This window comes from Peromyscus maniculatus, chromosome 10, assembly GCF_049852395.1.
Source record: "Peromyscus maniculatus bairdii isolate BWxNUB_F1_BW_parent chromosome 10, HU_Pman_BW_mat_3.1, whole genome shotgun sequence".
NCBI classification, from domain to species: domain Eukaryota; kingdom Metazoa; phylum Chordata; class Mammalia; order Rodentia; family Cricetidae; genus Peromyscus; species Peromyscus maniculatus.
Window position 1 is genome coordinate 87,845,025 of NC_134861.1, and position 142,831 is coordinate 87,987,855.

Genomic DNA, 142,831 nt, shown 5'->3' on the forward strand with positions numbered 1-142,831 from the left:
GAGTAGCAAGTTATATTTCCTCCAGGAGAAATTTTGTTTACATTGGTTCTTTTAGATGAATTGATTGTTTCCACCCTTGCCCCATCCTCCTCTCCTACATGCTTGCCTGTTATTCAACTTACTGAATTTTGTTTCAGGCCAGGCTCGGGACCGCACCCAGTTGAACTAAAAATCCAAGTGGAGGCATTCTTATTTAAAGAATGTGCCACCACACTGAAACTAGATTGTTCTCAGACCTTTTGAGATTCCAGGAGAGACATAACAAATAGCCGTTTCTCCAAAAAAGACCAATTCCAGTTGACACATTTCCCCTGCTCCAATCCTCACCCCTCCCCTTGATAAGGAGGGAAAGTAAGCTGATAGGAAGCAATCCCTTGGCGGTGGTGGTTTTTCTAGTACTTTGTTTCCCTGTTCCTGGTTAAAAGGGAAGTAACTTTAAAATAACCCACCCCGAGCTGGGGCTGGAGCTGGTTGGTAGAGTGCTTTGAGTGGCACTCCTCAAGCCCTGGTTCCATCGCCAGCACCACATAAAGCCATGCCTCTTGGCAAATGCCTGTAAGCCCAACATTCAAAGAGTGGAGGCAGGGGGATCAGAAACTAACCTCCGGTCTCAGCTGGAGCCTCCCACACTGGGAGATGCAGGCCAGCCAGCTATGAGACCCTGTGTAGAGGCTTTTTCTTTTAGGCCACCAACCAGCTCCCAAATCACGACACAGAGACTTTTATTATTAGTTTTTAGTGCTCAGCCTCGCTTAGGCTCATTTCTGGCTAGCTCTTTTAACCGGTTTCTCTCTACCTACTTTTTGCCTCAGAGCTTTTCCCCTTTTCCTTCTGTATACCTTACTTCCACTACTCCTTGGGTCTGACTGGCTGGCTGCTGCCTGACTTCGGGTCCTCAGTGAGTCCCTCTGTCCTCCTTCCTTTCTCATTCCTTCCTGAGCCTAGATGTCTCCTATTTATTCTCTCTGCCTGCCGGCCCTGCCTATCCTTCTCCTGCCTAGCAATTGACTGGTCAGTTTTTTTTAGACCAATCAGGTGCCTTAGGCAGACAAAGTGACACAAAAGTAACACATCTTTACATAATTAAACAGATGCAGCATAAACAAAAGTAACACACCTCTACACTGTTAGAGGAATATTCTGCAGCATAAACAAATGTAGCACATCTTTGCCTAGTTAAAATAATATTCCACAACTGCTGTGTGATGGTCTGTATGTCAAATCTGTTGCTCTGATTGGTCAATAAATAAAACACTGATTGGCCAGTGGCTAGGCAGGAAGTATAGGCGGGACTAACAGAGAGGAGAAAAGAAAGAACAGGAAGGCGGAAGGAGTCACTGCCAGCCTCCACCATGACAAGCAGCATGTGAAGACACTGGTAAGCCACGAGCCATGTGGCAAGGTATAGATTTAAGGAAATGGTTTAATTTAAGCTGTAAGAACAGTTAGCAAGAAGCCTGCCATTGCTATACCCTTTGTAAGCAATATAAGTCTCTGTGTTTACTTGGTTGAGTCTGAGCAGCTGTGGGACTGGCGGGCGACAAAGATTTGTCCTGACCGTGGGCAAGGTAGGAAAACTCTAGCTATACACAACAACCCTGTCTTTAAAAAATGAACTAATCTTCTCTACTCTGCCCATCATATTGAACCATGTGGTCTACTTTAAGGAATGAAAGAATTACTGGCTGGGCGGTGGTGGCGCATGCCTTTAATCCCAGCACTCGGGAGGCAGAGGCAGGCAAATCTTTGTGAGTTCGAGGCCAGCCTGGTCTACAGAGCGAGATCCAGGAAAGGTACAAAGCTACACAAAGAAACTCTGTCACGAAAAACAAAAACAAAAACAAACAAACAAACAAACAAAAATTACCAGATTCTAGAATCATAAGTCAAGCCATTTAAGATATGCAAGCCAAACTGTTTAATTTTGTCCTTTAAGACATCCTTCACTCCCACAAAGGAAGGACATTAGAAAGTCATACCATGAATAACACAGTGGCAGAAATACTTTGAAGTCTTTAAAAAGACTTTAAGGGCCCAATAAATAGCTAATTATAAGGAAATTACATCTCTCTGGGAACACGGGGAAAGGACTATTCTGCATCTTTAGGGCATGAACAGTCAAATGAAGGACAACACTTAGATTTGGACAAAAAGTCAAACCAACTCATGAGGCACAACATAGACTAAATATTTGCAAAGTGACCACTTTTTTTTTTTTTTTTTTTTTTTTTTTTTTTTTTTTTTTTTTTTTTTTTGGTTTTTCCGAGACAGGGTTTCTCTGTGTAGCTTTGCGCCTTTCCTGGAACTCACTTGGTAGCCCAGGCTGGCCTCGAACTCACAAAGATCCGCCTGCCTCTGCCTCCCGAGTGCTGGGATTAAAGGCGTGCGCCACCACCGCCCGGCAAGTGACCACTTTTAAATAGATTTTTTTTTGTTTTTTGTTTTGATTTGTTTTGTTTTTTGGTTTTTCGAGACAGGGTTTCTCTGTGTTGTTTTGGTGCCTGTCTTGGATCTTGCTCTGTAGACCAGGCTGGCCTCAAACTCACAGAGATCCGCCTGGCTCTGCCTCCCAAGTGCTGGGATTAAAGGCGTGCGCCACCACCATCTGGCCTTTAAATAGGTTTTTCTTTTGTTTTGTTTTGTTTTAAGATTTATTTATTTATCACGTATACATTGTTCTGTCTGCATGTATACCTGCAGGCCAGAAGAGGGCACCCGATCTCATTACAGATGGTTGTGAGCCACCATGTGGTTGCTGGGAATTGAATTCAGGACCTCTGGAAGAGCAGCCAGTGCTCTTAGCCACTGAGCCATCTCTCCAGCCCTAAATGGGTTTTTAAAACTACTTATTTTTTATTTTCTGTGTATGGGTGTTTTGTGTACACGTTTGTGTACATATGCATGCCTGGTACCTGTGGAAGCCAGAAGAGGGTGTTAGAACCCCTGGAACTGGGCCTACAGATGACTGACAGTTGTAAGCCACCATGTAGGTGCTGGGATTGGGACCCAGGTCTTCTGGATGAGCAGCCATTGCTCTTAATAAATGCTCCATCCCCAAGATAGGTTTTAAGAAGCTGAACCAGGTGTGGTGGCACACAACTTTAATCCCAGCACTCGGGAAGCAGAGGCAGGCAGAGGTCTGTGAGTTTGAGGCCAGCCTGGTATATACTGAGTTCCAGGTCAGCCAGGGTTAATAGTGAGAAACTGTCTTAAAAAAACAAAAAGCAAAGAAGTAGCTAAGGTGTAAGATACAGTGAAGGTGTGAGAGGATGGAGTCTACCTTCTGAGGTCTGACATATTTATTAAAGTGGAAGTGGAGTTAAAAATACCCCACTATTTAAGGTATTTTGTTTATCGTTTGCTTGTTTGGGTCATGCTCTGCCCATTGCATTGGGAATTGAACGCAGGGGCTTGTACAGATAAGAAAGTTCCTACCTCTGAGCCACATTTCCAACCCTAAACTTTTAATAGAAAACTTGTTTTATCACCTGATTCAAGCAATAGTTTGTTTTATGGTTATTTCACATGGGAATATTAATGACTTCACTGATTTATTTCATCAAATCATAATGGAAAGGGCATAATGACTTTTTTTTCTCATCTTAAAAGATTGTAGCCGGGTGATGGTGGTGCACGCCTTTAATCCCAGCACTCGGGAGGCAGAGACAGGCGGATCTCTGTGAGTTTGAGGTCAGCCTGGACTACAGAGCGAGATCCAGGAAAGGTGCAAAGCTACACAGAGAAACCCTGTCTCAGAAAAACAAACAAACAAACAAACAAAAGATTGTAATCAGTCTTATCATGATGGGTCTTCGTTATAGACTTCCTTTTTTGCAAAAGATGGTATGCATTACCTTCCTAATATTTTAAAACTACACGAAACTGTTGATAACACCTCCAGAAAATTGTGAACATGAATAAAATTATGCAATTTTTAGCTTGCTAACTGAATAACACTTTAGTTCTCTAAAACGTTCCTAGAGACTATAAGTAGTTCATTTATTTTTAATTGCTAATTTAATTTCTGCAGTAACAATTTTATTTAGGAAATGATTTCATAGGAGAAAGTAATAGGCAGCAAGAAGGAAAAAAATCAACTATATAGTAATCTTTAAGATTCCATTAGATTCAGAGAGGGCCTGGAGTTAGGAGTACTGGCTGCTCTTCCAGAGGACCTGAGTTCAAATTCCAGGACTCAAAGCTTACAACTGTCTGTAACTCCAGTCCCCAAGGATTCATCCCTGTCTGGATTCCTTGGGCATCAGGTACACACTTGGTACACAGACATTCATGTAAGTAAAATGCCCATACACACAAAAAACAAAAAGATTTCATTAGTTACCGGGTTTATAATACTACTTAGTATTTTTTGTCCCAGGGAATAAACTCAGCAGTGTTTAGTGTAGACCTCAAATTTCCATGATGAATTCCATATTCTCCAGAGTATCTAGGACAATGACTCCCAACATGTGGGGCATGACCTTTTTGGGGTCACATATTAGATAGCCTGCATACCAGATATTTATATAACAATTCATAACAGTAGCAAAATTACAGACATGAAGTAGCAACAAACTAATTTTACGGCTGGGGGTCACCACAACATGAGGAACTGTATTGAAGGGTCACCGCATTCGGAAGGTTGAGATCCACTGCCCTAGGCCATTTGAGTGTTCTGACAGTGATGATGACCGTGGGGTGGGATCGTGGACAGTGATGCCCAGTTCCACTGCTTACCAGCCAGGCAGCCTTTCTGAGTTCCAGTTCCTTTAACTAATTAAGGGTTAATAATGTGATAGCAGCTGACACCTGCTCCACAGGCCCTTAGCCTACTGCAGCTGTAGGAGACAGCTCCTGGATGTAGATATTTACCGGGTTGTAATAAGGGCAGGAGGGGTGGAAGGAAGAAGAAAGAAGGAACTGGGACCCGCCTCATATTGACCATGGAACAATGAGATACATTTTAGTGTCCTCACGCCATGGACCGCTTGCCTCCACAAATACACTCTGTGCAGAGCAATGGTTGATACCCTGCACGCACAAAAATTTCTGTTGCTCAAGAAAGAAGTAAAACGGTTTTGAAAAACAAAACAAAATGCTGAAAATAGATTTTAGCAGGGTGGTGGTGGTAGTGGGCACGCCTTTAATCCCAGCACTTGGGAGGCAGAGGCAGGAGGATCTCTGTGAGTTTGAGGCCAGCTTCGTCTACAGAGGGAGTTCCAGGGCAGGCTCCAAAGCTACACAGAGAAACCCTGTCTTGAAAAACAGAAACGAAAAGAAAAGAAAACAAAAGAAAAGAAAAGAAAAGAAAGAGGTAAAATACTCCCTCAGAGATAGGTAAATGATATAAACATGAAATTTACAAAGAAAATATGGGGCTGGGGAGATGGCTCAGTAGAAAATGCATTTGCTATACAAGTGTGAGGACCAGTGTTTGAATCCCCAGAATCCACTTAAAAGTAGACACGTATAGAGGCCATTGTAATCCCAGTACTTGAGAGTCAGAGACACCAAATGTCAAAAGCAAGCCGGCCATTAGACTAGCTGGAACTGGCGAGCTCTGGATTCAGCGAGAGACCCTCTTCAACATCACAGTGGAGAGCAATCAAGGAAACCAACCAACCAACCACCTTAAACCTTGTCTGTTTGTCTGTGAGCCTAGCCTGTAATGGCCGAGCCATCTCTCCAGCCCAATCTCAAACCTTCAAAATGGAAATCTTTTTTTTGTCTGTAAAATGACAATGATTAAAAATAAATAAATAAAGCCGGGCGGTGGTGGTGCACGCCTTTAATCCCAGCACTCGGGAGGCAGAGGCAGGCGGATCTTTGTGAGTTCGAGGCCAGCCTGGGCTACCAAGTGAGTTCCAGGAAAGGCGCAAAGCTACACAGAGAAACCCTGTCTCGAAAAACCAAAAAAAAAAAAAAAAAAAAAAAAATAAATAAATAAATAAATAAATAAATAAATAAATAAACTCAGAGCTGCCAAGCACAAAGCCTGAGCTACCTGGTCGGCTGGTAATAAAGGATTCTTAAGTTGTTCTTTTAAAAATATTTTTTATTATATGTGTAGAAGTGTTTTACCTGTATGTATGTATGTGTACCGTGAGTGTGCACCACCCTAATAAGGCAGGAGGGGACACTGGATCCCCTGGAACTGGAGTTACAGGTGGTCGTGAGCCATCATGTGGATGTCAGGAAGGGAACCCAGGTCCCCTGCAAGAGTAATTCAGAACTCTTAACTGCTGAGCAATCTCCCCAGTGACTTCTTTTTCCTCTTACACAATGTATGAATGTATTTATTTACATCCACGTGTGAGTGTGTGTGCCATGGCATGCATGTGGAGGTCAGAAGACAACTGAGATGAATCTGTTCTCTCCATCCTCTCTGTGGGTCCTAGGGATTAAACTCAGATCACCGGGTTTAGCTCCAAAAGTGTCTTTACCCTCTGAGCCATCTTTCTGATCATCTTTCTATCTCAAGTGAGTCAGCTATTGAAAGATTTAAAAGGAAGTGCCACATATACCCTTAGTCAGGTTTTTATTGCTGTGAAGAGGCACCATGACCACAGCAACGCTTATAAAGAAAACATTTAACTGGGGTGGCTTGCTGATAGTATCAGAGGTTTAGTCCATTATCATCATGGTGGGGAGCGTGGCGGTGTGCAGGCAGACATGGTGCTGGAGCTGAGAGTGCTACATCTTGCAGGCAACAGGAAGTCGACTGACTGCCACACTGAGTGAAGCTTGAGAAAAAGACCTCAAAGCCCGCCCCCATAGTGACACACTTCCTTCAACAAGACCACACCTACTCCACCAAGGCCACACCTCCTAATAGTGCCACTCCCTCTGGAGGCCTTTTTCTTTCAAACCACCAGTCTGAAAGGCTGCATAAAGAATGACCATTTCCACGACATCCTGGAGAAGGCACAGCTGCAGGGTTTGTAAGGAGGTTGTAGCTGTTTAGTACTTATGGAAGACTGGTGAGTGTAATAGAAGGGAGCCTGTTTTAGTATTGTGAGACTTCCACTGTAATCTATAATCAGAGAATCAATTAACTATTAAAAAGCAGCGTTCCTCTGCAACCAGTTAAACTCATCAGGTTCCTTTTCTCGGGGGACCTGGTGTGCAGTGGCTGCCGGCAGCAGTCCCCTTGGGAATGCACGCAGCCTGTTGCTTGTATGGATTCCCTAAGGAACCCTGAAGACCATTTCTGGTGGATACTCCTGTCTCTGTTCTCATACTTTCTCTGGTTTAGGCTCCAGACAGGTAAGTGGGATGCCTTTGGAAGCCCAAGGCACAGTGGCCGAGTTTAGGTTCCCTGGCCAACTGACCGAAGAGTCCCATTTCAAAGGAGTGGGCTTCACCTAGTGTGATGCTCAGTACACTAGTTTAGTGTGGTGGTTTGAATAAGAATGGCCCCCATAGGCTCGTATATTTGAATGTTTAGTCACTGGGGAATAGAACTTTTTGATAGCATTAAAAGAATTAGGAGGTGTGGCCTTTTGGAGGAAGTGTGTCCCTGGGGGTGGGCTTTGAGGTTTTCAAAAGCTCACAGCCAGCCCAGTGTTTTTCTTTTTCTTTCTCTTAGCCTGTGGACCAAATGTAGCTTCCTACTGCTTCTCCAGCACCTGCCTGCCATGCCCGCCATGCTCCCCGACCTGATGATAATGAACTGAGCCTCTGAAGCTGTAAGCCAGCCCCAATTAAATATGCTGGCTTCTGTAAGAGTCGCCTTGGTCATGGTGTCTCTTCACAGCAGCAGAACAGTGACTAAAACACCAAGAAATTGCTCATCCTGAATGGAACTGGATCAAATATATCCCTAAACATGGTCCCCTCTAGTGGTGGGCCCTACACTTCTAAAGGCTTCCACTGTACCTAATCCTGCCTGTAACACAAATCTGTAATGGGCTTTTTAATTAAAAACCCAGAGCCAGATATTGGGGTAAAAACTGAAAGATCAGAGAGACAGTAGCAAGCCACTAGTTCTTACTCCTACGGAAATCCTCCGCCAAAAGAGAGCGAGCACCTCTCTCCAACCCATCTTATCACTTCCTCTCTGCGCCCAGCTCTATCACTTCCTGTCTGTCTGTACAGACCTACAGACCTCTATGGTTAACCAGAGGCTAGCTCCTCCTTCTGATTTTCAGGCAAGCTTTATTTGTTAGAGCACAAATAAAATATCACCATACCTGCCTCTCCCCGATTATATTTATGAGTCACTCTTCCATTCAGACTAAAGATTTAAAAAGTTAAAAGCAGTGTTCTTTAAAGATTTTCAACAATATAAAAGTAATATAGGAAAGTGCACCAGGCGGTGGTGGTACATGCCTTTAATGCCTGCACTCAGGAGGCAGAGGCAGGAGGATCTCTGTTCCAGGACAGCCAAGGCTACACAGAGAAACCCTGTCTTGAAAAAAATTTTTTTAAAGTGCTATTTTTAGTATCACTATAATACTATAAAAATATTCACTGTCTTGGAAGAAAATAGACCCTTATTTACATGTGCTTTTCTGTTAGTTTAGAATAAAGATTCTCAGATACTTATAAATAAATAAGTGTGCATGTTTTTTTAACATTGCATACGTATGCAATTTATTTAAACAAAACCAAATTTAAACTCAGGAGCAATATACACCCTGCTGTTGTAAGCAAAGACAGAGTTCACTACACACTTAAATTCAGGTCCTTTCTGGTTGGGGTACTTGACCTGATTGGGAAGAATGATGAAAGAAAAACCAGAGGGAGGAGGGAGGAGAGAGGGAGGGGGAAGGGGAGCGGTATGAGCGGATCAGATTTGGGAATCTACTGTGGATTAAGTCTAAAAATGATTGGTGAGTTAAACCTCAGTTCACTTCCCCAACCCTGTCTTTGAGGGCCTGTTTGATTCAGTCAGTCATTTGTCTGGTACTTTTAATTATTCCTTTTTTGTACAGGTGTCTTTTGCTGAAACTATAATATTGAATGTGCATAATATAATTGATCATAGAAGTGCATGCCATGTTAGCCCCCCAGCAACCACGCCTCCCACTAATGGAGACAGCCACACCTTCCCACTGTGAGTGCCTTTTGCCAATTGGTGCTTCCTGTGGCCTTCAGGATCACTATTTCATAGATGTCTAACATACGCACAGTGTTTGTGCTAGGCACTTCGCACCACTGTAACCAAAACCCGACGTAATCAACTTATAAGGAATTCCTAGACAGTTTTGGAGATTTTAGGCCGGGGTTGGCTGGCTCCATTGCTTTTAGGCCTTCGGTGAGCAGCTTATTGTGACTGGGACATGTGGTGGATAAAGAGGTGTCGAAAAGCAAAAGAAAGATCAGAAGGAAGAGACCAGGGTCCCACAACCTCCTAATCCCAGACGACGTCCACTGGGCTTCTAAAGCCTCCACTGACTGCAAGTGCGGTGAGTGAGGACCAACCTTGGTGGTCTAGTTCCGTTCCTGCTGCTGTGACAAAAACAATCTGGGGAGACAGGGTTTACTTTAGCTCACAGTTTTCAGGTTACAGCCCATCACTGCAGTGGCGTCAAGGCATCAAGCACTAAAAACAGCTGGTTACGTCACTATGGTTACGTCCGTAGTGAAGCAGAAAGAGAAATACCTGCATGCTGGCTTGCTGCGTCTTGCTTGAGGCTTGTGCTTAGCTCCACTTTATGCAGCCCAGGACCCCCAGCCTAGGGAATGCTGCCACTCATAGTGGGATTTGTCTTCCCGCTTTGGTTAACGTAATTAAGACAATCCCCCAGAGACATGCCCATAGACCAACTCAGTGTAGATGAGTTCTCATTGAGACTCTCTCTTCCCAGGTGGTCTCTAAGTTGTGTCAGGGTGACAAGTGAAAATGACTACCACACATGGATAGTCAAAAATTCAAATATTCATTTAACAGTAACATAACAATTCAAAGCCACGATCTATAGTATGCCACGACACCAGAGGAGGAGACACAGTATTAGGGCCGGACTTAATAGTCAAAGTGCATCATTTCCTGTCACTCTGTCCCACCTTCTTATGGATGCCATGATGTTTCCCATCTGTGAAATGGAGACCATAATGGCTCTCTGTGCTGGTCGAGATGGTGCCAAGTGAGTCGTTCCTTGTGGCACCCACACCTTTTTCTAATCACCTCCTATACAGATTAGAGTTGATGCAATAAGCATCAGGACACTGTAGAAAGGCAGGAGGTGGTTTCCAAGGCTAGCCCATAACATACCTCAGGGTTCTCACCTTGCTTTTGCTTCATCTTCAAGCATTTGTCTTAAGAAAGTCAACTGCCAGCCGGGCGGTGGTGGCGCACGCCTTTAATCCCAGCACTCGGGAGGCAGAGCCAGGTGGATCTCTGTGAGTTCGAGGCCAGCCTGGGCTACCAAGTGAGTTCCAGGAAAGGCGCAAAGCTAAAAAGAAAAAAGAAAGAAAGAAAGAAAGAAAGAAAGAAAGAAAGAAAGAAAGAAAGAAAGAAAGAAAGTCAACTGCCAGATCATGAGGACAGTAGCCTCGAGGTGAAAACTAGACAACAACAACAACAACAACAACAACAAAATGAACAAAAAAAACCTGGCTCCTCAGCACAGCAGCAGCCAGTTCCACCTTCCTAGATACGTGCTGCCAAGCCTTCAGGTGACTGCTGTCCCAGACAACATAACAGTTACCTCCAAGACATCCTGAGCCAAGCCCCCTGGGTCAGCTGCTTCTAACCCACCCATAATGTTTGTTTTAAGCCGCTACATTTTGGGGGAAATTTGTTACGCAGCTGTAGCTACCTGGTGCTCTATAATACATGCGATCTTCTTGCTTTCTTTAGCTGCTGATCCAACATATGATGATGGAGAAGGCGGGGTCTTGGGGCCACATTTTTGGGAAAGAGGAGGAATGCTGAAGGCTATAAACAAAAGTATCATTTTGTACATGTAGGGACGTAAGGATGCTCAAGGTGGGAAGATACAGGTTTTGTGTCTGTCGTCAGAAGGAAGCATAGAATGGCTGCTAGAGGGACTGACAGAACACACAGCACTACAAATACACAGTGGGGTATAAGGATCTACACATCTGGCTCTTGTGTTTGTGGATTCCCTGTGATCCAGGGCAGAAGTGATGAAACAGTGTATGGAGAAAGCCCCAGGAAAAAGTTCCGCAGTGGCCTGGCTATCCCAAGACCCTGGCAGGGAAGACATAGTTATGTTGACTACTGAGTCTTTGTGTGACTCCAGGGACTTGGCCTGACTCAGAGCAATGAGGGAGTGAAGAAAAGACAGAAATATGCCATGCGGATGCAGTGGGTTCAGGTGCCCTGGGCTGTCTGATGGAGAAACCACAGCACCTCGTCTCTACAGAGTGTTTATCATCCAGAGTTGAAGAGAGGAGAAGTTATTGCATGCTGCTGAAGGAGGAAGTGGGGTTATTACACAGAGATAAACAAGGAGGCAGAGTTATTATATACAGCTGAATAAGAAGGCAGGGTTATTGCGTATGCATAAATGAGGAGGCAGAGTTACTGTATACAGCTGGATCATGACATTAGCTAATCTCAGAAGGAGCAGTCTCTGTAGGGGAATGGTCTTCAGGCTGTAAAGATCTGAGGGAAGAAAGCTAAAGTGGACATTTTCTGCACACACTATCTATCAGTACCCACATTTGGACCCGGAGGAAGGATTTTCTGTCTTCTCTGAAGCTCACCCCAGGAGGAAGGCTTTGCTGTTTCTCTGGACTCATGTCAACCACACACATTCGTTCATGACCTCACGCACTCAGGGCTTCCTCCACTCCCACAGTGGCCCCTGCTTAGTTCTTTGTATTGTGAATTGGCTGATATTTCATCTCTTTGACCTACATAAAAGCCAGCTTCGCATAGGTCAATCTATGTTAACTCTGTAAGGGTAAATCCAATAGCAGTGGAGTCCCTCTTTTTAGAAACCACATCTTTTGGGCTTTTTTTTTTTTAATTAAAGGCATTTCCCCCCTGAATAGTTTGTGTTTTCCAGTACCTAAAACACAGTACACACTTCTAATTATCTATCTATCTATCTATCTATCTATCTATCTATCTATCTATCTATCTATCATCTATCTATCTATCTATCTATCTATCTATCTATCTATCTATCTATCTATCTATCTATCATCTATCTCTAGCCACCCAGCCACCCAGCCACCCGCATACATTCACAGGATTGTAAAAGAAAAGCAGGGCTGGGGAGATGGTTCATTAGATAAAAGCATTTGCAGTGCAACCCTGATAACCTGAGCGTAATCCCCAGAACTCACGGAAAAAGCTGGTTGCAGTAAGCACATCTATAATCCCAGAACTCCTGAAGAGATGAGATGTGGAAACAAGAGAATCACCCTGAAGCTCATGGGCCAGCTAAACTGGAATATGCTGCCAAATGCAGAGAGACCCTGCCTCAACAAGATGACAGGAGAAAACTCACTCCTGGACCTTGTCCTCTGACTGCCACACATGGGCTGTGGCAAACACACACACACACACACACACACACACACACGCGCACACGCACACGCGCACACACACACACACACACACACACACGTGTGTGTGTGTGTGTGTGTGTGTGCGCGCTACAGAGGGTACATAAAAACTTCTGCTTCAGTGGTTTTAGCTGCAAATAGTAGAAACTTGAAGCCTAGCCATGGCTTAAGTGGCAGGAGAGTGTATTCACTCAGTTATGAAAGGTAGGGACGATAGTTTTGATATGGAGGCTGACAGCATCGTGAAGAGGCCGATTCTCTTTTCTCCTCTGCTCTCTTTAGTCTTTTTGTTGTTGTTGTTGTTGTTTTTATTTTTGTTTTGAGTCAGGGTTTCTCTGTGTAGCTTTGCGCCTGTCCTGGAACTCACTCTGTAGCCCAGGCTGGCCTTGAACTCACAGAGATCTGCCTGGCTCTGCCTCCCGAGTGCTGGGATTAAAGGAGTGTGCCACCACCGCCCGGCTTCTCCTCTGCTCTCTAATGTATGGTATGGCTCCAGTCAAAGGCTGGTTCCTTTTTGTAAAATGGAAACAAACTGGGCTTCATGCACCCTTGGTTGGACTCCATAGAAGACAGGAGAACATGATTTCCCTGGAATCTGTCAAGTGGTGAAAGCATATCCCAGGGGCATACAGCAAGCCCTCTCTTCTTGTTTCACTGACCTAGGTCACGTAGACATCCCTAAACAAGCCACTATCAAAAGAACAGAACCATGCTTAGCCCACCAGGGCCACCCCTGGAGAAAATGGTCAGTTTTCCAAGTGCCTCCGGGTGAAATGGAGACGGCGGAGGCACCTGAAGTGTCTTCGTCTTGCCTCAGACTTGCCTGCGCACCCTTCACTGAGGCAAAGGCTATTCCAAGCTTCCTGTGTACCTGAAAGACAGTATCCCATAGAAGATTCCTTGTGTCCCTTTTGTACAGGAAGGATGGCACAGGGTACACAGTGTCTTACATGGGTTCTAAGAGGCCGTTGTTGTTAAGTGCTTATTATGACATGACTAGAACATGTATTTTGAGTCTCAGTAGGTTTATGTTCTAACTGTGCATCTTGTCTACTTGTCTTATATGCCCCACTGGTGGTAGTCTTACTACTACTATTATTATTTTTTAGCTCCAGCAATTTTTGTTGGGCTAAGGGGAAGTAGGGAGGCTTTGGTTTGGAATGGGACTAGGGCTTCAAAGTGGAGCATCCCTGGCTGGCCATTGGCAGTGGCATCAGAAAGAAAGAGAAAGAATGCTGCCGGGTGGTGGTGGCACACGCTTTTAATCCCAGCACTCGGGAGGCAGAGGCAGGCGGATCTCTGTGAGTTCAAGGCCAGCCTGGTCTACAGAGCGAGATTCAGGAAAGGCTCAACGCTACACAGAGAAACCCTGTCTCAAAAAAAAAAAAAAGAAAGAAAGAAAGAAAGAAAAAGAATGCCAAGACCAAAGCCACATAAACAGCAGCAATAATAACATAATAACACTATGTACATCTTATACACATGCTCATTCATAATATATATTTTATACAGATACACACATATACACAACATTACTGGATGTATGTTCAGCAAGAACAAAGGTAGGCCAGGCGTGGAGACACATCTGTAATTCAGCACTCAGGAGGCTGAGGCAGGAGTTTTGAGGTTGAGTGCAACTTAGGTTACATCATGAGATGCTCCCCTCCACCCCCAAAAAATTAGTTGGGTTTGCTTGCCCAGCTGTTTACATAGCTAAAGATTCTCCCTGACATACTCCCAATGTTTACTGGTGTTTTAGTCACACACGTGATTCTCTTAGACTTGCTGAGTGAAACTCCTAAAAACTTCATGAATATGTGAGTGACACAGAACAGTGATAGGAACTGGGTGATGGCTCTAATGCACTTGCCCTTGAGTCCTAGATTTTTTGGTAGTATTGCTCCTCTCTTCCCTGCACTCTTCTTGTCTCTTCTTTCAAGAAATATAAACAAAATTTGATGGTCTGTGATTTCTAAAGAAAGATAATGCCTCTCAGAGGTTTTGCTATAACAGAACAACACTAGAGCTGGTGCTGGGGATAATCCTTCTGTACACTGTGAGGATGTGTTACTCATATTGGGTTAATAAAGAGCTAACTGGCTAATGGTTAGGCAGGGGAGCCAGACTGAGAACGTTGGAATGAGGAGGGGGCATTCATGAGGAGATGCAGGGAGAAGCAAGATGCATATCCCATATTGAAAAAAGGCACCAAGCTATATGGTAGAGCATAGATAAGAAATATGGGTTAATGTAAGCTGTAAGAACCAGTTAGCAACAAGCCTGAGCTATCCGCCGATCAGTTATAATTAATAACAAGTCTCTGTGTGGTTATTTGGGAGCTGGCAGGCAGGACAGAAAAGTCCACCTACAGGGTGAGGATTCAGCTTAGTTGGTAGAGTGCTTGCCTGGTACACACAGGGGCTGGGCATCTGGGTGTGATGGCACACACTTGTGATCTCAGCACTTGGGAGATAGAACAGGAGGCTCAGGTCATCCCTAGTTAGAGAGGAAATCTTAGGCCAGCCTGGTGTACATAAAACCTCCCTCATCCCAAGAAAACAAGCAAACAAACCAAACACCAGTAGAGCAATTAAAAAAAAAAACACAAATTGTACCTACAATTTTTTATTTTATATAACTTGTATACAATATTCCATACCCATTTTTAAGATAAATGTGTTTGTGGGATTCACTCATCACATATTCACTACCATGCTGACTCAGTACATTCTCAAGGACCTAGTTGGGGGCTCTTTGCAAGTCAGTCCCCTACCCAAGACCACTGTTTGCTTTCTGCTTCTATAGATTAGTTTTCTGTTTCTTAAAATTTCCTATGAGCAGGAACATACTCTATATTTTGAGATTTATCCACATTTTACAGAAATCCATAGATGAGTTTCATTGCTGAGTTCGGCTGGGAATAGCTACACAACTTGTTTATCCACCACCTCCCGAGGAACTCCAGCTGTTCCATTGTTTGGCTGTTATGAATACTATTATGAATAATGCTATCATTTTGATGTGTTTTTTTTTTGTAGAAACAAGCTTTTCTTTCTCTTATATAATTACCTTTGAGTACAATTGTTGAGTCATATGGAAGTATATTTTTAATTTTATAAGAAGTTGCCAAGCTGTGTTCCAAGGCGTGATACACTTTATATTCTCACCAATAACACACCAGGGCCACATTGCATTCTCAGGAACAGCGGACATGGCCAGTCTTTCTAATTTTCCATTTCCACCAAGACTACTGATACTGACCTTCATTTCATGTGCTTTTGGCCAAGCATGTATCATTTTTATGATGTGTGTGTTCACATATTTTGCCCATTGATTTTGTCTTTACAGGTGGTTCAGGTATTTCTTATTCCTAGTCTGTGGTTCGCATCTTTAGTTTTCTTCCCATGGTCCTACGTGAACTTTTGTTGCTATGGCAAACACTCTGTCCAAAATCATCTTAGGGGAGAAAGGATTTATTTGGCTTATCATTCCAGGTGACCGTCCTTTATTGAGGGAAGTCACAGGCAGGGACTCAAGTCACTGTCATATCACACCCACAGCCAAGAGCACAGAGAAATGTGTGATGCTTCCTGCTTCTTGCATCTAATTTTCCCTTGTTTTCATTGTTCAGGAGCCCCTGCCTAGGGAATGGTGCTGCCCACAATGGGCTAGGTCTTCCTACATCAATAATCCAAACAAATCCCTCCAGACATACCCATAAGTCTACCTGATCTAGACAGTCCTCCCTCATTTAGGTTTCCAGTGAATCCAGCAAGTAGAAATTCCAAGCAAACCATTACTATTGTTGCTATGGTTTTGTTGACAGGATTTCACTACATAGGCTGATTTTGAATTCACAATACAACCTCCCCACTCAACCTCCTAAGTACTGGGACTATGTCTGTCTATCTATCTATCTATCTATCTATCTATCTATCTATCTATCTATCTATCTATCTATCTATCTATCTCTATAGCTATCTATCTCTATCTCTATCTATCTATCTATCTATCTATCTATCTATCTATCTATCTATCTATCTATCTATCTATACATACACACATCAGGTCCCATTTTAATCCTCTTCTCTCTCTCATGTAGCATATGCTGGTCTTGAACTCCTGATGATTTGGTCTCTATACCCCAAGTGCTGAGATTACAGGGTATGGTAATAATATATGAGGCACAATCTGTCAAAATTCCTCATCCCAACCAGCCAATGTCTGCTTCTGGTGGTCCAGGAAAGGCTAATAGGATGGAAAAAGGAGACTTGAAATGTTGATAATAACAGGAATCTAAGATTGGGGGGGGGTAGAATTAATGCAAAAGACAATGAATTTGGAGAAATAAACAAAGTACAAACATAATCCACAGGTATTGGTAGATTAAGGAGCCAGAGTCATGAGTGAACTAACTAGAGGACATTTTCTACTACTCAACCAGAGGAACAGGCCATCGATAGCAGAGACGAGATTACAGAGTGGCCCCATGCCTCAGAGCTCATCGTCTGGTGACATTGATGAGGCCAGAACCATGGATTATTGTAATGAATAAGAGACAAAGTGAGACTGAAGTGATTTCTGTCCAAATGTACAGCTATGTATGGTTACCTTAATTTAGAAGCAATATTTAGTATTCACGGAGATTAATGATGTAAAGTTTCTAGGCCCACAATAAATAATCCTGTGACTACCGGTCCCAGCAAGAGAGGAATTCTCAAGGAATGAGAGATGACAGAGCTAAGGGGTCACTGATCCAGCTCAAGGGCTGGCTGCCAGGGACAGTGGCCAGCAGACTGTGTCATCAGACCCCAGGGACAGTGGTCAGCAGGCTGTCATCAGACCCCAGGGAGTGTGCTGCTGCGTCACAGTGCAATTCTTTATGAGAACAGATTTTAAAGCACATGCACTAAAGAGCAGCACAAACCCACAGAATGCCAGAAACTTCCTTATAGGGTTAGATCATTTTTACCTTTAAAAAGAATGCAAAGAAGCTTTGCAGTTTTGCCTTTTCTTTTTCAAGTCATACTTGCCTTGAGAGGGTGACCGAGGGTGAAAGTCAAGTTAGATGCTAATGATGGAATGCCAATGGGGTCGAGTGAAGAGGCAAACCTCTGAGGATGTCATGACAAATGTCATGATAAACCTGGCTAACAGGCCACTGAAGTCCAATACTGTAAGCAAGCAACCAATTGCTTTAAATGAGGTAAAATGTCCGGGCCTAAGTGAATTATCCAAAAAAGATTCCACCTAAGGGATTAGGGGATCAGTATTAGTCAGCTTTGGGAAAACTAAGACATGAGAAGATTGAGAAGAGCGATCCAGTCCTGATTTTCATAGAGAATAAAAGCCATAGAAGCAGTCTGAGAATTAATCTAACATAGCCAAGCACACCTCGACAGTGAGTTTTAAATAATTTTTACTTGTGTTTATCTATTTGTTTTATTTTTGCAGTGCTGTGGATTGAACCCTGGGACTCACGTATGCTAGGAAATTGTTCTACTAATGAGCTAAATCCCCAGCTAAACAATTTTGCGTGTCTGTACATGGTGTATGGTGTGCGCATGGGTACTGTGACTGTGTGCACCTGTGGAGGCCAGAGGTTGATATCGACTTCTCTCAGGCAGGGTCTCTCACTGAGCCTCAAGCACACTGACTGTCGTGACTGGCTAGCCAGACAGCCCTCAAAAAAGAGACTTACATTTTACATTTATCTGTTGATTTTGTGTGTGTGCACTACAGCCCTCATGAGGAAATCAGAAGTCAACCTGCAGGAGCTGGTTCTCCCCCCTACATGAGTGCTGAGGGACAAACTTCAGCTGGGCAGGCTTGGCGGCAGGTGTTTTTATCTGCTGAGCCACCCCTCAACCCTAGACATAAAACTTAACAGGAAATACGGCGGGCGTGGTGGAACACACCTGTAATCACAGCAGACAGGAGGTGGAGGCAGGAGGTTTTCGAGTTCCAGGCTAGTCTCAACAAATAAACAACAATAACCAAACCGACATAAAAATCCTGAAGACTAGGAAAGTTCTAGAAAATAGCAATAAATGTGGCAAAGACTCTTTAAGGACAGAACCAAAACCAAAGCATAATCCATAAACCAAAAAAGTCACATTAAAAAAAAAATCTGGGCTTTTGACTATTAAGAAAAGCCTTGGCCAGAGTAAGTACTTGTAAAGGACACACCTGTAGAGGGCCTGTATCCAGCACCGATGATGATTCTCAAAGCTTACAGGAAACTGTTGTGGACTGTAGAAAGGTGTGTTACATTTGTTTCTGCTGCCTTTGTTAACCATGCAAAGATGTGATACATTTGTTTGATTAAATAAAACTAACCTGGGGTCAGGAGGCTGAGTTAGCAACTAGCTGAGAGAAGTGGTGAGGAGGAGCTAAGCGTGGTGAGAATTCTTTAGTCAGGCTGAGCAGAAGGACGGCCCTTTTTTCGGGAGATGCAAGCAAAGAGAGATGGTCAGCTACTTACTGTCCAGCCTCTGTGAGCTAGCAGAACTTCACCGCAACCTTAGAATCCTGAGTTCTACAGAGAGAGAGAGGTTTAGATAGCTTCCTTTAGCGGCCACAATAGAGCCAGGGCCTGAGGGAACAGAATTCCCACCTGGCCGTGGCCCTTCCAGTCAAGCCTCGGCTGGTAGCTGCTGGGTTGTAGTTGTGGGTCTGGACAGCAGCTGCCTAAGGTGCAGCCAACTGGATTGAATGCAAAACAACGGGAAACTCAATTAAAAACCCCCAGGAGAGCCAATCATGGCAGCACATGATTACAATCTCAGCATTTGAGTCAGAGGGAGGAAGATTTTTCACAAGTTCAAGGCCAGTCTGGCCTGATTAGTGAGTTGTAGATCTGTCAAGGTGAAACATTGTCTCCAACAACCAAACAAAACCCAACCAACCAACCAACCAACCAAACAAACAACCCAATGAGATGCAAGGGATACATCATCCAAGAAAGTGTATGGTTGGCAAACAGATGCTGAACATCCTCAGGGATGAAGGAAATGTAAATTAAAGCCATCCAAGGGAACAGCGCACACCTCCAGGGATGGCTAAAACTTAAAAGACCAAGTATCCTGATGGTGGCCGCAGAGCTGGGTAGTGGTTAACTTTATGCATCCGAATGAGTTCCAGAGTATCATCACCTCAGAAACAAATCCCATGCCTCTTAGTGGTCTCCCCTGCCTCCTCCTCCCTAACAATGAGCTGTCTGTCTCTAGATCCAGACATATAAGTGGAGTCATACCATGAGTGCTCTTTTGAGACTTTCCCCTTTCACATAGCATAATGTCTGAATGATCCATTCATGTACCATGTATCAGTACTTACCCCTTTCATGGAAAAATAAATACTCCACTGTATGGATATAACGTATATTATGTGTTCATCAGTTGACGGGGTTATTTCCACTGTTTGGCTATAGTGTTGAACCCTATGAATGTCATTGTACCCACTGCTGGGTGGATGCGTTTTCATTTCTCTTGGGTATCTAGACATTTCTAGGTCATAGCATAACTGTGCTTAACTATCTGTCAAACTGCCCATCACCATGGCTGCAACATCATCCCTAGGAACAGTATATGAGGTTTCTAGGTTTTCTCAATCTTCGCCAACACACTATTATCAGAGCCTGAGGGTGTTTTGTTTGTTTTGTATTTTTGAGGCAGGGTCTCTCTACACAGCCCTGGCTGTCCTGGAACTCACTGCTTCTGCAGTGCTGGGATTAAAGGCATTCACCACCATGCCTTTGAGTTGTTATAGCTGTCCCAGTGGATGTGAACTGTTACTGAGTTACTGTTTCTCTTGCATGTCCATTTGCTTAGGTGTTTACACTTTCCCCATTGAATGGTCATACCACCCTTGTTGAAAATCAGTTGATAGCTGGCAGAGATCTGTTTTTTGGATCTTAACTCTATCCCATTATTAATGGGTCTATCTTGTGTCTGTGCTACTCTGGCTCCCGTTTTGTGGTCAAGTTTGAAATCCGGAGTGTGAGTCTTGGAACTTGTGGCTGTTTTGGGTCTCAGTACTTCCATAGTCATGGTGGAATGGAACCATCGGTTTTTACCAACAGGTTAGTTGAGTTGCTGAAAAGGACTGTGCTGAATCCATAGATCAGTGGGGAGTCTGTCACCTCATGTGTTTCCGTTGTTTTCTATTTATTTGGATTCAAAAATTGGGGTGAGGATGGGATTTATCTTATTATGAAGTGCTTGCCTGGCAAACCCTCTGCAAGATCCAGGGTTCAATTCCCAGTATCTCATTAAAATTTGTTTCCAGAAATATTTTTGCATGTCTTTAAAACCATTCTCCTAAGTTCTTTATTCATTTTGTTGTGAATATAAATGAAAGTGTTTTCTAAATTCTATTTTTGTATTGTCCATTGCAAACATGTACAAATACAATTGCTTTTTGAGTATTGATCTTGTATCCTATACATTCTTAATATCCTTAAGATTTCCTCTATATAAGTTCATGTCATCTTTGAATAAAGTTTTAAGTTTTCCTCTCTAATTTGCATGCATTTAAATGTTTTATTGAACATCTTAACATAATATTGCAGGAGTCCAGATCTATTACTTTATTCTCTAAATGGAAGTAGTGATGATTTCTAACGCTTTTTTTTTTTTTTTTTTTTTTTTTGGACAGGGTCTCACTATGTAGCCCTGTGTATCTTGGAACTGTTACATAGACTAGGTTGTTTCACAGTCCATCTTGGTGTATTTGTTTTGTGTCTTTCTCATTGTATCTGATTTGTTTCTTATTATGCTTGGTGTTTTCTGAATGTATCTCTTTCTTGTACTGTGGTCAAAGTGCTCTTACATTAGATTTTTAAAAAAGAAAATGGAAAGCTACAGAAACAATCTAGATAACTTACTTAAAAAATAAGAATAAACTATAGAATGCATAAGTTGTCTTATGTCACTTAACTCCAGATTCAAATTTAACAGTGTGTACTCACCACACTTAGATCAGGTGATCACTTACGGGCTCTAAGGGGGATGAAATGAAGGGTCTGATGGGTGCTTTATCTTCAGGAATGTTTTATAAGAGACTTTGACTTCCTATCAAGGTGTAACATTCACTTGAAAATCTCTCCAAATAATCAGGGGTCCCACTAAAAAGGAGAATCGATCCTACACCAGTCACAATGTCAAACATTCATTACATATCTTTTCTAAAATGAAAATTGGAAGTCACTTCTATGATTACTAACCCCTTGGGCTCTTCACTGCCCTCAGAATCAAGTACTGAATTCTGCCCATGCAATAATGATTGTTCATAGCCTTAGCCCTGGTTCCATCTCCATCCAAATGTGACTCAACATTTATAGACTAGGTACATATTTATTGATCATTCAGCTTTATTGCAATGTTAAGTTCCTTCCCAGGGGGAGACACTAGCAACATCTCCCCTTCCTCCTAAGGTCCAGAGGCAAAGTGAGACACCCTTCTACCAAAGTTCACTCTGGGAACCAATGAATTTATTGGGCTTCCCTAGATCACAGGTAACGGTTTACTTACTGGAGGGTAGGTGCTCCCTTCCTAGAGGCCACATCGAAAACGGACATCACCCAGCAGGGATGAGGGCTTTCCAATCGATAGATCCCCTCTCTCCTAATCTGTCCAGCCTATACACGCTAGCCCTTCCTGAAGGCCAAGTGCAGTTGAGGCAGAGGTACACAGAAAACGTGGCAGTGACTGGCTGGATACTCAGTGAGGTTCCTGAGCCTCACTGCCCCTCTGTGAGGGGGTGTAAACAGTCAACAAGCACAGCTGGGACCATCTTCTGCAAACAGGTACAGCTGAAGGCCCCAAGATGGCAGTTGTTTGGCTCAGAGGATGGTTCTGTAGAACATGCACGTTGTGGGCTAGAAGCCGGAAGACAAAGGTGCACTCTTACCTTGAGTTCATGTGTACTATGACAACCTCCCAACTGCCTAGTTCATCTGCAACAATGGCTGGGGTGCCCAGGAAGTCATAGTTCCTGCCTCTTGTCATCTGAAGGTATAGACAGCACTAGCCTCCCTTTTTAATCTAAAAAGTTTTCAGTTTGGACAAGAAATTATACATCAGCCTTTCATTCACCTGCCCTGCTACCCTCTCTCAACCAAAGAGCAAGAAAGCACTGGATTAGGGTCACAGGGGAGAGGAATTCTTGTTTTTGAGTGCTCTTGCACAGCACCCGCCCACGTGACATCTTACGACCCTGACAGGGTGTGTGTGTTTGGCATAAATGAGGTCCCCATTCTCAAAAGATTTGCTGTCTATAGAACAGCAAATGATCAAAGCCAAAGTTAGTGCAGGCCTTATGTCCGAGCCCCTCAGTCTTCCTCCGCCACAATCCGTCAAGGGTGGGATTCGCCTGGGAGGCTTCGTGCTCCTCACTCACCTACCAGAGCAGCCCAGCATCCGATCAGCGATGCAGGGCCATTCATCCTCAGCCAAAGGCTGGGCAGGGCGCGTCTGAAGCCTGCGGCCCACCGTGGGTGGGACAGGAGAAGTACACTTAAGGATCCCAGAAACTTGGATGTTTGAAGTCTCAGTTCAGACTCTGAGGTGCCCCAGTTCAAACCGGCAGTTTGTTAATAGACCTAGCTCCCTTGAGGGCGCGTTCGCGTGGGCTGAACACAGCCCTTCAGTGCCTCTTTTCCCCGTGCTTCAACCCATCTGGTGTCCTCAACTCACTCAGGTAGCTATCCTCTTGTGGTCCTAGGTCCCGTGGGAATCTACAGCGCGTAACACCCATCAGTGAGACAGCCTAGGTCAGATGCATGCACAAGGACCCCACCATTTCGCCTGCCACCCAGACACCAATGCTCCAACATCTGTTGGAAGAATCCTTCCCGATGATGGAGGAGCTACCCAGTCCCACACGCTGTTCAGTCGCACCCACTTGTCGCCCGCTTCGCGCCTTCGCCTTCGCCCCACACCCCGCAGCCAGGGTTGAGCATGCACGCCTCCTCCGGTCCCTGGGTCATCTGGTCTGTCTCCGGGGATCTAATGACGTCGGCTGACCTCTGCGCACCAGTGACCTCTCCAGTGATACCGTGGAAAACGCTCTGGAGCAAGCCCACAACGACCTAAATTCTCCAGCGGGCACCGGAGTTTTTCTCCTGTGTCCAGCAGCCGGGGGTTGGCTCGTCCACGGCACCAACTACTACAGCCTCTTCCTCTCCAAAAGCGGTCCCCAGCCCGGCGACACGCCACAGCGACGGCTTCCAGCAGCTAGCTTAGTCTCCTTTCCGATGGGAAGCCCAGCAGACCAGCAATTCTTTGCTTGTGGGGCACGCTCGGCCCTAGTGGGTTGCCCACCACACCTTCTAAGCGGGTTCCTTCGGGTAGGGCGTGCCACCAGGGCAACTTTCCTCGAGATGCAGCCCCTGCGCCCAGTAGTGCCCTAGCCTGCCCGCCCCACCCCATAGCAGCTCCAGGTGCCGGCTCCGCGCAGCGCGTGGCAGCCCGGGGTTGGGACCTCCGCGCCTAGGCTTTTACGCGGACTCCAGCATGTGTTGCAGCGGGTGGGGAGGCAGGCAGCGCCCAGGCTCGGGACGCCTTAGTGGCACGGAAGAAAGTCACAGGAGGGACGGTGGCTGATTCTAGAGAGCCTCATCCTACCAGCTGACCTGGCTGATGGTCTGCCCACTGCGTTCGATCGCTTGGCCGGGGCCGGGGCGCTCCTTGCACCCCCGTCCCGGGGCAGCCAATGGTCGCGTCCAGGCGGGAGGCCATGTTGCTGGAATAAAGCGGGCGGGGCGGCGCGGGCGAGCAGATGCGGCTGGAGGCGCGCGGGAGCCGGGCGCGAGCAGGGCGCAGCCGCGAGGGAGGCGCGGGGGAGGCCAGCGGGAACCGGGGCGCCAGCAGCAGCAGCAGCAGCAGCCTGTGTCGGCGGAGAGCAGTCGGGCGCAACCCGAGCCGCAGTCGCGATGGCCGTGGCTGTGGGGAGACCGAGTGTGAGTGCCGGGGCCTCGCTTCCCCAGCGCGCTGATCCCGGGGCGCCGGGTGGGCTCCGCTTCGGGGCGCGTGCGGGTGGAGACTTGCGGGGACCATGAAGGGGCTCTGGGTGGTGGCTGCCGGGGCTGTGGGTGTGTGCATGCATTTGGGCGCGCGTTTGGGGCGGAGGGGAGCTTGGGGAGCCGGCAGGCTCAGAGCCTACCTGATGCAACAGTGGATCTCCTTGGCGCGCCCCTATTTCGGGGATGTGGGAGGAAAAAAGGGACCCCTCTGCGAGGCGCCCTTTAAAGGGGTAGCTTGAGCCGCTGCTTTCCCCAGCTACCTTCCTCTCCCCGCGCACACCGCTCGGCTGGTGATCGTGGAGGAAGGCGCCGGCTGCGGAGGGTTTCCTCGCGGTTCTCCCGCGCCCCGGGGGCGATCGGGGCATGGGAATTGGGAGCCGAAGCGCTGTGTCACACGGCTGTAGAAGCGGGTCCAAGGGGTGGGATTTCCGTGGTGGCTTACCCCCGGTGTATTGTGAAATTCCGGACACCCTCAGGCGCCCACCCGGGTGACCCGGCCCTGCCCAGGATGTGGACAAAGCCCTAGACACACACACAAAGTTTTCAAAGGGCTCTCTTTCGGGGTGGGTGGAAGTACTGAAATACTCGGCGGCTGGCAGGCCGGGGGCGGCGGTACTGAATGCGGGGCTCGAGGAAGAGGAAGGGAGGGTGGGTGCCTGGAGGAGGAGTGCCCCAGCTCCCGAAGGCGGAGGGGATGCTCCTATCCCGACTCTGGGTCGGGGTACACGCCACGGGCCGCGCCTCTTGGAGTATCCGGCTCTGGGTTTGCGACTCCGGAGCCATCCAGAGCGAGTGGGACTTTGAGGATGTAGTTCAGGGTCTGCTCACTAGCCTAGGGTGAAAAGGAGGGAAGAGGCGGTGGTGGCGGCCTTTCCTTTTTATTGAAAGGAGCCAAGCCCAGTGGGAAAGGCGGAGTCCTCTTGTCTCTTTTTCATTTTCTTTGTCGACGATCAAAGCCCCCACTTATGCCTGTTCTGCCTTTGGGGCGCCTCCGGTGGAGTCCATCCCTGGCTAGTCCCCCCATCTTCTTTTTCATCCCTTTCGAACTTTGCAGCTGGCTGCAGGTGGTGGCCTGACATTTTGCAGAGATAGAGAAAAGTCTTAGGTAGATGCTGAAAGCTAGGAAAGTCCGGATACTCAGACTCTTGGCTCTTCCCCTACTAGCCCCTCCAGACACCTTCTGCACCCCTGAGGAGTCTCAGCCCCCCCCCCCCCGGAAGTCATGGGGTTACCCTTTGCAACAAAACCAAACCACTCGGTTTGGTTTTTTCTGCTGTTTTGAGGTGCTTTGAAAGACTTTTTCCATGGTGAGATAATGTGCACTGGTCATCGCTCAGTCTTCTTGTGAGTTTGTTAGGCCTTCTGAACTCTATTATATGACATAGCCTTAAGAATTTTGTCTGAATTGTGCTCTTGTTAATTGGTCCTAGGCTGTCATTACTGAGGGAATTTGCATAGTCTCCGTGCTGATCTCTTTAGAAACCAAGGTTAAATCTTGCCCTCCCCACACTTATTTTCAGGGCACGGATTCAAAGAACTAAAATAACAATATGTGTTTTAGCTGCATTGGCAAGCGTCTGGGAATGCAAGTATCCTGTGTAGGGGTGTCTTTTTCAGCAACACTTATTGTGGGTGCATTCTTGAGGGTTGGGGGAGGTGGAAGAAATAATTTGCTGCACATTTCCAATAAATTAGTAGGTTCATATATGTCAGTTAAATAGGAACAATATGTGGGTTTAAGATTTAGTTGTGTGGCTGTAATCATATCCAACATAGGGTCTGCTGGCCATATGTGAGCTTAATCCTACAGAGTTCTTGTGTAAGACCCCTCATTCAGATAATAGAGGAGATTTTTAAAGTTATGTGTATACAGAAAAGAGTGCTTCTTTCTGCATATTCTCTGTTGTCATTGGAACTAAGATCAAATTACTTGAAACTTAAAGATAAGACACCCCAGCCCAGTCCCAGTTGTAAGCATGATCAGGAGTGAACTAGGAAGCTGAGTAAGGCTTTTAGGAGGCAACTGAGAATGTGTGATCATATTTGCATAGGATGGTTGGGGTGTTTACTCTCTGGGATCCTGGATCTTTTAAGCGGGTGGTCTCTGAAACTTCGGGCCTTCAGAACAGCTCCAGTGAGTGCAGAAGATTCCCCAAGCCCCGCTCCTGAGAATTCTGTGCCGCATCTATAACGCTGAAATTTTTTACCTCTCCAGTCCCTTTATCTGTCCTGGTGTTTGGACAAAAGAAAGGAAAGGGATGGGAAGGGAAGGGAGAGAGCCACTCCGAAGTGGACTTACTCATGAATGGAGTTGCTTTAGTTCTTTAGAATTCATTAAAAAAAAAATTAAAAAGAGTTGTTGAGGAAAACATAAATCTTTCTCCTGTCTGTACAAACCACCGTTCCTGTCCAGAGAGAAGAAGAATGACTTTTAGTAAGTTGCTCTCAGTTTTAGACATCCGAGTGTGATATTTGCCGTGGATAACAAATGAGTTTTAATGAACAGAAATGCTTGGATGATGAATGCCTGGTTTTTTTGTGATGGTTTTACATTCTGAGTTTTAAATACAGGTCCGTGTGCTTACAGTCTACTACTGAGCTACCTACCCCGTCCATCAAAATGCTGTGTTTTCTCTATTATGAGATGTATATATTCAGTTACAACTACTTAAATTTCAAGGCGAAATGCGCACATTTCTTAGGTAGAGAGATGTGTTGTCGGTGACCAAGCAGAAGCTGAAGTTTAATGTGATGCTGTTTATTCCATTTTTAATCTGTGTTCATAGCCTGACCGTTTCCACACTGGCCACAGGCCGTGGCCCCGAGAAGACCCGAAGCACATGGGGTGTTTTCAGAGTGCACCTAGTCTAGCAAGAGTGCTTCTCTCCTGTGGATGTGTCTCCGTTTTGGATGGATTAGTATTTTTGCATTCACATCTCAAAGCAGCTGTTTATTCTGAACAATGTACGGTAATTACGCTGCCTGGGAATCTGGCCTTAAGTAGATGGCGTGTGCTCTCTCTTGGGGCATGATGTCTATGTTATAGTATCTAGGAACTAGAAAGACCTTTAGGAGTGAAATGATTTAGTTACTTCCCCAGTGCAGAAGTATTTCTTCCTTTTTCTCCTAACTGAAAGTCTTTTCAACTTTTCCGGCGGAAATGGCATATGATATCCTTCAAGAGATCTAATTACCCTTTCGTCCACTCCACTGAACGAAATGGAGAACCTTGCTTGCCGATTAAATATCGCTCTTGAGTACCTGCTTCATGCCAGTCTCTGTCCCTGGAGTTAGGGCTGCAGCTGTGGACAGTAATCTCCCTTCTGCCCCGAAGCAGTTAGTCATTTATGTATTCCTTTTTAAAAGGTTCAAAATCCCCGTGTATTAAAGTGACACACTTCCGTGGAATTGTAAGCCGGGGAGAAAGGAAGTATGTGCCTGTTGCTGAGGACAGGAATCAGATAGCAGTTTTTCTGAATCACTTCAGTTTTAAAGATACGATATCTCTTCAAGAGGCGGGGGTCGAGTGTGAGGAAGTCGTGACAACCAAGTGCTGTTGTTTTCTTTTGCTCTAAGCTGCCATTTCTGTGATTTGAAGACGTGACAGCGGATGGAGGAATCTAGGTTGATGTGTGGGGTGAGAGATTAACGGAGCTGAAAAAAGTTCAGGGAAGAGCCATCTATACAATGTATGGATTCTGTGGCTGGAGTGTTTTCTAAAAAAATCATAACTCTTTAGCCAGTGATGTAAATTATATACATTGAGGATCAAAAAGTCACGATTAAGAATCACATGGACAATTTATGTGCAGTGATGCTTCTTTTAAAATTGTTTGAAAACCAATTAATTTCTTTAAAAGAATCTTTTTTTAAAAAAATAATGTATTTAACTTCTATGTGCATTGGTATGAAGGTGTCAGGTCCCCTGGAAGTAGAGTTACAGACAGTTGTGAGCGGCCACGTGGGTGCTGGGAATTGAACCCGGGTCCATCTGGAAGAACAGTCGGTGCTCTTAACCACTGAGCCATCTCTCCAGCCCCTAAAGGGACCTTTTACATGACCTTTAGCAGTGTGTCCACACGACAGTGGACGTCAGACGGGAACACGCCCACCATTGTCGGGGGACAGCTTTCCATCAGCTTCTGGAGGTTTGCTTCCCCAAGCACAGGCAGACCATCTTGCTTAAACGGCTAATTAGAAACCAAACTGTGTGCCCAGCTGGCCCCGCCTGACCATCTCAACGCTTTTATACTGGATGCTTAGTGTTGGGCATGGGCCGCCGTGTGTCTCTGTCGGGACAAAAGGGATGAATGATAGGGGGACTCCACGTTGTCACGATTTGGAGTGCCGGCTTTGATGGATGGGCAGAGCCCCGAGCATTTCCCCCCATTGACGACGCCACTTTGGAGCGGGCTTCAGTTTTTTCTTTTTTTCTTTATGGGATCTTAATTTGTTTGGGGGAGAGGAGAGGCTGCATTTGCATGTGGGTTTTTTTTTTCCCCGGTTGGGATTTGTCTTTTGTGGACTTGGCTACACCTGTCGCAGTCGGGGTCAGCAAAGTGGAGCCATTATTTAAGACTCAGGCAATCTAAAGCTTTTATCCTTTCCCCCAAGGGGACCTACTTTATAATATAACCAATACCCTCCTCCCTGCCTCTTTTAAATCTAGATAGGCAGAAAACTTTCTTCCAACCAAACAATACCTCCCCAGACCCGCTCAGCGCTGCTGGCAGGCCATCAATGCCGCTTCTGTCAAACGTAAAAACAATACACGGACTAAGGTGACAAGAGGCAGGACTCTGAAAAGGATTTGCTGGGTGACCAGAAGTACAGTTTGCATTGTTTCAGTCCTGGCCGGAGTTAGAAGCCCGGGTGTGTTCCCTGGTGTGACCGAAATCAAATGCGAACTTGTTTCTGGTGGGAGTGCCAGTGAATGAGAGCATGGGGATACAGGAAGTCGTCAGTGCAGACGATGTCTGTCCACCTGTGGAACTGGACCCCGTGTGATGGGCGGGGGGAGCAGGCTCAAAAAGCAGGAAGGCGCCATCCTCCAAGAAGGTAACTTTGGACCCTACGAGTAGGACTTCTGTTCAAAACAAACAGAACTCTGTTGTTTTTCTGTTGTGCAAAAGGAAATTCAGATGAAACTTATTTCTCTTGATAAGTAGTATCACTTGGGGAGGAATTTATAATTTTCTTAGAAATTGAAAACAGTCATTCTTCTCCGTAATACACTTATTTTATCAGGGGTCGCTCCCTCACTTTTTGTGCGCAAGCGCCGAGATGGTTGAGGTGAATCGTCACAGGTAGTCCCCGCGTCTCACTGTGATTTCTGCCTTTAATTGAGGTATTGGCCCATGGGGCTGAGCCTGGCCTCTTAGGGCTGCTGGAGCCTGCAGGGCCCCTGTCCTGGAACTCCAGTGGCGTGGCTTTTCCGACAGCAGCGCCGAGTGAGGAAATGAAGTCCGAGGTGGCCATGGACAGGTGTTGGTAAACTTGTGATAAGTTATAATAACAAGCGTGGGTAAGCTGAGAGAGAAAGCTCTGGAAGTGAGAGAGAGCCTTTGGGAGGAATGCAGTGTGGCTCAGCTGTGAGCATTCAGGGCTGAGGTCAGAGGTGTGGGTGGCGCAGACGTTTTTATGTAGACATGGCTTTGCTGTTGTTACCTCTGAATACTTTATATCCTTTCATGCCTTGCTCCCGACCTAAACTGTTTCTGAGTTGGGATTGGTGGAGGGAAGACACTGGAAATCCGCAGACTCCTAATTCTTCAGAGTGGATTTCTGTAGAGGAGGAGTGAGAGGACCAGGGGAGGACACAGCTTTCACACTGAGCCCTCGGAGGAGAAACCTGAGGACTGGGGATCTCTAGCGGCAACTAAGATTATCAGGAAGAGGAATTCCCAGCCCACTGAATCCTAGGAGAATGGGAATATGTATTAAAAACCAGAGACGCCTTAAGTTTTGAGACCGGTTTCATTCTTCTCGTTTGTGTGTGTATTTTTATGCCATATTCATTGGTGAATCTCATTAAGAGTGTCCACTAAATTCATTCTGACCTGATTCGGAAACTTAGAAAAAAGTAGCCATAAAAAATCTTTGTGCATGAGGAACCTGTTCAGAATCTTGACTTGGTTTTTGGAGACAGGGTCTTTCTGTGTGTGTCACACTAGCCCTGAACCTGCTAAGTAGCACAGTGTGGTCTCAAAATGCATGACCCCCTGCCTCTGCCTCCACGTCCTGGCATATTACAGTATGTGTCTCCATGTCCGATAGCATCTTGATTTTTAAGTTTATTCCATTTAAATTTCTGTTGAAACAGTTATGCCACTGTCCTCAAAATATACAATATAGGGCCGGGGTGGGGGGTGGCGCACGCCTTTAATCCCAGCACTTGGGAGGTAGAGGCAGGTGGATCTCTGTGAGTTTGAGGCCAGCCTGGTCTAGAGAGTGAGTTCCAGGACAGGCACCAAAACTACACAGAGAAACCCTGTCTCGAAAAACCAAATATATATATATGTAATATAATATATATATAGTGTGTATGATATACAAGTGAGAAGTAATGTACACAGGAAAGTGAGGCGTGAGCCATCACACACCTAGTTTGAGGCAGCCCATTGGTGGGTAAAGCTTTGGGACAATGACGGTTATTTTTTCTATTGCTGTGGATAAGAAGTGACTGAAGGGAGAAGGGATTTCTTTATTGCTCAAGGTTTGAGGGCATATAGACCATCCTGTTGCAGGAGTGGCGGCGGCCAGCTCCATTGCTTCTCCTTCACATCATGGGGGATCAGGAACCAGAGAGCCTGAGCAGGGAAGTGGAGCTAGGCTGTAACCCTCAAGGCCACTCCCTCCAGCTAGGCCCCACCTCCCAAAGCTTATGCAACCTCCCAAAACAGTGCTTTTTAGACCAGTATGCACGCAGGCCTACCATCTGTCTCCGTCAGGTTAAAGCTTTGTGTTGAGATAATAAATTGACTAAGTTTTGGTGGCTTACATAGCAAGGAGTTATTTCTTTTCTTTCTTTCTTTCTTTTTTTTGGGGGGGGGGTTTGAGACAGGGTTTCTTTGTGTAGCTTTGTGCCTTTCCTGGAACTCACTTGGTAGACCAGGCTGGCCTCGAACTCACAGAGATCTGCCTGCCTCTGCCTCCCGAGTGCTGGGATTAAAGGCGTGTGCCACCACCACCCGGTGCAAAGAGTTATTTCTTACTGAAGGTTTTTTACCAGTTCCATCTTTGAGGGCTGGTCTGTTTTGACTCCAGCACCCAACCCAGGCTTGCATTTCTGGTGGCCGAGGAGAAAGACATGCTGGATCCTGAGCTGACTTTGATGGGTCACTTTCCCTTGAATTTCATTGGCTGTAGTGAATGATCATCCCAAACTCATCAGGATGAGGATGGATAATAGTCTGGTAAAGAGTAGCCCTGTAAGTTACTTGGCCAAGCTTGCGAGCCACAGATGGGAGGTTGATCCTCCAGGGAGAAGCAGCTAGTATTTTGAATGACAAATTGACCATACTGCCCTATACACTGAATCTTCAGTGGAGCCAGTATTAGGTAGGTAGGTAGGTGTGTGTGTGTGTGTGTGTGTGTGTGTGTGTGTGAGAGAGAGAGAGAGAGAGAGAGACAGAGAGACAGAGAGACAGAGAGAGAGAGACAGAGAGAGAGAGAGAGAGAGAGAGAGAGAGATTGATTGATTTACTCAGCGAAGTTTCATTTCTCCTTTAAGAGTCTTGAATTGAAATCCAGGGCCTTAAAAAAAAAAAGGTTGTTAGTGATCTTCCTCTCACTCTCTCAGGCCTCTTCTGATCACAGCTGGTCGTGGGGGGCTGATGGCAGAGCAGTAAGGAACGCTAAAGAAAGAGGAACAGCCCAGTGTGAGTTGAGGGCACAGAGTGATCGTGCCTACTGTTCACCCATGCTGAGCGTCCAGTGGCATCATCGCCAAGCGATGTGGTGACCTTCCCAAAGACCTTCTGTCCTGCTCGCTGGCGGCCCCAGCTTGGGGCTTCACTCTATGGGAAATGGCTGCGAGGCCATTAGGGTTTCCAGCTGCTCCACAGACTCATTTCCCTTGGGAGGCTTCCCGAGCAGACCTTTCCCAGCCAGCCTGCCCTAAATGCAGATGTCTCACTTCCCTTCCTTGTTCTCCTTCTGCTGAGAGACTGCAGCCTCTGAAACCAGGATGCTCCAGCAGGGTTTGCCAAGCTCTGTGACCTTAGGCAGGTTCTTATCTCCTTTGTGGAAGAGTAACAGTCCTTTCCTTGAAGAGTTACAGATTAGATGATTTAGTTCACTCAGCCATGCTTACTGCAATGCCCTGGTGGTCCACAGTGAAACCAGTGGGGGGTGGGGTGGGGAGGTAGGCAGGAGGAAGTGAATGATGAAGTAGTAACAGCTTTGTGTGAGGGCCTGCTACCCCCTCACATTCCCGCTTCCTCGGAAACCCCCATCGTGTATGGGCTTTGGCCACTTTCTGTCTTTGAATTCCCACACGTCGGCATCCCACTTAGAGTTCTCTGGAGTCTGTCATGGTGTCTGTGTGCCTGCTCCTAGATTTCTTTAACTTTTTTTTTTTTTTTTTTTAAAGATACTTACGAATAGTTGGGCACAGTAGTATACCTATAATCCTAGCTCTCTGGAAAATGAGGCAGGGGAATTATTGTGAGTTAGAGACTAGCCTGAGCTACAGAATGAGACCATTCCCCCCCCAAAAAAAAATCTCATAAATAAATAAATCTGTAAATAAATAACAAGGGATTATCAAATATTGATCTGAATGGTAAGAAGCAAACAGACCCTCATCACGTTGGCAGTGTGTTTGACCAGCTCTTGGGCGTGGTCATGTCGTCTTAGTCTGGTTGTCAGACTTGAGGGAAGGGTCTCTGTTGTGTACCTGCCTTCCCTAGAATAAACACTGGCTGAAGAAGTGAAAACTCATTCTCCAAGTGTGTGGTCTAAGACTGGCATTGAACCCGTCCGTATGTGGAGCCTGCCTCCACACGGCTTGCCTCTGTCTGTCGCTGTGTGAACCTCGGGTAGGTGTAGACTCTAGCTGTGTGGATGACCCAGGCTTAGCTTTTCTGACCTCTGCATATCTGGATGTGCGAAGAACTACCATCCCAAAGGGAATCATCACGGAAGGTGGTGGTTTGAGACTTTCTCTTGGGTCAGTAAATGGGGCAGTTCTGAGGTACAGGATACCTACCTTCTGAGGTTTCCATAATGAGCCTCAGGCTGCAGGGGTAATTGGCTTCCCAGTCACTGTCCACCAGCTTCTCCTCCTCCTCTCTGTCACTTTCCAGTCTGTACTCTGGTTCCACCTCATGACAGCCAACAGCTGCATCATGTAAGACTTTGTCTCACGTCCTTGCATTTAAGGAAACCCGGGTGATATCACGTTGTTTCCTGTTTGGGGGCTCTTTGACCTCATGCAGAAAGGAATCTGAGTGTTTTATAGCAGCAGCAGGCTACCGGGCTTGTTCCAACAATGCTCAAGTGCTGTGTGGCGCACACCTTTGATCCCAGCACTTGGGAGGCAGAGGCAGGCAGGGCTCTGTGAGTTTGAGCCCAGCCTGGTCTACAGAGCAAGTTCCAGGACAGCCAGGACTGTTACATGGAGAAACCCTGTCTTGAAAACAAAGAAAATGCTCAAGCAAATTGACCATTGTCTAGGTTTTTACCACCATTTCGTGGAGGGCCGGACATCAAACTTTGTAAAAACCAGCCTTTGGAAAGACGTGAGTGTGTACCAAGAGTTCTCTGTAATTTCCATGTGTAGATCTTTGGGATGGATCTCTCATGTTCTCAGCTTACATGCGCTTGCTTTAGAGTGGATAACATTCGTTTAAAACTGGATTTACCTATGGAAATTACATTTCTTATTAGTCCAATGTGGAATGATCGAGCACCTTTGTTTTCCCCTCTCTGTAATTTGCTGAGTAAGGATGAGATGGAAAACAGACAGATCTTTAGGATTCTAATCCAGTCCACTCTGATCGCCAGCTCGCTGAATAAGGCACAACTTGAAAGATCCGACTTGTGGGTTTTATCTTTGTGAGGTGTAGCAGGATGGCTTGTGAGCTCATGTACAACAGCCATGTCATGTTAAGAAGACAGAATCTCTTTTCATCTTCCAGCTCTTACCCCCTTTCTCTCCTGTCTTCTGCAGTCTTTCCCAGGATTTGGAGTGAGTGATAGAGATGTCTCCTTTCAGGGCTGAGCTCGCTCTCCACAGTTACTCATTCTAGCACATTGAAGAGTTCTGAGCCTCTGTATTAACCATTGCTCACTGCACACCAAAGCTTCTCTGACTAATGTTGAGAGCAGCACTAATCTCTGGGTATAAACAAACATTTGGAAGGCAGTATGACACTGTCCATTGAGCAAAACAACAGTAGCAGTCCCTGTCCCTGTCCCCGTCCCCCCTGCCCCAGTCCTTTTGGGCCTATGACTGCCCTCCCTGGTCATGAGCTTTTAACCAGGTGTACAGTACCAGGCATGGATTCCTTGCTGTGGGGCAGGTCTCAAGATTGAGCAATATTAAGGCTCTGGATTAGTTTGTTTGCCCAAGACTTTTTAGGATAATTGCTCAAATGATCTCTTGACTGGGCCAGAGGCTGTGTCTGAAATCCTGGAGAGATTCTTAGAAAGGTCGTCAGCAGGCCGATTCATCTGCGCATCACGGTCTCCCCAGCGTTAATTAACAGCTCTCCTCCAGCCCCATCTTTGTTCGCTCCGACGTGACGTGCGTGTGCCCCAGCAGCCCCTTGTCTATCTGTTAGTCCCACACCGTCCCAAGTCAGCCTCTTAGTCACCTCTCCCCCAGGGAATGTGGCTTGCGGAGTTGAAGCGCATATTCATCTTGGAACCCTCTAAGGAAGTTTGGTAATTGTTGGTAGTCAGATTTGCCTCGTTGTGAAACTAAAATTCCTGGGTAGCTTATGGTTTTAAGGCAGTTCAGGTTTCCGCCATTGAAATGACTAATTACTTTGCTGTCTGCAGCTGCAGCTTGAAACTGGCTTTTGAGCTGCGCGCTTGAGGATCCGCAGCTGAACCGGGTTTTAAAGGAGGTGTGTGTTCTTTAGCATATGTTAACTGTGCATAGTAATGTGCTGAATTGTGACATTTCCATGGTGTATGTAATGTACTTTGATCATATTCACCCCCGTGACCCTTCTTGCCCTCCTCCAGCGCCCACCGACCCCGATTCTCTTTCCACCTCCTCTCTTCTGCCTTCACGTCTCTTTCTACTCTTTCAAAAGTTCTTTTTCAGTCTTAAGTTTTTATATCATTGTTAATTAAAATAGGATTGCATCCCTCTCCCTTTCCTTCCTCCATCTCCTTCCAAATGCCTCCCCACAAATTGATAGCCTCCTCTTCCCTGATTATTATTGTAGCATATATGTGTTTATGTATGCACACATATATAAATACGACCTGCTGGGTGTGTTTTTGTTGGTGGTATGTTGGTATGGTTTTAGGACTGGCCGCTTTGTATTGGCCGACCAGTTCTTTTTTGATGACCCAGTGGGTTTTATTAAGAGTTACTTACAGCAGCCTATGCACCTTACCTGTGGCTACATTATTGAAGACCCCCACCCCCACCACTACCACCAACTAGCTGACTAGAAATCCTCAGAGGTGACGCCTTCTGAGCCCCTCCTCCCTACAGGGCAGGGTGCTGAGGGTCCCCGTTGTCTGCAGGTCTGTGACAGTAATCACAGCTGCTGTGGATGTTTGTAGTGGCCAAGCGTGGCAGACAGCAGTCCGCACGCTCCTGCCCTCCTTCCGGCTTATATCTCCTTTCCAGCCCCCTTTCCACCATGTGCCCTGAGCCTTGCAGTGAGTAATACAGATGACTCACTCACAGCCGAACAGGGAACAGTAAGCTGGGTTCTCTATCCCAATCAAAGAAGTGGATGGTGACGACCTTTTGACATTATATAGTGGGGTTCAGGTAGGCATTTGGATGAGTTGGCAACGTCGCTAAATACTGTCAGATCTCTCTCTTTAAAAAAAATAAAGTGTACTGTTTGATAATGTCATAAATCCATATAATATGTTCATCATGTTTATTCACCCCCTCTCATTACTCTCTCTCACCCCCTCCTACTCCCTGTGGACCCCCCTAATTCTTTTCATCAATTCCCCTTATTGCTTTCAAGCCTTAAAAAAACAAACCCTACTGAGTTTAATTAAGGTTGCTTGCATGAGCATGGGTGTGAGACTATTTGCTGAAGCATGCCCAGCTCTCCATCAGCTCCACTCCTGAAGACAAATGACTGGCCGTCAGCAGCCAGTAACAGCCTGCGGCTCCTCAGGCAGCGGTGGGGGAGGAGGGCATTTGCTCATGAGTCCCTTCCTCACATGCCGGAAATCCTTCTCCTTGAAGAGCTGTTCTTCTTCACTGGCTTTTCCTGTTTCCTGTTCTTTAAGTCAACAGACACTGTGCCCCGGCTGACTCCAGGCCAGAAGAAAGAAGCCCAAACCCTATTTCTTCCCACTCTCCTACTACGACCATACCAGATCCAAGGGCCGTCTTTGGCTTCAGGTCTGACTGAGTTCTACAGACCTGTCATTCCTACCTCATGTCTTAACCATCCTGACAGGCTTTCTCAGCCGTTGTGGTAGCTGAGACCCTTCTGTGATGCTAGCTAGCCCTGTGTTCTGAACTGTTATGGCAAGCTTACATCTGACAAGAAAGGCTGAGACTCAAAAGGATGCCCAGCTTCCACGACCAGAGGGTCTTGTGTTGTAGTAACTCGTGTTCAGCTCTTACTCTTCTCTTGGATAAATGTGGGAATTTGGCTCCCGTAATCAGAAAGAAAAAATGGGGCTTATTTTATTTCCTTCCTTTTATTATGGAATTTGAACAGTGCTTGAAAGCTAGCCAGCGGCTTCTTTCTCTTAGGCTGTCCTTTTGAGTATTCTTGGGGTTTAAGGCAGTGATAGCCGTGGCACATATAGGGACCAGGAGTGTAGCAGAATCCGAAGGGAATGTGTTCAGACCCTGCTGGCTGTCCTCTCCACAGAGCGCTCTGGCAGCCCAGCATGTGCCAACTGGTTTTGACCAGCACACCAGCAGCAGTTTTTAGCTGAGGGCAACAGGTGCGGCTCTGTACTTACAGTTGTGTGCCGGGTGGACCAGTTGTCTGTTCTTAAACCTGCTCATTCCGATTGTAGAAGTCATCCCGTGTGCGCGGCTTAATTTCATGTGCAGTAAGTCAATGAAACATGAGTGTCAAAATCGACTTGCTTCTAAATTAGATGTGTTAGAAAGATTCAGTAAGGGTAAGAATTTTGCTAAAATAAAACTCGTGAGTTTAATATAGGTAGGATACTTGCAAAAAGATGGAGGAAAAAGATTGGGTTTCATAGAACCATAGAGGCTATATATATAGCATGGAGATCCCTAGGACGACTGTGGCTTATAATAAATTTCAGTTTTACTCAATTATTGAAAAAAAATAGCCAAATGAATGGAAACACATGAACTAGGAACCAAAGGTTGAGGGGCCCCCAGCTGGATCAGGCCCTCTGAATAGGTGAGACAGTTGATTGGCTTGATCAGTTTGGGAGGCATCTAGGCAGTGGGACCAAGTCCTGTGCTCATTGCATGAGTTAGCTGTTTGAAACCTGGGACTTATGCAGGGACACTTGGCTCAATCTGGGAGGGGACTGGACCTGCCTGGACTGAGTCTATCAGGTCGATCCCAGTCCTCGGGGGAGGACTTGTCCTGGAGGAGGTGGGAATGGGGGGTGGGCTGGGGGTAAGGGGAGGGGGTGGGAGGGGGGAGAATAGGGGAACCCATGGCTGATGTGTAGAACTGAATGGTATTGTAAAATAAAATATATATATATATATATATATATATATATATATATAAAAGAAAAAGAAAAAAAACGATTGGGTTTATGCAGAGTCTGGAAGCTAGGGAGATGGCTTAGTGGTTACGAGCACTGGCTGCTCTTCTGGAGGTTCAGTTCCCAGCACCACACTGGGCACATACCCGCCCACAGACGCACATACATAACTTATATCTATGTATCTATGTAGTGTGTGTGTGTGTGTGTGTGTGTGTGTGTGTGTGTGTGTGTGTGTGTTGTGTGTATGAGAGAGAGAGAGAGAGAGAGAGAGAGAGACTGGATCTCTCTACATAGTCCTGGCTGTTCAGGAACTCACTATGTAAACCAGGTTGGCTTTGAACATGCAGAGATTCAGCTGCGTCTGCCCCTCTAGTGCTGGGATTAAAGAAAGGCGTGCACCACTATGCTCAACAAAATACATTTTTTTTAAAAAGCAAAATAAACAAAATCACAAACAATGTCTGTGTGTCTGTACTGGAAGTGCAGCCTGGGCAGACTTGTTCAAATTCCTCTGATGAGAAAGCCTTGGCTTTTGTCAAAAACACCAAAAAAAACCAAACCAAAACCACCACCACAACAAAATACCTAACAAATGAATGTATGTTTGGATGTTTTGAGGTGAAATCAAATATTTAGGCTATGACTATTTTTATAATGTCTTGATCTTTAAAAACCTTTTAAGGTAAATTGCCCAAATCCCATTCCTTGGGATAAAGGAACTTGTATTTGAGAGAACTATCCCTTTCAACTTCTTCTGTTCCCATATACTAGCCTGCATTGTGTGTGTGTGTGTGTGTGTGTGTGTGTGTGTGTGTGTGTGTGTGCGCGCGCGCAGCTTCTCACGTGACTAAATGGGGGAAAACATTTGCTTTTCAAATGAATGGCTTTGGGGTCTGAAGAGATGGCTCAGCAGTTAAGAACACTGACTGCTCTTCCAGAGGACCTGGGTTCAATTCCCAGCACCCACCCACATGGCAGTTCACAAACTGTCTGTAACTCTAGTTCCAGGGGATCTAGCACCCTACAACTGTTTGTAACTCCAGGATCCAACACCCTCACACAGACATACATGCAGGCAAAACACCAATGTGCATAAAATAAAAATAAATAAATGACTAAAAAAGGATAAATGAACTGTTTGTCCTGGGCTCAGATGCACTTAGGTTATTATGTCCTGATGCAAATAGTTACTAGGTTCCTTTTGTTGTGTTGTTGTAGTTTTTGATACAAGATTTAGAGCTGAAAGGATCCTGTTTGATTGACTTCTCTTAGATTAGCCTAGAAGAGAGGGAGCTAGGAGTCTAGATGGAAAAATCTAACCTCATCCTGTAAAGGCAGCATAAGTGCTTTTTATTTTATTTCTGTGTTTTTGTTTTGTCTCTGAGATAGAACATCATGTAGCCCAGGCTAGTCTTAACCTCTGCTCCTGTCTTCATGTGTTCCACTGCCTCCAAGTGCTGGAGCTGCAGGCTTCCAGTACCATGCCTGGCTAGATCTCTTCAGTATAGTCTGCTCTGTCTGGGAAGGGGAAGCTGTTTCATTGTGTCTAGATGAAAGCTAGGGCCACAGTCTGAACTATTAGCCTTCTTGGGTTTTGCATTCATTCATTTAAATACTTGGATTTCCCCAAGTGGTACACACCAGCTGTTAGCCTGGCCAGCCTCCCATTATTTAATTCTTCATCCCTTTAGAGTATTTTTAAAAATTACTAATTGTGTGTGTGTGTGTGTGTGTGTGTGTGTGTGTGTGTGTGTGTGTGTAGATTTGTGCAGTTGAGTGCAGGTTCTGTAAGAGGCCAGAAGACCTCAGATCCCCTGGAGCTGGAGTTAGGGGCTGTTGTGAGCCATCCCATGTAGGTGCTGGGAACTGAACTCTGGTCTTCTGTACAAGTAGTACATGATATTAACTGCTGAGCCATCTCTCCAACCCCTAATTATTACTAAGATTATCTTAATCTTAACCATAGGGAAATTAGGGGTTAAAAAGGCAAGTAGCTCAGGGTTGGAGAAATGGCAGTGGTTAAGAGCACTGACTGCTCTTCCAAAGGACCTGGCTTCAATTTCCAGCACCCACACGGCAGCTCACAACTGTCTGTAACTTCCGAAGGATCTGACACCCTCATGCAGACGTACATGCAGGCAAAACACCAATGCACATATAAATAAATACATAATTTTTAAAAAGCAGGTAGCTCAATGTACAGTATATACTTGTATGGAAATGTCCTCATGTAACACAGTTCCATGCACAATGTGCATACAACACAAAATGAAATCAAACACACACCAGTGCAAGTAGGAGCCTGATGTAGTGACAGGCTCCAGGCACGTGGGGCATGGAGGGCAGGAGCATGAGGAGTTCAAGGTTATCCTCAGCTACGTAGTAACTTTGAGGCCTGCCTGAACTACAACCTTAAAAACCTTAAGAAAAGCAAGTAGGAAGTTACTGTCATCTTCTAAAGTAAAGAAGATAGATGAAGTTGTGATGTGTGATGCCTTCATTTCTCAAACTTGAACTGGATCCATTTCCAGATCTCCTTTTGTCTTTGCATGCACTCTGAGAATGTTTCTGTTACCTTGCATGTGGGCCTTGCCGCTAGACTCATTGTACACATCACAGTGATTTCCTAATTGAAGTTGTGTAATCCCACATCTTTTTCCGGTGGTTAGAGCTCGGTAGGTAAATGTTTACCTTCACAACAGCTTTGTGAGTGGGTTTATCAGGTGTTATTCTCAACCCAGTGCCGACAGCTGCTCTGTGATGGATCAGGATGGAGATGTGCTCAGCATAACCAGCTGTGTTCTCAAGGACAAGTCCTGAGTGTTGGTTAAACCCTCTTACCATAGTGGGGATACCAGCCTCAACTACAGAAAAGCCCTGGCAGATAGGATTTTTAGTGACGGTGGAAGTATTCTTCTACTGCATTTGTCAAAGATGGTAGTCATCAGCCTTGTATGGATGGCGATTGTTCCCTTAAACAGGTCTAGAATAGCTGCAGAACTAAAGCTTTAATTTAGATTAATATTAAAATTGTTTTTTATTAGATTTATCCATTTTTATTCTATGTGTGAGTGTTTTGCCCGCATGTATGTACGTGCACCATGTGCTTACTTGGCACCAGTGGAGGTTAGACGAGGCCTTGGACCCCTGAAGCTGGAGTTACGGACGATTGTGAGCTACCATGGGGGTGCTGGGAATGGAATCCATGTCCTCTGCGAGAGCAACACAGGCTCTTAACTGTGAGCCATCTCTCCACCCACAATTCAGCTTCATGTTCATTAACTCACATGGAAACAGCCACCTGGGGCTAGTGGCTCCCAGAATGATAATACAACTTTAGGAATATAGTCTGAAGATGGTTATAATCTCATCTATCTCTCTGGGTTTTTTTTTTTTTTTTTAATAGAAAGTGTGAGGATTATAAGCTTCAGCTACCATGACAGCCCGAACTTTTTTGTTAAGTGAAAATTTCAAACGTCTACAAGAGTTGAGAATGGTGTGGCAAACCCCTCCCTCCTGTTACCTAGGGCAGTCACTAGTGCATGACCAGTCTCCCGCCATCTGTTCACCCCCCTCCCTCCTCAAAGGGCTTGAGGAAGTTGGAGATACCGACCAATCTCTTTAAAGAGCCAAGCTAGTGATCTGGAAGAGAGAGAGAGGGCAGTGAGTGGCATCAGAGAGAAGTACACAGTTATCTTCAGAGGATTTTGTGATTTAACAAGACAAAGTATATAGGTAGTGGGGGTTATAATGTGACAGTGATAAGTAGTGAGTGCAAAGATGTGTGACCATCTTTGAATTTCACTATTTCACCCCCACCACTGTGATCATCATCATCACCATCATCACCATCATCATCACCATCATCACCCCCGTCCCCATCACCACCACACTACCTTCATCGTCTATCAAAAGCAAATTCATCTACAGATTCAACCCCAGTGGGACAGTCCCGTGCGCCAGCCTCTCTTACCTGGGCTTATATTGGATATTGGGCTTATGCATAATTCAAGGCACCCAAAGGCTATTCCTGTGCGGTATTTATCGAACGGCAGCAGTGCTGAAGCATGGGAACTTTAAAAAGAGCAGAAAGGCCGAGGGTCATTTTTAGACAAGACTCCTCAGCACACTTAGCTCCACAGAGAAATGGCTTGTTGACCTGGGGTTGACCCAGTGGACGCCCCGCTTCCCTGGGCTAACCCTCACAGTGCTCAGTCCCTCACCTAGGCTTTTAGAAACGTGTGACCTCTGGAGGGCAGAGACATCAGGCCCAGCTCTACTTGGAGGATTGCAGACACTTTTGGGGAGGAAATGTTTCTACCATTGACAAACTGTAACAGAGTCATTTGTGAAATTGCATCTGGGAGGTGGAGAATTTATGCCTCTTGTGGGAAATGCTGTTTATAAAAGAAACCCTGGTAGCAAGGACGTTGGCATCTTGTGGATACAGTGAGGGAAATAGTGCCTGCTTTGAGATATTGGAGTGATTTCTCTCCGGCGTAAAGCAAGGTATGAAGCTGAGCTGTTGTTGTTGAGTTTAAGAGTTGATAATCATTTTCTTTTTTTTGCGATAGAATGCAGATATGGATATTCTAAATTTGGAAACCAGTACCTGGATCTTCTCAGGAGTTACAGGGATGGATTTGTGATGGCTGGGGACCGGGAATCTTGTATCATCAGAACCACTCCCGGGTCTCGGCTAAGTGGTTCTATTGATAGAAGAAGACACTATGTTGCAGAGGAAGGGCCTTGTGGAAGCTGTCAGCTCTTTCTGGAGCATGGCATGCCTTCAGCTGCCTCAGGATGCGGTTTCTTTGTCATGTCCTTGTGTCCTGTAGAGCCCGCCCTTCGGGTTCTCTTGCCTCCATAAAGTGTTTCTGGGAGATAGGGAAACTCATCGTTTTTTGTTCCATGGGCATAGTGGGCACTCGGATAGCACCCTGAGGTAGTCACTCTCCACTGCCGTAGCAGACACCTGAGACAATCCACCTACAAGAAGAAGCAGCTGTAGTTGTCAGTTCTGGGGGTCTCTGTCCATGATGGATTGACGGGGTCTGCGGTGAGGCAAGGCATGATGGGGATCACACAGTGGTACGAGTTGTGATCTGTCCAGGATGCAGGAGGAGAGATGGAGCTTGGATCCCACTGTCCCCTTCAAGGGCGAGTCCCCAGCTCCCCAGTGACATAAGACCTCCCTGTAGGTCCCATCTCAGAGTTTCTGCCATGTCACAGTAGCACCAAGATGTCAACAGCCTTTAGCACTGATGGTTGGGGAGACATTCAAGGCTCAAAGGCTAGCATGTTCAATATTTCAATGCTGCCTCCTGAATCGAGATCTCTGTCCTTTTATATATAATACTCCCATGAAGCAAATACCGTCTTTACGTGATGGGAGGCCTTCAAGTCCATGGTAGAGCTAAGCCCTGGGACTTAGGATGATGCTTCCTCAACTCAGCTATGCTGTCCTTTCCAGGAAGGAAGCCATTAAGGCTTTTTAAATGACTGATCTGATGAGGTAGATGAATGTCAGCAAAGAGGGCACAAGATTAGTATGAGTAGACTTTTTAATGTTATTTTTCTAGATTTCCAAACGCTTTTGTATAGTCTGGATTTAAACTAGCAGTAACACCTCTTGAAGAAGAAAATACAGGGCTGGGGATTTAGCTCAGTGGTAGAGTACTTGCCCAGCAAGCACAAGGCCCTGGGTTCAGTCCTCAGCTCTGAAAAAAAAAAAAAAAAAGAAAATACATTTGCATAATCCAAATCTAGTGTTTATACATTATTACAGTTGTAAAATGCTCAACTTGATATTGCCATAACATTAATAAGAAATAATTAAAGCTGGGCTGTGGTGGCGCATGCTTTTAATCCCAGCACTCGGGAGGCAGAGCCAGGCGGATCTTTGTGAGTTTGAGGCTAGCCTGGTCTATAGAGCAAGATCCAGGACAGGTACCAAAACTACACAGAGAAACCCTGTCTTGAAAAACCAAAAGAGAAAAAAAAAAGAAAGAAAAAAATAAAAAATTTACTTTTTTGTTTGTTTTGCTTTTTGAGACAGGGTTTCTCTGTAGCCCTGGCTGTCCGGGAACTAGCTCTGTAGACCAGGCTGGCCTTAAAATCAGAGATCCGCCTGCTTCTGATTCCCTGAGTGCTGGGATTAAAGGCATGCACCACCATGCCCAGTTACTTATTTTTTTTAAGTAGTTCATCTCAATGATTTATCATGTGTGTGATTTTTGAATTGCAGCATTGATAGCATACATGCTAAGGTTGTAAAGGAGGGGCTAAGTCATGGCTTAGTGGTTAAGGGTACTGGTTGCTCTTGCAGAGGACCCAGGTTCGATCCCCAGCACCACCTACACGGTGGCTCACAGCCATCTGTAACTCCCTGGCTGACACCCTCTTCTGGCCTCTGAGGGCCCTGCACACACATGGTGCACAGACATACATTCAGGCCTCCACCCACCACACACACAGATAGTAGAAGGGTCAGTGTGGGGTCTGGCTCGGCACCCATAGTTGACTAAGGCGAGTGCCATTATTGGAGGCAGAGAAAGTACCAGGAAGGACGAGACTCGGCTTCTTCTACTGCTGTGACCACACCAGCACACACCACACCAGCCAGGAGGAGAGAAGTGGAGGCGGCCGGAGCCCAGTGTTGGAAAAGAAGATGGACATTTAGATTGGAAGTGAAATTTTCCCTTCTGAAAATGTTGGCAATGTTAAACTTACATATTTGGAAATATTGTGTGGGACACATAAACACATTAGTAATCTGACTCTGGTAATTCAAAATCTGATTTCCACTGGAGGAAATTCATTTGTTTTTCTTGTATTTTAATAAAGAAACCCTTCAAAATAAATGCAATAATAAATAAAATAAAAAATAATAAATGCAACGGCATTTATTTATGCCGACAGGTCTCGTGTAGCCCAGGCTCACCTTGAACTCACTATGTCATTATGCAAGAGGAGTTGCTGGCTGCCATCTCTCCTCACCAAGTGCTAGGATGTCAGGGATGTGTTACCACCCCTGGCTTCATGCTGGAGATGGAGCCCAGGGCTCCCTCCATGCTAGGCAGGCATTTGACCAACTGAGTTACATCCCCAGCCCTGTGAAATGCCTTTTAGAATAGAATAAAATTTGAAGAACGAAAGCATTCTGTGTGTGTGTATGTGTTTTAAATAGAAGTGAACAAATGCTTGAACTGTAGTCTGACATCCAATTGGAGAAGAGGAACAGAGTTCAGATATAGTTGAATAGTGTGGTAATCAAGAGAGAGCCAGAGAGCAATTCTAGGCTATGTGGGAGGCGAGCAAATGCACATTCTGTAAAGTATGTGCTATATATAGTGAAGGGTTGGACCTTTTCTTTTCCAGCTAGGTCCAATGACAGTTAATGGCTGTTCCTACAGTCTATAAATTACTTATGAATCTGGCAAGATGATGATATAAAATGCAAGTGGATATAGGTACAAGAAAGTCTATTGCCAAATCCCAATAAATTGTTAGTGCTAGAACCCAAAGAGAGGTGAAAACCCACCTCACTCAGGGCTGTCCCTTTGGTGAGGATGCTGAAGGCTGGGAGTTGAGCGGAGTTGTAAATTGCTCTCCTCCCTTCCCAGGCACTAGGAGGCCAGCATTTTGTTTTTCTTGCTGCTTCCTGCCTATAGAAAAATGTATTATCCATGTACTATTGGTGACAGCAGAGTCTGGGATGAACCAGAAAGGGAGTTGCTTAGTAAGTTACTAGGAATGTCTTCTAGAAGGTTGACTTTGCTTACCACATTTCTCTTGTTTTTATATGTATTTTGATATTCTTTTCCCCAAAGCCTGCTTTCTTACATTTCTATGATGCAAAGAAAAAAAAGTTAGATCATCAATAGTAAAAATATGGGCAATAACTATTCATGGGGCTGCATTCCTGTAATTGTGTTATTCAGGAAACTGAAGCAGGAGGATCACAAGTTTGAGCACAGCCTGGGCTTTGCATAATAAGGACTTTAAAAAGAAGTGGCAAAATATCCTGCTAGAAGATTAAGTTTCATGAAATAGTTGATATTCAGCCATTCTACAACCGCAAAAATGGTAATTTTATGAGACGCCAGATGTCAGCTCGAGTGAAAGGCATAAGCAGTGTCAGGGCATTTTCCTGCTTGAAAAGACATTCGGGGCGTTCCGTGTGGCCTTGCCTCTACCCTCGATGCCTCCTCTAAAACATTTCCATGGAACATCTGTACCCCAAAACATCGCTCTGTGTTAAAGGCTCTCTATGTATGTGGCGCTGTCTGCTGTTCATGTTATGTTTGGCTTCAAGCAGCTCCCTTGCCTTGAGGAAAGACTCCAGTCAGGTGCTGGATTTCTGTCTCATTTTTCAGGCCAACAGAAGCGAGTTGGAAATGGCAGTGCTCAGCGTTGGTGCATGCGCAGTTACCAACGCTGCACCTCACACCGAGGTCTGGTACTCCTGGAAGTGTCCCTTGTTACTGTAATTGCCCTTTTAATTTGTTTGGATTTGGAGATGAATCAGCCTAGAGAAAGCAGCTCCGAAGACTTCAGACCTCTTTATCTGCTGTTTTTTCTAAATGGAGTCTGTTGAATGTTTGCTTTTTATCTGAACAACTTTTGTGAAAGAAGTGGCATTTTAGCATTTTGGAAATTAAAAAAAAAAGCTTAGGAGGCATCTTGAGTGCTTAACATTCATTGGAAGTTATGGAAAAAATGAGATGTTGTGACCTCCGAATCATATTTCAGGCCCCTGACCAAACAAAACAAATCTCTGACTTTGGGTGTCAAGGGAATTAATAAATGCATGCATGTTCATTTTTCTCAAGAAATTAGAGCAGAGAAACCCACCACGCTTAGGTGATAGATGCGAGCCAAGTTCTGTCCAGTCCCTGGCTCCTAAGACCTGAATGCACCGTAGCTGAGTAAACGCAGTAGGGTCTTCATGGTCAGCAACTTGGAAGTAGGGTTGCGTGTTATTCAGTCAGCCAAGGGGTTGTTTAGGAAGGCACTCCTAGCATTTCCAGGCCCTCTGACCAGTAAGATTTCAAACCCTAGGAATTTTTAAAACAGGGTCTCACACTGTAGCCCATGTTGTCCTTACGTCCTCTGAGCTCTTGCCTCAGCCTCATAAGTGTTGGGATTATAGGTGTGAGCCACCATGCCTGGCTAGGGTGTTGGTTAGGGTGTTGGTGTGTTTTCTCTCTCTCTCTCTCTCTCTCTCTCTCTCTCTCTCTCTCTCTCTCTCTCTCTCTCTCTCTCTCTGTGTGTGTGTGTGTGTGTGTGTGTGTGTGTGTGTGTGTGTGTGTGTGTTCATGGTGGTAGTGGTTTGAGACTGGCCAGGAACTTATTCTATAACTGTAGCCCAGACTTGCCTTGAACTTGGAACCCTCCTACTTCAGTTTCCTGAGTGCTTGGATTCCAGGCAGAGCCCACCTTACCCAGCTTTCCCTCTAGTTCTTAAAAAAAAAAAAAAATCATCCTATAATGCTTTTACATAAACTGTTGAACTATACGGTCTTTCTGTTAGGATAAAAAGCTTCCCAAAGGACTTTCCGTTATCTGAGAGGCAGAATCTGTTTTTAACCATCTTAAATGATTTCTGTAAAAATGCCCTTCCATATTCTGTTCCCTTCAGGAGGTACAAGGGTTCCCCTGCCCTCCTCTGTGCTCTGCAGGCCCGGCCCGTGCCCACTTCCTCACGCTTGGCTGTCTCCACACATCCCTTAAGGGCCTCTTCTCTGCCTCACCCCTTCTTCCTCAGGTCCTCCTCCGTGTAGACTGGGTGAGCTTTCCCCTCCCCCAGGCGGGATCACTTTCTGAGTTCTTGTTTAACTTAGGCTCCTGTAACTAGCAGACACCTTGTTATACTATAGTAGTTTTCATGTCTTACTCATGTCTGCATTAAAAAAATTCTTTATTTTTATTTTCTGTGCATTGGTGTTCTGCCTGCATGTATGTCTGTGTGAGAGTGTCGGATCTCTTGGAACTGGAGTTACAGACAGTTGGGAGCCGCCATGTGGGTGCTGGGAATTGAACCCGGGTCCTCTGGAAGAGCAGCCAGTGCCCCCAGATTGCGGAACCATTTCTCCAGCCCCCATTTCTGCATTTTAAGTTCAGAACTGAGTGGCTGGCACAAAGGAGTTTCTTGGTAAGTGCTGCAAAATTAACTGCCGGTCCAACTCAGCTCTCTTCCTGTGTCAAGGAGTTAGGGTTGGAGGAATTACTGTGGTATGGCATGCTTGGAGAAGGTTCTGGAACTAAGAGTTTGGCAGTCTGCTGAGTTTTCTCTGGGAAATCCTCACAGCCGTCAGTGCTCAGGGGCTGAGGATGTCTCAGCTGGCAGCATTGAGGCCTGAGAAGCGAGCCTGGGCAGCAGGCTTAAGATTTTATATGTTTCATTTCAACTCTTTGTCCCCCGGCCTCTCTTGTCGGTGCTGGGTTGCCCGGACTGCTGACATTTTAATGTCACGTACTCCTTCCTGGGTGAGGCCAGCCACCGCAAATGGTGTGACTAGTTCTCTTTGGTGCTGTGTTCCAGGCCTTCCCCTGGGCTTATTCTCCCTAATGATTGAAATTACACGTATAGCCACGAACCCTGACGCTAGTTTGTATGGAAATTAGCAGGTTGCTTGTGGTATTTTCATTTTTGTTGTTTAATTACCTTCCGGAGAGCTGCCAGCACAACACGCATGTTCTAGAAATAATAGGGTCGGAGGTGGTTATTAATAGATGTCTGTGATCTCCAGAGCGGGGGGACCACGGGCTTCATGGGAAGACGACCGCTCCGATTTTACAGGCTTAGGTATCATGTCTGGATCTCATGTAAACAAACGCGCCTGTCAGACGTGAGTCTGGGTTGTTAGAGGACGCTGTTCACATCTGGATTGCTCGTTGTGGGTAAACTATGTGGTGCTGTGCGTTATCTCAGCTGAAACAATAGCCAGCTTACAGCACACACTTATTACCCCATTCAACACTTAACTTAATTAAAGATAAAGAGACCCGAAGCGGCACCGCAAAGCCCTCCTCCACCCAGAGAGTAGCAGCGATGGAGTTTTTCTCTCCCGCTGACTCCTCCCCAAAGCTACGACACTGTCCACACTTCATTTTTTTATGAGTTACAGAGAATTTTTAAACCTGTGTGTCATTTAGTATATTAAGTTTAGATCCTAGATTTCAGAATAACGCGTGTTTCATGCAGACCTGTCTGAGTGTCTGTCAGTAAAAGGAAACATGGATCATCTAAAAAATTGATATCGTTTTACATGTTTTTCTACAACAGAATGTCGAGATTAGTGAAGTGCTTCCTAATTATGATCTTTGAATTTGTGTAGGTGTGGCATCATCATTAGGAACAGGCCAGGGCTTTTATGAGCTTCGTAACATGGTAGCATTCACTTGGGAAAGTGAGACCGAGAAACCACTCTAAGATGAACATTACTTTGGAGATAATCGGTGGTGACAGCTGTATATTGAAGGAAGACCAGGGCCAGAAAGAAGGTCCTGTTGTGAGGTACCAGGTATAGGTACCCCCCTTTTGACCAGGCCCCACCCCCCCCACCCCCCCACACACAAAGTCAGGACTATCCTCAGCTGACAGTACCTGTGATCCACCTACCTGATGGAACCGAGCGTGAGGAACTGAGCCCAGATCCTCAGCACCATGCAATGAAAGGGCAAAAACCACTGCCTGGGAGGCCAAGTCGGGCGGTGTCCTGAGCTCCTCGGCCAGCCAGCTTAGCTGAACAGATGAGTTCCAGATTTAATGAAAGGTCTTATCTCAAAAAGTACCAGTAGAAATGGATGGAGGAAGACACCAGCATTGACCTCCGATCTCTAGTTCAGTTGAGGCTGGGTGGTGGTGGTGCACGCCTTTAATCCCAGAACTGGGGAGACAGAGGCAGGTGGATCTCTTGAGTTCAAGGCCAGCCTGATCTATAGAATTGAGTTCCAGGACAGCCAGGGTCACACAGAGAAACCCTGTCTTGGAGGGAAAAAATGAGAGAAGTTGAATTATGCCATGGAAGGCTGGGCTATGTGTGGTTGGCATTAGTACCTTTGCCCTACCCATCCTTCATAGTCTTTAGGTTAAACCAGATATGGCTCGTGCCTATTACCATAGTGACTGTGATCACCAGCTCCCATGGTTTAGTGTCTGGGCTGGGCATTTATATTCATTTTTTGGTGAATAGCCCATTTCTGTGGGTACCTTCCCCAAGCTCCACCACTGGGCTTTCTCGTTGTCTGTTGACACTGTTCTTGGGTAAGTCCAAATATCTCCTGTGTACCCGGGTCTCTGCTCTTGTCTCTGCTGCCTCACACAGAAGCCTCACGCATGCCGTCCTTTCTCCTTGGCTTGTGCCTTTGAGTCACTTTGAAATCCAGCTCACTTTTCACTGGTTTATTTAATTGTTAGTTAACTGTTGTAGCGTCTGTTATGAACCAAGTGTCCATTCATCTGGGGGATGCCCAAGAAATTAGAAACAAGGCAAAGAGGCCAGGAAGCGAAGAGCCTGGATCCCAGGACATGAAAGGAAGAGGCTGGAGGATCCAGCCCTGCTACAGGGGCAGCCATTTAAGCTCTGTAATTTGAAGAAACTTTTACTAGATAATTAGCATGTAACTCATAATTAGCCCTTGGGTAGAGGCTGAGCTGAAGGGAAGAGAGCTGGGAAGGCAGCAATAGAGTCTTTCAGACCCTGAACATTAGCTGTCTGGGGTAGAGGCCTCATTTTAACACCTTTCAGTGGTTTGTAGATGGAAATGAAGTCATTAGTAGCCGCAGTCGGTAATACCGGGCAAAGCAGCCATAGTGATACTGAACACTCACGGCGGTGGGCAAGCTGTCCGAGCACTTCGTCTGTACCACCATCTCATTTGCCAGGCAGCCCCCTGTGTGATGCCACCAGGCGAGAAGCCCACACAGGCAGCTTGCCTGTTTGCCACACAATTGTGTCCAGGCTTTGAACTCAGTTTTTTACAAAGAAAGACATCTACAGCTGTAGGTTTGGGTTGTTACAGGTTTGTTCTTGCGGGTTTGAGACAGTGTTTTACTATGTAGCTCAGGCTGGTCTGGAGACAAGGGTGGTTTGGAACTCACAGATCTCCACCAGCTCTGTCTTTTGAGGGCCAGGATGAAAGGCGAGTGCCACCATGCCTGACTGATCGTGGAATATTTTTAAAATAAAAATTCTAGAGAGTCTTCTCAGAGTGGAGGACCCCAAACCTGTGAGTGCTCCAGACCCGTGTGAAATGGAATAGAGTTTGCACACAACTTCTGCATAACCTCCTGTGCTTTGTTTACTTGAGATCGGCCCTTAGGCTGCACTTAAAGCCGTGATCCTTCTGGTGAACAGATGCCCTTAAAGCTTCTACTTGTGGATCAAAACATCTTCATGGGTTCTAGAGAAGCATTGTCGGAGCCCCAGATGATGGCCCTGGCTTCGTGCCGGTCTTTTTCACCAGTTCTTTTTAAAAAGTTGGTTATTTCTACCTTCACCTTAATTTTTTTTATTAAGTGTGTCAAATACCATTTTTATTAGTAATTCCAAGATATTAAACATATTATACTATTTTCTAATTTTTATTGTGATTTTCAGCATTTATATTTTACTTGTTTTTGAGACAGAGTCTCATGTAGCCCACATCAGACTTCAGTTCACTGGGTAGCTGAGGGTGGCCTTGAACTGCTGATTCTTCTGTCTCCCCTTTCTCAGTGCTGGGGTTACAGGTGTGAACCACTATACCTTCATTCTTAACTTTTTTGGTTAGGATAAAAAATAATGGGTCTCACTATGGCATTTTCTTGTATATATGTATCCTTATATAATAAATAATGATGCTTATTAATATCCTCATTTGTCTCTCTTCTGCCTTTATAGCCCATCTGTTCTCTGACCCTGCCTTGTTCCCTTTCCCTTCCCTATAAACCTTCTTCCTCCTTTCACAGTTCACTGTGTGTGTGTGTGTGTGTGTGTGTGTGTGTATTTCTGAATCTGGATGGTTTTCCCTTTTCATCATTCATCCTTCCTCAGCTCTTGTCCCCTCACTGAAGTGTGGTCCATTAGGACCTCTTCCCTCTGGTACGGTATTTGTAAGTTGTCTATCCGGGAGCCCATGTCAGGATGAAAACACCTGTGTTGTGGTTTGGTTTTTTTTTGTGTGTGTGTGTGGTTTGGTTTTGTTTTTCTCCTGCCTCTTTCTGTTGCCTCCTCCCTTCTTAACACTTCCCCTCAGCTCTGGGACTCGTTGACTGGCTGGAGGTCGGGCATTGAGACTCTGCCAGTGTCCGTGTGAGCTGCCGTGGAGGCGAGTGAATGCCGGTTGGCTTCTGTTGTTCAGGGTTTTAGAGTGCGCTAGTGCAGGACGGACTTTTAAAGAACTCAGTCCTCCAGTTCTTTTCTGTACAGAGAAGGAAGCCGAGGCCCAGGAGACTAAGTGACCTGCTTAAGGCCCACGGACCCAGAACTGAGTCAAGTCCCCTGGCTTGCCTACACTGAAAATTCAGGGACAGTAGAAGTAAGGCGTTCTAGATAGTCTGGAGGCGAATTCTTGCCGCTGTCCCCGATCCTGTTCAGGGCCTGGTCAGTGTCTGCGTGACGGAGCTGGCTGCAGATGGGGTGGATCAGGTTTCATTCAGATTCTCAGTGCTGTGTAGTGTTCATGGGGAGCCACCTTGGAAAGCCATGCCAGCCCTTGTTAGGGCTGTGTAACAGAGTTTGCGTGCTATTGGGTTGCTTGTGTGGCCCCTCAGCACAGGCGGTAAAGGGCAGCGAATGCCTCACAGACACACAAGGTCTGTCTGGGACTGCTCCACCACCCAGAGTGTGTGCTGTGATAGTGTTAGCCTGGGAGACTGTTTGGTTAGTTGGTACTCTGTGCTAAAACAAAGCCTGTCTTTTGGGCGTTCACAGGGCTGCTTCTTGCAACTTCAATCTTCTGTTCCTAAATTTAAGAGCATTTGCCAAAGTCACTTAAAGTAACAGTGGTAAACTTATTACACATTAACATAAACATTGCTTTATGAAAGAATAACTTTTTCAAACCAAGAATGTAGAGTTGGTACACAGTGTCACATTTTTGCAAATCCTCTCAGTGGCCTGTTTAATGGAAGACAGCTGGTCTTTGGGTCAACTTGCCATTGGCCCTAATGTGATATGTTGTTTTGGCTGAAGTACAGGAAGATGCAGCCCCCAGTGGATGTGAAGATGGATGATCTCAGCTGCCTTGGGTTCGGGTGGTGCAGGGAATTGAACCCAGGGCCTCTCACGTGGTAAGCAAGAGCCCTGCAACTCAGCCACGTCTGCCAGGCTGTGAGGTTGGAAACAGACGAACCTGTGCCCTGGGAAGTGTTCCTCAGGGATCTCCTGACCACTTTTGGAGGCCCACTTAGGAAGTAACTCCTAGCCTCTGTGTCTTTGTTCAGTCTGCTCTAGGTGGGAGAAGCCCTCCATTTCCCAAAGGTTGACTTTGAAGTGGGAGGTGTGCAGTCTGTGACTTCAGAGTCAGCCTTTATCCGAGAAGCCATCTTGCCAGCCCTATAGGTTTTTTCTTTTCTTTTTTTTTTTACATAAGCTCAGAATCATATAATAGAAATATATGTGTGTGCGTGCACGTCTAACTTTAAATACTCAAGCAGTAAGCAGCCCTCACGTTTCCTCTAACAGGATGTGGGAATGGCTCTGGAGATGGCTTCTTCTCCCCAGAGGTCCATCTTTTCTTTTTTTAGTGTTAACTTGATGAGGTGGATGACTTCTGGCATGTGGGAGGTAGGAGTGTGGAGAAGAGTTGTTCTCCCTTAACGGCCCAGGGGGGTTTGGCTGCTCAAGTGTGCTTGATCCTGGGCGAGGGGTCTGTCAGAAGCCGAGGAGGAGGAGGAGGCGGCGGCGGCGGCAATAGGAATTTCCAGGCTTTGGCATGTGGTCTGAATCAGCTGGGACTGCTTACTGCGCCCCGCCTCCTTCTGCCCTTCGGGCCCCTGCTTCTTCCAGCTCCACTGGGTGATCTTCCATAGCGAGAGGAAGTGTGGTTGCTGTAGGCTGCTTACCCTTGATCCATGATCTTTAGATTAGAACTTTTACTCCTTTTTTGGTTTTGTTTGTGTTTGGAGATGGGGGCCATGTGTAGCCCAGACTGGCCTTGAACTCACATTCCTCTTGCCTCAGCCTCTGGAGGCTTGGAATGATATGTGTGCACTATCATCCCGACCCTGACTTTCTGCTCTTCTGTGTGAGAACAGTAAGGAGTCCATCTCAGCAGTGGCTGTGGACCCTCTTCAGATTCTTCTCCCGCTTCCTGCCTGCTGTGACCCCGCCCCCTTAGCGTCCATTGTTCTCTCCATATTGTTCTTCTCCCACATGGCAGCCCTGCAGACCTTGATGGAGAACCTTTACAATTCTCCATCTCAGAAGATAGAGTGATAGATACCCCAGTGGGGCTTTGTGTACCCGGCTCTGGTCAGCATATATTCATGTCATTCTTGCTTATAAAAGGCTACCAAGAAGTAGCTTTATGGACTCCCTAGGACTGCTAATACCATGGTGACAAGGACTTTGGCTGCAGCCTGCTTTTTACTGAATCCTTACCGCTGTTGGGGGCTGAGCATTGGAAGAGTCCGTACTGAAGCATCTGAGAGTTCCCATCTCAGTTTTTTCCACTTGTCAGAGCCTCACTCAAGTTTGGCCTCCATCAAATGTGCCTGAGGCGTTTCAGCCGTGCTGAGTGCCGTGGGTCTCTTCTTCACTACCACTCAGTCACATTTGTTTTCTGTTGGGCACAGCAGGTCACAGAGGCTTTGTGACCATTTAGTTTTTGCGTTCACTGTCTGTAAACATAGAGCCCTTGTTCCAGATGGCATGGATTATGGTAGGTAAAGTTCAAAGTAAGAGGAATAAGAAACACTGAATTCCTGCTCACAAGAAATGCTCTTCTGGGGCCCCGGCAAGTCTGAAAACCGAGGGCACTGCTGGTTGCAGCATGTGGTGAGTGGCCCCCAAATGGTGGATCTTTGTAAAATATAAGCAAGTCCGAGGCAGTCACTGAAGGAAGATTGCAACGTTTTGCCTACAAGTTCGAGGATGCCCAGGACTTGACGTGGGGTGGTGCCAAGGCGGGCCTCCTTTGAGAAGATTTGCTTTTAACTGTGCAGTGTAAGGGATGAGTGGAGATAGACCTGGAGTCTGTAACACTGGTTTAAACTCTGGCTCTGCTATTTGGTTGAGTTTTGGTTTTCCTGTCTGTGAAAAGGGGCCGAAAACGTGGGCCTCCCAGGGTTAGAAGTGGGAAGGCTGTCTTAAGTGCTGCGTCTGGTGCCTGGCTGTAGCTGCTCCTTGGTGGTGGGGGGAGGAGTGTGGCAGCCTCAGGGATCCTGTCTGCTTTGCTAGCGCATGCTCAGTGCTGAGCTCAGCGGGTAATGGTCTGTGGCTGTTTGATGATTGTCTAAGGGAAATGTTACCTCTTTCTGCTTCTTTTGGTTGGCTAAAAAAAAAAAAAAAACATGGTAGAACTTGGGACCAGAAAGATTGTTGCAGAATATTTGTTCATACTGTGTGAAGACGTGTTACCACGATTGGTTTAATAAAGAGCTGAATGGCCAATAGCTAGGCAAGAGAGAATGGGTGGGACTTCCGTGGAGAAAGAGGAACTTGGGATGAATCTAGGCGCTGCATGAAAGACTGAAGAAGTTGGACACGTGGTACTGAGGAGAGGTAAGGGAGCCATGTCACAGAATGTAGATTAATAGAAACAGGTTAATTTAAGTTAGAAGAGCTAGTTGGGGAAAAGCCTAAGCTAAGGCCAAGCTTTCGTAATTAATAACAAGTTTCCATGTCATTATTTATGAGCTGGTAACCCAAAAGGAAAGTCCTACGAAAGATGTATCAGCTGTTAAGAACACTAGCTGCTCTTGCAGAAAACTGGGGTTCACTTCCCACCACCCACATGGCAGCTCACAATCATCTGTAACTCCACTTTCAGGGGATCCAACTCCCCCCTCTGGCCTCATTGGGAACCAGGTACACACATGATACACATACATATATACAGGCAAATACTCATAAAAAAATCCTTCTTAAAAAGTGGTGGAGGAGGTGGGGCGGGGGGTGGGGTGGGGGGACTCGTTTGTTCTTCTGTGAGTGTTCTGGCGTTCATGATAGCTTCTTTCAGCTCTGAGCTGACTTCCCACCCTGGTGCCGGAGTAGTAGATACAACGTAAGACACCTTTATTACGCCCTCCATGGTGACTGAGGCGTCACCAGCGTCTCTGTCCACATACATCTGGTTTTACCGTGCTCTCCGGGTGTCCGTGAATACGTCTGCCCCAGTGTCTCACGAATTAGTATGTGGTTCGAGTGGGCGGGAAGTTGGACTGGGAAGGATCCCGGGAGGAGCTGCCAAGCCTCATTCCCTTACCTTGTGGTTGCAGCTGCCACATTGTGCTAACCCTGCTCCTGGTCACCACGGATATTAGGCACAGTTGTGGCAAAAGGGTTTTTTTTTAACTGTGGAGCTCTGATTACAGGCAGATAGGCGGTTTGATCCTGTCCGTGTAGACAGGGATTTGAGGCTTGGCTTTTTCTTTAGTTCACACGGCCAGGGTGGTTCTTACTTCGGCCAGTGTTAATTGTCAAATGCTCCCCTGCCTGCCTGTCACTTCACCCCCGGGATAATAGTCCGTTGGGTAATCGTTATTCTGATAAACCACAAGCAGTGGGAGTGTTTAATGGCCGCTCCTTGGACCAGTGCCTAAGCCTCATTTGAATTCTGGTCTTTTGTTCATCCTGGGTCAGTTAACATTCTCACAGGTTTTCTCTCCTCAGTACAGCAAGGGTCCCCCGCTGAGCTAAATCATCTTTTGGGTTTTGATTTCCCTGTGATCCTTCCCTGTAATCATGTTATCAGAGGCTGTCAGAAATCCTCCCCATCATAGATCCCCTAACTTTTAATCAGTTAATCTGAGCGCTGCAGGGGAACTGGACGCCATATCATTCAATGAGCATCTGGGTTGTTGACCCGACCGACCCTTAGTGCCTTGTGTAATAACCTGCGCGAAGTTGGAACCTGTGATGTCACCTGTATTCCAGCAACTGATTTTGAGAGCGGATGGGGTTTTTATAGAGTTATTGTCTGTAGAGAAGTTTTCCCAGTGTTCTCCTGGGTCCCCCATGGTTATTCATGCACATCAACCCGATAATAATGAAAAGAATAAAAATGCCTCTGTAAGTTTAGGTGGCGGTGGAGGGCGAGGGCACTGTGGGAACATTCTTGCAATCCAAGCAGGCAGCCTGGGAAGACAAGGCTTGTTTTCCATTAGCTGATCAAGACAAGAAAGTCAGCATTTAAACTCACCCGGCAGTAGCACGCTTTGAAAATGCCTGGGGTCTGCCTCCCTGAGCACCCTGACACATATATGTGAGAAACCCCTTCTGCCAGCTTGCTTTCCCGGCTAGACGGATGCTTCTGAGATAGGCAGCTAACCTTGCAAGGTAGAAAGTTGTCCCTTCTGCTACTTAGAGTGTGGATTCTGAAGGTCCTTTATTTGGAAGCAGATTAAGACAGACATGAAACCCTTCAGCGCGTCTAGAAGGACAGGGGTTACAGCTGTAACTAATAAAATACTGTTGCTCTGTCAGGTTCTCTGCAAGCTGTACTTCCCCTCCCTCCTCCCTTCCCCTCTCCCTGCCCTGCACCGCCGCCCCCCCCCCCCCCCCCCCCCCGGGAAGTTTGCACCAAATAGCAAACTATTTGGATGGTTGCCCAGACTGGTAATGTGGGCTAGAGCCTTGGCTAGAAGACAGTTCTATACTCGACAGGCCTTGTTCTGCTAGAGGGCTGGGAAGATAAGTTCATAGTGCGCTGGGTGGGGGAAAACAGAGGACTCTTCCCAATACGCCTGCTCACTGTTGTTTCTGGATCTTTCCACACAGTGCTGAAGCATGCAGTGGCAGGTCCAGGGTGTCTAAAGGTCCAGTGCTTGGATGTGTCTTCATGAAGGTTTAGTCCAAGAAGCATTCCGCAAACTAATCTGTGAAGCCGCTCTCCAGTCCCAGGACCTCTCGGCTCCGGGTGGCTCTCCTTTTCCAGTTCATTCTTCTTGTGCCTCTGGACTTCTTTTCTTGGTACCTTCATGGTCAGACTCAGCACTTCTCTCTCCTCTAGCCTCTAGTCATTTCTGCATCCACTCCATTCTACTTGCTTTCTGTGCCTCTGATCGCAGCTGACACCCTTCCAGGGAGGACTTGGCTCTGTGACCGTCCATCCCCTAACCCTGTAACCTTTGTACTGTATTTCATCATAAAACACTTGGAAGTCACTCTCCCTTTTATCTCACTGACTTATCTTCTGAGTAATCAATCGTTCAGGCCCGAGGATTCCTGACCCATTACCAGCTCCTATTTGCAAAGTTCTCTTGTTCTAGATTCTTTCACAAGCAGAGGAACTCCAGCAGTCAGCCATTGGTCATGTAGGATTGTCACATTCAGTGTAAATGAGAGGGGCACACCACACCCCTGACCTGGGGCCATCTAGTTTGCTATGACAGTACCGATTCCTGTCCCCTCCACAGAAACTTCACTGTATTCCTTTCTGAGTTGAGGAAATAATATTCTCGATTATGTCCCATCCTGATGCAGTCTCAGGTTGACAGAGCCCTGAGATGGCCCACAGCCCCAGCTGCCTGGGATAGACACACTGGGTATGTCTCCCAGGACTTGTCACCACGGTGGGTCTTCTATTCCTGGGAGCAGGTTTAGTTCTAAAGCAGCCCGGTTAAAAGTAGAGATTATCTTGGATAGACTTGATGTGGCCAGGCTGTCCTTTATAAGGGATGGACTCTTTCTGGTGACCCCAAGTGAGAGAGGCACTCCTAGAGACTTTCCATTGCTGGCTGTGAAGTGGGGGGTGGGGTGGGGGGGTGGCGTGTAAGTAGATGGCTGGAAACTGGGACCTTTGAAGCTAAGCTACCTCCGTCCAGTAAGGAAAGGCAGATTTAGTCTCATAGCTTCAAGGTCTTGAATATGCCAACCACCTGAATGCACTTGTTTGTAGACTTTGTCCTGGAGCCTGTGGGTAAAAGCTCAGCCCAGCCCAGCCCAGCTCAGCCAGCATGTGGAGCCAGCCTTGTGGGTCTCCTGAGCAGAGACCCCAGCCTTGCGATGGCTGGACTCATAACCTGTGAAACTAAGAAAGCTAAAAGTGAGTGTGTTCCAAGTTTCTAAGTCTCTGATAATGTGTTACGTGGCAATAGAAATGAAGACACACCCCAAATTTGTGTGAACAACCTCTGTTCCATCCTGGTAGTGTTTCACTCAGACCTGTGATACTCTTCATCAAGGGCTTGTGAATTGGGGCCATGATCATTGAGTGCTATTTGTGGAATAAGGTCAGATGTTCATTTGTGTGTTTATTTCCTAAGAGCATATTTATTATACCGTGAGATATTTTGAGTCTAGTCCTTGGGTTTTCAGTATGTCAGAGAAGACTAGGTCAGCTTCGCTTAAGGAACCGACTTTGGGAGGAGAAAGTGATCAGGTTGTGGCTGAAGACCAACCCTGGGACTTTTGCCCCTGACTATTTTAGAGTTGGCCTCACTTATTTTCTCCTGTCTCTGAGAGACTGCCAGTCTGAGTTCATTACCGTAATCAGCCCTCCCCACCCCCCTCTTAGAAAGGGACAGAAATAAATGGTATCTTTGAAAAAGGAAGTGCTAATTTATGTCCGGTGATAGAAATGGTGGCCCAGGGAAGGAAGTGTCCCATCCATGCTTTATTATTTGCTGATTAATGCATTCGGGGAGTGGAGCGTAGGAACTAAGCCCCAGGAAGTGCTGAGGAGTGGATTCATGAACCTGAGGAGTAGAATGCTGTGTGTACGTTGAGGGGAAAAGACTTCTAGCTGACCCCGGCGTCTTGGTTCTCCTGATGGTGAATTCACCCCTGCTTTTGGAAAACGTGTCTAAAAGGCGTAGTCTACCATAAGACAGGGCAGGAAGGACCAACATGATCTCAGTGAGGGATTGGATAGCAGTTGTGTGGCTGGAGACCTGGTAAGTCTTAAATGGAGTCGGGGTCCCACTGGGAAGCTCTGATCACAGCTGACACCTTCCAGGGAGGACTTGGCTATGGGAACGTCCATCCCCTGATGGTGTAACCTTTGTACTATATTTGGGGAGCCTGAGGGGTCTGCAGTGATGGATACCCTGGGTCATGTGCATCAGTGTTCCTAGGTGACTGTGATGGGGAGGTTGGGACAGCTGCGGCCTCGGCCCCACGCCTGTTAGCATGCCCCTTCCCTCCCGCCCTTCTTCCTCTGAGCAGCGCTATAAAATGTGCAAGCATTCCTGGAATGCACACATGGATCCTGTCATTCCCAATCGTGGGACTTTGTTCCGGTCAGCACTTTTGAGGATTTGTGTGGTTCTTACAGGCCTTAGTCACCCAGACTCCAGCAGAAAGGCTGTGATCTCTGGAGATGTAAGAAATGGCTTTTTGTTGTTAGTTCTTGGCTTCCAGTTAGATTGGACCTCTCTTTTGAGTTGTTTTGTTTGTTTGAGACAGGGTTTCTGGCTATCCTGGAATTAGCTTTGTAGCCCAGGCTGGCCTCTAACTCACAGAGATCCACCTGCCTCTGCCTCTTGAGTGCTGTGATTACAGGCATGCACCACCACCGCCCAGCATGGACCTCTTGAGTTGAAACAGACTTTTTGAAAATCGTTAGGTTTGTATGGAAAGTTTTGCTTCCCCTGGCTTGCTTTTTTGGGTCATCACACTGGGTGGTTATTTGCCCGTGGGCTATTTTATGAATGCTGCTTCCCCCTCTTGGGATAATAGTGTAGCCAGCCTCCCAGAGACCTCCAGGTCCCCTGTCTGTGCCTCACAGCCATGCTGTCTGTGAGTAATAGAGAATTGATGGAGGTTGGCTGGTTCTAGTCCCCTGGATCTGGGGTCGGAAGCCACTCTTGTGGGGTGCAGTACCTTTGGGTGGTGGGTCTGCCTTCCCGCGGTGTCTTTTCTAGTTGGTATCTGGAAAATCTAACTTGGGATGGAATGAAGTTGAAATGCTAGCCCTAGACAAAACAGCTGGGCCTCCGGAGAGGTGACTGACTGTCCACCCATTTCGCGGAAGGTAGGGCGTATAGACAGTGAGGTTAGTGTGGTGGCGTTTTCAGTCCCCTTGTAGACGGCTTCACCAGAAGCCATCTGAGCTCTTTCTCACCCGGCTTGTGTGTGGTGAAGGGTGAGGCACAGCCCGGGGCGTTGATCTGCCAGGGCTCTGCCTCTGTTCCCTGTTCTGGGAAGAAGCCAGTTTCACCCCAGCTCTCATCCGCGTTGGAGGCAGGCTTAGGAGAGGTCTAGCTGGAGAAGGGTTAGGAGGAGGCAGGACCTGCGGATGCGTGGCTTTCCAGGTGCAGGAATAGAAACTGGCTGGTGGATTGACAGCAGTGACATCAGAGAGCAAGGCAGGGAACGTTTGGAAAAAAATAATGAAGTATGGTGGGGGGCAATGTTTGAGGTATTGCATCTGGCCACTGATGGGAGAGCCAGCTCGGTAGGGGAGACTGAAGAAGCCCCCCACTGACCAAGTCAGAGCATGGGGGAAGGCCTAGAAGGGGCCAAACGTGGACTCTGTTTTTCTCCATGAGACCTGTATAGCTTTGTGCAGGTTTTATCAGATGCACCCCCGCCCCGCCCCCAAGATCTGGAAACACATAATTCATTCCTTTCCTGAAAATCCTTTAAAAGAAAAAGTTACTTAGAAGTAGCCCTTAGGCCTGGAGAGATGGCTCAGCTGTTCAAGGCTCACAACCCAAAGTAAAAGATGTAGCACTTGGAATGGGGGCCATCGCTCAAGGCTTTCTAGGGTGCCCCCCGGGGCTGGCACTTACCACTGATCCACCCGGCTCTGTGACCTGGGAGCAGGCCCTGATCGCCCTTTTTTGAGCCCCAGCTCTAGCTGGGCTTCAAAGAGAAACCAACTCCTCCCCGCTTCTCTCTGGCTCATTCTGCTGTGTGTGGGGAACAGTTTCCCTGGGAATTTTCTTGGCTCCAGCCTTGGATTTCATGGTATAGATGACAAGCAGACTTGCAACTGTTGTCCGAATCATCCTTAAAGAATGTGACCCTCACTGGTAATGAGAAGCTTGAGACGTTTTTTGTTTTAATTTTGAAAGTCAGCCCAGCAATGCCTCGTCTTGAAAGGATTCCGTGTGGCCTTCATAGTTGTGGTGTGGGTCAGGAATTCACATCCCCCTGCTTTCCCTTTCTCTTGGGAACCGAGCACGGTTCTCATCTTCACGCCTGTCTCTTAGAAAGAGAATCTGAGACCCACTCTCTTCCCTCTGCATTGTAGTTGATAAGGGGGGGATGTGTTTACAGAAATGACCAGGTAGAGTACTTGGGGGGACCTTAGCTCTTGGGCAGTTTGTGAGGTCAGGATTTCTTCAGGTGCTGGGAGGTGGCTTAGTCACATTTTTGCAAGAGAATCTGCATTTTCTCTTCAGCCAGGTGGCATCTGTACTCCGGAAACAGAGCCCTCAAACAGAAACTCCCTAAATGAAAAGGCTCCTCTCCTCTTCCCCCATAGGCGCGTTTTCATGGGGAGGAGAGACGGCCCAGGAGTATTCTGTCCACGCTTATTAGGAGAATGCCCTACGTATCTGCTCTCATTCATGTTGTCCTGTGGGCCTCGCTTGAAGTTGTGCGTCTGCCCTCTCAGGACTTACGGCGGTCATTGGTCATTGCTGCCACCTCTCGCCATACCTCTGCCCTGAGAGACTCCGGGTTTTCACTGAACATCTAGCCTGAAGTATACAGCGGGCCCTTGACTCCATTGGAGTTAACTGCTTAATTAGTATTTGAAAATACTTCGGTACTTGTACATGGTTCTACACATGGTAGGTGGGCTGGCGGATTTACTTGACGTCTGAGTAATTCCGTGAGGTATGACGTCGCAAAGCATCCCTCATTTTCGACTTTTTGACTAACACAGGGTCCCCCACTACTGCTGTGCGCTTCACGTTACAGGTGCTGTTTCCTTTCTTAGCAGCAGATCCTTGGTGCTTAGCAACGGCATCTGTGCGCGCGTTAGGGCCCAGTAAGTGATGATACCTTTGTGGTGGTCGGACTGGCGCCCACCTGCTCCCTCACAGGTTGGGAGTGCTTTGCATTTCCACTTAGTGTTTGGCGTGGGGTCTAGCACAAATTACTCATCAGTGTAAGTAGTGCAAGTGAATGACGCCGTTGGTCAAGATTCACTGCGATCCCTGACAGCAGATGACCAACTCACTTTTGTGGAAGACTGCAGACACAGGAAACGGTCGAAAGGACAGTTGTGAAGAAAGAGGGTGGGGCATTCTCTCCCCTCCCTCCCTACTCCTCTCCCCCTCCTCCCTGCCCCTCCCCTTCCTCTCTTCCCCTCCTCTTCCTTCCCCCTCCCCTTTCCTCCTTCTTCCCCCTCTCTCCACCAGGCCTGGGATCTAACCGTACAACTTTTGACTAATTGATAATTATTGGAGGAAAACAAGCAGAAATGGAAGGTTCAGGTGGAGAAACACACACACACACACACACACACACACACACACACACACACACATACACACGCAATCTCCACTGGTTGTAGTTTCTCAGGATGACGAATAGACTCTTCAGCTGCCATCTCTTGTACAGACGCTGTCTTGATCTGGCAAGAAGAACTGTGCTCCCTGGAGTTTCTCTTATGTTGCCGTTCCTCAAGTGACAGCCGCAGACCTAGGCATCTCTTATTTCCAGACAACCTTAGAGAACCTTAGAATGGGAGATGGCGCCCGAGACTTTACTTAAGAGGGTCCTTTGGCTAAATTAAATCACATAACCTTACAGCTGGGTCACTATGATTTACTGTGCACAAACTGAGGTTATGGTAAGATTTTTTTTTTTGTACACGAAAATCTCCAGCATGCTCTCTGCATACATAAATTATATCACAAATAAAAATTATACGTAAGAGGAGGAAGCCCTTCTTGACCTTAAAGGTAAAAATCACCTTGCTTTCATAATATTTGTTTTAATTATAACAAAACATCACCTTGGCAACAGTCTCTCTTGCTTCCGCCCGCTGATAAGGATCAGAGGATATAGGCCGTTCTACTAACCACATCCAATGCTCAGCTGTCTGGTGTTAAAGGAAGGGGATTTCACTTGGAATGTGGAGAATAGAGTCCATCTGGGCGCATCAAGCGTGTTCATTTCGAGAGTCTGGGACGGATTAAAATAGAAGCCGGAGTGAGGGTGGGCATCGGAATGGCTTCCTGCCTCGGAGCTGCTGATGCCGGCAGACACTGATTCTGCAAACAGGAGCACGTGCATCCTCCCTGCCCCTCCAGCTTGGCCACGGAGCGTCCTCTCTGAAGGTGGATCTTCTCCGTGCGGAGTCCTCAGCCTCGCTCCTACCTCCCTTCCTTTTGTTCACTCTCCTCTTCCCGGGTGGTTTTACTGTACGGTCTAAACCAAGAGCTTTGCCGATCAGTTTCTCCTGCAGTGCCCGACAGCCGTCACGGAACTAATTCATCTCAGATTTTGGAACTGGAGTTGTTTCCCCCTCCTGCCTCACTTGGGGAAAGCAAACTCTTCTTTCCTGAGGACCATTAAGCGCAGCCCGGCCAAGGGCTGAAAGAGCAAGGACAGGAAGCAAGTAGGAAAAAAAGCTGGGGTTCCAGTCCAGGTCTGTCCAAAAAGAGTGTGTGTCGCTGGGCGGTGGTGGCGCACACCTTTAATCCCAGCACTCGGGAGGCAGAGCCAGGTGGATCTCTGTGAGTTAGAGGCCAGCCTGGGCTACCAAGTGAGCTCCAGGAAAGGTGCAAAGCTACACAGAGAAACCCTGTCTCGATAAAACAAAAAACAAAAAACAAACAAACAAAAAAAAGAGTGTGTGTCAACACCTGGTTCTGAACAGCTCTCTGAACTGTGTTCCAGGTCCACGGTGTACTTAAGCAGAGCCCAGCATTGATAGCCAGATGGAAGGATGCACAGGGCGGGCGGGGTGTGGAACACAGTTTAGAGAGATGCTCAGAACTGGGTGTTGACACATATTCATGTTTGTTTGTTGTTTTTTGAGACAGGGTTTTTCTGTGTAGCCCTGGCTGTCCTGGAATTCACTCTGTGGACCAGGCTGGCCTTGAACTTAGAGGTTTGCCTGCCTCTGCTTCCCAAGTGCTGGGATTAAAGTTAAGTGCCACCACTGTCCGGCTTTTGACACTCATATAATCTGTCTTATAGTTGTTTCAATAATGAAGTCAACTGGGCATCTCTTAAAAACTTTCCAATTATAAACTCAAGGGTGTGCGTCCATTGCCAGTTGGCCTTGTGGACACATGTAGCTTTCACCTCGAAATGCTCCTGCAAGCTGCAGGGTTGTCTCACTGATGTATTCAGGGAACCTCCATGGTGCCCCAAATTTCTACCCCTGAAAGTTACTTCTCTCTTCCCCATGTCCCTCTGTTAAGATGGTATTTATCACTTTATCCTCAATAGTAGTATATTAGTGTGAGCTATCTACATTGTAAGACTTCTTACACCTGGGAACAACGTTGATCAATGAGTAACAAAAATAACACTTTGGGGCTGGGCGATGGTGGCACACGCCTTTAATCCCAGCACTCGGGAGGCAGAGCCAGGCGGATCTCTGTGAGTTCGAGGCCAGCCTGGGCTACCAAGTGAGTCCCAGGAAAGGTGCAAAGCTACACAGAGAAAACCTGTCTCGAAAAACCAAAAATAAAATAAAATAAAATAAAATAAAATAAAATAAAATAACACTTCGACTTTAGTGATTTTAGTAGCATTTTTAGGAAAACAATAATTATATCCAAGAAGACATGTTCTAAAAAGAGAAATGAAATAGTCAAATTAAGAACTGGCGGTTTTGCACGTTCAAGTTGGGCCACGGCTCCATTAAGGATGAAGTGGGCTGTGGAATTCATCTGGTAACAAATCTTCACCAGCTAGATTAGCAGGGGTGGGGTGGGGTGTTAAATCAATTAAAGTCTTCTTTCCAGGCGCTTACTTAGTGGCTTCATGTTGCTACTTTTGTTTCGAAAATGGTTAAAACTAAGCCTTCTATTATAGGCTTCATGTGCCATGGCTGCAGAAATCAAAGTGTGTTGACTTTGCCAGGGCGGTGAAAATATACTGGAAGAGGTTGCCCATTCTAATCCTCAGTTTCTACCCCTATGATTGCCAAAGAACTAGGGTTTTAGAGAATTTTTGTTGTTGTTGTTGTCTTTACATACTGGATGTCTACAGTAGCTGAAGGGTCCAAGGGTGCCTGGCAGCATCACAGATCAGCCCGCGCCATCGAAGGCTAAGTGCAAGGCCTCCGGCTCTAGATGCTGACTTCTTGCGTTCAAACGCCTGCCTCTCAGCCTTGGGTAGATTACTCATTTCTGTGCCTCCGTTTCCCCACTTATAATGTGGACTTGGGTGATAGCAGCTATTTTATGCAGTTAGGAAAACAGCATCAGGGCAAGCAGTGGTGGCACACACCTTTAATCCCAGCACTTGGGAGGTAGACTTGAGTTCAAAGTCAGCCTGGTTTACAGAGTGAGTACCAGGATAGCCAGGGCCATACGGAGAAACCCTATCTTGAAAAAAGAAGAAAGGAAGGAAGGAAGGAAGGTGGGAGGGAGAGGGAGAGGGAGAGAGAGAGAGAGAGCGCATCAGTTTGTTTCTGTTTCAAGTACTTCTGGAACATTAGCTACTACTATATGTTAGTTATTAGAATGGCCAAAGAATATCAGTAGTTTCTTCTTATTGGGAAGAGGAATGCGTACACAAAATATTCCCCAGGATTTCCTCATAAAGATAAATTTGGTGGTAACATTTCAGTGGGGCCTGTAAGGTATGGCCATGTCAGTATTAGAGATATGAGGCCCTTGTAGATAAGAGGAAATGGGAATCACTGTAGGTAAGAGGAAGCAGGAAGATACCTGGTTTGTTCCAGGCTCAGAAAGTGACTCATCAAGGTGTCCAGTACTTCCTGGTGAGATGTGGGAGATGGAGTAAGAATGGGGGTTTGGACAGCCTTGGGATGGCAGGGAGTTTGGATGGAACCGGTGGATACTGAGACCATTTGGCATCAAGGTGGAAAGCAAGGTTAGAGAGGGCATAGAATCGAGGCACAGGGAGAGGACGTGGGCAGTAGTGATGCCACTTGAGAATTGAGGAGCAGAGGTCTCAGTCGGGTAATCCACCGATAGAGACAGGAACTCTGGGGAAGGGCGAGTTAGGGGTGGGAGGATCGGCTTCCAGCGTTGTGTCAGTTTGCAGGACAGATAGGAAAACCCAAGAGAACCACCCCCGTCCCAGTTCAGTCAGGCAGACGAGGGTGGTGTGGATGAAATTCGGGAGTCCTTTCCAGATGTGTGGTAGTGTTGATCATGTGGGAATACATGTAGTGCTTTGAGACTTGGACCTCTGGACCCCAAAGAGACTGCATTTCTTGGAAAGTGAGCTCTCGGTGAGTGCCGGGACATGCTGGAGGAGGACTTCATTTTAGCTGTGTCTGAGTCACCAGGTGAGTTCCTCAGCTGGTCATTTAGTCATTCTGATGCTCCGAGTTCTTGAGCTGGGTGAAGAACTTCCTGTTTCCTTTTTACTCATTGAATACTCATGAGCAGTGACTTTTCTTTAACACTGGGAAGACTTTGGGATCAATTATAAAATTTAAAGGTGCATTTAAAATCTTATATATTTTCCCCCAAGACACTCTAAGGACAAAGGACATGGCTTTAAATTTCAAAAATTTCAAGGCCAAAATGTTTCATAACCCTGCATTTGGTGTGTGGTTTTCAATGGGTGTAAAAATACTCGGTGGGTACGTGGGTGGTTTCTCGTGGTTTGGGTAACGGTGAGATGCTGAGCTCTGGGTTCTGGGACCAGAGCTATAATTACTAACCGATGCCTTCCTGGGATTGGCTTACGGGTAGATATTGGGTATCTAGACATCCAGCAAGCCAGAATCCATAGCATGCATCCACCCTGCTTTTCCCTGGAAGTTAAAAGTGTGACTGGCAGTCGAGGGAGCATAGGCCTGGGACTGCCTTGCCTTTTCCTGCTCTGTGACCGCTCACATGTGTGACAGAGCCGAAGTGAAGGCGGCGAGGTGGCTTCTCCAAGCCGAGTGCCCAGCAGCCACCACACAGCTGCTATGGAAACATTGCTAAATATAATCTAGGGCTGACTTCACATGCTCCTCCCCCACAACTCGGCGGATGTGGTAAACACCCTAAAAATACCTATGTTCTGAACTTTTGAGGTATCTGAAAGGAAGGGGCAGGCGCCGTTGGACGGTCCAGCGCTGTTGGACGGTCCGCTCACCCTCCAGGACCGTTGCCCACTGGGCCTGCCTGCGAAGCTGTGTGCTGTGCGTGGCCCATGTTGTCCCACTCAAGGCTAAGAGCTTGCTCTCTAGTCCTGTATTTACTGTTGGCAGGTTTCAAGGAAACTATTCATAGAATGACATCTGTTCTCTGTCCCATTGACTCCAAACCCGCAGCTGCCACCATTACAGGCAAGGGGTTGAGTTTTCGATTTATTTCACAAAATAAGAATTTTAGAGCTGGTGTGTACTCAGTCTAGTGTTCACAGTCTATCAATCCTAGCCTTTATGGAGTCACATTTCTATGCCCGTGGAGTAACCATGGAAATTTGAGAATGGAGCATGCTTTGGTTATTAAGCATTATTATTATTGGTTATTATTATTATCACATTCATAATCCCACAGTATAAAAATAAAGTAAAAAACCATTTAAAATCACTGGCTGATGGTGCCAAGATTTTTATTTTTTACTTAAAAAAAAAAAAAAAAATGAGCCGGGCGTGGTGGCGCACGCCTTTAATCCCAGCACTTGGGAGGCAGAGGCAGGCGGATCTCTGTGAGTTCGAGGCCAGCCTGGGCTACCAAGTGAGCTCCAGGAAAGGCGCAAAGCTACACAGAGAAACCCTGTCTCGAAAAAACCAAAAAAAAAAAAAAAAAAAAAAAAAAAAAAAATGAACCTGTGAGGCTGGAGGAATAGTTTCCTTGGTAAAGTGTCTGTCAAACATACCTGAGGACCTGGGTTCAGAACCCCAGCACCCACGGAGAAATCCAGGTGTGGTGATGTGTGCTGGGGCTGGAGACAGCTGGGTTCCTGAAGTTCACTGGCCAGACAGCCCTGCCTGTTTGATGAGCTCCAGGTTCAGTGAGAGACCCTGTCTCCAAAACTACTGTGGAGAGTGACGGAGGAAGCCAATCAAGGCAGACCTCAGGCCTGTGTGCATAAGCACGCGCGTGTGTGCATGCACACACACACACACACACACACACACACACACACACACACACGCATGCACGCATGCACGTTGGGGGAGGGGTCATAAATAAGTAAGTCCAACAATGAGCTTTGTTTCTTCACCCAAATTCAGTGGTTTGAACACAGAATCTGTTGGTGACGTGTCTAGAACACCAGCAATCTTGTCTCCCAGAAGGCGTTTCGTGTTCAGCTTCTGGACTTGAAAAGCATAACTAGGATCCTGTAATTGGTTGACCGCCAGCGAGTTCTGTTTCTCAGGAAAGAAAACCTTCACTGTGGGTGTCTAAAGCCCACGAGATGGGCTCAAAGTTGTGGAACTGGTCAGGGGAGTGTCATCCAGGACAGATGAGTCTCCCAACTCCTGTGCCTCCCCCCAGTCTCTACCAGTCCACTCTGAGGAGGTCCAGTGTGTGCAGACCCTGAGTGAAGAAACGCCACTAAGCCTGGACGGTAGATGGAGGAGATGGGACTGCTTTGTGTGTTGAGAAGTTTTAAGTACATTGTACTATGGTGGTTATAGTAACATGCCTTCATTGCAGGCCTCCATATCTTCCGCTGTGAGCATCTCAGAGACCCTTGGTGTGTCTGGAAGAGTGTTCCCATGTGTAGAAAATAAACAGAAAGTTTCCCTTGAATGGTGGAAGCTATTAAAAGGTTTTTTAATATCACCTATCACATATATAAACTAGCCACTTCTACGAGCTCCTGTTCCCTGGGACTGAACACTGAATGCAAGGGACGAAGCCCCTGGGGAGGCAGTCTGCTCTTGGAGGGAGGCTGTAGAAAGGAAGCGGTTGTGGAATTGGTAGTGAGGAAGCCAGGGACGGTGTAGACACCAGGCCATCTCTCTGTGTCACAAGGATCGCGGAAGTAACATCTATCTGGTGATGTCGTTCACGGTTTCTCAAGCATTTCTCCTCTTAAATTCCAGAATGAAGAGCTTCGAAACTTATCGCTTTCTGGCCATGTTGGATTTGACAGTCTCCCTGACCAGCTGGTCAACAAATCCACTTCTCAAGGATTCTGTTTCAACATCCTGTGCGTGGGTAAGTGAAGGTGTCCCCGGGACAGGAGGATGATAGTTTATTCCCTATTTCTTCCAGTTTAGCAGGGTAATAATTGCTCGCCCTGTGTGGCACCATTGTGAAAATTCAGAACTATATTTTGGTAAGTGCTTTGTAGTTTTTTGGTGCTCCTCAAATTGTCTTTTATTTCTGTCGTGTGGTCATGCGACTGGTCAGTCTTATTGTAATGGAAACATTTATTGCAATTTTTCATGGAGAGGAGGCACTGGATCCTAATTAGACTATTGGAAGTTGAAGGAGCTCAGGTATGTACTGGAATAACATCCAAAAGCCAGTGATTCTCAACCTGTGGGTCACGACCCCTTTGAGGAGGTCACATATCAGATTTTTACATTATAGGTCATAACAGTAGCAAAATTACAGTTAATGAAGTAGCAATGAAAATAATGTTATGGCTGGCGGTTCCCACCACGTGAGGAACTGTGTTAAAGGGTGGCAGCATTAGGAAGGTTGAGAGGCACTGGTCTAAGCAGTGTGTTCCTGGGGCCTCCCCTGACTGTTGTGAACAGTAACCTCCCTGGAAGCTTCTAAAGACACACTGAGTCTGGGGAGTTAAAATGGACTGATGTAGGCTTTGCTCTCAGGACAAAAAAAAAAAAATCTAGAATCCTATTTTGTATCTGACCTGCTGTCTTTAAATTGGGATCTAAATTTGACCTTCGTTATATTCCTTGTAGACAAACAGAAAAGTCCAAAGAGATCTGACAGGCACCCCTGTAGCTAGAGTTTTCCTGCCTGGCCCATGGTCAGGACAAATCTCTGTCACCCGCCAGTCCCACAGCTGCTCAGACCCAACCAAGTAAACACAGAGACTTATATTGCTTACAAACTGTATGGCCGTGTCAGGCTTCTTGCTAACTGTTCTTATATCTTAAATTAATCCATTTCTATAAGTCTATACCTTGCCACGTGGCTTGTGGCTTACCGGCGTCTTCACATGCTGCGTGTCATAGCGGTGGCTGGCAGTGACTCCTTCCGCCTTCCTGTTCTCTCGATTCTCCTCTATGTTAGTCCCGCCTATACTTCCTGCCTGGCCACTGGCCAATCAGTGTTTTTTTTATTGACCAATCAGAGCAATTTGACATACAGACCATCCCACATGGCGCCCTCAGCACCTCTACCCCAGGGCTTGGCCATAACCCAGGTCACCTCTGGCCCTGGGGAGATGTTCTTTCTCCCTCTAGCTACATCCATTTTAAACTAAGAAGAGAAAGATAGAAAATCAGAATATAACTCTGTTCTCTTGATTGAAAACTGTTCCTGAAACTCCCTCCCTCGAGAGCAGGGAGCCCGTTTGTGGGTGAAGTTTGGTGGCCACAGTCTCCTTGGCAGATTCTTCGAGACATCATTTTGAGACAGACAGACAGAAGCGTTTCTCTGTGTGGTCAAGTGGACACCCCTCCCCCCCCCCCCCCCAACTGACAGAACATGTTAGGTTGATTTCCTGGCTACGTGGGACGCGGTCAGGTCGGAAAGGCTCACCTTCAGTGTGAGAAGCGTGCTGGCTCCCTGGGGGAGGGCGGTTGGAGAGTGAATGCTTTTCTTCTTCGGGAGCCTGCTGCATGGAGCCGGTGTGCAGCGGGTGGGAGAGTCAGTGGTGTAGAATGTGTACTGGCCGGCACTCTGGGCCAGCTTGTTCTCTGGCATTGTATTTTAAACTATGGGTAAGAGAATGGCAGCAAAGACATGGCCAGAGCAGCCAACTCATGGGCCCCCTTTTCTCCCCATGCGGAAGCCTTTCAGTGTTGAATGGGTCCCTCTTGAGCTACAGGTCGGTCTGCAGAGCGGCATAAATGATTTGTTTCTTGGTACATGCCCATTGCGGAGCAGGGCAGTTCTTCATTAGTGTAGCAGTTTGCTGGTTTTGTATTGAAAAGTGTGCTCAATTATAATTCTGAGCCAGTTACTATTCTGACTTCCCTTCCAAGCCTCCCCACATTCCCTTTCCAAAACTGGCTTCACGAATTGGTCTGAGAGTTGCGCTGTGCCTCCCGCACTATCGTGGGGAGCTGTCCTGTGGGATTGGGCTTGCTAGAGGGCAGGATCTAACTGGGGAGGCCGCATGCAGTGGCTTCATGACTGACCCCTCCCTCATGGTAAACAGCACAATTTGATACAGATTGGATTTCCTTATGTTAATCCAATTGTTAGATTAGAAAAAGCCCCTCTCCTGGATAAGTAGTAATACCCTGTTTCTGTACGTGGGCAGTTTGCTTCGGCTTGTAAGTGCAGCTTCTCAAAGTAATTAACATAATATGTGCTTATTATTGAAAAGTTAGAAAACTCCCACCTGAATTTGTGTTCCTACAGATAACCCTGGGATGCTTCTAGGAGTTTCCTGCCTCTTTCTCTAATAAGAAACTAGTCTGGTGGCTTGTAATACACCCGATGTATTATTACACCTTCCCGTTGTGTAGGCAGAGTTCCGCGTTGGTCTGTGGGTGCCATCACTTACAGGAACCCCAGGGAGAACAATTCCCTTGCTTTTTATAATTTCAGAGGATGCCTGCCTCCTTGGCTTTTGGACCCTTTTCCTCGTCTCCAGTGTAAGCAAAGACTTTCTTTGATCATCGTTCTTATAATGGGAAGTTCCTTTTCACAGAGAATTGGAGAAATCTAATTTAAGTGTAGCTATGATTGCCTTCCCCCGTATAGGCTCAGAAAATAACACATTAAAATGATAGAATTAAGAAAAACTAGCTCCGGGGCTGGGCACATGGTTCAGTGAGCAAGCACACTCGCTACACAGGTGTGAGGACCTGAGTTCAAATCCCCAGAACCCCTGCATAAGCTTGGTGCAGAATTCCAGTGTCTCTCTGCGAGACGGAGATGGGGGCAAGGCGCTCATGGGCTAGCTAGTCTGGCATAGACAGTCAGAAAACTACAGATACGCTGTCTCAAACCAAGTGGAAGGCCCAAGGCTTTCACACATAGGTGCTGTCACTGACACACACGGATGTGTGTATACACAGTGCACACGCGCACACACAGAGCACAGTTGCCTCCCGGGATGGAAGGATGTGGTCAGAACACCGCCCGCTTGTGGATGTTGCTTGCTCCTGGTGGCCTGTTCCTGTTTATGCTTTCCCCCCAGCAGTCCGGCTTCCAGCAGTTACCAGCTTGACCACTGTGGGAAGGACCAAACCATTCCCTGACACAGATCACCCACCACCACAGATTATTCTGGGTGCGGGTCACATGCCCAGCCTGGCTGGGAGTGGAGCTCCGTCTGCTCCAGAACCAAGCGGCTCCCTATGAGAAAGAAAGGCTTTATGAGAAGGGAGGTGGGTGGGGGACCCACACTCCGGACAGATGAGGGCCCTCACAGTGCACAGGTGTTTGGGGTTTGGGTTACCCCAAGGATCACTCTGTTTATGTGCTTTAACTTTTTTCACTTCATGATAAATCTGGACATACTTCCAAGACAGCGTATGTAATTCTTCAGACGTTGCAGATTTCCTTTCACTACCATTTGGCTGTGGTTTGAGTCTCTTCCAAGAGTTCCCATGCTGGGGACGCCGCCTTGGTGACAGTACCTTGTGGGACCTTTAAGAATGGGGTGTCTGGGAGAGGCACTTAGGTTTTGCCTTCAGGAGGGAGGAGAGTTCTCCTGGGTCTCCGTGTCTGACCTAGTGAGAGAGTGCAGTGAGAGAGTGCAGTGAGAGGACAGTGAGAGAGTGCAGTGAGAGAGTGCAGTGAGAGAGTGCGGTGAGAGAGTGCGGTGAGAGAGGGCGGTGAGAGAGGGCGGTGAGAGAATGCAGTGAGAGTACAGTGAGGAGAGGGCTTATTCTGGCTGTTCCCCAGCCTCTGGCCTCCCGTCTGGCCATGAGCTTGTCCACCACGCCATCCACCATTGTTAGGTCTCATTAGCACCAACTTGAGGCTGGCACCAGGTCTTCAAATCTCCACAAATGTGAGCTCCACAGACTGCCTCTCCATCAAGCTACCCTGTCTCAGGCAATCGCAATCGTTAGTCACAGAAGTTGACAGTCAGGGCTCTTTGGTTGGGAGCAACATAAACTCTCTGGAAGCTAGGCACGTCAGCAATAAATACCAGCACATCAGAAGTGAGGCTTGTCAAAGCTCTCAACCACAGGTGTCTTATAGCAACAACAAGAGCAAACTCCATTCTCAGTCAATGATTGTTTAAGGTAAAAGCTTAGGAGAAAGAGCTCTAGCCAGTCAAAGTATTTGGAGAACACATGGAGGAGTAGGCGCCATTGACTTGAGCGTCCATGGAATTTCTCCACTACTTTTCATCCTGACCTGTCCGTTACACTTTTTATACAGCAAACCCACCCATTTGTAGCATCATTTTACTTTTTCTTTTATTTTTATTTTGTTTTTGATCTCTAGAGACCGAGTCTCACCATGTGAGACTTGGATGCCCTGGAACTCTCTATGTAGACCAGGCTGGCCACGAACTCAGAGATCTGCTGCCTCCGCCTCCTGAGCGCTGGGATTAAAAGTATGCGCCACCACACCCACCTCGTTTTACTCTCTTGTGAGAAATATAAACAGGAAATGTTATGATTCCATTAAAGAGCCTTTTTTTTTTTTCAATCAAAAGACTATCGAATCACTATTTTGTTTTGTGAGTTGTAAGCAGAGAAGATAAATCAGGGCTGATGAAACTGATCTTGACGTGAACTTAGTCTGGTTTCAGAGCATCTGTGTTGCTGTCCGCCATTAGAATCCACCAATGTCGCATCCTGGGAAGGAGGGCAAGGAAGAGAGAGTCCATTCCACATGCAGGATGGGAGCTGGAGGTATTGGCTCCCTCTCCATCCTGCTTACATTAAGTCACCCCCACCCAAACCACACTTTCAATAAAGCCTTTCGTTTTTATACAGGAGGTATTTTAGCAAACAATCGTCAGTTCTTATTCAGCCTCTTGCCACAGTTTTAGATTTCTATAACTCATTCATTCTCCAGAGGGACACTGATTCTCTTGGAGGCCCCGTCCACACTCACCCGGGTGAGTGTAGGGTCTTAGGAGCATGGAGAGGAATGGGAGGCTCTCACCATCCCTGTCTGAAGAGGAACTGAAGAGTCAGAAAAGAAGAGTCAATCAGTAATGTATTTTGAAAATGGATTTTAAAAAAATCCAGCATAATTGTTTTGAGGAGGAGATGAATAGAACACAGACAGGTTTAAAATTGCTTTCCCAAGTCTGCAGTGTCTGCTTGCAATCCCATCTTCCACGTCTTGGTCCCGCCTTTTCCCAGGAAGGACTATGAAACAGCTCGTAGGATAAAATGAGTGAAGATAAAGTCGACCCCAGAAAATAAGGGGGAGCCCAGGTTGGGGTCGAGCTCAAAGCCTGTTTCAGGCTTGTCTGGAACCGTTATCAGATTATGTGCCAAACACAAGTTCAAAGTTTGATGTGTGAGAGATTTATTAAGTAAAAAACAGAAATAATTGCTTCAGACAAAACTCACCTAAACAAACAAACAAGAAAAAAATCGTATGGATTTTTCAGAAAAGAGGTACTGGGGGATGTCGCGTTCAGGGTTTGGGAGCATCCCCAAAGTGCAGTCAGTCATGTCATGTGGTGTGGTCTTTTAATCCCCTTGCAGGCTGGCACTGTTATGCCAAAGCAGGTTTCGTCAAAGGCCAGTGTGTGGGGAGTAATAACATAGCTTTCGGCTGCCTGATTACCCGGCTCCGTCCACTAAACTCTTGGCTCCCTACGCGGGGCAAGGAGGCCTCTGCATACAGCTGTTTCCCTGGGTCGCCAGGCTTGGCAGTTAGCGTGAAGGGTCTGACTCAGGCATCAGTGTGATTCATCCTGCGGCTCTGGCTGTTTTTAATGTCCACCTGAAGTGAGCCTGAGTGAGCAGAAGCGTGGGACTGCTTCCCCCTGGGATGTGGGTGTCACGGTCCCCATCATTGGCAGGAGCCACAGAAACGGGAGCCACTGAGAGCACTTCATCACCGGCTTCCATTACTTCTGCCATTGTGTGCTCAGGCAGATGAGTCGACCCCAGAACAGCCACACACGGAAAAGCCACCGAAGTGGCCAATCCAGCAAAGGGATCTTCCACACGACCATTTTGACTCTCTGTTAGCGTTAACAAACGCAACCTCCTCTGTGCCTGGAGCTCTACTGTGAGCTTTGAAATGCTGCAAAGTTGGTGTCAGTCACGCTTTTCTGAAGGTGTCGGTATGTGATTGGTGGGAGCTGGGTCCTGTACGTAGGTTGTCAGTTAACCAGTGTGGTAGTTTGAATGTAATTGGCCCCCATAGGCTCCTACGGAGTGGCACTATTCGGAGGTATGGCCTTGTTGGAGGAAGCATGTCACTGTGTGGGTAGACTTTGATGTCGCCTATGCTCAAGCTGTGCCTAGTTCATTCAGATCACTTCCTGTTGCCTGTGGATCAAGATGTAGAGCTCTCAGCTGCTTCTCTAGCACCATGTCTGCCTGCACGCCACCATGTCCCCACCATGATAATGGACTGGACCTCTGAACTGTGAGCCACCCCTACTAAATGTTTTCCTTTATAAGAGTTGCTGTGGTCACAGTGTCTCTTCACATCAGTAGACACCTTAACTAAGCAAAAACACTCAATTACATCAAATAAAAATAAATCTTTTTTACAAAGAAGGAAAGTAAAAGACATGTTTTTGCTTTAGGGGAACTTCGAGGTGTAGACAGGGCTTTGCATTTAGAGTTTAGCTTGAAGGTTCAAAGGCCAGTGCATTGAAAAATCTCCCCTGTGCCAGGCATGGTGGTGTGGGCCTCTAAGACGGAGGCATAAGATAGCAAGTTTGAGGCTTACCTGGGCTATATAGTGAGTTCAAGACCAGCCTAGGCTACAAAGCAGGACCTTGTCAAAACAAGACATAGTACATGCCTTGGGTCCCAGCACTATGGGAGGCAAAGGTCTGCAGATCTGTGTGAGTTCAAGGCCAGCTAGGACTACACAGTGAGACCCTGTCTCAAAGACACAAGATAGACAAAAGACAGCTGAACAACACAAACCAAGGCTTGGGATGCAGCTAAGTGATGGAGCCCTTGTGTAGCCAAACAGGACCCCAGGACTGCGGAAAGACACTCCCTCCCCCACCCCCTGTCTCTGTGGTCCTCTCTCCTCCCTCTGCACTTCCCACTGACTGCTCTTGGTGGTCACGTGGCTGCCAGTGTTGCTGGTTCTAAGGACAGCCCTCAGAAGCGCAGAGCACAGACCTGGGAAGCCCAGCACTCGGAAATTGAGAGGAAAGTGGGGTTTTTTCAGCCATCTGAGTGACTCTGTGCTATAAGTACGGTCTAGAACGCTAATTGTTCACAATTTCCCCCTTAATGTAGGCAATCATGAAACATGCTAGGTCTTTTTAAAAAAAGGTGATGGATGGTATTCCCAATTCGCACGTGCTTAAGTAATTCTCAGCTAGTTAGAGAGAGAGAGAGAGAGAGAGAGAGAGAGAGAGAGAGAGAGAGAGAGAGAGAGAGAGAGAGAGAAAGTAATTGCGGCCTCAGGTAGCCTAGAATCCTTGCCTTGTAAATGGAAGTTTTATTGCTGTCCTCAGGGAAACATGAGAGAAAAGTAGGTCACTCTGTGACTACCTTTGACCTGGTGGAAACTTCTGGGTGGGGGGCACTTAGTGCCTCTTTGCTGATGTCCTGTGAGTATAGTTTTCTGGGACCCAAGCAGCCCCTGCCCAGCACATGCTCACGGTGGCGTGAGCCCTGTCACCAGCAGGCTGCCCAGCACAGTCCGAGTCCCTTAAGGGGAGAATGCTCTTTCCTATCTGTGTCCGTCACACTGTCACTTTGTTTTGCTCTTGGCTAATTTGTAAGGACGAGAATTATGGGCATGGGCTTGGAAAGGGCTCCTTGTGAAGAAGCAGATTAGCTTATGTTATTTTATACTGGGGTGTGCGTGCGTGTTACTATGCATGAGAGAATGGATATTCAGGAAAGTAAGGAAGACCAAACTCAGTCTCAAATACTGTCCGGCCAGATGCAGAGCCGTCTGGAATGAGATCCAGGCAGTGCCTGAGGTGCAAGCGGTCAGCATTTGGTCTGTTCACCCTGTTGTCCCCGCACCTCCCCTCATTAGCCTAGGAAGTACTCAGACACCGGCTTTATAACTCCGTTTCCAGTGTTTCCCGCTTCTGTAGCGATCTGCTCTCTTCTGCCACGTTCCCAGCTGATGCTCTGTCTCCCCTGTGGCTTCCACGTGTTCACCCCTTCCCTCCCTCGTCATTTCAGCCTGTCGACTTCTCTCTGTCCACCTTTCCTTTTCCAGGCCGTGACAGCGTGCTGATGGTCTCTTCTGCAGAGACATTCTACTCGGCTGGGTCTAGAATGTGGCACTGCAGCCGCCAGGCCTCTGTGGTTGCCTTGGGGTCAGAGGCCAAGCTATTGTCCAGTTTTCTGTGGCAACTCACGGGGTCACAGGGTAAAAGGTGTGGCCTTGCTCAGGAGAAAACTGTGACTATGGCCGGCACACTTTGGCTGCTGTTCCCATAGCACGCCCTTAGAATCCACTTGGTATTTGGTTACACTCTCGACCAGATTCTAAGATATCAGAGAACGCCCTATCGGCCTAGTTCATTGTTGTATCCCTCAAACTTGGCACAGAGCTGGGTACACAGTAGGCACTGGAAAAATACTGGCTGATGAGGGCGGGAAGTCTATGATCTTAGATCTGTCGGGGACACAGTGGAAAAGGTTAAAAGAGTAAGGAAAATGCACTCGAGCAACTTTTTACCGAAGAAGTGAATCAATGCCTAAGTGGCGAGCCACATCAGGCTGCTCATCAGAAAAGCCCACACCAGAAAGCCTCCCTCCCGCTTCGTTTTACATTGTGTCGAGAAGCAGTGGTTACAATAACATCAAAGTTCCAGTTGCTCAGTTTTGTCCAGATACTGAGAGAGTTGCCTTAAGACTACAGATTCTAGGATTTCTCCTTCCCCACATGGGCTTTCAGCATCTGAAAAGTGACTGCAGCTTTCCTTCAAGAGAGGGACTTCAGGAACATTGTCAGGTTAGGGTCAGGAACATTTTATATATGTATAAAATGTTGACACATTTAATTGAGTGTCTAAGAGGACAGTCCACTGACTACAATCGAAAGGTGCATTTTGGGGCCAGTGCATCTTGATTTCTACATCCCCTCTTGATAACATGTCAACATTCAACCACCATCGCCAGTGACGGTCTTGGTTCTCTGTCCCATAGCTCCAAACTCAGTGGGTAAACTGAAGGTAGGAGAGGTCTCTGCTTGTCCTAAGCTGAATGTTTAGAATCCTCAGTTCTTCCCGGCTTCCCATTGGCCCTCCCTGATTGATTGGGACAGTTGTTTCGTGTCCTTCCCTCTGCCTGGTGCACATGAAAAGCCCAGCACACACCCTTGGCTGGAAATATCACTGTAAATCAATAAAGCCATTGCTTCAAGCCTTGTTTAAAATATCATCACAGGTGTGGCCATGAAATCCATAAACTGGTAGGTGTTATCTTGACTTCAGCTCAGCAGAGAGGAGGAAGAGAGAGGTAGAGGGGGAGAGGGAAGAGCAGAGAGATAGACAAAGATGCCCAGCCATAGCTGTACCAGAGAGTCGGAGTAAATGTAAACACTAGGACCGTATACACTCGGTTAAAACTCTGGTTCTGCCGCTTTACACTGTGACTTTAAGATACTTTAGAGCCTTACCGCTCTGTGCCAAGTGCAGGGCACTTCAGTGGCTGAGTGTTGGGAACAGGAAATATAAATGGGACTCTGTGGTACCTCCTATCTTGGGCCTGGCACGCAGTAAGCACTTGACAACTTTGGTGATTATTGTTATCAAATATATTCTTTTTTTTAACATTAAATCCACTAATGTATCTTTCCTTAAGTAATAAACTTTACAGACTGATTTAGGAGAGAAAGAGATAGTTTTTATCCTTGTGATATACAAAGTGGCCATAGGGAGACTCACAGTACTGACTCTCCAGGGGTTAAAAATGTCTTTTTTTTTTTTTTTCATACTGAGGATCTACCGCATATGTGCCAGGCAGTTCTGCCATTCCTTTTGACTTTGTATTCGGAGACAGTGTCTCACTGAGTTGTTCATCGTGTAACTCTCCTGCCACAGCCTCCTGAGGTGCTGGGATTGCAGGCCTGGCTACTTAGGAAACAGCCTGATCTGTACGTCCAAGCCTCTTCCGCTGAGTAGTTTATGAATTTAGAGGCTTTTCTAAGGAAGTGGTCCGTAGATCATCCTTCAGAGAACTGTGGGACTCACGGTGCAGTTTCCGGTAATATTGCCCTCCCCGCCTTTTAAACTAGTTTTGATTTTTCTTTCTGGTTCTCTAGGTGAGACGGGCATTGGCAAGTCCACGTTGATGGACACTTTATTCAACACCAAATTTGAAAGTGACCCAGCTACTCACAATGAGCCAGGTGTCCGGTTGAAAGCCCGAAGTTACGAACTTCAGGAGAGCAATGTCCGGCTGAAGCTCACCATTGTGGACACGGTGGGATTTGGAGACCAGATTAATAAAGATGACAGGTATGTCTTGGGAGTTTTGCGGCTACAGAAATGGGTCAGGGGATGGGCGGCTCAAGGAAGCTCCATCTCAAGGAAGCTCCAGCCCAGGTACATCCGAGGGCCCCGAAGACTTTGGGGGCAGAATTACCAAATAGTGTCTGCATAACACCTGGGAGGGTGGGCTGGGTCTAATGAGGAATGTCGATAAAATTGGATGAATTAAAATTTCCTCTACCTGGAAGTTTGTCTAATTAGGTAATTTATACTACAAAATCCTATGTATGTATGGGAAAATAACTCTTAATTAAAAAATAAAATGTTTTAAAAGCATTTCGGCACGGTGGTTTGTGCTCAGGTAGAGACTGCTCTCTACCAGTGGATTCTTGTGTAGTCGTAAAATCCGGCCCTGACTCATCACATAAGCTTGAAGCTCTATTGTAAAATTACCGCGGTGAGTTTTTATTTTGTGGCACACTAACTCATTTGTAAAGCCACATAAATGTGGGTCTTCACCGTGAGTGGCTGTTTGCCTCCCCTTGAGGGGAGCTGTTATTTCTTCGAACTCGCCAGAGTGGAATGTGTACGTTAACTGTCCTCTCAGGTGAACAGTGAACCTGTTCTCCGTTCTTAAGTTCAGATGTCTTGACTGTTTAAAATGTTCCACTTGTTCTCAAGCTGTTACCTGAACCTCCGGCCCATAACCCCGGCTGTAGTTTCCCTGTAGTCTAAAGGAAGTGGGTTTCCTTGCAGTCTGGCCAAACCAAGGAGAGAAAACCTCATTTCTACCACCGTGCCTATGGCAGCCTTGTAATTTATAGAAAACCACGAGACCAAGGCCAGACCTTGTAGATTTCATGGTCCTTGTAGGGGTGGCCTGAGACGGGTACTCAGCCCCGGGATGCCTCCTTGTCTCCCGCATTCTCGGTGTGGAGACCTGCTAGACTTTCAGGAGCTGTGCTCATACAAAAAGAGATTTAGGAAGACTAAAACCATCTCAGGCCCAAGGATGACTCTAGACACATTTTTGCGTAGTGACAGCATTATAGGGCTATCTCCCCCCTTAGAGTGGTCAGTAGTTGTGGGATGTTTTGCTTATAAACTGCGTCTGTGACAGTTTTTAAAGATCTCCTCAAAAATGGTGCGTGCGTGCGTGCGTGCGTGCGTGCGTGCGTGCGTGCGTGCGTGTGTGTGTGTGTGTGTGTGTGTGTTTCTGTGGATATATTCTGTAAAGAGGAGTTTGAAACCCTTTAATGTAGGAATGTGTGTCGTCTAGATACATTGTAACAGTGCCCAGCGGAAGTGAGTACTACAGTTCATGACAGAAAGGTGTAATTCGTTCTTTAGCGGAGCAGTGTGGTCTGTTTTATCTCAGAGTGCTTTAGACACTCTGCAGTAGACATTGTCCTGTGATAACACAGGCGACTGTTACTTTAGTGAAAGGGACTTCATTTGCATAGGATCAAAGTAGGGCCATCTGTCCCTCGCTGGGGAAGGGACAGCCAGGCTCTGACCTTCCCCTGACTTTCAGTGCCTAGGCATGGTGGGGAGGCCTCATCATCAGTGCCTCAGGGCCACTGTAATGTGAAGGTACCGCAAATGAGGAGAAAACTCTGGGGACCCGGAGAAGGGCACAGGTGCATTGTGGGAGCTGGCGACAGAGCCGGGGTGAGGGGAGTGGGGGGCTTCTGTTCCCTGCACTGTCCCGGACCGTGCACTGAGGAAAGCCTGTCTGAGGTCTCTTTGTGGGATAGATAGCTCTCTTCTGGGAGTTAGGGAATGTCATGTTTATGCATTCCCTGGCTGGATTCCTGTCAGGCTTCCCACAGCGTTGAGCAGCAGCAGCCTCCGTCTGGCATCTTGCTGCAGAAGCTGCATGTGCTCTTCCAGCTTGCAGTGGTGGCCTCGACACTGCCCCTGTTTTTTCTTTTTTCTCACCCCTAACCGAGACTTCCCCTGAGGCCGGTGGGTTTTCACTGGCCAGCAACCGGCTGCAAAGTAGCCAAGCTAGCACCAGGCAGATCCTCATATCTGCATCTGGAGCCCTCTTTAAGAAATTATCTGACTCATTTGGGTCAAATAATAGTTTCCAAGGAGACTCAAAGAGAGGAAGTGTGATATTAACCTAACCTAGATACCAAATATTTTTTTTTCCTCTTTAATTTCTTGACAACTCTTGCATAACCTTTTTGAATGACTTTCGGAGCTCTAGGCCCATGCCTCAAAAGGCGTTGTTGACAGTTGACTGTAAACTTAAATGACTTCTCTAAAAATAGTTGCTGGACAGTCTCTGTTTCCGTCAGAATATTGGAAGTGGGGTATGCATTTTTGCATCAGTGTGTAACCGTATAGGAATGGGGGATGCACTCAAAGCCAGGCTTATCTTTTTTCTGTTAAGCAAGCTTTTCTCCCATGGATTCAGGACATCAAGAATGTCCCAGTGTGTTTATAGACTTGGGACGTGTCGGCATTCTTGAAACATTATCTGCCTCTGACCTGGCTAGCTAGAAGGAGGCAGGAAGAGGGGCCTGGGAGGATTTCCTGTTATGTTTAAGTCTTGTTTAAGGGCTTCCTCGCTCTGGCTGTCTGTACTCATGGATGAGGAAAGGGGGTCTGGAGAGGCAAGAACCAGCAAATTCTTGCTCCCTAACTAGAACCAGAATAGTTTACCCCACCTTTGGGAGGTACCATGAACATAAGGTAACCAGCCTTGAAGAGTGTGGACAATCCAGTCCACTGAGAGAATCCCCGTCTCCACCACAGTTATAAAACTGCAGTGATATGCATGTTTGACCTTTCAACTCCAAGTTTCTATTCAGCTTCCTGGCAGGGGAATCCAGAGGTAAGGAAAATGGTCTTTGGTGAACAGATAGCAAGAGGAAAGGGAAAACATGCTGACATTTTAATCATGGAAAATGGAGTCAGTGTCCAGATAATACCTGTGACTGTTTTGCAAGAATGATCATAGAAAAACAATCACATAAAATAACTTCTCCCTGTAATTTTAGGGCGAGCACATCTCATTTCACTGTACTTTTTAATGGCTAGAAACGTATGGATAAAGTGAGTAGTGGGAAGGAGTAGTCCCCTAAAAGGAAATGACGTTAACAGCTTCTTTGTGCTCCCCACCTCCGACACTTGATAGGGCCACAATCCAGAGAAGTTGGAGTTGGCCACACAGAGCAGAGACCGGTGTCCTGTCTACAGCAGTGGGAACTGGCAGAGGGTAGCTAGGTTTAGGCTTTATCTTCCTGTGAATACAGATAACAAGAAGTGAAGGGGTTGAGATACAGTGGACCGCTTGTTTCGAGGATACTGGGGGAGAACAGGCCGCAGCCGGCCTGTTTCCCTGGAGGAAACGTCATTGTTTCGTTCCCATAGTGAAACTTTAGCCTAAGGAAACCGTTCTCCAAGAGTCCGCGGCTTTTGTTTATTTATAATGATGTAATTTCCTCTCCCTTTCTCCTTTTAGGTCTTTTTTTTTTTCCTCCTCCTCTTTGCTTTAAAAATAAAAAATACTTGTGCCACATTCCTTTTATTGATTGGATATTTTGCTGGAGATGTTGGTAGGGGAGAGTTATATCTTTCACGGACTAGGCCTTCACCCCCAGAGATGGAAGAGGTTTCATTCTTGGCTGTGGAGGGGAGTGGGGGGTCTCCACGTTGACCTCCAGGTTTCTGGTACCCACAGGCTGAAAATGACAGGTAGGGAGCAAGGCTCCTGTGGGGAGGAGAGGAGAGAGAATTGGGAACGTTCCATGAGCGGTTGGATGCGTGGATCTGAAGCTCAGCAGAAAGGCCGGGGAGGGCTGGAGGTAGAGCTGTGACTTGTCTTCGAAGAGATGGTCAGAATAAATGTGGTTTTCCAGGGGGACCCCAGAGGAAAGGGGTGAAGGGCTGGCAGGCGTTCGGTAGAAGCCCCAGAGGAGGCCTGGGGGACAGAGAACAAAGGCCTTAAAACCCCAGCTCTGACAGCAGTCTCCACCATGTCCCCCACCGCACCCCACTTCAGTGTGGAGGTGCCTCAGAGACAAGAGGCAAGAAGAGAAATTAGTAGAAGACAGAAAGGAACAAGCTTGGACGGCTCCTGAGACAAGGCAGGGACAGCCCAGACTCAGAAATAAGGAGGCAAGGACTCATTGGGAGCGTCTTTTCCTCCCCGTGGGATAAGGGGTTGCTGAGGAGAGCAGCCTGCCCCCTGTTAGGAAACTCTGCTGGCTCAGCCCCCAGACATGATGGGTTGACCTCCTGGACTTCCCCCAGGGTGGGGCTCAGCACTAAGGAAGTGGGTACTGAAAAGGGTGTGGAGTTCTTGGCTCTCGGCTGGCGCTCGCTCTCTCTCTCTCTCTCTCTCTCTCTCTCTCTCTCTCTCTCTCTCTCTCTCTCTCTCTCTCTCTCCCTCTCCCCCTCTCCCTCTCTCCTTCTCTCCCTCTCTCTCCCCCTCTCCCCCTCCGTCTCTCTCTTCCTCCCTCTTTTCCCTCCCTCCTCTTTTTAAAAACTCCAACCACTTTCTTTGGATTTACTGCATTCTGTGTTTATGATATTATGAAATACTTTTGTGGTGCACATCCTTTACATCTACTAGTTCATTCACTTGTTACTGTAACTTTATAATAAAACATATTTATTTTATTTGTTTAACTTTTTTTTTAAAGACAGGGTCTCTTGTAGCCCAGGCTTGTCTGGAACTGTTGTGTAGCTGAGGCTGGCCTTGAACTCTTGATCTTCCTTCGTCTACCTCCCAGGACTGGGATGAGAAGTGTGTACCAGGATCTACTCAACCTGTTATTTTGGTGCCTGTCTTATCTAGGAGGAAAGTGAAGCACAGAAAGATTTAGTGACCTGTCTGAGGCCACGGAGCTGGGGACTGGGATGCTTGATTTGGGGCTCAGGCACTTTGGCCTGAATCCATAATTCTCTTACACAACTGTCTGGAAATAACAAACCTGAGTATTGTTAGGTAATCTGTGCCTATATTTCAAAATTGAGAAGCGAAAGAGAATCTTATCCGTCACTATCCTTTCCATTAGAGTTTTGCGATTCTAATTCTAATTGCTGAGACATAGTCTACCTTTTCTTTTAACCCGTAGAGACTGTTTACATGCCATCGGTGGAAAGCAGTGAACAGTTGTTTAGTAGTTGGTGGTAGAAATACATATGTGCATGTGGTCCCGGCACTTGGGAAACTGAGGCAGGAATACCACGAGTTTGAGCAGAGGCTGCCCTAGGTAACACAGCAAGTTCAAGGCCAGCTATGTACATGTCAAGACTCTGCCTCAAAACACCTGAGCCAGGGGATGTGGAGAGAGCTCACTCGTTCAGTAAAGTATGCACTGTGCAGGCGTGAGGACCTGGGTTCCCCCCTAAAATACATATCCACAAGCCAAGGGTGGTGCTACAGCTTGGAATTCTAGTTCGGGGAGGAGAGACCGAAGCACCCCTGGTCCTCAGTGGCTAGCTGACTCAGCCGACTGGGCAAGTCCCAAACCAGGAAGAGACCCCGTCTTAAAAAAGAAAGTGAATGGGCCTGGCGGCCGTGGTGTGGCGCAAACCTTTAATCCCAGTACTAGGGAGGCAGAGGCAGGAGGATCTCTGTGAATTCGAGGCCATCATGGGCTACAGAGTGAGATCCAGGACAGGCTCTAGGACAGGCACCAAAACTACACAGAGAAACCTCTGTCAGGAAAAACCAGAGGAGAGAGAGAGAGAGAGAGAGAGAGAGAGAGAGAGAGAGAGAGAGAGAGAGAGAGAGAGAGAGAGAGAGAGAGAACGAGAACACGAGTGAGTGGTTCTCAAGGAACGATGCCTGAAGCTGACCTCTAGCCTCTATGCATGCACATGCTCTCACTCCCTGCCCCCCCCCCCCAAATAAAACAAAAGCTGTTTGCTGATTCTTCTCAGTCTTGGTCATGAGTCTGTTCTCTGCCATTCTCCCATAGGTAGGACGTAGGTAGGACATAGGACGTCTGCTGTCACCCCATTGTGACGTTTTGTAGTGTCCTGTTGGGGCTTTCAGTTTAATTTTTGGGTCTGGCTGTTGAAAGACTTTCATTTTCTTACAGCTGAATTGTTCTCACAAACTTAAAACAGAAAGTGAGTTTTGCATTCCTGTTTCTCTGCTGCTAAAGCGAAGTCCTTCTGATTGGTTCCCTTGGGGACTGAAGGGGTTGTTAATGTGTTTTTCCACAATAATCAACATACTGCTTACTTGCTGAAGAATAGGTTCCTGATACGCTGTTGATAATTTTCACAGCCAGTTAATAGAATCATACACAGTTTTCCAAAACAGAGTTAACTCTGGCTTGGTGTGGCAGAGCGGAGCCAGTTTTATGGTTAGAGGACAGAAGTTCTTTTTTTTTTTTTTGGTTTTTCGAGACAGGGTTTCTCTGTGTAGCTTTGCGCCTTTCCTGGAACTCACTTGGTAGCCCAGGCTGGCCTCGAACTCACAGAGATCCGCCTGGCTCTGCCTCCCGAGTGCTGGGATTCAAGGCGTGCGCCACCACCGCCCGGCCCAGAAGTTCTTACATTGGGAAGAATCTTGAATCACAGTTTCCCAGGCTCTTCAGTGTCTTTCTTGATGAACTTACGGAAATGCAGAGCGCTCAGCCTGCATGCCTCTGGGGGGGATGTTCAGAGGACCAGAGAAAAGCTGGGGTCAGTGATGCCCCATTCTGAAATCACAAGCTGCTTTCGTGCCCTGCACCAATGCCAACCAGGCATTAAAGCTGTCAGAATCACTCTCCTGAGATGTCTTAGAGGTTCTAGCTAAAGGACACTGTGAGCAGAGGCATGTGAGGCTGATGCCTAGGGGCCGGTACAAGTGGCTGTGTGCGGCTGGGACAGAGAAAGGGAGCTGAGGCCGGAAGGTCAAGGTCCTGTCTCTGAGGGCAGAGTGAATCACCCATCGCGTTTACTGAAAGACTGTACCAACCTGCAGGAGCTTTGAAACTAAAACGTGAAATTGAAAATGTGTTTTTAAAAAACGTTCTTCTGCATTCTAGCTACAAGCCTATAGTGGAATACATTGACGCCCAGTTTGAGGCCTACTTGCAAGAGGAATTGAAAATCAAACGGTCTCTCTTCAACTACCATGACACGAGGATTCACGCCTGCCTTTACTTCATCGCCCCCACAGGACATTCACTGAAGTCCCTGGACCTGGTCACCATGAAGAAGCTAGACAGCAAGGTACTGGATGTGGCTCCATCCCCCGGTCAGCCTTTCCCTAAGGCCCCAGGTTATTTATGGAATGCGTGTGGCTGGCTTTTGTTAACGCTTTCTTTTCTCCTAGATTATGGAGATCGGGTTTGGCCAAATAAGATAAGTGTTGAAAATCCTCTTCTGAGTGTTAGGAGAAGATAAAACTAGCCCACGAAACTACACTTAGTTCTTAAATTGGGGACTACATTTATTTGCCCTCCTGGAGGTCTATAAAGCACTGGCTTTAATTTGAATTTAGAGCAGTATCAGATTTTAACGTTTTGCCTACTTGAGGACACTCAGCCTTTCAGATTTTAGCACTACACTCACCTCAACAGAAAATAAAGTCCGTGTTTCATTGTTGGCCCTGGGCCTGCCGTGTTTGTAGCCTCTGTTTTTACAGCTCTTGAAGGAAGGGCTCTTTGGTGTGATAAAATCTAATGTCCAATTTTGTAATTAATTCATTTTCTGTTTTGAAATGAACAGAAAGCAGTGTGTTCTGAATGAGATGATACAAAAGGTGTCAAGAAAAACCACAAACTACCCCGTGGTACCTTCTCGACTCTAACCCCCTTTTGCACTCAGTGGAGAGTCTTACTGGATGATAAAAGCTTTAGGATGTATATTGGGTGTACCCCTAACCCCCCAAAATCAACTGTTTAAAAGATTCTTTCTCTGCCGAGAACTGAAGCATAGAGAGAATGAATGTGCAGCAATCAACCTGTCCCAGGCTCCTCTCTGGACCAGCCAGGCTCCTTGGGCTTCCAGCACCCAAGGGCATGGTGCTTTACAGAAAGACACTCTACTGGTCTTAAAGCATTATTATTATTATTATAATTATTACTATATTATTACTATTACTACTACCACCCACCCACCCACCCACCGACGGTAGTCGGCAGGCACAACGGAGGGAGGGCTTTGCCCCTCGGGTCTGATCAGGCGCTTGCTCTGCCGTCGGGGATGCTCCCCTTACCTGGAGGAAGCCCGAGCCCATGGGGGTTGTTTGGGAGGAGAGGGGGTGAAGACAAAGACCTTGTCAGCACATCTCTTGCTCTGGTTCATCAGGAGTTTCTGATTTGGCCCTTGGAGGAGAACAGCAAAAAATTCAAATGTGACTGAAAGACAGTGAGCTCCTGAGCTGGGGCGGAGAGTGTAGTCTAGACACAGATGTCAGTACCATTCACTAAAACCCCTGTGAACCCCTGCGAGGAAGAGGGAGAATGTTCATCTTAAATCATGAACTGAAAAAAAAAAGCCATTTCTGTCATCCCAGCACTCAGGAGGTGGACACAGGAGAATCAGGAGTCCCAACCAGCCTGAGCACAGAGTGGGTTTGCGGCCGGCTACGTGAGACCCTCTCTCGAAAAGACAAGCGAACCGTGTCCTTTGGACAAGGTTGGGGAGTTGGAAACAGTGTCCCACCTTGGGGCTTTGCGCCGGCCTTCCGGTGTGTCCTGGGCTCTTACCCTGGGCTGCCATTAACGTCAAACTCCGAATGCTCCCGTCTTTATGCAGCTGAGACTCAGGAAGTGAGCCTTGCTGTTTTTGAGCCAGGGTCTCCTGTAGCCCATGCCAGCGTCAGACTTAAGTGTGTAGCTGAGGCCGGCCTTGGATGCTTCAACCTCCTGGCCCTGCCTCCTTGGAGCTGGGATTATGTGTGTGTGCCACTGTGCTCAAGCGAGCCTTGATTTTGAGACTGAAAAGGCCGATTGATTGAAAATGGTTTTCAAAAGAATTAAAAACTCTGAGTTTGGAAATTTACAACATAGGTAATTAAAAAGTATTGTATTTTATTTATCATTTTTTTACTTTGGTTTAATACTTGAATCCCCCAGAAACTTTCGGGCCATCAGAAGAAAGGAAAGGGGGTCCTGCGTAGCACCGATGATGCTCTGCTTCCCCAGTGCTTTGTGGGCGTGCAAAAGTCAAGCCCCTGAAAGGGGCGGCTGTCTATCCCAAGAGTGGCCTGACTTCCTTGCTGCCACTGTTTGTGGCGGAGTGCAGACACTTCCTTTTACTCTGTAACGTGGGAGGCGGTGCGGAGAGGAAATCACCAGTGTCAGTGTGGGATGCGAGGAAGTCAGCGTTCAGGGGGTGAGCGGAGACCGAGGCTGCGGCTGACTCTCACGTCTTAGGCAGCCTGATGGTCAGCGCGGCCTGCATTCACTCCTCTTACGGTGCTGCCCTGCAGCTTTGGTTTCGTGGCCGCGTTTTTCACCGTCTAGTTGTCTTTCCTGCGGCGGGATTGTGTGAACACGGACGTGCTTGCTTTGCAGGTGAACATCATTCCAATCATTGCAAAAGCTGACACCATTGCCAAGAATGAGTTGCACAAATTCAAGAGTAAGATCATGAGTGAACTAGTCAGCAACGGAGTCCAGATCTATCAGTTCCCCACAGACGAGGAGACGGTGGCCGAGATCAACGCAACGATGAGTGTAAGTCGTCGGTCAGCTGGGGACCGGAGGGAGGCCTTCCGGGAAGCTGGGGTAGTGACCGTGTGGCAGGCCTTCCGGGAAGCTGGTGTAGTGGCCACGTGGCAGCGTGGCTGGAAAAGCCTGCACAGAGGTCTTCAGTGGGACTCCAGCTCTGCTGTTTACCTATTTATTTACCTATTTTGGGGAGTTACAAGTACTTTTCTTTTTAGATTAATTTTTAGTGTGGCATTTCACTAGCCGCTGCCTCAGTTTCCCCAGCTGTCAAGTGGGAAGGGTAGGCAGGATTATTTCAGCTTTCTCTCCTCTCTGATTTCTATGGGGAGTCCTCTGGGCATGTGACACGGGTCCAGGACCTCATACAAAGCAGTTCAAGGGGAGGAGCCCCCACTCTGTCCCGCTGGCGGAAATCTGGCTGCCTGCCTCCCTTTGCCTCGGTACCGGCTTCTCCTCTGTGCGGTTTCCCTGTGCTTTCCTGGATCTGTAGGTAAACCGGAAGGTGAGGGATGCTGCCCACGGCAGCCAGCGAGGTAGCTATCAGGAGATAAAGGCGCTGTCTCAGCCCTTTCGTCGTTTTCAGGACCAGGTCTCTTCTAGCCCAAACTGGCCTCAAACTCAAAGTATAGCCAAGGCTGCCTTCAAACTTTTGATCCTCCTGCCTCAGCCTCTTGAGTGCTAGCTAGGGTTATTGGTATGAGTGGATCAGTTGTTTCCCCCCACCCCACCCCACCCATAATTTATTTACCTATTTTGGGGAGTTACAAGTACTTTTCTTTTTAGATTAATTTTTAGTGTACAAAAATAATGGGTTTCAAAAGTCTATGTCATACTTTGCTCATGTTAACCCCTACTTGTGGAGAGCCGAGGAAGCCCAGAGTGAGTGTGCAAGGAGCTATTGAAGTCTTGAGGGGATGTGTATTGTTGGCATGGGGGTGACAATATCAAAGACCTACGCCTTAGTTTCATAAGAATGGCAATGCTGTTGCCACCCCTTCCCCACCTACCCTCTACCCCCCTCCCCTGCCTGAACCATGAAGCTCAGAGGAACGGCAAAGCCTTTCTCTAGTCTGAGTGTGAATGTGGACAGTGTGTACAAGTGTAACTAACAATTGACTATTTTTTTTTTAGAAATTTTATTTATTTATTATGTATATAGTATTCTGCCTGCACATATGTCTGCAGGCCAGAAGAGGGCGCCAGATCTCATTACAGATGGTTGTGAGCCACCATGTGGGTGCTGGGAATTGAACTCAGGACCTCTGGAAGAGCAGTCAGTGCTCTTAACCTCTGAGCCATCTCTCCAGCCCAACAATTGACTATTGTGTGCAAAAACTAGCAACTTCTGAGGTTTACTGCTCATTACAGGGACCTCCTACTGAGAACACCTCCCCCCCCATACTGGACACAGTCAGCTGGATGAGGTTCCGGCAGAGCATATAGGTGTGGGCGTGGCTCCGTCATCGTGCTTTTCTGTGTGTCTGTCCTTTCTCAAGTCTTTCGTTGCCCCAGTTAGGACAAGATGCCAAGCCATGTTGAACACCGTACCAGCTTAGCAGTTTTCTTCCTTCCCTCAGTCTCCTCTGCTTCTCTCTCTCTCTCTCTCTCTCTCTCTCTCTCTCTCTCTCTCTCTCTCTCTCTCTCTCTCACACACACACACACACACACACACACACACACACACTTGCATCTAGGGTCCCATACAAGAGGAAACGTGAGCTACTTTGTTACCTCCTTCCCTATCTCGCTACACATTCCTCTCCCTTTCAGCCTGTACCTCCCCAGTTTACAGGCCCCTCACCATTTTCCTGTCACATCTGTGTATTCTTTTTTATTTTTTATTTTTTGGTTTTTCGAGACAGGGTTTCTCTGTGTAGCTTTGCGCCTTTCCTGGAACTCACTTGGTAGCCCAGGCTGGCCTCGAACTCACAGAGATCTGCCTGCCTCTGCCTTAAAGGCGTGCTCCACCACTGCCAGGCTCTGTGTATTCATTATTAAATCTAGACCTGGAAGTTGTTCCTGTCACATTGAATGGGGACTATTTCCTGGATTCATATGTCAGAATGTCGTCTGGATAGGTCCCTTTCTCCTTGCCTACAGTGTTTCAGATTTGGGATTTGAGAAAAGAATGTGTTCTCCTTCCTATACTGTGAGAGATTGATTAGGGAAAAAATTAAATATATTTTTAGCTGAAGCTGGTTGGCACATGCCTTTAATCTCAGCACTTGGGGAGGGAGACAGAGGTAGGCATATCTCTGTGATTTTGAGGCCAGTCTGGTCTACATAGCAAGTTTCCAGCCAGCCAAGGCTACATAATCAGACCTTGTCTCAAAACAAAACAGAATTATTTTTAATTATGTGTATGGGTGTGTGTCTGTATGTGAGTATGTGCATTTGAGAGCAGAGGCTTTAGATCTGGAGTGGTTGTGAGTGTCCATGCCCCCCCCCCACCAAAAAAACAATATGGGAACAGAACTCTGGTCCTCAGTAAGAGCACTGCTCTGATTTGTAACTGCTGAGCTGTCTTGATATACCCTGGACTAGGAAGTCCAGGTATCTTGTGCATCACACAGAATACCGTGTGTGCATCCTGAGCCGTGGATGCTGCCAGATTCTGTGTGGGAGAAGATTCGTCGTGCAAACCTTCTATCCCTTTCAACGGTGGACAGGGAACCATAAACCGTAATTCTCAAAGCAGCCGCTTCAGCTCTCCTTGCGCCTGTGTGCTAGTGGAAAGCAGTCTTCTCCCCCATAGCCAGGATGTAGCCATAACTACCAGATAACCCCGTGTGGAAGAGTCCGTTGTCTTGGACACCATACCATCTCTGCTTGAGCTAAGCCTGGGGGCGAAGCTGGAGCCAGTGTTTTGGGCTAAAGTGTTTTTCTGACTTGATTTCCGTGTATTGATGAGCCATCTGAACTAGTCCTGGAGCTGGAGGCTCAGTTCCGTGGTCAGCTCACACCTAACACATGCAGGGCCGTGGGTCCCACCCCAGTTGTGAAAAGCCAGGAAGTAGAACGGCCGTGTTCAATGGAAGGACATTGTAAGCCAGGTGCAGTCCATTTGACCTCACCAGTGTGACACTTCCACTTCCAGTGTATACTTCTGACGACCTGAAACCTCAAGTCAGAGTTCACCTTCATCAGAAACAACTGATCTGCATTTACATGTCATGAAATTACAGTAAAAAAACAGACCATGTATTCATTATTCCTAATTGCTTTAAAGTTTTTCAATATGAAGACAGTTGCCCAAGATAGTTTTTCTTAAAATTTGCACTGCCTTCATAAAACTGTTCTCTTTTCTTTTTAAAGATTTGATTTGAGCTCAAAGCTAAATGAAATGCAAACTCCTACCAATCAATAAATTTAATATTTAATGGGAAGATAGTTTGCATTGCTTTCATTTTTTAATTTAAACGTGAATCAATTAAAAAGTAAATGAAATTTAAAAGTGATCATCTTGATCCCACAAGCCGTATATATTTTAAAAGATTGACTTATTTTTATTTTGTGTGTATGGCTGTTTTGTATATATACCATGTGCATGCCGTGCCCATGGAGACCAGAAGAGGGCATCAGATCTTCGGGAACTGGAATTGCGGATGGTTTGTTAGCCACTACCGTGTGGGTGCTGGGAACTGAACCTAGGTTTCCTGGAAGAGCAGCCAGTGCTCTTAACCACTAAGCCATCTTTCCAGTCCTCCACAAGCCATGTTTGAAGTACCCTGTGGTCACAGGTAATGGATGGCAGCTGTGAGCGACGGCACGCAGCTCAGGTCGGTCCTTAACTCTAGTTTGTATTTGATTGCCGAGTATACTTCATGAAGGGCATCCGCCCAGCCACAGGGACCCCCATCCTCCTTCATGTGACCACCTTTTCTCTACTGAAAGACATTCCTCTCTATCAGGGAGCGTGATGGGGTCAGGGGAGGCTGTGGTGGGAGCCGCCGAGGTAACCGCTCGCCTCTTCTGTTGCCCGACAGGTCCATCTCCCCTTTGCGGTGGTTGGCAGCACCGAAGAAGTGAAGATTGGCAACAAGATGGCCAAGGCCAGGCAGTACCCCTGGGGTGTGGTGCAGGGTACGTCTTGTCACGTTAGGGACCCTCGTGTTAGTGCCCGTGATGAAGCAGCGATGGCCGCGTTCCTTCCCTCCCGGTGTCGTGTGGGGAGGTGGCCACGTGGTGCAGGTGGGAATGAGTGGGCTGTTTCGCCACCGTGGGTATGAGGAAGAAGGAAACAGTCGTCAGGCAGGGCAGATAGGCTGAGGAGCAGCTGCAAGCCCTGAGCCCGAGGCAGCCCCTCAAGATGTCGGGCTTCGTGGGGAGTTAGTAAAGACTCCCCAAAGAGGAAAATTCTTCTCAGGGAGTTCGAGCTGCTTGCACCAGCAAAGCGTCAGAAAGCTGGGAGAAAGTCTTCAAACAAGAGGCCTCTTGTCTCTTCCTCGTCGCCGGGGAAGGTTGTTTTCCAAAGAAGTGTTATTTCAGCAAATATCGGGTGATCGGGAATAGTGGTTTTTAAACACCGCCCTGCTGGGTCTGGACGGCGCAGAGGGGTAGTCACGGATCTGACTTTGGAGCCAGATGTTACCCCTGTTGGGCCCTTGCCTGGCACCCCAAACCTAGACCCCTACATCTGCAAAGTGAGTCACAGTCTGCATGGCAGAATGGCCGGGAAGGTAAAAGGACGGCTTTGTGAAGCCCCGCCCTTCCTCCCTCCCTCAGCGCCCTCCCCCCACCGTCGCGGTTCGGCTTCCTTAGGAATGGAGGGAGGAGCCGCCCGGGCATCCTCAGAGGGACGGTGACAGCCCCCCAGCCGGAGTGTCTCTCTGGTTGTCAGTGACCTCGCCACTGATGGCCTTGCCCTTTTTGCTGCTGTCTTGTAGTTGAGAATGAAAACCACTGTGACTTCGTGAAGCTGCGGGAGATGCTGATCCGCGTGAACATGGAGGACCTGCGGGAGCAGACCCACACGCGCCACTATGAGCTGTACCGGCGCTGTAAGCTGGAGGAGATGGGCTTCAAGGACACGGACCCCGACAGCAAGCCCTTCAGGTACGAGCCGCCCACGCAGCCCCACGCAGCCGCGGACAGGCGTCTCGGACAGTGGCCGGGCGGCGCGTGGGTGTGCACCGCAGAGAAAGGATTGTGGGATCGGAGGCTCTGGTACTGCAGCGGCTTGCTGGGGAGGGGTTAATGGGGCAGGTCATCGGGGGCCGCGGTACCCACTTTTATTATCTCTGCTGAGCGACGTGGGCGTTGTTGTTATTGCCGCCCGCATTAACAAGTGCTAGCGTCCAAAGCACCCAGAATGGATACAACCTGCCTAAAGTCCTTGCAGTTAGGGGAAGGGGGTTGTTCTGAATTCTCCGCTCTTGAGCCCAAGCTTTTCATTATGCTTGTGGGGTGTAGTGCCTGACCCACACCCCCACAGGTGCAGCTGCTGGCTAACGTTTGCCGAGTTCGTGTGGAGCAGATTCAACTTCCTAAGGCTCTTCTTAACTTTCAAGTACTCTTTTCAAAAAAAAAAAAAAAATGTGTGTGTGTGTGTGTGTGTGTGTGTGTGTGTGTGTGTGTGTGTGCGCGCGCGCATGCGCAGAGGCCAGAAGAGGGTGTCGGATCCCCTGGTGCTGGAATTACAGGTGGACCTCTTGATGTGGTGCTGGGAACCAAACTCGGGTCTTCCTGGAGGGCAGCCAGTGGGTTAACCACTGAGCCATCCCTCCAGCCCTCACACTCACTCCTTTCACACTGGTGTGCAGTTCTGACTGAGGGTAGGGAAGGAAAAGGCTTAGAAAACGTATATATGTATTTCCCATGCCACTGATGGATAAACTTGCAGTTTGTGAGAGGAAGCAAAGGTGACTGTGGCTGGAGAGACGGCTCAGCGGTTAAGAGCCCTGGCTGCTCTTGCCGAGGACCAGGGTTCGATTCCCAGCGTGCACATCGAGGCTCGTGGCCATCTGTAGCTTCAGTTACAAAGGATCTGATAAGAGATCAGATCTACTCTGGCTTCTTTGGGCACCAGGCACACGTGAGTGCATATGTACATTAGGCAAGACGCCCCTGCACATAGAAACCCATTTTAAATTTTAAGAGAAGGTAGGCTCAGCACTCCAGCAACTGGCCGCCTTCCACCAGAGCTGCCTCCCCGTGGTGGAGAAGGATAGCCCTGTTGACTGGAGACTGAGTCACTGGGGTGGGGCTCAAGGCCAGGTCGCCACCTCCTGGTAGAGGCGGGGATTGTCCCGTCTGAGCCTGAGCACTTTTCTTGATCTCAGTTGAGCCAGTGTGAGGTCTGTCTGGACTCTGAGCCTCTCCTGGTTAAAGCCACAGTACCTTTGAACAACCTGTTTTCCCACCCTTTATGGCCGCCACCAGGACGCTCTGAAATCCACAAGCCATAGATCTGATGGCCAGCCAAAGAACCTGAGTGCTCAGTGAAGCGGTCTCCAGTCCTCTGGACGGCCCCTTTGGTGGGAGGCGTTTTCTCTTGGATCCACGTTAGAGAAAGTTTGAGTACTTTCTGGGCGAGGCCCCCCACAGTGCAGCTGCATTCCCGTAAGCATGTCTGTGTCTGGTGAGGACAAATGCAGATCCACAACGACGGACGACTAACTTCTACCTATTCAGCATGTAATTCAGTCCCACAGGCTTGAGGGCTACCGTCAGCCGGATAGGAGATAGCTCTGTGAAGGCAGGTGTAGCCAGCCTTCTGTGCTTGCAGTGTCTTTACCAGAAAACAACCCCATAAAATCAAGCCCATTCGAGGGTTATTAAGTCCGATGAAAAATGGGTTTTGTATAGAGTATTTGTTTCTGTGCACAAAAGTGGAACAAAGCAACTTCTGTAAAGTCGAATGCAGCGAGCGGCCAGCGCCAGACAGTGTGGAGGAACACTGTGTGTCAGGAGCCTGAGTTCAAGTCTTGGCTTTGCTGCTACTCATGTTCTTAACCATCTGGGCCCGATCGGGGAACCAACTGGACTTAGTAAGAGCACTCTCTTGACTGATTCAGTTCTACAGACCATAAAGTCTCATCATGGCCATTCAGTTCTGCTTGTGTCATTGGAAAACACCTTAGACTGTAAAGAACTGAATGGGCATGTTTGCATTCCAGCCGGTAAAACCTTACCAGTGATAACAGGAAGGGGAGGGCTGAATCTGTTTCTGCAGTCTACCAACACCTGGACTAGGTCACAGCCTGGACTCCTTGCAGGTTAGGTTATTAGAGGTAATTTGCCTCTCATGGTGTTAAAAACCATTCTGCACACCTGTGTTCTTTTAAGTCCTGGAATTTGAGAGATTTGAGGGTCTGGGATGCTACCTGTACCTGCCAACACCAGAAAGAGCCAGGTGGTCTGTCTGCCTTTCATCAAAAAGATGGCCAGGGCTGCCTTCCTGCCTGTGCAGGCAAGCAGTCCATCCGTCTGTCCGTCTGGTCATCACCCCGTCACCCCGCTGACTCTTGCTGGCATTTTTATTGAGGCAACTCCTACGAGCCCAAGGTAAAGGCCTGCCTGGAGAAGGTGCAGCAGGGTAGGTCCGGCCGGGCTTGGGCAGCCTACTACTCAGGCTACGCCATCTTCCCCGCCTCAAATAGCAGGAGACTGAAGTGAGGGTCCCACCTCCCTCCCATTTGATCCCATTTCTGCAGGCCTAAGTTTCCTTTTTGATGTTGAAATGGGGAAATGTTTATACCTATATGTTATTACCAAGGCCCATATACATTATTACCTAAGGCCATATACATTATAACCAAGGCCCCTATATACATTATGACCAAGACCCATAAACGTTATGACCAAGGCCCATGTTTAAGAAAACAAAGGCAGAAGTCGAGCTTTCAAAAATATATTCATTCCTTTACCGCAGTAACTAGGGCAGGGTTTTCCATCTAGAATGGAGGTGGTTCCCCCTTGTACAGTCACCCACGCAGCTGTCCCCCTTGCTGTGGGAAGGCTCACCACAGGGACCCGACTGGTCCAGTGTGAAGTGAGTGTGACATCCTCTCTTGAAAGCACTGCTTTGGGAGCTCAGCCCCTCCCTTGGGGACTCTTGGGCCTGCAGCAGTTCCTGAGCCCTTGGGACAGAGGAGCGGGGGAACAGGGTCACAAGGGTACCCGAACTTAAGGCAGGCGGAAACCACAGTTGACCATTGACAGCACCATTCCCAGATGCTTTCCCTTCTTCAAATGCCAACATTTAATGTTCTCATTGCACTCAAGTCTACCTCGGACAAAGTGAGCAGAAAAAGTACCCAGTAGCTGACGGACCTCAGAGTCTGAACCTTCACACCACACCAGTGTCTTCTCGGGCTCTTTTCTGTAAACAGGGTCTCACTGTGCAATCCTCACTGACCTGTAACTCGCCATATAGACCAGGCTGGGCTCGAACTCACAGAGCTCCACCTTCCTCTGCCTTCTTAGGGCTGGGATTAAAGGTTTGTGCCACCAGAAAAAGAACTACAGTAGAGTCAGCTATGACAGTCTTCATTTAGTAATTCAGTGTTGTTTCTTTCACGGCCAGTAATAATTTCATTGACGTTAAAACCTTAACCGTAACTTCCTACTCACCTTTATATTGAGCTCAGATCCCTCAAGATGAAAATACTCCTGGATGTGCTCGGGAGCTCCCCTCCCCGGGTGAATTCAGGGTGACTCGGAGAAGTGAGAGACAGAAAGTTTTCCAAATTCTTCACGCCGAGGCTTCCCGTGAGGCTGCACAGTGAAGTTGGTTCTTCCTTTTGGGCAATGCCGTGACCTTCCGATGCCTCTTTATTGGGTCGCTGATTCTAGTAGTGGAAGCCAGTGTGAGGCCACGTAGAGTAGAGCTGCGTAGTACCAGGGAGAGTACCAGAGCTCGCTTGTGGTCCTGGTATTGTCCTCAAGCCCACCTAGATTGAGATGTGTGCCTGTCTAGTCCTCCAGATTACCTGGATACCTGGGCACCAGCCGCTCTTGCCTCTGCCCACCTTTCCCATTTGCCTCTATGCATGTGGCTCTGTACCCTTGGAACTCGGTTCTGCCAGCCAGAGCGCCCAAGACCTTCCTGGGCCAAGGTCTCTCCCTCCCCCAGCCCCTTTCCAGCTGGCATTTTAGGATGAGTTAGGAGGGGCCAAGGATACCATGGGGCCTAGTCATGTGTTCCTGGGCTTTTCTCCTGAGATGCCATTGCCCTTTATGACATTCCCAAGAAAATGCTCGGGGACCACCCTCTTTTCAGAGTCCTCAGGCCTGTTTTAGGAATGTACAGGCCCTGGTTCACCAGCCAAATGAAAGTGGGTAGGGCTCCCATCTCAGCAGGTTCGATCCTGGTGCCTTCATATCTTCATGATACAACCAAGGCAGGTGGCTACCCTGTGTCCACATCCCTCCATCTGTAAGATGGGGAATGGGAGATGTCTACTAGTGCCTTATTATGAGGGTGAATGCATTCGCGTGTATAAAGTTCTCCGTAAGTCCTGGTGACAGTGACCAGACTCTGGCATGCCTTCTCTCAGATGGTTCCAGGAGAGTCAGACAAGGAAGAAGCCACTCTGTGAACCACTAAGATTCGGGTGTCTGTGTTGCTATCCCTTTCCTTGATGCCAGCAAAGAAAACCTTCTCCCCTGGGCTTCCAAAGAGAAGATCAGGTCACTGGGACCAGCTGAAAACCTTGCGTGGTGACCACAGTGTCTCACTTGGCAAAGGGAGTCAGTGGCTGCAGTTTGAAGCTGGGGATTGCCAATGGTGCCATTGCCGTGGTGACCCTCAGCATGCTGTGCACGTAGTGACTCTTCTGAGCTGGGTAGGGTCCCATACCTGGAGACAGTCAAGTCATTTTGAGTCCTTTGTAACCAAAGGCTTTGGACATTGGTCTCGTCCATCGCTATGATCATGGTTCCTGTGTTAGAGTTCAAAAGCTAGTTCACACCCTAGGATACAGCAGAACAACTGAGCGGCATTTGTGGAGCCCCTTTTCATCCTTTGCTCCTGGATGTCAACATTCACCAGACTCAAAGCTGGGATAGTCTTGCCTAAGGCCGATCTGACACTCAGTATGGCTTTGTCTAGGACAGACATAGCTATTCCAAGTTTGGATTGAACTTTCCACATACAAAACACTTTAGGCTGGGCAGTGGTGGCGCAGTGCGCCTTTAATCACAGCACTCGGGAGGTAGAGGCTGTAGCCTGAGCTACAGAGTGAGTTCCAGGGAAGGCACAAAGCTACACAGAGAAACCCTGTCTCAAAAACAAACAAACAAAAAAAACAAACAAACAAAAATAAAACCACTTTGCAGTGTGACCCAGTGTGACTGTAGCTGTCTACTTGTTGCAGTTCCCCCAGCAGAGGGCTCCCCGCTGGGCCTTCCTGCCTTATAAACCGCCTCAGTGGACAGGTGTGACTTCTGTGAGCCGCCCGACAGGGTGCCTGGAGGTATCCATGGTGCTTTCTAGTCTGTAGTATAGTATGCCCTCGGGGAAGTTTGGTCTGTGACAAAGGTAGACTCCACCTGCAGGCTCTGTTACCGCTCAGCTGTCCTACATAAACTACAACAGAGAAAGCAGTGCCATATAAACACCAGCTACTGTTTCTTTGCGGTGCATGTGTAGGGGACGGGGGTCCTTCGTGATACAGAAAGCATTGCTTCTCTATCAGTGTCTTTGTTCTGACGGAGATACAGTGGCATCAGGACGTTCAGTATGAAACGCAGGCTCTGAGTTCTGTAGAGAGGGAGAGTGCAGGATTCCAGTTGAAATTAAGACTCCTCCCCACAGCACTTAAAATTGGAATGTGGCTTGAGAAGCGCCGGTTTCCTGCCCCACGTTTAGAAGGCGGTCTTCTCACTAAGGCTGTCCCTCTCCTTGTCGTCGTGGGTTAGAGGGAGATGCACGGGGGAGGGAAGTCCTCAGTAAGCACTGCTTGTATGTCAGATGCTTTTCTCAATTTCCTCATAACTCATTCGCACAGTCTCGTCTCAGGGAGGTACGTGCTACTGCGTCTGAAACCCCTGTGCAGGGGACTAGCGAGCTGTGCCTGCCAAGGTCAGCCCGTTGGTGAGGCCAGAATGACCGCGCTGCTCTGCCTGTCTCCAACTCCTGCATTTTCACCTATGATACTAGGCCCCGCCATCTTGCAGAACTCTGAAATCCTGGCTGGTTAGCCGCAGGCCTCTGGCGCTGCGTTACGCTTTTGGACATAGTGGTCTCTGCAATCTCAGCGTAAAGAAGAGGAAAACTCATTTCGTTTGCGCTTTAGTGTGGTAAAGCGGCAGTTGTTTCTCTTTTGGAATGAGAAAAGGGGAGAAGGGACATGAACTGAAACGTCTGATGCCGTCTCATGCCCCGTCTTGGTTTGTGGGTCTTCATAGCCTGCAGGAGACGTATGAAGCAAAAAGGAACGAGTTCCTGGGAGAGCTGCAGAAGAAGGAGGAGGAGATGAGGCAGATGTTTGTCATGAGAGTGAAGGAGAAGGAGGCGGAACTTAAGGAGGCGGAGAAAGAGGTGAGGCTCTGTCTGTCCTCCAGGAGGCCGAAACTAGAGGCAGCCTTTTTATTAGTACTTTGTAATTCGTGGGACTTCACACTGGCACAAGTGTGGGTTTTGTTTTTGTTTTGTCAAATGTTAGAAGTTATTCTTCTTATTTAGACTGTTAGTGTGTGTACAGCTAAAATATATGTGTGTGTGAACACTGTAATCTCTAAGTATTTCATATGTGCTCCTAAAGGCCTGGAAACAAGAACACACAAAAGTCAAAAGGGTGACTTTGTTATTAGGCTCATGGTTAATTTTTACCCTTTTCATGCTTTAAAAAAAATTACATTATTTAAAATTGTGTGTGGGAGGGGGGTGGATCAGAAGACAACTTGAAGGAATCCGTTTTCACCTACCATGTAGGTTCCAGAGACCAAGCTCAGGTCAGGCTTGGCATCAGGCACCTTTACCCAGTAAGCCACCTTGCTGGCCGTCTTGATGCTTTCAAACATCATGTGCCTTATTTCTGGGTATAGTAGTGTATGCTGTTAGTCCCAGCACTCAGGAGGCAGAGGCAGATCTCTGCAAATCTGAGGCCAGCCTGGTCTGCATAATAAGTTCCAGGATAGCCAGGGCTACATAGAGAGACTTTGTCTCAAAATACCAAAAATAATAATTAAATAAGTACCTTATTAGCATAGAGAGTACCCAAGAGATGTTTAGCCTCTAGGAGCTCAAGTAACAGATGCTCAGGACTCAACAGCCTCACCTTACCTCTCCATAAGCCACCCAGATACTTCAGGCTTGTCTTAGTCACTCTTGTATGGCTGTGAAGAGACCCCAGGACCCCAGCAACTCTTCTGTTAGAAGGCATTTAACTGGGGGCCGGCTTAGAGCCTCAGAGGTGTTGCCCATTATCATCATGGCAGGAAGCATGGCGGCACCCGGGCATGGTGTTACCCAGGCATGGTGCTGGAGAAGGAGCTGAGAGTCCGCCTCCAGCTGTGGACCGCCCGCTGGGGTTTTGCGCAGGCCCACACAGCCTGTGCTGCTCAGACTTTTATGCCTTTCGCCGAGCCCGGTTTATTCCTTTATCCCTCCCAGCTTCATGAGAAGTTCGACCTCCTGAAGCGGACACACCAAGAGGAGAAGAAAAAGGTGGAAGACAAGAAGAAGGAGCTTGAGGAGGAGGTGAGCAACTTCCAGAAGAAGAAGGCGGCCGCTCAGCTCCTGCAGTCCCAGGCCCAGCAGTCCGGGGCCCAGCAGACCAAGAAGGACAAGGATAAGAAAAAGTAAGCAGGTGTCGCCCGCCTCCTGGGGACCGCTAACAATCTCTTCTCTTGCATGTCCACCTTTCCTACTTACAGACTGGAGACTGGTCTGTTGCCAGAGAAATAAAAGCAAGTATTTTCCTCGACGGTGCAGGGAAGAGGGCAGAGGTTTTTAGAGGTATTTCTGAAGGGTACAAGGGATTGACTTATAGACGTCACTGGGGCCACCAAGCAGTCAGGACTGTCGGCTCTTCTTGTAGCAGCTTCAGTACCCACCCCAGGAGACTCAGGGAAGTCGGGCGGGCTTCTCTGGGTGCCTCTGGAGGCGTTCTCCTGAGGCTTGGTAAAAGAGCGTTCTAAAATCCCAGTTATTCTCGTGCTTCTCTGCCCTGGTAGTATGGCGAGCCAGCTACCGAATGTTATTCCAAAGTGCAGCTAGGGGGCGCTGGGCTTTTTCTAAATTCGACAAGCTGGACGATTATCTTAATTGTGCAGACTCAACCAAAATGCCACCCGTTTAGCATAGCCTAGCAACCCTCATGGCACCCCTGAGCCCCACACAGAGCAGTTTCAACACAGCCTTGATTTCAAGTGCCAAAGGGCCCCCCCCAGGCTGCTCTTGTGTCGTCAACTTCCGGTGGCACACCCCCACCCCACCCCCAGCAGCCATCAGAAACCAGCGGAGAGGTGCGCTTCTTGAACTTGTGTGATTTGAAGCTGTTCCTCGAGTCACCTTCAAGAGCGGGGGGTGGGGTGGGGGGGGCAGTGTTGCCACGGTAGCTGTGGGTTTGGGGTATGGTGCTAGGGAGGCCTGGGATGCCACGCCCCACGCCAGAACCTGCTAGCGCAGCCATCCAGGCAACCCTGGAGCCCGCCGTCGGGTTCCTGTTCTTCATCCTTAGATGCTAAGGTGCTGGGAGAAAGGCAGGCACCGAGTAACAACAAAAAACGGTGGGACCGATGCAAGCCAAGCCTTTCCCTCTTTGGAAAATGTAGCACTTAGGACTGAGTCTGCGCAGTCCCGATTGAGCCCGCCCAGTTCTGCCGCCACTCAGTCCTGGCTCGCACGCCCCACCCAGGCTTACCCCTAAGGAACTGTGGTGTGCCTGTGTGTAGCCTTTGCACCATTATGGTGCCAGTGAAAGCCGTGCCCTACACACACTTGCTTTGGCAGGCTCTGAGGCAGTAGGAAACGTGTCCAGGGAACGAAGGAGCCGGAAACTGGTCCAAGCAATAACGGGAGTGGTCCATGTGGATAACGTAGAGTTTTAACTGGGCTTGGTGTAGATCCAAGTCATCAAAGGAGTCCAGCAGCCAGACTTGTGGGCTAATCCAGAGAAACCGCTGCCTCGACAATCTGGTTCAGTACAAGTCTTTGTTGCTCAGTGTGTTGGAAAAGCTTCGTGGCATCCCCACCTAGCAAGCCAGGGGCAAAGCCATTTGGCGTTGAACCCTGATCCAAATGTTTATCTGGGAAAAACTACAGAAGTTTGTGTGTGTGTGTGTGTGTGTGTGTGTGTGTGTGTGTGTGTGTGTGTATGTGTGTGTGTGTGTAAGGGGGGAGGAGAGGGAGAAAGAGAGAGAGGCCACTCACTCAGCTTAGGAAGCCCCAAAAGTAGTAGCCTTTCTTACCCTGAAGCATTGAAGTGTGCAGAGGTACAAGTTTTAAACTAAAAATGTTTCTACAAGACCAGCAATGTTAAAAAGAATATTTCATGTATACTGGATGTGCCTTTTAGCAATAAAAGTCCTAAGAACTGACCATTATTTTACCTCCATTAAAATCCTCCTTCTAGAAACAGACATTTTTTTGCTCTGGAACACGCTGACTTATTTCCTTCCCACCTTGGGCTGTACCAATGTATAATGCTTTTAAAGTTTACATGACGTCTGTGTTAAAATCTATTTTAGCTTTATTTATATATCCTCATTTATTATCGATGGTGTTAGACTTGGTTCTCAGTAATCCCCAGGTGCAGTGCCTGAGAGGGCATGGATTTTTGGCGTCCCTTGGTTCTTACCCTTCTCCGTACTTCTGCTTGTATAATGAACGCAAAGGCTAGTTGGAGGCCTGAATTCCAAAAAGAGCGGGGGAAATACCCCTTTTATTGTCAGTGACAGTGGAGGGTTTTGGCTAGAGGACCACAGAAAGACAGTAACCGAGAGAACCAGAGCAGTGCTCCGAGCAGGAAGAGGAAGGTTCTTCCTCCTGGCCATCGCTGCAGCAGGTGTGAGGTTGCCCCATGCCCCGAGGAGCTGGCTGTGCCGAGCAGAAGGCCACTGTGCCCAGCAGAAGGCCTCGGTGCCCAGCAGAAGGCCGCTGTGCCCAGCAGAAGGCCGCTGTGCCCAGCAGAAGGCCGCGGTGCCCAGCAGAAGGCCGCTGTGCCCAGCAGAAGGCTGCTGTGCCCAGCAGAAGGCCGCTGTGCACCCATTGCCAGTCAATGCATTTTCTAATAGCCTGAAACTCTTTGTTTTTTTCTATTCTAACAACACGCTCCTTTTTTAACCTAGGTAAGTAGGTGGCATGAGAGCATATAACATTTCCTAAGATTACAAAGTAGAACTAACCCTGTCCCTGCCACTAGCTGGACCCCACCTTCTGCCCTCTCCGGCCACCGAGTCACTTTGCTCATTCGGGGCTGTACTGCTGTGGTAGACTGTCCCAGGGTAAGATGCAGTGGACGGTCTCTCTCTCTCTCCTGAAAACTCTCTACGAACACAGTTGCCAGGAGGCACTTGCTGGCTGAGCTGCATCTGACCCCAAAGGGGGGGACCTCAGCGTCCTCCTTTCCAACTGGCACGTGATGGCTGCACTGTGCACACGTCTACGCACCTCTCCCTGTTTTTTTTTCTTCTAAGTGAATTTTTTATTATCAGTTTGGGTTTTTGCTAAGTAATCAAGGTGCATGTTTGGAATTGCCTAAAATTAGCCATGCAGATCCCAGGTTTAGCGTTGCTTTGGTCTTAAGAGGGAGGAGATCCTGGCATTGCTGTAGCTCTAACCATGTTCTTTTTCAGCCCTGCCCAGCTGGGCTCCCTCTACTCTAGTCCAGTTTGCAAGCTCCTTTCGATCTCCCACTCACCCGTACCAAGACACCTGTTGTCTGTTTATTCTCTGGCTCCCACCACAGCCCGGAAGTGGAAGATAAAGCTTCCGTTCAGTCCCAGTGAACGGAAGCTTCACTGCTCACAGACCATAGTTTTGTGTTATTTGAGAAAAACAAAACCAGACAGTGGCTCCTTCCACTGGACTGTGCCTTGGTTTCAAGAAGTCACTCAGGAATGTCAGTTCCATGCTAAAGGGAACGGGGCATGGGCTCCCTGTTCGGTGTTCAAGGTTTGCTTTGCTCTTCCCATAGAATGGCCTACTCGGATTTTTTTTTTCCCCTCTTGATTTCTGTCAGTCCCGTAATCATTGCATGAGCATTCGCCATCGCTGAATGCTGGTGCTGGCGCTCCTGGTTTTCTTTTCATTTAATTTGTGATCGTTTCTAACTTTTGCGTTCTGTGTTTTAACTTACAGTGCAAGCTTCACATAAAGCCGGGCCAGCCACGGACGCTCCCGCATTCACCTGCTCTGGCAGTGATAGTGCATCTCTGTCATCCGTGCCCTCTTTGATTTTGTGTTGCCTCCCTCCCACATCCCAGTCACTCCTAGCTCACTTTGCTGAATGTTGTCGGGTGGTAGAAAACCGTAGACCAAGGGGAGTAACAGCAAACGCTCGTGCGGCTGGACTTTGTTTCCGGAAAGTCGATGGTTTGCCTTGTATGCCTGTTCCGAGTGGCGGCAGGAAGCATGCCTGTCCACTTGTGTGCCGCTCTGGACCAAGGAGAGTGGGGTAATATGCTACCTGTGCATCTGACGGGAAAGCTCACCGCCTCAGCAGCTGAACTAAAAACCCCGAGTAGTCATGTCAACAACTCGCCTTGTCTTGATTAGTCATCTCGTGCTTGCCCAGCCCCTGAGCTGATTGTTTCTTCTCCACACTGGCCACAAACCACAGGCAGGCTTGGAAGTTGGTGGCAGCCTGGTGAGTGGGCATCCTAGAGGGCTATTTGCTTGTATGACCTTTTCATTTAATCACTTGGTTATTTGGCCCAAGCTTGTGGTCTGCTCAGACCCTCTTAGGGATGGAGTCTGCATCTGAATGCCCACTTCAAAGCCTGGCTGAGCTGCTGTGGCCTGGTGTAAGAAACGTGGTTCTGTTCACCTCCACCAGGGAGTCCCTGATGCTTTCACGGGTCCAGATCTCAAAGACCAGCTCATTAAGTATTGCTTAGCTAGAGAATCTTCCACTAAGGATGCTGGATTCCCACTTACAATGAGGGGATTTACCCCACCCCTGTTCTCCAGACCCTCCCCACCCACCTGCATTTGCCTTAAGCAGGCTGAGGGGAGACCTGGAGGTTGACTCCAGGATATGGCTACTTCTAATAGAAATTTTCACAAGTCGCAAAGAAAAAAAAAACTGCCATAAGTAGTTCAGATAGAAAACTTGCCTCACTGTATTACCTGTAGCACAGATCTAGAAGGGTGGACAGGAGTGAGCACAGTGTACATCACTCAAAGTAGAGAGTGAAGAGGCTGGGGGCCAGCTTCGCTTCTGCCCCTTGCTCATGTTGAGACACAGCCGTCTCTAAGGAATTTTCCTCACTCATCCCTCACTGTGACTAGTTCCTCCTGCTCTGTCTCTTGGAATCATCAGTCACCCGGCATCCCCCTGGGCCAGCACTGATTCCTGTGCCATCTGCCCCATGCCCCGTCTGCCTGCTGTGTGTGAGGGAGAAGGGCACATCCTCTCTCCTGTCCACTTTTCCTTCTTGTCATCTGCTCGGCTGCCCCTCCTAACAAGATCCCCTGGCTTTCCCTGCCGTCCTAACGCTTCTCATGAACCCAGTCCTCGCCTCTGCATTGCCCCTCAAACATCACCAGTTACCCAGGAATGGGATTTTAAAAAAAAAAAAATGCTGCATCTCCCGCTCTGTGACACTTAAAAAAAAAAAAAAAGAATTGTCCAGCCAGCCCCGATCTGATCCCAGCCACGTTTTTATGTTCTCCTTTTCTTCATCTCCCAGCCATATGAAGAAAGCAGGGGTCTTTCATAAACTGATCTAGGCTTCTTTAGGCAAAGTAAGGAACTTGCCTTCACTGGGGTGCAGACCAGGCTGGGACAGAAGCTACAGACGCAGCCGCCGCCCCCACCCCCCACCCCCGCTGCCGCCATCCTCGCTGATGGAGGAGGAGCTCCAGGACAGACACTGGCTTGGCTTCGGTTTCTCTAGCTAGCTGTGAATCAGCAGCACTGGTGGCATGCATGCTCACTAACTGTGGCTGCATTTGCTGCTTCGCTGGGCACCGCGTAAGCGCTTGAGCATTTGTGTCGTATGCTTGTTTCCAGCCACTGCTTGTGTGAGCGTTTTGTTTTTATGCCTTGTAATAGAAAATAACCCTTTGCATTTGGTTTCTCACGTCCCTAAAAGCTTTTTAAGATAAGCTCAGCAATTTTTTTTTTAAATCATCCAGTGGACTTTTTGATGCCAAGATATTATTGATTGAAATTTTTTTTTCTTTACATTTTTTTTTTCCACAGTAAAATAAATCCTATGGAGAGTCAGGGAATAAAAAGCCAAGAGAATCCTTTAAAAAAAAGCTTAAAAAAAAAGAAGGAAAACACAAAAAGCTGTGTTGCTTCTGAAACTCTTCCCCACTGCTCCCCAGCCTCCTGGAGTCTGTTATTGCTGCCCCTTTCTTTCCGTATCTATGCCTTTCTTCACAGTAGTCCCTGGCTCTGCACGGAATAAACGATACTCTCAAATCTAATTGGATGTGCTTTCGCCTTTGCATGTAAGTACAGGAGTGAGAACTCTGGGATCTTTCTGTCTGAGATTAGGGGAAACAGACGGGACAGATGAGTTTGGTTTTTGGTTTTTGTTTTTTTGGTTTTTTTTTTTTTAAGCTAAATGCATCTCTGCCGGCCACGTTTCTCTTTTGTCCCACCGTTTCAGCTTCCTCTTGGTCTCAGTGGAAGTCGAGTATTGGTTACTCATTGCAGACATCGTTCTGCATGGCCTCCTGTGGCGGCGGGCCTTTGATTCTGACAGTGGGAGAAAGAAACTCCCACTGTCCCCTGAACAAAAAAAAAAAAATCAGAAAACAATGTCTCTGCGCCCTTCCTGCTCCCTTACCATGGGGATCTTAGTCCGATGGCCTCACCTCTGTGCCAAATGCAGTGGCCACGTCTTTTTGTTGTTTTGTCGGATGGCCGTGTCTGGCCTCTCTGAGCATCTTTTGCTCCTTCTGGACCGTGCTCCACGCTGCAGGCCGTGACGGGGCGGCCAGCATGAGAATGCGGAGGCGGTTGCAGGACTGTTTTCCCAGCTTGGGCTCTGTATTAGTTCATCCACAGGGGCATCTCTCAGCCAGGGGAACCATTCCCCCTGACTCGGGGCCCGGGTTTCTCCTTTTCCTCTCTCTCTACTTTGCCACTCACCAGCAGCAGCTCTTGCCTCCTCTCCATCCTGTGCACCTCTGATGGGTGGACTTGGCTGTCTCACTTTGCTGACACACCCCTAAGTGTTCCGCAGAGTCGGTGTTCAGGCGCCCCCTCATCCCACCCACCCACATCATACTGTCTCTGTGTGGTCCTTCCAGAACTGTCCATTTGAATCCCTTGACTTTGCCATTCACAAGTGTCTGGACTTGTCAGGTGTCAGTTTCCAAAAGTCCTAGTTCCACGACAGGACGTTTATTACGGAGTTGTTAGCTGAATTATGACCTACAGAGTCTAGTTTGTGTGTCGGTATGAAGGGAATTTTTAAAAAATAAATTGAAAATTAAGCTGTGAACAGCATTAGAACTTTGGTCTATTTCTTGATTTTAAAATATGCTGATATGCCTTAAACTGTAGCTGTAGAACTGTCATTTTTGCTGTTTGAAGATAACCGATGTTTTCTAAACTGTTGTGTAATCCTTCAGTGTTGATACAGAATTGTCATGTATGTACGCTGCATGTTAGACACTTGTCATGTTTTTCTAAGAACTAAAATAACTGTACTGATCGATGTGAAGCATCTCGTTCCTGCAAGTTCGAAAGTGCTGACTCGGCGGCCCGCTGAGTTCCCTCCAGTGTCTGTTAACATGGTGTGGTGACAGGTGACCTATGCATATATCACTAGTGCCAAGACGTAAAACGGGAAATATATTTTTACCCAACCGTTGTCCTGTGTGCCCGTTTGTGAGTTCTTTCCAGCCCCTGCCTGACATGCCTGTGTACACACGCGTGCTTGTTACCTCACATAAAGAGTGGGGACGCCGCCGTCCCCTGCCGTCTTGCCTTGTGTGGTGGACCTCAGCGCTGCTGGCTGGTCGGCCCAGCTTCTCCAAGACGCTTGCCCTGGGGTGTCCTGTGGCTCACACATTCCTCACCACAGTCCTTCATGCCCCTGCCTGCTGGGTGCATCCATGACCCTCAGTGTCCCGCAGAGGCATCCTCCCCTCCCTTGGTCCGGGTGTCCAGTGTCCACACTGCCACCTCACCCCTCCCCTCGGCCACGCTTCGTGACACTGGCCCTTTAACGGACACACCGCTGCCTCCACAGCTGGTTGTAGGAAGTGTGCTTTTTTTAATTTTTTATATTTTTTTTGGCTTTAAGAATCAATTTGAATCTGAACCTTTCTTTTTTCTCTCTGTAGCTTCTTCTTTATGTAGCCATCCCGTTGCCAAGCCCTACTCTCTTAATGGACAGCATTAGAAGAGCAGGAGCTGTCTGCTCACACGAGTTGGGGAAGAGTTACCTCATTTCCGTCATCGCCTCCCGTCCTTTACAGTCGGGGTCACATACTGCACTGCTGTTTGTGTTTGTCAATGTCTGTTTACAAGCCACCACCCTCAGTGGCCACTGAAGTGACTTCAGCTACCAAAAATAGTGACGATATTATTGAGAGTGAAATAGAGAACTTGGGTCCGAACCCCGGGTCTCGGGCTGGAATGCTCTTGCCTAGCTGCCATATTCTTGAACCTCCTGATCTAAGACCTTGTGGACCGAAGAGAGCATGTACCCCACTTGAGGTGGGCACCACCTGTGGGGCAAACTTAGCTCATGGTACCCCTTGATCTCTCTCCCCCGGGCAACTCTGACCAGCCCCATCAGGCTCCTCAGCCATCAGCAGGTCCTAAGAGTGGGACAACCCTTGCCTTCTGTTAGTTTTGTGGGTTGTTTCGGTTTGGGATTAAAGAGAAAGTGTTTGCTATTGCATGTACAGAGATGGCTGCAGTTTTTCCTCGGGAACGTCCTATTGATACGGTGTTTTTATTTTTCAGCTGACCATCTGCCTCTTGAGAGAAAGAAGTGGGCATCCTTCCTTTAAGTTCAGGAGCCATTTTTTATTTGACCCTGTTGCCTGCGCCCCTTACATAAGCTAGCTGTTGGAGAGGAAGTTCTGTTCGTTTGGGGGGCGGGGATTCCAACCAGCCCGTCCTGCTTTTTGTATCTGTTATTTAAACTTACTTTGGGTATCCAAAATTATGCCGGTCTCAAGCTCACTTCAAGGGGGAAATACCATTACTTGTAAGGCTCACCATTCTGTTTAATATCTTCCTATCTTAGATGCAATTTGAAAATGCCCCTTTTTGTTACTAGAGTTTTGATCTACAAGTCTTAATTATGTTTGAATTGTGCCAGTGTTGGGTAAATGACTTTTCTGCCTCGGGGGCTCAATTTATATTTAAAGATATCTTAAAATAAGTTCTGGCCCGTCCCTGCCTCTGTGTCTGTTCTGAAGCCCTGCTTCACCTCCTGTCCATGGTTTTTCTTTTTTTTTCTATTTTAAACCATGTAATGAACACCAAATAATGTATGGATGCCCTCCCCAATAAGTGCATCGGTAACAAAGGTTCATGTCTTCGCAGAGGGACTCACATGGCTTTCCCCAGACTATCTGCAAAAGGTCTGCTGGGGATGAAAGCATTTGCATAAGATCACTTAAAATCCACCCAAATCCAGAAACACTTGTGCCAGTTGAGCGAGCTGTGATTTCCAGTGCAGACCTGTCCATCGGGCTCAGGGCTAGGACACTTACATATTATTCACCTCTCAGACAAAAGTCAAGGGACAGCTTCCAAATTCCTTTCTAGTGGAAAGAATGTTTGCATCTTAAATATCTCCATCTCCATAAGAGGTAGCTCATGGCACTGGAGTGAGTTGCGTTTGGTCAGAATCCTTTGGAGTGGTCCTCTAGGTAAGAAAGGTACAGTGCTTTCGTGGGCCAGTGAAGACACTGGTCCTTAGTGCTGGGAAGAGGTCACTTAGAGCCACGGGATGCTGTTGGGAAGCAGCTTGCATCACTAGAAAGTATTTCTAAATGTGAGGAAGGTCACTTCCCCTGGAGCTTGTACGCGACCCAAGCATCCCATCCCAGTACACAATGGCAGCAGTTCTGAGCTGTGACTAGTGGAAGGGGTGTAGGTACCAACTCTGACACCAGAATATTACACTGCTGTGTGAAACGTAAGATCACGCTGAAACCACTAAGTATTACTATTATTCCCTTTATTCTTTCAGTCCTTTAGTGTGAATTTTATACCATCGTTCATTCATTTTAAAAGGCATCGTTTCAGGTCATAGTCTGAGCAATGTTTAAAAATCAAGTCGGGCAGCAGGGGTTTGCCTAAGAAGAGTGTGTAGTTTGATGCTTCTTCCCTTTGTTCTGAGACCCTGGGTGAGAAGTGTGAGTGGCTCGTCCTCCTGGCATCGGGGAGTCCAAGCAGGCTAGCGTCTTCAGTGACCGACCATAGGGACCCCGCTTGTGGAACCCACTGGCCAAGACCTGGTCCGTCTCCTAAGATAGACTGCCATTCACCTGGCATGTTGCTTCAGGTGGCTCCTTTTCTCAGATGTTGACAGAACTGCTGAGTCCTCAGATCCTCCTGTCAAGTTTTGCTGAGGACGGTCACCAGCAATGACAAATGTATTGGCTTATCCTAATCTAGACTGTAGGAGAGAGAACAGAACGGAGCCTCTAGAACCCGTTTCTGATGGCAGCAGCCTTTATGTTCTTCACTCAGACTTTAAAAAGCACCACTCGGTTTCAGATACTTGCTTATCCAAGTATAGTTCTGCTTGAGACCAGCACAGTACGTTATGAAGGAGAAATATGTCCTGAATTAATGTATGCTGAGCTGAGGTGATTAGGGGGGGAAAAGGCACACATCTCAATATGCTTGACCAATCATGCAGACCTTTCAGCATCGATGGGTGGTACCAGCCATACAAAACTTTCTTTAGTTGTTCTTTGTTCACCACTGACACAGATTATGGGGCAAACGGTTTCGGATGTCTAAGAAATACAGTTGTGACCGTATACAATGACCTACACAAAGCCTTTTGCTTTGCAGAAAGCCATCTTTCTGCCATGGAGATGGACAGGGCTCTGGAGCTCCTTCAAAGACCCTAGTGCTTGAATGCTTAGAGTGACACCTAGTGTCTGCCACCATCTAGCTTCCAGATCAGTCACTAGCAAGCAACTGCTGTGCCCAGACTAGTGGAAAGAAGGAATGTGTTGCTTTGAGTCTAAATGCCCATTCCCTCCCACTCCAGCCTCCTGGTCCCGAATGGTCTGTAAGTGCATGTGTGGATGTCTGCAGAACATCACATGAGATGCAGCAATTTCATGTCTGCCTTAGTGGTGGTGCCGCCTTTCAGTCCACTGCGGAAACTGGGGCTGCCAAATGAGTGGAGCAGAGGCTGTTACCCTGAGCTTGACCCTGTCCCACAAAGCACAAACCCTGAGCTTGACCCTGTCCCACAAGGCACAACTTAGTGAATGAGAGGAATGGAGTAACATGCCATAAAAAGCCGGGCTCCGCATGTCTTCTCAGCGGGTTTGGGGACAGCTCTCGTAGCTGTGTGTATCCATTCCTTCCCCTTTCTGAATGCTGTAGTCTGTTCCATGTGCCCAGCCCACACTGGGAGCTGAGATTCGCCACATGCTCACTCATACTTACTCCTCAGTGTACCTCTTAAGCACAGCCAGTGTTTGGAGCCAAGGAAAGGGATGCCAGTCTCTTACTCGTCTGAGACAAATGTTCTGAAAAGCAGTAGGGCTCCATCCTCCTACGAGCACATTCCATAGCTATTTGCTAACGTTGGTTTTCATTCTGGAGTGTCCTACTCTTCAGCTGTTTCCACCAAATGAGCAGCAAGTTCACTGAACACAGAGGTGTTAGTTTTTTCTTTCCGCTTAGCTGTGTGTAACACAATAAGCTGAACAGTTCTGGCATTTGGTAGACTATGAAGTCAAGAGTTGTTCTTTCCACCCTTAGCCCAGAACTTGTATAGCAGGCAAGACATTCTTGGTCACCTCTTGACACCTTTTCAACAAAAAGTAACAGAGCTGGCCCAAACAGTTTCTCTCTGTCCTATCCTGCATCTTACACATCAGTGTATGCAAAACCCCATGAAGACAAATCGATCAGGAATAGAAAATGTCCAGTCTAATTCCTAATGACAATTATTTTAAATGTATGCACTTATCTCTCGTGTCCTAATGATTGGTTAAATCCAACTCAAACCAAAAGCCGCAAGATTCTGGGATCTGGATGCCTTTCAGTCTTTTTCATTTATTTCTAGTCTCCTTTGTGGGACTACACACAACTCACTCATCAGGGTGCTTGATGTATATAAGTGGTTCTGGGTTTTTTGTTTGCCTGAGACTTAGTATGCAGCTATTATCTGCTCCCTGCAAATTTCTTCAGTCTCACAAGCTTCAATGGTGGAAGGGACCCCAATGGTGGAAGGAGAAAAACCTGCTTCATCCGCACACACACCCCGAGATGGAGTAAAATTATAACCACAAAACATGAGGATGTATCAGGAGGGACTTAGTCGCCAGGTGATCATTCATCTGCTAGTACCATAGTGAACCCAAACACCACAATTTCTCATGAAGTTAAAAAGGTGATTTATTCTTTTCCTGGGAGCACCATCTAGTGGCCAGAACTCAAAACATTAACAAGGGGTATAGGAGACCTCATTAACATAGCTTAAAGGTTCAAGAACTTGGGAGCTTTCAGAAATAGCATTTCTGTTAAAACTTCCTGTCAGATAAAAGGTGAAGATCTGAGATACTTTGAAGACGAACTTCATCCAACCCTGCATTTGTTGTGATCTGAGGGTATTTGCTTCTCTGAGTGGTGAGAACATTTGGCACAGTCCCTTCCTTTCTCATTGAGAACATGTTGCAGGAGCTGAACCACGTTTTCTTCTACAGGAGAGTGGCCGTCACATTGCTTTGGGCAGTGATGAAGTTCAAGTACAGCTTGCTTCACTTCAGGGTCCTGGGTAAAGCGACATAAAGTCATAGCAGCCACTGGGATAGTTCTTAAGCAGGCAAGCAGTAAAGTGGGAACCTATGGATTCTCACCAGCTTCCCTCAGAGCCAACCCTGGTGTCAGGAACACTAACAAAACCTGTATCTGACGTTCAGTCCCAGCCCCCCTTCCTCTCCACCGATAACCAACTTCTTACCTGTCTCTTAGAGGATGCAGTGACTAGCTCCTAGTTTCAACTTGCAAATACTACACCGTGCCCATCCTTTGACCTCCTTCCTGGAGGAGTCAAGGATGATGCCTCTTTTAACCACCAGGAGGCGACAGACAACATATGAAGCTCAAGCTTCTGAATCATTGGTAGTTTGCAAGTAACCCCAGTAGCTGAGGGAAGACTAGAAAAGAAAGTGAACAGCAGGAATGCTCTCCACAGAAATTCTAGTGTTCAGTGTTTGCTTTCAGTCTCAGGCTGAAGTTCTGAAGAGTGGGTTTTGAGGGATGGCTGGGGGCTCTCGATCCTCACTAGAGTTAGCCGGAAGGAGAGCAGCTCTCAGGTATTACCACTGAATCAAACCACTTCAGTGCCCCATGGAAACGATTCTCCAAATTCACTGTACTGGTTTTTACGAGGTCTCACTATTACCTAGGCTGCCCAGACTAAAGCAGTGTCCTGTCAGCGTCGTTAGTAGCTAGGACACAGATGCATGCCAGCACATTTCCCATCAGCATTAGGAGACCTGGAGATCAAGCAGCCCAAGTCTTACTGTCTCCCAGTTCTGCGATTTGCAGCTTCTGGATTATGGATTAGATATGCAGACTCGGGTTTTATACCCATCTGAGTGTGTGTGTGTGTGTGTGTGTGTGTGTGTGTGTGTGTTCCATTCATATCATACACACTATGAAGCTTGAGCTCCCATAATTTGGAATCGAGAAAGCTGGAAATCGGGATGTGATTTTATAAAAAATGCCTGTGTGAAACTAATCCCTTGCGCGCACAAAACCATTTTTTCACTTTTTCCTGTCTCCCAACTCCCATCCTCACACACACAATGCTTCCCCAATTGGATTTTTAAGGTCATATAAAATAAGCAGTTTCTAAGTCCGATGTTGACCTGAAGATACTCTTGCTCTGTTAAACTTATAATCAATGAGCTAAAAGTATTACCTGGATGTAAGCTTGAGCCTGCCCTCACAGGTGCTAACTATAAGGTCCACAGCCCAGCAGCAGGAGAAACTCAAGGGCAATCCTTGTGTGTAACCATTCACACTCCATACCCTTCAATTCCATAGCAGTCAAGAAAGATTGTTTTTGGGTTTTCCTTAGTTGAAAATGAAGTGCCCAAGAAGTCAGAAACTGTACCTTCTTCATAAGCAAACCAACCAACAAAAAATCCCACGGAAACCAGGGTTAAGGACAACATTTTATTGCTACCAGAGGCTTTATCACCAGTACATGGTTCTGACTGCAGTGTGCCTTCTTCAGACTGCAAAGGGAGCTCAGGGTCCAGAAGTCAGAAAAACAAGGGGAATAACTTGTTACCAAGAAAATCCTAATAGCTTAATATAAAACTAGGGTACTGAATTCAATTATAAGTTATAGACTCCAATCAGGGCTGCCCCAATATCTAGACAGTTGCTCCTAGTGATTTTAAATGAATGAAAACAGATCATTTACAAAAATCTAAGTATATGTTACATGTTTCTTTGGTGAGCACCCGGGATATATTAACTTTATAAGAAATTCTTTATACAAATGTCAAAAATGCTCAAAATGTAATAATTACATGCCATTTTTAAGCTTTAAGGTAAACAAAAGGACAGTAATTTTGTTTTTAAACTAAAAACTGGAATGAGACACACAAAGAGAACTTTTTCATTACCACTGATTCATGGGGATAGCTTCAGAGTGCCCTTTTCAAACTAAGGAACTTGAGCCATGGATTAAACATGGCTGCCACACAAAACTAATTTGCTGTAAAAAAAAAAAAAAAAGTTGGGGGCTACCTATTCAGTGGAAGTCAGAACACATACATCAACAAGCACAAAACTTATTCAGAATCCAACAGAGAGGCAAGAAAAGGTGAGAGAAAAATGAGGACACTGGGAACAAGGTCTCTAGCTATAAATTTTGCAACTTTTTCCCCTTACATGGATTTTTATTTTATTTTTTTGGACCTGGGACAAACTATTATTTTAACAAAGAAAAAAGTGGAACTGTCATAGTACAAAGAACGTTTTCTTTACTTTTCAATCTATTTTGGATCTTGAGTCTATAAATATATGCCTTTATATTAAAGGGTGTTGAATTGTAGTAGCCGCACAAAGGAACAGGGGTGTTTTTCTTTTGCCCTGGCTCACTTCAGTCTGATAAAGCACACGCCCTTCTCTGCAGCCTTTCCTGGGTCTCCAGCCGCACTTCTGGGTAGTCAGCCTGTGTGCACTGGAAGGGAACTACATGACTGACACAGGCTGCAAAGGGGGACAGGGAGAAGCAGGCCCCTCTTGCCTGGCTAAGTCAGGGCCACACACAGAGCCCCCGTTCTCTGCCGCAGTGTCTTCATTGTAGAGCCGCTTGATCCCATCGTAGAAGTCATCCACTTCCATCTCCTCCACCTTGCGTTTAGCAGAGGCCTGCTTGCACCCACCTGCAGCTGGGAGGTGATGGCAGAAGGCTGCGGTACCTCTGACTGGCACTTCTGGCTTGCTGTTGTCCTTGGAGAAATCTGGGCCTGCGACAGAGGAGGGATGTAATCTGAACGCTCCTCTGTCGCAGGTCACCAGGGTGTGCTTGAGGGGACGGTAGACATAAACGGAATTTAGAGGCAGGGAAGACTGCAGAGCAGAGAGGTGATGTGCCGCCAGCTCCCGACAGTGGATCAACTGGGAGCTGTCCATCTGGACCAGGAAAAACAAAAGGCCGTCGCTCATTAATCCACACAGACCTGTTACCTTTACTAGGCACTGTTCCGGCCTAGGTCTTCTCTCCCTTCAGCTTCTTCTCTCCCCACCACACCCTCCACCTCACTCACGGATTCTTCCACCTACCGGGTGTCCTTCTGAAATATGTTTATATCCATGATTCAAACATAAATCTGAACTTGTGTCTCGGCACTTATGAACAGAAACTTCCCTGTTCACTGCTGCATTAGCAATGTCTTTCTACAAGGCCTTTTTTACCCCACTCTCTTGAAGACAGGCACATGGCAGTCAACAATTTAAGGAAGAGTCAAAAGCAATGGAAACCATTCAATTAGGGTGATAGGGAAGTTCACTTAGCTAAAAAGATTTAAATATTGTTTTAAAACAACTGGAAATGTTAAAGAAGTCATATTTTTGTAGAAAATAGTAAGACCTCATTAAGAACACTACATAGTTTGGGAACTGGCATTTTTCCCTTATCCTTCAGTATAGTTAGTTCAGATATTAATCCCTTCTGGAGTAACAAACACTTGACCCCCTCAACCTCTTGAATACCCCCAATTTCCATGGTCATATGTTTCTGTTTCAACAGTAAAAGTGCCACAGATTGTCTAACCCCTTGTACACTGGTCATGATCCTGAAAATGTATTTAAAAGGAACACTCACTATTATTTGTTGATGAAGAGAAATGAGAATTTTTTTAAATGATTCATTTTTATTTTATGTGCATTGATGTTTTGCCTACATGTGTACCCATGTGTGTGTGTGTGGGGGGGGGGTCTTGATCCCCTGGAATGAGAATTATAGACAGCTGTGAGCTGCCATGTGGGTGCTGGGAAGTGCTGGGTCCTCTGGAACAAGGACCAGTGCTCTCAACCACTGAGTCATCTTTCCAGCCCCCAAGAGTTATTTTATAGAGGTGAAGACTATCAAAAACGGTGAGACGTTAGAAATTATTTAAATAAATACCATCTATTTGAACTCTACTTTCCATTGGGGTCCCAAAATAAACCTTGTCCAAAATAACACATCAAAATACATCCTAACCTAGCACAATATGAATTTATCCTTTTAAATAACAAGCCAACCCCAGTCTGCTGCTTTTGTAGTAAAGTGTACTTAAGTACATATACTACAATTACCAACTCTTGGTGCAGACAAATCCTTGATCTTGCTCTTAAAATTTAAGCATTTAAAATAATCCATCTATTATGTGCTCTGAGAACCTTTACTAGCCATTTTTATGACTATGTCACCCAAATTCCAATATGGTGACCATTTCTAAGTATCCCTTGTCAAAAACAAGAAAATATTGCTAACCACTTAGAAGAATGTGTCCAGCAGCCATAAAACAATCACAGAGGTTCCCAATAAAGAGGGGAGCACAACAGCATGAACCGTGTTAGGTCCCAGAGTACCCACATGTGGTGAGCAGCACACAACACTGAAAATACCTGTTGGAATATTAGGCACCTTCAAGAGTAACCAAGAGTCTATGGTAGGAGAGTGTGCAATTTAATTTTAGTTTAAATAAGAATGTCTACTTTGACCACTGCTTACCAGGCAGCTATAGAGACCACAACAGAATTGACACCTGATTACCTGATAATCAGGGTGGGTCACTATAGGTTCAGAAAGTGGAGGACACGAGCATAGTCATATAAATAAACTACAATAAAGGTGTGGCCATCCTAGCGTGGAGATCCACAGTGGCACAGGAGCATTAGAGTGGGCTGAGTGGGGGGAAGCCTAAGAGGAACAAGAGGCAGCTTGCCTTTCAAAGCAAGAATGTGTGCCAAGTCCAGAAGGAGCAGAGGCAGAGTGAAGACAACAGAATGCACACAGAACGAGGTGAACTCAATGGCAGAGCACTTGCTTAACATGGGAGGGGCAATACCGACATGATCTGATGTCAAGTCTAGGTCTTGTCATGGGTCCACTTACAAAGAAACAAGACCTTGCATTCTGATCTACAGACAGGCGAACTCAGCAAGGACAGAACTATGCCCAGAACAACTAGCAGCCATCATGCTGGGTCCCCAAGGATGTCCTCATGCCTGCACATAAGAACCTCACCCACTGAGCCACTTCTCTAGCCCGGGACTAGACTCTGTAAGATCTGGGTGTTACAAAACAAAAAGGGATGGAGATGGCTCTGGGGGAAGAGCACCTTCTGCTCCTGCAGAGGACTAAAGTTCGGATTCCAGCACCTCCATCAGGTAGCTCACAACACATATGTACCAATCAGACCACCACCGCCCCTTTTCCTACGCCACTCTAACGAACTCTCCAATTCCCTAAACTGAAGCTCTAACTGATGAGCAGAGTGAGTTCTAAGATCCCATCAAGTCAGCTAAGGAAAAGACAAGTTTAAATGAGGAATTTCTTTGGGTCCCAGAACACATACAAAGAAAACTCATCAGTCTCCATGGGCACCAGTTTGCAAATCTAACCCTGAATTCTCTCAGGGGATGAGCAGAACAAGGCTTGTCAACAGTTACTAACACACGGCACTCTCACCTACTACATGTGAGTAGAACTGTCTCCATCTAAACTTGGCACTGTACTGAGGTGGTTAATATTTGAAACCGTTTGAAAATACCAGTTACAAACTGGTTTTTTATTTCAAGCTGAGGACTAAACCCAGGCCCTTCTCTACCACTGACCTAAATCTCCAGTCCCTCTTAGATTTACTTTAAAACCACATATATATAATAATCCTCTCAATTCCATTAAGGAAAAAAGTGTAGTAAACACAAGTGAGGCTGATAGCTACCTGTGCTTTCTGAAGCAGTTCAATTGTAAGAGGAAGCCAATCGGGAATGAGTTTCTCCATTTCCAAACTAACCATGGCCAGAGCAAGCATGGATCCTTTGAACTGCAGAAGTTGGTTGCAGGCCATACAGTGAAGTAGTTGCTTGGTCAAGACTGCCAAATGTTGAGACGGACTCAATTTGGGCAAACTGAAGAGTAACTGAGGCCTAGTGGACACCGCAATGGCGTGGAACTAGGATGGGGAGAAAAACCACAAAACTGTTACTGAAGGAAAAGAACTAGGAAAGCATACACAGAAGTAACTTCTCGGGTACTGGGCAGGTTTGTAATTCAGTGATTTGATATATTTTCAGAATCTAATTTTTCCTTGACTAATTTCAATAGGTTTCCCCAAATCCATACAAAATACATCAACAGGAAACTTCTGTCCAAGTTACTGGGCCAGAACTATGTGTTCCAGTAAGAACTAAAACATTGTGAATATACTTACAATATGAAGAAAATCCAATGGTGTGGCTGTGTGAAGATCCCAGTTCAACTTATCCAGAATAATTCTCTCCATTCTCAAAATCTCAGATGTGGAACAGCCACAGAAACTGTCTCTTGCCAATACCTTTAGTACTGGAATTTTCTATCCAAGGCAAAAGGAACAGGAAACAAATGAACTCATCTTCAGGTCAGAAATGAACCTGACAGAATGTTCTGACAAACAAAATATAAACTAATAGAGAAAAAAATTCAAAAAAATAAAATGAACGGGAGAGGTAGCTCAGTGGTTAAGAGCAGTGGCTATTCTTCCTGAACTTGAGTTCAATTCATTGTGACTTACAACCGTCCTAACTCCAGGCCCAGAGAAGCCAATGCCCTTCCTTTTCTGACCTCTGTGTGCACCAGGCACAGTACACATACATACATTCAGGCAAAACACTAATCCACATAAAATAAAAATAAATTTTAAAAAAAGCTGATCTTCTAAAGCAAGCATTTTAGAGGGACAACACATCTAAACACTTAACTGAAACTGTCATTTATGTAAGACAGCATTCATTTTTTTAAGCCCCTAGGGCCTCAAGCGGCCAGGCCCTGCTCCCAGACTACTCTAATGGCTGTGTGCAGCCCCTGGAGACCAAGGGTGGCCAAGCTCCACCCTACAGAGAAAAAAAGCCCAAGATCAGGCCACAGAATCCCACCAATCCCTGAGCTTGAAACCCACTTATCTCTGACCTTGCCCCACGATCAGGCCATAGAACCCCAATTTCAGACAACCCTGGAAAGCCCCAGCCCCAAGAAACCCTATATAAAAAGCCTGCCTCCTCCTTAGTTCTCTGCTATTTCTCTTCAGAGAAGAGGCAGCCAGGCATCTGTGTCTTTCCCAATAAATCTCTTGTGTGAGGGTTGTTGTGTGGTGTGACTTTGTGGTGTTCCTTGCCTCCCAACTGCAAGGACACCTTTCCCTCAGAACTGCAACACTTGTTACTAGGGAAGCCTCTCCCCTCAGAAGTGTAACACACGTTTAGCAATAAAGGTTTCATTAAAAGCAAATGGGGGCTGGTGAAATGGCTCGGCCGCTAAAGGCTAGGCTCATAACCAAAACTACAAACAAACGAAAAAATGCTCCAAGTAAAACCTACCAACATAGAAAGAATAAACTTGAAAGGATTCATTACCTCATCTTCTTCAACAGTTTTAGCAGCTAGAAAAAAACAGCTGATTGCAATACAATTCAAATATTTTGGATGGGCCTAAAATTTTGAAAAGGAAAAAAAGCAACGTTAGTGATTATACTGAACTGAGCTTTTTCTGTTTTTAAAACCTAAATATACATTTAGTTCACAGTTTCCCCAGTTTACATCTTCCTAAGCACAAAAATAAGTTTCTTTTCTGTTCTTTCATACCCACTGTTAAATAAATGCTATGGAAAGCTCTAAACGAATCATTTCCAAAATTTTAAAACAAAAGTAATACTGTCCTCCCGACATCTCTACAACTGCCATGACAGCGTTTTTACTAGTGACCTATGGCTTAACACATAAGTCCTTGAACAAGAAGCTGTGCTTGAGAATATCTTACAATACTTACTTTGACCGTAGCTAAAAACCTGTCCAAAAGACTGCTTGCCAGAGCAAATGTTTCTGGGTAAAGGTTGAACTGGTATTTGAGTTTGGCCAACCACTGAATTACTTCATCTCTCTGGGATGGAGAAACATTCTATAAGGGAATTAAAAAAAAAAAAGATTACAAAGTTTCAGTTCTCATTAGGTGTACATTTAGAGTTCTCTAACTAGGGGGCTGAGGACACAGCTTAGCAGGTCAAGGCACCTGCTGCCAAGCCTGATGACCGGAGTTCAACCCCCGAGATTCACACAGTGAAAGGAGAGAACCAACTCCCACAGGCTGTCCTCTGACCTCCCACATGTACCGTGGCACACGCATGCCCACACACACAAAATGAAAAAATGTGACATGTTCTAACATTAGGAAATACAAGATAAAATGCACTAATAAGTTAAAATATTTTAGGGTCATTCAAAATTGCACCTGAGATAAATGAAAATTTTATATACTATATCACATTTAATATTATCTGATAATTTACTTTATTAAAATCTTCACTATCCATTTTACCAAATATCTATTATTTGAATTAAATTTAGATATTCAGGAAACAGTTTGAATTAAGTTTAGATATTCAGGAAACAGAACATTTTAAAATGTAAGTAAATCACTACTAATTGATAATTTTAAGTTTTCTCAACTCTTGAGAATAATATAATTTCTGAGTCAGGAAATACCCATTAGATTATCTTAGGAAATATAAATGGACCATCAAATCAAACCAAAGGATTAGTCCACTAAAAGCAAAACAATCATTTTAACTTCCCTAAATACTATTTTGAACTTCTGAGTAAAAGCTTACATTTTAAAAGGTATAAATACACTTTAAAATAGCAGGTAAAAATTATTTTACTTTTACCCGAGTTTCAGTAACTACTAAACAATGAGTGTACGACTGATGCTAAAAGAGGTTCTTTTAAAGACTCCTTACGGGCCATATGAGCCCAGGTGTGTCCCAAACTCACTCTGTAGTTGAGGGTGACCTTAAAGTTCCACTTCTCCGGCGTCCAGCTCTCCAGTGCTAGACCCAGAGGCCCACCACCACACCCAGTTTATGTATGCTGGGGGTTCTAGGGCTTCATACAAGGAGACCAACTTTCCCAACCCAGCCATCCACCCCAGCCCTTGTATAGCACAGACTGTGTAGTGTGAACACAAGGAGGTGCCAATGGAAGTGTTTTCAATAAAGGACCATCCTACACAATCCCCCCAAGCCCGGAACTCTCTGCTAACTCACCTTTCTTTAAGGAGTTCAGCATAGTGATCACAGTACAAACACTGTTCCTGATTGTTGTCAACCGCTCATTTGATGGGTGATGGAAAACAAAGTGTTCTTCTACATGACCAAACCAACTAATACACTTACACAATTCTGACATCTAGCTCTAAACTCGGTTATAACTGGTATTTTTAGTGGAGAGTTAACATACACCTACCTTCTGGTCAACCCTTCTGGAACAACTTCACAATGATGAATAGAAATACTAGTAAGATAAAAGTGATTTACAATCTGTTTTATTCACAACTCACTCCAAAGTTGGCAAAGAGTGAAAGTTGTTTACACTTCCAAACTTCAGTCTTATAGCCGAGCAGACCATAAAATGGTATTAAAACCACAGTAACATATGGTGCTCTAGGGACAATTGGACCGGTGCGGGAGTGTAATGAAATCTTCAGAGAAGAAACAGCAACTAACTCAATCTTAAAAAAACAAGGTGGGGGAATCATCTGTGCTACAAGATACAGGAGTCTTGGTGTTTAAGCCCATGGACTTTCTGACAGAGGATAGAAATGAACCCCACCAATTTCAGAAACTCAAGGCAGTAACACAGTTAAGCTCTTCTGAAGAGCAAACAAGATTAAGGTAGGTAGGTAGAGAACTGGGGACCGCTGCCCAGAGAATCAATCCTTAGAAATCTGTGATCAAACAAGAAAAGGACTTAAGGCAGTTTTGAGACTAAAGCTATCAGCCTGAAGGTTCTTATTGAATAGAGTCGCAGAAAAATTTATGTACTGCAGACTATTGTCCAGTTTGACTGAAAAATGGAGTCAATTTTTTTTTCTTTAAGAGACAGGGTCTCATGTATCCCAGGCTCATCTCAAACTTGCCACGCCACCAAAGACGACTTTAAACTTCTGATTCTCCTGCTTCCACTACTGGGACTACAGGTGTGCACCACCACACCCGGTTTATGCAGTGCTGGGTACTAAACCCCGAGCTTCACGTATGCAGACAAGCACTCCAACCACAGAGCTACACCTCCAGCCCGGAGTCAGGCCATCAATAACTAAACTGATCAACCCTTTGACAAAAACCACCACTGTCTAGGTGAGAGGACATCAGTACAGCCTTGCAGAAGAGATATGGGTAACTATCAGTTGGTAAGGTCCTTAATTCCACGATTTTCTGTATTTTCAGAGCCCCAAGATACTACTAATAAAATTAGTTCTGTCCCCTAAAGATATCTGGAAGTAAAGGTAGTCTCTTCTAAATAAGAAGTTGAACACTTAAGGAAAATTCAGCCAGCCAAATAAACCAACAATGAAGAAACAAATTCACAAGAGGTAGGTAGTGATACCATCTGATGCCTTTGGGGGGCTCTCAGGAGAGAAAAGGAACAATGACCGGGAGTCACAAGAAACAGGGGCAACACTAACTATACAGTCATGTCAGACATACACTCAAAAGGGAGAAATAATATTCCCAAATAGCAGACTACATCCTTATCTGGTACACTCGACTTTAAACAAACATAAAAACTTGAGACTTATAAAAGATGAATAAAAGGAACACACGTTACTTTCTGCCTTAACCTTCACAGTACAACAGTACTTAATACTGATTCTTCCTTACCATGCTATTTTACATCCTGCTTCCATGGTTAATCATCCCTTCTAAATGAAATACTCCTTTCTCTATTTCACTTGACTTAACACACACACACACACACACACACACACACACACACACACACACCACACACACATACATTTCAAAACACTGGGTATGGTTTTTCAGTCACAGTACTGCTGTGACAACCAGGTCCTGAAGAACCATGATTCTGGAGAGGAAGTAATGAAGTGATTAAGTCAACATTCTGAGATAAGGGCAAGCAGCTAAGAACAAACTGGTAAAACATTTAGGAGAGTTATAGAGAGACAGACAAAATCTGAGACTTGAAAAACCAAGGAACTAACTAGTGGAAGTAGGTGGTCAGAAATCTGAAGGGGAAAAAACAATTACTTGGCTGATGGGATTAGTTAGTTTTTCTCAGAGCTGTGACCAAGTAACTGGCAGACAATTCCCAAGGACGAAGACTTTCTCTGCCTCACTGTTCAAAGATTTCAGTGGTGTATGTAGCACTGGAGGAGGAAAGAGAGGAAGGGAAGGGGGCAGAGAAGTAAATAATAAGGATAAGACAGGATCCTAGAGCAGACAAGGGGGAAAGAGGAAACAGGCAAACAAAAAGGAAGGACGAGGCCAAAACACAACCAAGGTCTGTCCCCAGTGAGGCTCCGTCTCCTAAAGTTTACAACACCTGTGAAAAAAACGGGGCCACCAGCTGGGGACCTTGGCTTCTATACATTGAGTCTGTGGGAGACATTTTATATTCAAACTCTAAGACTGATTTTCCTCCTAAAACATTTCCCAAATGAAACCCTAAAGATGGATAGTAGAGATCTAAAAACGTAGGCGCACACACAGCTTCACTTTTAATAATAGCTGAAGAAGTCACATCCAACTGAAGTCTGGCTTTCATTTAGCCTAATCCTTCCTTGGACTAAAGTGATTAGTACCAATTCAGTCTGCCCGCCAGAGGGAGACTGAACCCTCTACAGAGGGAAGTACCTCTAAGTCCCCACGACAGGCTCAGAATGTAGCTCAAAGGCATAGTTTTTGCTTGGGAGGCAGAATATCCTGGTTTGACCAACCCCTCAAAGATAAAAAATAACTAAGTCTATATACCATTTTTAAAATAACAGAATGTTCAGTGTTGAATCAAAAATTTATCAGGAGACCAAAAACCTAAGTAAACAAACTAAAAGCCAAGAGAAGAAACCAGGCAACTGGAAGGAAGATCTTTATCAGAACAAAGGGTTTATTACTCAAGAATCTCAGTACAGGGGGCCAGAGAGATGGCACTGCTCTATTAGAGAACTTGAGTTCGATTTCAGCATCCCTATCAGGTGGCTCGTGAATTCCTTTAACTTCAAGGAGTCATACAAAGCCCCCTTCTGGACTCAGAGAGCACGTCACACATGTACACAACTATAAAAATTACAGTACAAGGAAAAAACAGACAAAAATGAATTTTGCTAGATAGATCAAATACAACCAAAGAGCTAAAACTAAAAATATAGTAACTAAAAATCAAAATCTCAAGTGTTCATCTAACAAAAATTACATGATTAGTCAGCTATGTTTGTAGCCTTGAAAAAAGATTTGTTAAGTCTAGGAACCAGAGAGTAAAGGCACATTCTGCCAACCCTGGAAACTCCCCAAGACGCATATGGTAGAAGAAAACAACCAATCCCACAAAGTTGTCTTCTGATCCCCACATGAATGCCATGCATACACCCAAGTGTGTTCACATACCCTAGGTAGATAAATGTAAAAAAACTAAATTAGATAATAGAAAACTTATAAATCTAAACACATTACAGTTAGAAGAAAAATGCTAGAAAATAATTTAAGTGTCTCTCAAAGAACAGTAAGTTATATTTTTAAAAAGTAAACAGCAAATAACAAAATGATGAAATTCTGATAAAAAAAAGAGAACAAAAAGCAGTATTGGAAATAAATGTACTCTAAGTTGCAATCTAACACTTCTATATTCATTTCACGAGGGAAACTGCTGGTAAGGGCGATAAAGTAGTAGAGTTGGGGCTGTAGCTCTGTGTTAATAAGCACTTGCCGAGCCCTGAGTTCACTGCCTGGCACAACAAAAAAGCAAACACATGTACAATATACATTCGGCTAAAGAGCAAATACAAGCCAATACCATATTGCTGCCTAAACAAAACCAAGTTTAAGGACAGACTAATGAAATAAGCCAGTGTAAGTCAAAGTCATAGTCTAATCCACTATGCCTTCCAGAGAAAGAAAACACTGGAATGGCAAAACATACACACAGGCAGAGACTCAGCTAAAAAGATGACATTGTGGAAATAAAATCTAGCTTAGGTATGGAAAGGACCATCATTTAAAATACAGATTTATGGGGCTGGAGAGATGGCTCAGAGGTTAGGAGCACCAACTGTTCTTCCAGAGGTCCTGAGTTCAATTCCCAGTTCCCACATGGTGGCTCACAACAATTTGTAATGAGATCTGGCACCCTCTTCTGTATACATAATAAATAAATAAATCTTAAAAAAAAATAAATAAATAAAATACAGATTTACTCTACATTACTTACATGGATGGAACCAGAACCACTAAGTGGCCAGGGCATTATCTCTGTGTACATGAGTGTGCATGATCATGTGTCTGGGAGCATATGCTGGTGTGTGTATCCAGATGTGTGCATGTGGAGGCCAGAGGACAACCACAGATGTTAAGGATGTGGATGCTGTGCATCTCCTTCAAAACACAGTTCCCCACTGACCTGGAGCTCATAATTAGGCTGGCTGGCCACTGAACTCCAGGGATTCTCCTGCCTCTGCCACACCAGCACTGAGACTACAGGTGTGAGCCACCACACCCAGCTGAAAATGCCAATTTTTAAGAAATTTCAGGTAATTCTGATCCATCTAGTCTCCAAGTGGTTCGTGCACACCTGTGTTTCAACTGTCCTTAGCATGAATCCTGTTTCTGAAACCATATAATCAGATGGCCTAACAAAACCACTTTAAAGTTTGTGACAGGGCCGGGCGGCTATGGCGCACGCCTTTAATCCCAGCACTCGGAAGCCAGAGCCAGGTAGATCTCTGTGAGTTCGAGGACAGCCTGGTCTACAGAGTGAGCTCCAGGACAAGCATCAAAACTACACAGAGAAACCCTGTCTCAAAAACACAAAAAGAAAAGAAAAAGAAAAAGAAAAAAGTTTGTGTCAGGACTTTCTTTGTAATCGAAAGCACTTTAGCAAAATAAATGTAGACGATCTCAAAGTGTCGCTGTTTTCAATTTTTCCCTAAATTCATTTATGCAACTATAAAAAACTTCAACTATTCTATAGAAGAACTTTTCTGTAAGTACCAAGAACACACAATAGACTACTTGAATAAATTATAAAGAAGCCATAACCATTCATTTAAAAGTTTAACTGGGTGTGCTAACACACACCTGAAACCCCAGCACTCACTGGTAGACATAGAATAATCAGGAGTTCAAGTCTAGCATTTATCTGCAAAGCGAATCTGAGGCCACCCTAGGCTGCATGAGACCCCAACTCCAAACATCATCAGAAAGTAACAATACTACAGTATGTCAGAAAACAATGACACAACATCACCACCAAGGAAAGGGAGTCAAATCACCAGGAAATGATAGTGTTATCACAAGACAAGTACAGGGTTCTGTGGGGGTCCGGAGGGAGTCACTGGTGCAACAGGAGGATTGTTTGCCTGGCTACATTTTGGTGGACATTGAGGGCGGGGGCTAAAATGAAAAAACTGTGAGAATGGCCCTGCACTTGCAGGGGACAAGCACAGGAAGTAAAAGAAAGCAGAAGCAAGCAGCATAAAGGGAAGCCCTAAAATACTGCACTTTTCTCTTTTTACCAGCACTTAAAGATGTGTAACAGTAGAAAGGCCAGTCCTGACCAGGTCACTGACCAGGAATTAGAACTGTTCTTTTAAGCCTAAACCCATATCCTCTCCTATTCCCATCAGACCAAGCCCACTAAGTTTAATGTATTATGTAGAATTACTTGGCATTAAAGCAAGTCCTTAAACAGATGAAATGCCTTGACTAATGCCCAGCTGTTCTGACTCCATTTTGTGATTGCTTGGACAGTTCTCAGCCCTCTGCCCATCCCTCTCCTCCCAACAGTCACATCTGTCTTGGCAACACACATGAGATTTCCATGGCCTTGACCATGGTCCAAATGTATTAACCAAAATAATTAGACTAAAATTACTAGAAAATATATGTCAAAAATAACTGGCATGTTATATCTAAAATAATGACTGTGCTATGCCAGTAATGAGCATTCTAGGTTACTCTGACCCTCATCCAACTTTGATGTAAATTATGGTCTTCGTGGGTTTTGTCTTTAAAAACTCTGTACCCCTGAGCTTGGTGGGGCTTCAAGAGGCTTTTCAGAAGCACAAGCCTGCTCTTGGTGCAGCCATCAATAAAAAGGTCAGACTTTTAATTGGTTTGAATAGCGTGGTTGTCAGTATCTCATGTGGATCGTTCATAGGCCCTCTGATCTCAGTGCATTATCAGTGTGCAAGAAGAGCAGAAATGCCTGCATCATCTGGTCCAGGCGTCCTGACTGGAGGCCTGACGATTCACCCACTCTGGGTGCCTTAACCAGGAGACCTTAAAGGATTTTGTATTCAAGGCTTAAGTTTGTTACCCAAAATAATGAATGCTGATGTCAAGTTGATGCTAAAAACCAGGCAGAACAGAAGGAAAAAGAACATGCCAGCGTTGGAATTCCAATACACACTTGAAGATCTTTCTACAGGAACAAATGCAATCAGGGAAGAAAATCTGAAGTTAAAATTAATAAATCAAGTTCTTGGACAATATATGCAACACCTCATGCCGCCTCTAGTGTTTTCAAACTGACACAAAGGCATAGGAAAGTAACAAGTTATTTCCTGTTTTCTGGAGCTGCTGCTTTCAAAACAAAAAACCTTGTATATTGAGGTTTGTTTCTAGGGAACTGTAGTGTTATATGAAGGAATTTGTTACCAACTCCTTTTGTAAAAATAACCCATTTGGTATCTAAAATATAGGTGTTCTAGTGACGTGTGTTAGAGCTGCCTGGAAAAGGTTCAGGGCCACTGATCCACCTGGAAAGGACACTCTTCATCCTGTTAAGCTGCCTCAAAGCTGTGCAGTGTATGCCAGATTTTCAACTGGAGTTGTTACCCATGCAGGGGTGGGCCTTGGTATAGCTGTCTGAGTCTTGTAATCCTGTAAGTAACCTCAGTTCACCAAGTTTGGACTTTAGTGGTATCCATACTTGGGTCTATTGTGGACTATCTGGGAGAAGCAGACTTATATCTGTGTTGCGTCTCCCCAGGGGAAGTCCATCACACATCAGCAAGCTTGGTGTTAAGAGTAACTAGTTAAGGGTTTGGTCTCAAGGATTATCTGTAGCATTCAGATCAATGTTTGCAAAATTTACTAGGAATGCATCTGGTGTCAGGGCCAGCAGTATGGCTTAGTAGGTAGAGGCCTTTGCAGCTCAGATCTCAGATCTCGCAAACTGTGTTGGATCCCACATAAACACTGTGGCATCCACACACATAAATAATAAGTGTTAGTATTTCACCTCACAGGTCCTAGAATTTTCTGTAAACTAAAACCACTTGGCTGGAGAATTTTATTCATCCTTTAACAAATTAAACATCCTTTAGTTTGTAAGATTCTATTTGAAAAGGGAATCAATATCAGAGATAATACAGAAATGTTAAAAGGGAAGAGATCCATTAATGTAACTCATGACTATTCAATTTGGAACCTATACATTAGTGTAAGATTTGATGAATGCTTTAGTTGTATAAATCTATAAGCCACACCATACTTGATCTTTTTGTGACCAGATTACAAATATTTTAAATTATGTTGTAGTTATCCTGTTTAAAAAGTTGTTTCAAAAAAGGAAAAAGAAGAAGTAGGTCCACCTTACAAGTTTCGATCCTGTCTTGTTCTCTGCCATTACCTCAATGACACTTGTTAGCTTGGCTACAGAACAGACCAGGTAACACGGTAATCCAGCAATTTACCGCAGCGCCGTAAAGTACCACCTTCACAGCTATGCTGCCTATGGTTACTACTGTTAGCTACACACTGACTTAAGGGGATGGCAGGAGAAAGGGGAAAGACAGAGCTCTTCTTAGAACTCTGTTGGGAGGCTTTGAGTCCCAACACAGTCAAAAAATTCAGTTTTCTCCTCTGCTATCTCCAATGTGTAGAGTTGTACCCGGAATAGCAAATACTCAATAAGCACTTACAAAAAATCTAAACCATACATTCATACAAAAATAGAACGAAAGAGTATAAGAAGAGATTGCATTGCCTCAAGTAGATTCAAATTATAACTGTTATTGATTATTAAGTCTTGAGTTATCACAGGACTACACCCATCTTAAGAGAATCAAAGTAATTTAATACTAAATGATCATGCTAAGTGTTCCTACTACAGACAGTACTTATTCAAAGTCAACTAGTCTTCAACATGCAAACTGACAAATAGTAAATACAAAACACATTTCTTCAGCTTGTAGGAAGTCAAGAGTAGAATCAGAAAACACAGACTTCAAAAGCCTATAGAGCTAAAGAAAACCTAAAATAGCATTGCCATTTGATCACTGGTACTTATTAAAAATTTCTTGGCCACTCTTCTACACTCCAAGCACCTTGTTAGGTACTAGGGATAAAAAGAGGTACAAGTTTTACATTGTAAACTATTGGAGTGGATGCACTTTTAGTTAACTTATAAAAATGTTAACTACCAGAATATGATTAAAGTATGAAAATGTCTAAAGGAAAAAGTGTACAGCCAATAGCAAAGAGTTCAGCTAACTAACTCTCAAAAGACTTGCAACACAGCTATTACCTTAGTAACTAACTCACTTGAACTCCTTATGTTGTTCCCTAAATATAATAGTATGAAGATGTTCCCTCTTAGAAATAAAAGCTTACTACTAAATTAGTCTATAAGGAAAATGAATGGAAGTAATTTCCTGTAACTCAAGTAAAACAAGTTTTATCTTGCTTTGTTCCGAAAGATGACTTTCTTAAAGAATGTTTTTTGCTTGGTTTTTTGAGACAAGGTCTTGTGTAGCTCAGGAGAGCCTCCAACTAACACTGGCCTTGAACTCCTCTTAAGTGCTAGGATTACAAGTATGCATCATCACACCCAGCTGAGAACACGTTTAATAATACAAATATTCCCAATGTAGCATCAGGATATACATTATGCCAATAGTGCACTTCTAATAAAACATCTGTCTCTAGGGAGAAATTACCTGATTTGTAGGCATTTTCGGCACATTGACCTTCCACATCTGGGCTTCCCTGGAGATTGCCCTTTCCAATAGGAAAGACAATCTCTGGTTTTCCAAAGGTCCTGGAAACTTCATGATATCCCTTTGGATCTGCCTGCCACCCAGCTTGATGTAGCTACCTATTAAAATCAAATATAAATAATGTTCATCACTTAATTACAGAATAAGTTTAATGTACACATTTATAAATGTTAGTACTTATTAAGCAATTTATAAAACAAAATAAGAATGTTATGAGGCAGTATAGGATTTTATAGCTCTTTAAAAATACCATATATTAAAGCTAGCAACAATGTTATCTAAAGCATCCTCACTTTAAATATGAAATTCTAAGACCACTGACTTTTTCTATTAGAAATAGTTGTCCTATTCTCCCTAAAAACAAAATAAAACTACTCAGTAAGGTTCATTATTTTTATTTATTATATAAACACATTAATTTCATGATTACATTAAACCATTTTAAGCCATGTAAGGGGTAACTAGACTGATTTAAGGGATTCTCTGTTCTCCTACATGTAATGTTCAGATGTTATCAAATAAAAAAAAATCTAGAAAACATTTTAAGAAAAATGAAGACATCAAAAACTTACAAGATGCAAAGAAACCTGTGGGAGCTAAGGAGAAAATTTATTCCTGAAAATGCCTATATTAAAATATCCCAAATCATTTGCTTAACTTCTATCTAAAAAGACAATGTTAAGTCATGTGTAGTGCTACACAGCAAGACCTTGTCTTTAAAAAAAAAAAAAAAAGCAGGAGGGGCAGGGATAAAAAAAGAAAATTTCCTTAAAACAAAACAACCCCCAAAACCTGTAAACCAGGCCTGGTGGGGCACACTTGTAAACTTGGGAGACAGAAACAGGAAGATGAGAAGTTCAAAGTCATTCTTGGCTACACTGCAAGTTTAAGATCAGCCTGGGCTTTTCAAGTAATTAATTGCTGGAACAATGTGATGAAAAGAAGAAACAACAAAATTGAGAAGTAGCAATGAAGAGGATCCAGTTTAAATGCAGCTCTAACTGAACTGGCTCCTGTACTGGGAAGAGCAAGGCATATTTTAAGGGACATTACTAGATCCAAGAGATAAATGGAATGTTAACTGTAGATTATTATAGTCTATAGGCATCAAACCTCCATTCACTAAAATTTAAAAATGTACTGTAATTCTGTAAGAGAATATTCCTATTCATAGGAGATACTTAATTTTAGGAGTAAAATGTCCTAATATATGCCACATACATAAGACAAAAAAAGAAAAGAGTAAAATTTGGAAAAAGCATTTTTACACTATCAAGGTAATCACAACACCAACTCTATTAATAACCTAGGACTGACTGTTGACTTCCAGCTCTTCCTTTTCTGAACAAGGATTATCAACGGGAGCCTTTGAGGTTCTCATATCTACTATTCCCTCCTTGACTTTACACACCAGAAACACGGGGTCATAGGTGATTCCAAACAGTGGGTCCAATCTCCATGCTATCCACGGTTCTTCCCACTTTTGCAGACCCAATTCCTCCCACTAAATTTGCTACCGATCTAGTAATACCCCCTTTTGGAGTCGTGCAGGTACACCCCACCTTCCTTTGGCTGCACTTGGGCATAATCCCACCTTTGCATTTAACTACCGCACGACCACTGACAGACCTGCTTTTTCAACTGACGAGTTCCCTGACCACCAACAGTTTCCAGGATTTAGCACCATGCCCAAAAAATAACAGATTGCACCTGTCAGGTGCTCATCAAGCAACAGTCCTCCATTGCTTTGCTATTCGGCCAGCGACTGTTCTTATTAACCCATTTCATCCTTGCTCAACACTACGACGGTGGAATTTCTAAATCCACTTAAAAGATGAACAAGCACACAGAGGTAAGTTGAAATTTTAAACAATTACACGACCAGAATAAACACTCTTCGCTTCTAATCTTGACTCCGCCTCCCCCTCAAAAAAAAAGAAAGAAAGGGAAAAGAAAAAAAGGACAGAGTCTCACTATGTAGCCCTCGCTGTCCAGAAACTCGCTGGGTATACGAGGCTGCTGTTCAAAATGCTCAATGGCTCCTCGCGGCGAGGGAAATCGAAGTATTTTACTTTGCTCTCCTAAGATCTTCAGTTGATCCATCTACTTGACACCTTCCACTACTGTACCACAATGTTCAGCTTCTGCCTAAAGGACCCGCAGTGGCGCCGGTTGGCCGAGGGCATTTTTTTTTTTTCCTGTCTTGCACGATGCACTCCACTCAGGCCCCTCATCTTTCTCCTCCACCAGCCCAAGCCCTGGGGTAACGTTACGCTCCCGCAATTACCGCGGGGTGGCGTGGGGTGGGGTGGGGGGAGGCAGGCAGGAGGGTGCACTGTTAGCAGGCCATTCACTCGGCCTTGCCCCGTAAAGGATCTTCGCGTGGCCCCGCGGGATCGGTAGCCCCGGAGGGTGGGGGTGTGTCCCCTTCTTTATTAGCCTGGCTCGCGGAGCCTGTTAACTGGTAACCCCAGTCGGTGACTGCCACGGTGGCTCCAAGTTACTTGGGGACAGGAACACCGGGCCCAAAGGACACCCACCCGGCACGGCCAGAGGCGGCGGGGGTGGGGTGGGGTGGGGTGGTGGGGATGGAGGCGTCCCCAAGGTGCCCAGATAAGGACCGCCGAAGGGACCGGTCCCAGGGCAGCGGCGCGCGCCCCCGCGAGCTCCCACTCGGGCGGCGCGCACGGCGGCCGCGTCGCGCCCCCGCCCTCACCTTCTTCTTCTTCTCCTCCTCCTCCTCTTCCTCCTCCTCCCCGGCAGAACTGTAGGCCTCACAGTGGTGACGCGGGGTCATCCGGGGGCCCGTTACCACCTCATGATCCTCGGCGCGCGGCAGCGGGGCGCGCGGCGGGACCGGGGGGGCCGGGCCGACCGAGGAGGGAGAAGAGGGCGAACCGGGCCGGCGGGCGCGGGCGCGGGCACTCGGGCGGGACGCACGGCTGCGGGCCGAAGGGTCAGTCAGCGAACTAGTTCCATGATGACCCTGGGCCCGAGGCCGCCGCCGCCGCCGCCGGTCCCGCTCCTCCGACCGCCGCCGCCGCTGGTGCCCGGGTGAGGAGGAGGCGCCCTCTCTCCATAGGGCGGCGGGGGCCGGGGAGAGGCGCGGGGTGAGGCCGGCTCTGCCCCTGCCCGGGGGATGCGCCTCCGAGGGGAAATGGTGGAAGGGGGGGAAGGGGGAAAAAAGAAAAGAAAAGGAAAGGAAGGGGGAAAGGGGGAGAAAATAAGAAAAAGCGAGACAGAGGCGCTGGCGCGTCCGCTCGCGGGGAAGGCTGGGGAGGGAGGGAGGGGCGAGCAGCGAGCGCCGGCCGCCTAGCCCCGCCCTCGCGGACGGATCTCGGTCGCGCGCGTCTGTAAACAACGCCCGTGTTCTCTCCCCCCCCACCCCTGTTTTTCTCCCCGGGCGCGTGGAAGAGTCGGGACAAAAGCTCAGCCTCCGGGGAAGATCTAGGGGAGGGCGCTGGAACTCCCGTGGAAGGAGGAAGGGCGTTCGGTGTGCACGAAGGAGGAGGAGAGGGGCGCGGACTCCTTTCTCTTGGGCCGGCGGAGGAACCCTTCTCCTTCCGCTCGGTGACGTCAGCGGCTGGGTGAGCCGAGGAGGCGTGCAGTGGCCGGAGAGTGTGCTGCGCATGCGCCTCGGCAAAGAAAGGCGTCCCCGGGCGCTCGCCCCAGGGAAGGGTTTCCGAGAGAGCGCGTCCGCCCAACCTGGAGTCTCCCGGTGTTTTCCAGCCCAGCTTGTCTCTAGAGCTCCTGAGCGAATTTCTTGAACGGGGCTGGTGACCTTTTATGTAAAGATTACATTCTTGATTGACCTCACCGAAAGAAATTATGTTGTCCCCTTCCTATTGACGGGTATGGGCGTGAGGCTTTTTTACTGCCCTGTGGGTGATGGGAGACTCCGAAGCACTTCAGAAATCAGACAAGTTAAGACGATCCTAGCCCTGGTGCTTACGGCCACTTTTTAAAACAGTGCGTTACACTACTGCCGCTTTGGCGGTGCGCCCAGGGAATTCAAGCGACCAACCAACGTGTCTAGTATTTCAGGGTCCGTTTTATCACCAGGTGGGTGCTTAACGAGTGTGAAATGTGTTTTATTAACTTGGAGTCCTTTTGACTCCAGATGGTAAATTTTACTTGTCACATAATGGTCCTAATTATGAACAGGATGCCGTCTTAGCAGATAGCTTTGGGGAAGGTGGAAAAACTGGAACTCAACCGTTTAGGTAGTCAAATACTCATTTTACATCAGGGGGGGAAATACAGACCAGGTTCTTACAAAACTGGCATTAGCTTGAAGACAGAGAAGGCCCCTGCCTGCGAGGAGTTGGCAGTACGAGCACAGTGAATAGCCACTGTGATTTCACGATCTGAAATCACTGTTTCACTGTACAGCCCTGCCCTCCCTGGACTCTAAGGTCCTAGATGGCAGGGATCTTGTTTACTTTGTTTTGTGCCGCATCTCTGCGTGTGAAAGGCTCCCGATGTTTGACTGCTGGCTGAATAAACCAGTACCAGTAGCCGAGGTACCGCGATGGACATTTGCAGGCTGCTATGGAAACACCCCCAGCTGGGCTGGGCTCGGGGAAGGTTTCTTTGAAGAAGTGATTAAGATGAGACTCCAGACCACTGGGCAAAGGAAAGTACCAGCAAAAGAAGCAACCTACGCAAAGGCTCTGAGGCTGACCTTCCTCTGAGAGATGGGGGACGCGCGGGGTGGGGGTGGAGGAAGCTGGGGTTCCACAGCACACAGTGGTGAGTAGGACTCGCTGGAAAGATTTCAAGTAGGATGTGTGTGCCCTGCGTTCCCCCGCCCTGAGTAGTCCTTTTCTGTATTGTTACCTGGTCTTTATTTTATGTGACCAACGTTTTTTTCTGGATAATTTTCTCAAGAGTGCAGTCTCTGCATAATTTTAGTGTAGCACAACTCTATTGTTGGACCATAGAATCGCTTCTGGCTCTCATCCCTGCAGGAATGGCTGGGTAGGAGTCAGTAGTACAGCTGGGCAGTAGTCCACTCTCCTAACCTGTGGAAGGGCTTCGATTCAATCCCTCGTAGCACCGTGTGTGTGTGTGTGTGTGTGTGTGTGTGTGTGTGTGTGTGTGTGTGTGTCTCACAAGTGCCCACACCTCCAGTTCCTGGTGACCTGGCATCCTCTTCTGGACCCCACAGGCACCTACACTACACAGGCACATACCTCCCCCCCCACACATAGCCACATAATTAAAATCTTATTTTAAAAAGAAGATGTATGCAGATGCTCACAGAAGCACTGTTCATAACTGGTAAAAGGTGAAGCAACAGAAACTGGTCCCTCACCCACCTATTGATGACTTGTGTTTCCGCTTGGAGTACTGTGGATTAAATTGCCTCTGGCAATCATGAACTTCAAAAAATAAGTTTATGATTGAGAGTTCTTAAATGCCCCTGGTTACAGTTTAATCGGCTTAATTCTTATGTCAAACAACTTGGCAAAATATTCATCAAAAGCCATAAAAATGCAAATACTGTTGTATGCAAGAATAACCTCAAAGAAGGTTATGTGTAAAAGATACTAGATTTTTTTTTATAAGTAAAGCTTTATTGACATATGAACCATCTATTTAAAGTGTATGGTTCACTAGCTTTGAATGTATTTGGAACACTCATCATCACAATCCAGTTTAGAACATTTTCATCACCTTGAAAATAAACCCAACATGGTCAGGTTTCACCCACCAGTCTCATGGCCGCCCCAGTGTAAAGCAACACGCACAAGTTTCCCTCTAGAGAGATTTATGTATTTGGACCATTCATTGAAAGAGACCTTTTGCAATGGTGTGCCTTCTAGAACCCAGTTTCAGTTGTCTGAAGAAAAATATGGCTACTCTTCGCCATTTTTAAACGTTTTTTTTTTTTTTAACCTTTTATTTTTCAGTTATGTGAACGGGTGTTCTGCCTGCCCGTGGGTCTGGACATCATGTCTGTGTCGGATCCCCTGGGACTGGAGTTGCAGACAGTTGTGAGCTGCCATGTGGGTCCTTTGGAAGGGCAGTCAGTGTTCCTAACCCCTGAGCCATCTCTCTGGCCCCCACCATTCATTTGTTACACTTTGGCTCGGGATCTTTTCTTTTTTTTTTTTTTTTTTTTTTTTTTTTGGTTTTTCGAGACAGGGTTTCTCTGTGTAGCTTTGCGCCTTTCCTGGAACTCACTTGGTAGCCCAGGCTGGCCTCGAACTCACAGAGATCCGCCTGGCTCTGCCTCCCGAGTGCTGGGATTAAAGGCGTGCGCCACCACTGCCCAAGGGATCTTTTCTTTTTTAACGACTGTATTTTGCAGTGAAGTATGGTTGCACGGTGGAAAGTTATAAATCCTCTGAGAAAATAAGCCTTATAAAGACAGGTGCATTGGTTAGAAATCTGTGGGGTTTTAATATATTCCCAGATAATAGGTTTTATAGTGCCCTTCCACATGGTGTCTGAGACTGTGGCTCACTGTGCGGTGGGCATAGCACTGAGCATATTCATTGTATCCTTTTTTTTTCAGTCCCTAAGTCTGTAGGGTTCCTCGTCGTGTCTGTCTGTCTGTCTGCTGCCCCAGTGCTGCGGAAGGGAAAGCGGTAGCTGGCGAAGGTTGGCCACACACAGAGGTACAGCCGGGACTCAACCAAGCTTGACCCACTCCAAAGCTTGACTATGCTTTCATTTCTGATTTGTCCCTGGGGTATTACTGGCTTCTTTAAATTTTAGAATAAAAACCTATTGTGTTTTTGGCTTTAATCTTAGAACATTTTTTTTTAGCAGTCTAGTTTTTACTTTTGTTTCTAAAGCATTTGCCTTGTTTTGGAGAAGGGGTTATTAAAATTTTAGACTTGCTGGGCATAATGGCGCACATCTTTAATTCCAGCACTCGGGAGGCAGAGGTAGGTGGATCTCTGTGAGTTCAAGTCCAACCTGGTCTACAAAGTGAGTTTCGGGACAGCTAGGGCTACACAGAGAAACCCTGTCTCCAAAAGAAAGAAAAAGAAAACAAACAAGCTTCTAAGGGATAATAACACAATAAGATACAAAAAAAAAAACAAAAAACAAAAAAAACAAACAAAAAAAAAAAACCCTAACATATCGGAACAGGACAGAACAAACCGCAAAGGCACAAGAGATGGATACAGATGCAGAAGCTGACCCGTTCACACACTCAGGAATCCCATAAAAACACCAAACTGCAGGCCATAACATACATACAGAGAGGGGGTAGGGGGAGAGAACATATTTAAATTTAAAAAGATGAAAAGCCCCGACATGACATTATGAGACAAGGAACCTCTAAGCCATTGAGTTCATGTCTGTTGGCCATCTACTTCTGGACACATGACTTACCTTAACAGCAGTTTGTCTCCCCATTGAGATTCTCTAGGGAAAAACTAAGTTTTCATTTGCAAGTGGTTGTCAATTGGAGACAGCGTCTGGATGAGGGATGGGGCAGGTGTCCACTTCTCCTTTCAGCTCTAGGACCCCATCTGGTGCAGGCGGTGCATGCTGCCTCAGACTCAGGGATCTCATATATGCATTGATCCTGTTGATTTAGAGAGCCTTGTTTCCTTGGTGTCCTCCATCTGCTCTGGCTCGTACGTTATTTCTACCTCCTCTTCTGTAGGATTCCCTGAGCCCTTGGGGGGGTGAGATTCGATGGAGACATCGATTTCAGGCAGGGCGGAGGGTTCCAAGGTCCCTCCCTCACTCTCTGCACATTGTCCAGCTGTGGGTCCCTGCATTTGTTCCCACCTGCGGCAAGAGGAAGCTTCTCTGATGACGGCTGAGCAAGGCACTGATCTATGAGGATAGTGGTTTGGCATTAGGAGTCACTTTACTGTTACATGCTTTTAGTAAAACAGTGGTAATTGGTTTTACCCTAAGTCCTGGGCCATCTAGTCTCAGGTTCTTGGTCCCCCAGGCAGCATCATGTTCCATCATGGTTCCATCATGTGGAGTGGGTCTCAGGTCAGGTCAGACGTTGGTTGGCTGCTCCCACAGACTCTGTGCCACCATTGGCCTAGCATAGCTTCCCGGTTGGACAGCATTGTAGACCGAAGGGTTAATAGCTGGGTTAGTGTTGGCGTTTCTCCTTTGGTAACGTGCGGAGTACCTTCCTGCACCAAAGATGCTAGCCCCTGGGCTGTAGGCTCTGTGTAGGCACCAGCCAACTTCTCCGTGTTCAGTGAGTTGTGTGGGTGTTGTCTCCAGCAGTAGGACCCGCCATCAGTTTGTGGAGAGCACCCTAGAGTCTTGGCAACAGTCTCGGCTATCTGGGGTTCCCATGGGACCCCTTTGGCCAACAACTCAATTAGATGTAACCCATTCCTGGTACTGGAAGCTTCATTTGGTGACAAGTGACGTCTAAATGGCACTGTCTCCCTCATTATTTGACAATTTCATTCAGATCACCTTCATATATGCATGGATTGTAGGAAGAGTCTACTGTATTGTTTCCATCCTATCCCTCAAATGCCCTTAATTTTAGCTGTCTCTCCCCATATTCCCTCCCCTGTCACCCTCTTCTTTCCTGCATGTCATTCCAGTCCCCCCCATCTGTTCTATTTCCATTTACTGGGGAGCTCTATCTGTGCCCCCTGTCCCATCCTTTACTCTGTATCTAACTAACCTCAGATTGTACCTTTGTTTTCATTGACTTCATGGCTAATATCCACATATAATTGAATCCATACCATATTTGTCTTTCTGGATCTGACTTACCTCACTCAGGATGATTTTTTTTTCCCTAATGCCATCCATTTATCCGTGAATTTCATTTTTTAACAGCTGAGTAATTAATGTTCTATTGTGTAAATGCACCACATTTTCTTTGTCAATTTTTC

The 142,831-nt window shown here is 46.5% G+C and overlaps 2 protein-coding genes and 1 non-coding gene across 10 annotated transcripts; 2 read left to right on the forward strand and 1 right to left on the reverse strand.

Annotated features, from left to right (window-relative positions):
- The first annotated feature begins 7,076 nt into the window (after positions 1 to 7,076).
- LOC121821028 (small nucleolar RNA SNORA70) lies at positions 7,077 to 7,209 on the forward strand. The gene has a single exon (XR_006061732.1). It is a non-coding gene; the product is annotated as a small nucleolar RNA SNORA70 (small nucleolar RNA).
- A 17,046-nt stretch (positions 7,210 to 24,255) lies between these two features.
- Septin11 (septin 11) lies at positions 24,256 to 112,395 on the forward strand. Of its 5 annotated transcripts, XR_013043024.1 has the most exons (12): positions 24,256 to 24,451; positions 70,646 to 70,760; positions 81,105 to 81,300; positions 88,278 to 88,464; positions 90,756 to 90,917; positions 94,898 to 94,994; positions 95,798 to 95,966; positions 102,264 to 102,396; positions 103,471 to 103,658; positions 107,161 to 109,482; positions 111,331 to 111,706; positions 111,959 to 112,395. XR_013043024.1 is itself a non-coding variant. In XM_076546652.1 (10 exons), exons 1-10 carry the CDS (start codon positions 24,425 to 24,427, stop codon positions 107,174 to 107,176), a joined length of 1,290 nt encoding a protein of 429 aa, XP_076402767.1. In that variant the 5' UTR covers positions 24,256 to 24,424; the 3' UTR covers positions 107,177 to 110,855. The 5 variants fall into 5 exon arrangements, 3 of the variants coding, with proteins under 3 accessions (XP_076402767.1, XP_076402769.1, XP_076402768.1); XR_013043025.1 differs by lacking the exon at positions 111,331 to 111,706; XM_076546652.1 differs by lacking the exons at positions 111,331 to 111,706; positions 111,959 to 112,395 and having other exon boundaries at positions 107,161 to 110,855.
- A 4,976-nt stretch (positions 112,396 to 117,371) lies between these two features.
- Ccni (cyclin I) lies at positions 117,372 to 137,275 on the reverse strand. Of its 4 annotated transcripts, none has more exons than XM_076546657.1 (7): positions 136,699 to 136,837; positions 133,923 to 134,080; positions 123,738 to 123,866; positions 123,326 to 123,400; positions 122,149 to 122,289; positions 121,732 to 121,890; positions 117,372 to 118,858 (listed from the first exon to the last, which is right to left on the reverse strand). In XM_076546657.1, the coding sequence occupies exons 2-7, from the start codon at positions 134,034 to 134,036 to the stop codon at positions 118,415 to 118,417; spliced, it is 1,062 nt and encodes a 353-aa protein (XP_076402772.1). In that variant the 5' UTR covers positions 134,037 to 134,080; positions 136,699 to 136,837; the 3' UTR covers positions 117,372 to 118,414. The 4 variants fall into 4 exon arrangements, with proteins under 4 accessions (XP_076402772.1, XP_076402771.1, XP_076402773.1 ...); XM_076546656.1 differs by having other exon boundaries at positions 121,660 to 121,890; XM_076546658.1 differs by having other exon boundaries at positions 121,660 to 121,890; positions 135,957 to 136,699.
- Between the last annotated feature and the right edge of the window lie 5,556 nt (positions 137,276 to 142,831).

Bases quoted from the DNA above. Each gene is read 5' to 3' on its own strand.
- Septin11 (XM_076546652.1), top strand. From the start codon at position 24,425: ATGGCCGTGGCTGTGGGGAGACCGAGT. The intron at 88,465-90,755 runs GTACTGGATGTG...CTTGCTTTGCAG, and splicing joins TGAAGAAGCTAGACAGCAAG to GTGAACATCATTCCAATCAT. The intron at 102,397-103,470 runs GTGAGGCTCTGT...TATCCCTCCCAG, and splicing joins TTAAGGAGGCGGAGAAAGAG to CTTCATGAGAAGTTCGACCT.
- Ccni (XM_076546656.1), bottom strand. From the start codon at position 134,036: ATGAAGTTTCCAGGACCTTTGGAAAACCAGAGATTGTCTTTCCTATTG. The intron at 121,891-122,148 runs GTAAGTATATTC...TCCCCATCCTAG, and splicing joins CATTGGATTTTCTTCATATT to TTCCACGCCATTGCGGTGTC. The intron at 118,859-121,659 runs GTAGCTATCAGC...TTCCTGGTCCAG, and splicing joins AACTGCTTCAGAAAGCACAG to ATGGACAGCTCCCAGTTGAT.